This window comes from Macaca mulatta, chromosome 14, assembly GCF_049350105.2.
Source record: "Macaca mulatta isolate MMU2019108-1 chromosome 14, T2T-MMU8v2.0, whole genome shotgun sequence".
NCBI lineage: Eukaryota > Metazoa > Chordata > Mammalia > Primates > Cercopithecidae > Macaca > Macaca mulatta.
In genome coordinates, this window is record NC_133419.1 from 20,305,818 (window position 1) to 20,449,273 (window position 143,456).

Here is a 143,456-nt window from a genome sequence, read left to right on the forward strand (position 1 = left end):
ATTAGCACAACCACTATGGAGAATAGTTTGGAGGCTTCTCAAAAAACTAAAAATTGAGCTACCATATGATCCAGCAATCCCACTGCTGGGTATATATCCAAAAGAAAGGAAATGAGTATATGGAAGAAATATCTGCACTCCTATGTTTGTTGCAGCACTGTTCACAACACTAAGATTTGGAAGCAACCTAAGGATCCACCAACAGGTGAATGGATAAAGAAAATGTGGTACATATACACAATGCAGTACTATTCAGCCATAAAAAAGATGAGATCCTGTCGTTGACAACAACATGAATGGAACTGGAGATCATTATGGTTAAGGGAAATAAGCCAGGCACAGAAAGACAATCATGGCATGTTTTCACTTATTTGTAAACAATTGAACTGATGGAGATAGAGTAGAAGGATGGTTACCAGAGGCTGGGAAGGGTAGTGGGGGATTGAGGAGGAGATGGGGATGGTTAATGGGTACATAAAAAGTAGAAAGAATGAATAAGACCTACTATTCGATAGCACAATAGGGTGAGTACAGCGAATAACAACTTAATAGTACATAATAACTTATGGAACATAATTGGATTGTTTGTAACTCAAAGGATAAAGCTTGATGGGATGAATACCCCATTCTCCATGATGTTCTTATTTCATATTGCATGCTTGCATTATACCAAAACATCTTATTTACCCCACAAATATATATACCTAATATTTACCCACAAAAAATAAAAATAAAAATTTAGAAAAAGAAGCTGAATTCTGAGAATGAACACCCGGAGTGAGGGTGCCAGTGGAGTCAGGCAGGCAGAAGCTGACAGGCTTCCTATGAACTAGTTTAGAAAGTTTCAGAACGTCACTTCCACCACACTCTGTTGGCCAAGCAAATCACCAAGGCCAGTTGACACTGAAGGTGAGGGAAATTGGAATCCACCTCTCCATGTAAAGGGAGTGAAGGAATTCACGGTCATCCCTGAAGACAATCAGCCACATCCCACATGTCTCTATCTCGCACAGAAACTGAGATGGATGTTCTCACAAATGAGCTCAGTTTTATACTGCATCTAAGCAGATTGTTTGCAAAAATAAAAAATGAAAAGACCTTACTCTCACTGCAGCTGTCAAAGAGAGGGAACGTTGCCTTTGTTCATTCCTGAGACGCTTAGCTTAATTATGAACACTTGAAAGTTTGAGGCCAAGACTTGAAATGTAGTTAGTGTTATAAGCAATAAATAAATAACTCAGTTTTATGACAGAACTGGAGCAAAGGATGAAGGTTCAGATTTTATTACTTTTCAACACTAGGCCCATGGGTGATCCCTGAACCAGCATCTCTTGAGGTGGGGCCCAGAAATCAGCATTTTGCAGACCACACCAGATAATTTTTATTCATAGTGTTGAATCTCCTCTTAATTAGAATTACTTCCAGGCCTGTTGATTAACATAAAGCATAATGATTATATGGATTACAATAAACATCTTGTCATTTATCTAGCACTTCAGCAATCTTCAAAGTACTTTTCACTGATTATTTGATTCTGTTTTCACAATAATTCCCCAACTCCCTCTGGCGTCTGCTCCATGACACCACACTGGCCCTGGCTTTGCCTAAAAGTTCGGCAAATTCACCAATTTGATTTTGGCTGCGAGATTCCTTCTCCAACATGCTATTAAGTCTTTGTCAAAAGTCTCCCAAATTCCTCCTGCTCCATCTGGAAGCCCACCCTGATCTAAGTAAGGTAAAAAGACCTCACTTTCCCCTTGGGGCCTTCACTAACCAGCTAAGAAATAAAACCGTGAATAGCTTAGGAAGTAGCAGACAGCCTGAAATGAAGCCTAGACAGAGAGTCAGGAGGCCTGGGAGCCAGCCCAGCAATCTCCTCTCTTGACCTTGGTGTTCCCATCTGTAAAACAAGGCTGGAGATCACCGTCGGTGGTCTCAGAGTGCTTTCGGGGTGGCTCTGACTGTCCCTAGAGGTGGACGGTGTGTACAGTGGGGAGGAGGACTCAAGGATGCAGTGATCCCAGAGGATTCTTTATCCCACCTTCTTTCCACCACGGCACCTTGTCTTTTATTCTGAATTCCCACATAAAACTATGGCGGAATTTTCAAATAACAATGAAAAGTGCCTCTCCTGGACCATAGGACCTTGAGGTTTCCTTTCAGTCCTAACCCTTCAAAATAGTGGTAATCATTTCCAACAGTTGAGTGCTAACCACATGCCAGGCACTGGGTGAAGCACATGGTGCCCATTGTATCACTTCATTCTCTCCATTTAATAGATAGCAAAACTGAGCCTCACCAAGATAAAGTGCGTTGTGAGAGGCCACCCAGCTGGTTCCTTTGTGGAACTCGAATTCACTGGAGAGTAGACTGGTCTGGCTTAACCATGACACAGGGAGACTTTCCAGCTTGCCTGCCACTAGCACAGGCTATGACACAAGCTAGAGTGGTCAGGGGCTCTGGCCATGGATCCTCCTATTTCAGCCCTGGAGAAGTTTACACAGTGCCAGGCATTTCTGGACTCTCCTTTTGGCTCTCCCCACAAGGTATGGGGAGAAGGGGAGCAGTGGTGTTAGCTTGCAAAGGGGCTGTGCGTGAAGGTGCAGTGAAGCCTCAGGGCTTGGGTTAAGGCCCACAGGGCAGGGCTGTGGGTCAGGGACAGGGCTCCTGTCTGTCCACTTGACATACATATTGAAGCGCTGTGATGTGCCAGGGCTGGAGACACACCGCTAGACAACTCAGACCCTACACCTGCCTTCCTAGGGCGTCTATTCCAGAAGAGGAACTCAGACCATCAGCAAGATAAATTAGACAGGTAAGGAGAATTAGAAGGAATATTAAATAATGACAAGTGCTAAGGGTTTGAAAAAGTAAGGCGATGGGGAATGGGGAGTGATGGGACAGTGGGTGGAGAGCTGGTAATTTTACATAAAAGGCAAAGGACACATAGGGAGAGGTAAAGGTCTGGGAGTCGGCCAGTCATGGTGGCTCATGCCTGTAATCCCAGCAGTTTGGGAGCCCAAGGTGGGTGGATCACCTGAGGTCAGGAGTTCAAGGGCAACCTGGCCAATATGGTGAAACCCTGTCTCTACTAAAAATACAAAAGTAGCTGGAGGTGGTGGCGGGCACCTGTAATCCTAGCTACTTGGGAGGCTGAGGCAGGAGGTTTGCTTGAACCTGGGAGGTGGAGGTTGCAGTGAGCCGAGATTGTGCCACTCCAGCCTAGGCAATACAGCCACATTCCATCTCAAAAAAAAAAAAAGGACTGGGAGTCAAGACCTAGGGGAGGGTTCATTTCCCCCAACATCCTCCAGGTGGCAGCATCTTCCAATTCGTAGGGCAGTGCTGGTGGTTCCTCTTCCCAGCCATAGAGTATTCTTGTTCAGTCCATCTAAAAATGCCGTTTAAAATGGGGGAATCCTAGAAACAAAACATGGAGAGTTTGGGGGATGTGAGTATTGTATTTTTTGATCTAGGCGCTGGATAAACAGATGAATTCGCATTGTGAAAATCCACCATGCTGTGCTTATGACCTATGTACTTTTCATCTGTAGTTTATACTTCTATAAGTTCAAAATGACACACATTTTAAACATTGTATTTTAATCTAAATCATAGTCTGCATTAATTTTCCCAAATTTTGATGATTAAACTCTGTGCCAAAACGTTTTAAATTTCTAAATACATTAGTACAGACAAAATGCTCAGCGCCAAGCCTGAGGAAGCACTTAATAAATGTTAGCGCTGTTACCTCCTGTGCATACCCACCATACCTCGTTTATAATTTCCAGTCCTGCATTCTCTACAGTGGAGGAAGAACTTGGAGACACTTTCCCGGAGATCTGATGGCAGAGTCCTTCAAGAATTTTGTGAGTTGTGCCAACCTTTTACAGATAACTTGCCCATATATATTTTAACAGCAGTTCTAAAAGCAACTTACCCTAATGGGTCTTTGCAAAGCACTCACCTTAGTTCTCACAGAACTAACTTTCCTTTATACTTCTATGTAATTAGTTTACATATCAGTTAATTACAGTTTTAAATGAATAATGAGATCAACTGGCATAAAAAGATTCTGAGACAAACACAACTAACTGTGAGTGAGTAGATGACTCCATTGGAGGGGGAAAAAGAGCAATGAGAGAACAGGCTGTGGGCATCAGGCAGCATTCTCCAGAAGGAGTGGCGAATAGCTTGGGTCAATCTAGAAAGTTGGTTGAGTGGAGGTTGGTTCAGAGACCTAATATTGTACCCTTCTCAAGTGTTGGAGTCTATAAGATTGATTCTTGTACAATTGTTAATGAGCTGGTGTATCTATCAGGTGTTGCTGGAAGTGCTTGGTAACACTGCCTTTGGGAACCAGGAATGATAATCCAAGCCATTTGTTGTGCAGCTTCCATGTGCCAGGTCCTATGCGTACAAAAATTAGCATTACATATTTTCACAGCAATCCTGTCGAGGAGACTATCATCTCCCCATTTGTATCAACTCTTGACACATAACACTCTCAAATTTAGTGGCTTAAAATGACTTATAATTTTAATTTAGCTCATTATTCTGTGGGTTAGCTCTTTGGCTGGGCTCAGTGGAGTGGCTTTTCTAGTTTTATCTGGATTCAGTCATGAGCTCTGATTCTGGTAATTGGCTTGCGTTGGGGTCATGGGAATAACAAGCTCACTTAATCTCTCACCCTTCTACAAGATAGACTGGGCTTCTTCACATGGTGGCTGGGCAGGATTCTATGATGGAGAGTGGAATCTTCCAGGATCTCTCAAGACCTAGGCTTAGAATTTGGCACAATGTAACTTCCACCACAGTCAATTAGCCAAAACAAATCACAAGGCCAGCCCAGATTAAGAAGTGGATCAATAGACTCAACCTCTTTGGCAAAGTCACATTGCAAAAGGGTATGGACACAGGAAAGGGAATAATTGCAACCACATTTCCAAATCATTTATCACCCACTTTCTGCAAATAAAGAAATGAAAGTTTAATCAGTTTAAGCTAATTTGTCCATCCTGGAACTCCCAGCTAATAAGCAATAGAGCTAGAATAACACATACCTGTGGGACTTCAATATACACTGTTTTCACTAAGCCAAACTGCTTTATTAAGAAATTAGAGGGTCAAGAACAAATGAGATCATTTGAATTTTAAAATTAACATTAATCAAGAATCCTGTGTTATTTGTACAGCACTATGCTTTAGGCCATCCTCACAACATCCCTGTAAAGTAGAGATGATTGCCCCTATTTTACCAATAAGAAAACTAAGGCTTCAAAATATCAAGGTTACTTGCCAATGAATCACACAGCTTAGTGCACACGAAGACAAAGGATTTGAACCCATTTCTTCTTATTTCAAGTCCACTCTTCTTTCAACCACACTAGAGACTCCTAATCTGCGGGGTTCAAGGCATTATATGATCCTTGAACAATTTAGAGTTACATACCAAACCAAATTTTATATATATATATATAAAACATTCAGACATTTTTCTGGAAAAGAAAATTGCTTTTATTATATTCACATGAACCCCAAAAGGTTAAGCACCTCATTTCTGAAAAAAATGGGAACCTTGCTTCTGATATGGCAGGCAAAATCCTTCAGATGATGTCTTGTAATTGTTGTACACTCCAGAACCCTAGAACCAACTGGAGCCTTTAGATTAGCTTCAGAATAAATGGAAGGGAATCAAGGAGCCATGCCCATGACCACTAGAATGTGTGGCTTTATCTTGTGCTGAGATGGAATTAGGATTTGAAAGAATCCTGCATTGTTGAAAAGGCCATGCCAGGGCAGCTGTTTACCTAGTGGTTAATACAGTAACACTGTAATTTGCTCCAGCACCAGAAGAGTTTCTTACTATTCAAAGACTTGGATTTCTGGATCAGAACCCCCAGTCCCTTTCTCCCCTTTCTCCTTTGTGCTTTAAGATAAAGCCCAGAATTGCTCAGAGTCAGCAACAGGGGTCCTGGGAGTGGACCTCGCACCTGGGTCTGGACTGAGCTGTGCTACTTACTGTCCTCACTGTTGGTGTCTCATTTCTCCTGGGCTCTGCAAGACCCTGCTGTGGGGCTCAGAATTTCCACAGTTATCCCAGGCAACTTCTTCCTGCACATCTCACCTTTGGCAAGGGACTTGGGCTTGGGGAACACCCAGTCAGTCATGGTCCAGCTTGGAGAACCTGCAAAGTCACCAAATGAGAGAGCTAGCAGCACAGAGCTGAAAACTGGGGGCCAGAGAGGAAAAGTGACTTGCCCACATGTACCTGCCCTCTCCTTGTGCTGTCAACAATTTCAGCCTGCCATGAACTTTTCATTTCTGAAGGGAAGCACAGCCTCTCTCCCTGGGTGCCTACTATGCCTTCCTCTTTAGTCCACCAGCACCCACTTTGTCACTTTGTTCCTCCCCATTCCCTCCAACACTTTAGCCAGAGGAATTTTCTTTCTTTCTTTCTTTCTTTCTTTCTTTCTTTCTTTCTTTCTTTCTTTCTTTCTTTCTTTCTTTCTTTCTTTCTTTCTTTCTTTCTTTCTTTCTTTCTTTCTTTTTAAAGACAGGGTTTCCCCATGTTACCCAGGGTGGTACTGAACTCCTGGACTCAAGCAATCTGCCTGCCTCAGCCTCCCAAAGTGCTGGGATTATAGACGTGAGCCACTACACCTGGCTAGGAATCTTTTAAAAACACAAATCTGATTATGTCATGCTCCTCTGCCTAAAAACATGCTATGGCTTTCCACTGTGGCCTCTGAGCCCTGTTATCTGGCCCCTATTTCTTCCTTCAGGCTCAGTCACACTCTCCTAGTTGTGTGCTGAAACTGGCTCCTCCAAGCTCACAAGAGCCAATGGGAAATATTCAGGAATTTGTTGGTAGCTGGAAATTGACCACGGTGGGGTTACTTTACACCAGAAAAATCAACAAATGCTAAAAATCCTTTTTTTTTTTTTTTTTTTCCGGAGAGCTGATTGGTCAGTCCACCGCTGCTCCGTCCCCACTGTGCTGTTCCATCACAGGACCGCTGAACATGCTGTTGTTCTGCCTGACATACTCTCTCCTCCTTCTTCGTTGAGTTAACTCTATTCTTTGACACCACAGTTCAATTCTTTCTTCTTCCAGAAAGCCTTCTGTGATATTTCTGAACAAGTCAAGTCTCTACCCTTCACCTTTTCTTCTTAGCCTGTATCACATTTGTAATTTGACAAGTGTGATGAATGATGAGCATCCGTCTTCCCCATGGGAATGTAAACTCTCCGTGGCAAGAGAGACCAGGCCTGGTTTTACTCACTCTCTTTGCTGTATCACCCAGCACAGTACCTGGTCATAGAAACTCACAACATCTGCTGAATGAGTGAATAAATTAGAGAAATAAGTACTAGACAAGGCTCTGGCTTCTGTGGCAGGAGTACTTTTGATCACACATCTCCACATTCTCCTCTGCATTTCCCAGCCGCTCTTGCTGTTATGTTTGTCCTGTTACCAAATTCTGGCCGGTGGAATGGGGTGCTCTGTGTCGTCCATTTCCAGGCATGTCCTCTAGAATGCCACAAGTAGTCCTCAAGGCTCTTTCTCTTCCCTGCGTGGCTGGAAGTGAAGGAGTCACAAGACAGAAGCAGCCCGGATTCCCGAGTCACCAGTTGGAGAAGAACTACCCAAATGAGTCATCTGACCCTCATTCAATCGAGAAAAGAGGGAGATGTATACTTTTATTGAGTTAATCTCTGAGATTTTGAGTTATTTGTTACTGCAGCAGAATCTAGTTTACCCTGACCTAAAACACCATCCCGGTTGTCATTAACTCCCACCCTTTGGGCAAGTCACAATGTCTCTGAATCTCAGTTTCCTTATTGGTAAAATAAAATGATTCCACAGGTTATATCTGAAAGACTTGCAATGTTAAAATTCAGTTATTCCGCTAGTATATTTTCCTCCCTCCTGCATAGCACCATATATAGACACCACAGATGTTTGCTAAATAAGAGAACCTCCTATGTTTGAAATCCTTTTCTCCAGATAAAAGCATTTTAGTACCTTAGAAATTCAGAGTAATTACTCAGAATATTTAAACATCTAACATGTACAGTATTGATCAAAATAACAATGGGGACATTTCATCCAGAGGCTGGGGAGCCTTCAGAGATCTATCCCTCAGCCTCGTAGATACCTCCTAAGCATCTTGCTTTGTCTGCTGTTAGAAATGTGGCCTCAGCACTTCCAATTATTTGCGAGTCCCAGCCTCAGACTGTCTTAACTGATCCACTCAGCTGACTCTGTTAACTGCATATGCATACTCTCATTTTTCAAAGGAACCTAGTGAGGCCTGTTTTAGTGGGTTGTCATTAAAAGCCATTGTCTGCATATCATTAACCAAGAAGCAAACGTCATATCTTTGATGAGATGTATGAGGGTGACTGGTTGGGTAGCAAAGGTAGCCCAGAGTCCTGATGACTCAACTGGGCTTCAAATCCCCTAGGGTCTATTCCTAGCTCTGCCATCGGTTCATTGTGTGTGAAAGAGGCACAAGGCAAGCTCTTCTTCTTGGGCTGGGGTCCCTCTTCCTGTTATAAATGAAGGCCACTGCAGCTGCTGTCATCCCAGTAACCATAGTAACAATGCATCACGTGACAGGTGTCTGATCCCCATCAGACATTTTCTGATATTAAGTATTCTTCATTCTTCCCCTTTAACCCCACCCCAGATCCTGTTATGAGTAGTGGCAGCTGTTTGAGCATGGGAGACCTGGAGCTGACAGCATTAATTAAACCTCTATTTCCACAAAACATTTTGCATTGCCAGGCCCCAGAGCCAAGAAAACCTCCCAGGGCAGCTCTTATGTGAGAGATTGCTAAGGCTGTCACCGGGGACTGCAGTGCCTCAGCTCTACAGTTTGCAGCAAATAGGGATCAGTAGGACAATGTGCCTGGCATACAGCAGGCACACAATAAATACTAGTGGAAAAGTCAATTTACTAAAATGGAGCTCATATCACAAACGGGATTCCTTCAAATCACTGGAAATTCTGCATAAGATGATCATATGAATTATTCCACAGTTACTGAGTGCCTGCTGTATGCACCCATGGTGATGACATGGAGACTCTAAAGATGTTAGCTTGTTGAAGGAATCCCAAGTCTGTGGGGTGGCTGAGGCTCAGGGGCACATTGGGAAGCATGTAGAGAGGAGTCTGGAGGGCTTAGCAGGGACCACATCACAAAGGGATTTGGATAAAGGTTGAGTCTCTTGGGTTTATTCTTGGAGAACCTTTGAGAGCTGTTACTCGTGTGAGTGACATGATCAGCTTTGTATTTTGGACACCTCCCTTTTGATGTCACTGAAGGCAAGAACTAGAGGGAGACTATTGTTTTGATCAAATAGTGAGTGTTCTAGAACTTCTGAACCCAGGCCTTAAGACAACTGGCAGCTTCTGTTTCATTCCTCTTAGAACCCAGCTAGCATGCTGTGAGCAGCTGCAGCACCATGGAGAGGTGACATAGAGGAGAACCAAAATGCACCAGTTGACAGCCCCATTGTGATCCCAGTGGCAGCCAGCACCTACTGCTCACCCCGGGAGTTCACCATTGCACTATCTGAAATGGTGTCTGGAGAGCTGATGTTCCAGTCCAACTGAACCCCTAGATGACTGCAGTCCCAGAAGACAACATGTTGAGCAGGAAAACCACCCAACTGAGCCCAGCCAACCCACGAAATCATGACAAGTAACAAAATAACTGGTCTAAGCCAGTAAGTCATGAGTGGGTTTTTACGCAAGTGTAGATAGCTGAAAAACTGGAGGATGGGTGGGTTCCAGGTGGTGGTCACAGCTACAGCTCAGAAGAAAAGGTCTGGCTGGAGAGGCTATAGATTTAGGAGACATTGGCTCATAGAATGTGAAAGCTCTATTGTGGATGAAATCACCTACAACCCTTTTCACACATGCCCAGCACGCCTAGAGGACAGCCAACCCACAGCAGATATCTGCTGAATTAAATTCAACACTGCATATAATGAAAAGCACTAAAAAGTCACTGTTTTCTTGAGGTAAGACAGTCCTTAAGCCTGGAATTCTAATTTCCCCTTGTTCTAAGCATACTTTTATGCTCACCCTCTCAGAATCAAGTGTGTACTCCGAGCTGCTGCATTTTATCTTCTTTATCCTCCTAAGACAAGTCCTTTTGAGTGTGGACTTGGAATCTGCAAGCATAAACCTGGGTTCAGGGTGATGATTTTTCTACCTGTGCACCTCTCTTCTGAGCCTCAGCTTCCTCATCTATATATAAAGATGAGAATACCTGCTGATTAAATTAGGTAATAAAGGTGAACTCTTGGGCAGCCCTAAGGGGATGCAGCTGTATTATCCATCTTCAGCAGGTCACAGGTACAGCCTCAACCCAGACATCCCATTGGTTCCCTCTATCTGTGGCCTGTTCCTTTTCCCTGTAAGAACCATCTCCCAGGTTGGGGAGCTGGGAAATATCCAGCTTTGTGTTTGAAAAAACTCTGGGAGGACCCAATTTTACAGCCAGCTTGGCCAGCCGCTGGGGTAGAAGGGTGAGCAAGGAGCTAGTAGTCTGGGAAAGTGACTCCTAGAGTGGCAGATATGGTTGGAGCCCAGGTTTGTCCACTAACACAGTGTGACCTCCACAGGCTCCAACACATCTTGGGCCCAGTTGTCCCCTGTTGTACACAAAGCATTAAGAATGGCCTGAAACAACCCCAAGGCTCCTTCCACCTGGAAGGCTCCGGCTCCTGTTGGGGTGGGGGTCCGGTCACGTGTTGGCGAGAAGGGGGTGCCGGTTGACGTGGCTCCGGGTCCAGCCTCCTCTGACGTCCTCGCAGCCATCCTCCCTCCCTCCGTCCCCGCCCCTCTGGCGGCGGGAGAGCTGCTGGCTCGCCCGGATCCCGGGAGCTGCCTGGAGGCGGGCCCGGCCCGGGGAAGGTGCACGGCGGCGGGACCCAGCCCAGCTGGGGGAGCGGGCACCATGGTGCTGTCGGTGCCTGTGATCGCGCTGGGCGCCACGCTGGGCACGGCCACCAGCATCCTCGCGCTGTGCGGGGTCACCTGCTTGTGTCGGCACATGCACCCCAAGAAGGGGCTGCTGCCGCGGGACCAGGACCCCGACCCGGAGAAGGCGAAGCCCAGCTTGCTCGGGTCTGCACAACAGGTGAGCGGGGGCGGCGCGCGGGCCCTCCAGAGGAGAGGTGGGGTCGCCGGGCAGCTGCAGAGGGGGAAATGGGGTGGGGGACGGTCATGGATCTTTGCGCGACAAAGCTTGGCGGGGAGAGGGGACAGCAAACGCGCTGGAGGACAGGTAAAGGAGTCAAAAAGGCAGGGGGATAGGGGAGGCTGGGGGATGGGGGAGAGGTGAAGGAGAATTAGGAAGCGGAGGGGGGGTAGGGGGGCTTGTGGGGACTGAGAGAAGAATGGGGGCCAGCAGCGAGAGCTAAAGGGAGGGGACAGGAAAAGGGACCTGGATAAGAATTAGGGCTGGGAAGGGTAAGAAGAGAGGGAGGCTGGGAGGGGAATCGCCAGGGTTAGGGAAGACCCTGAATGGAACCGGAGAATGAGGAACTTGCAGAATGGGGACGAAGACTGGGGTCTGTGAGAGGGAGGGGGATGGTGGTTGTGGAGCCAGGGTAGGGCAAGCCCTGCCAGAGCTGAGAAGAGGTAATGCCTGGAAAGCCAGACGGGAGGTGGCTGCGGTCCCGCAGGAGCTGAGGAGCTAGAGGGGTCTGGAGAGCTGAATCCCCGAGGAGCCTGAAGGACTCTTCCCCACCCCCTAGCAGCTCTGAGCTCCGGTCAGTCAGAGGGGGTTGCTATGGCCTCCCCCAAAATGTCTCTGCAGATGTCTCTGCAGATGTCCCTGGAGACAGGAGGGCTTTTATCCCATGCATTTGCTCATGGCCAGAGCTCCTTCGTGCAGGAAATAGCCCGTGCTCCCATTGTAAAGAGCAACAGAAGGGGTCTGGGGAAGCGGTTTGGAAGGATTTCCCTGCATAGGCTGTGACCTCCAGGATGCATTTCCAAAGTGCAGAGTGCAGAATGTTCTCTGGAGAACCAGGAGGCAAAGAGTCTTGCTAGAGTGATTTGAAGGATGGGCCTGGGGCAGGGGCATGACTTGAAGGACCTCCTAAAGACCCTCTAGATCCCTCTAGGTTCCAGGAGTGGCATTAAAATGCTGTGACTCCATCTTCCTTTTTCCAATCAATAATTCAAAAGCTCAGAGGACCCGGTTGTGTGGGGCCTGTGTCAGTCACTGTACAGTGAGAGTGGAAAGGAAATGGCTGCTGTCCTTGAGGCACTTATAATCCAAGAATAGTGACATTGACAGTGGCTAAATAGGAGCCGGCTGCACAGCAGAATGTGGGACTTGGGGCGATCTGGAAATGGGAATAGTGGGCTTTCCACTGGCCAGGGGTTGGGAGCCCTTCTCCAGAAGTCGTGGCCGGCCGCCTCTCAACCTTCTTTCCTGCCCAACACACTTGAGGAACTGCCACTCTTCTGCCTTTCAGTGACGTCTCTCCAGGCACCGTCCCCTCCCCTTCCCAGAGAGAACCACTGGGAAGGTAGTTGGTGTAAATGACCTCTAGGGTCTCTTCCAGTGCGTTGTCTTATTGATGACCAGTAGCCCACAGAACAGCTGATCATCTGTTAAAGAGAAACCAGGCTGTGTCTCTCCCCTGCTTCAAATCCTCCACAAGTTCTCACTGAGCTTGGAAGAGGTCATAGCAAACCATGACATAGCATCCACTCTGTGCCAGGCGCACTGTTCAGAGTGCTTTACACTAATTAGTGCGTTTCTTGACCCAGTGAGGGAGCCATAGAATTATCCTAACTTAAAGATGAGGAAACTGAGGCTTAGAGAAGGTAACCGACTTGCCTAGAACTGCACAACTAGAGAAGTTTTAGAGCCAGACTCTAGCTGAGCTTGTCTGATTCTGGAGGCCACGCTATTAGCCACTCCTCTCCACCCACTCACCTGCTTTGACATGGAAGGTGCCTGCCTCTCCAGCCAAGCTCAGGCCAGTTTCTTTCTTCATCAGCAGTCTTGGCCTCCCTGGATTTATGATTATTCTTTTAAAACACCAAGTCCTTTTCTGCCCCTTCATTTTTCTATGGCCTTTCATATAAATGACTCCTTCTCATTCTTCAGGTCTTTTTCCATTTAAAGTCTTAGGGAGGATTTTGCCCACTGACACATGAAACAAAACACCCCCTTCCTGTTATCCTCTCCTATACTGTTCTTTCCAAATCCTTCTATGGCATTCTTTACACTAGGATGCAATCTTTCATATTCACTTATTGATGTAATATTTATTCCCAGCACCCACTCAGTGCCTGGAAACTAGTAGGTGTCCAATAAGAAATTGTGAATGAATAAAGTCATCTCACAGACCATCCAGTGGGGATTCTCATCTTCAAATATGGATGCACTCACCATGTCTTTGTAACCAAGTGTGAGCTAGTAGGGGCACAGTAAATATTTGTTGATACATGATACCTGCCCATCCACATTCCCTTATCTGGTTCCCGCAGTGACAAAGATGTGGGCAACTTGGGGCTGAATTTATGGGTGTGAATGTGTTGAACCTGAGATCTCACAATGACTTGGTTGCCATTCTTCTCAGATTCATTCAGCCACTGGCCCAGATGCAGTAAATTGAGAAAAGACAACCAATTGACATTTCAAAGCAAGTAAAGAAGGTGGCGTTAGGGGTGGCAGATTACAGGAGGGTGATGTACTTGGCACCTGTTGACGAGGAGGGCAAGAGCCAGGGAAGCTCTCTGAGGATGTTCCTTGAGGAAAGAAGATATGGGGGCTGGAAAATAGGGGTCTAGATTACTATAATCCCAACAGAGGTGTCCAAGGTCTAATAGCCAGTGTCTCTGTAACTTGTAAGTTGTGGCTGCTGGAAAAATTCTTTGGATTTGGAGGCCATTCCTAGAAATCTGATTTCTGACCCTGAATGGCTGGATGAAGTTGAAAGTTTGTAGTGATTTTGAAAAGAAATTTGGAGTTTTCCTAAGGGTTTTGTTTATTTTTTACATGGGGTCTGACTCCATCACCCAGGCTGGAGTGCAGTGGTGTGATCAAGGCTCACTGAAGTCTCAACTTCCTGGGCTCAGGTGATCCTCCCACCTCAGCCTCCCATGTAGCTGGGAATACAGGCACGTGCCACCATGCCTGGCTAATTTTTTTGTATGTTTTGTAGAGACAAGGTCTCACCATGTTGCCTAGGCTGGTCTCAAACTCCTGGGTTCAAGCAATTTGCCTGCCTCAGCCTCTCAAACTATTAGGGTTACAGGCATGAAGCACTGTGCTTGGCCCCCAGGGGTTCTTATTCTGGGTCCACAAACCTGTGTCTGTAGATAGCATTAAAAGGTTCATGGTCTTGGATAGGAAAAAAAATGACATCATTATTTTCACTTACCTCTAACTGAAACAGTATTTTCTGTAAGTAGAAATAGCAGTGAGAACCATAGTGTATCATCCATACGTGTGACTTTGTCCCCAAGGGAAATCACAGATACCTTGGTTGCACATTACAGCTGTTGCAGATGGTTCACATTAGATTTACGCTCATCTCTCATTCTAAATTATGGTACTTATTAAATCTCCTGCTAGACTCTGTTATTTAATGAATTAATAAAGAAGCAAACATATAGCTACTTCACAATTTGGTTTTATTAGGCAGTCCTTTGCAGCCCTGTGTCTTTTATTTTCTGCTTTTTCCAGCAATTCAGAGGAAGTGTCCCTAGGCAGCCCTCGGCCATGCATATCCTCTCATGCTTCCAGCTGGTTTCAAGTCACAGTTCTTTGCTTTTCTGAAATACACACTCTGTATCCTTTATCCTGCCTTCTTAGACAGTGCCTCACTCTCACTCATGTGCTACCCTTCCGGGCATGCAAGGAATTCAGTTTTACTATGCCACCCACTCCTGGCCTGGCAGGTCACCTGGGACCTCTCTGTCATCAGCCTAGCTCTAGAGGCTTGATCATTAGGCAGTGACCTGGCAGCTTGAGCAAGGAGACAGAGCCAGGGGGCAAAGCGAGAATATTGGTTTCTCCTTCACCATTACTTCTGAATCTGTTAGTGAGCAGTGGCCAGACCCATGGGTTCCTGCCTCTGAATTTCCTCATCACCCTTGTCCACACAGGCTGCCACTCAGCCCACTTCTGGGTCCTTTCATAGGAAGTCTTCCTTTCACCCAACCTAAAGAACTTGGGAGCAAGCAAGGAGAACTGCTCTTTTCCCCTTGCCCCATGGCTCAGTCCTGTACCCCTACCACTTGGCAGGCACAGGCGTCCTGTTTTCGGGAAGCCTTCCTTTTTGTGGCCTAGTTTTCTCCCAACATGATGCCTACCTTGCTGTGCACTTAAGTGAATCTTTTCAAATGCCGGAGAGGTCCCCTGGGTGACCCCAGTGCTGTCCCTTTGAAGCTAACACGTGGCCAAAGGCTTTATTGAAATTGCTTGGCCCTCAGCAGGAGTTCCCACACCTTTTTTTTTTTTTTTTTGAGACGGAGTCTCACTCTGTCGCCCAGGCTGGAGTACAGTGGCATGATCTCGGCTCACTGCAACCTTCACCTCCTGGGCTCAAGCGATTCTCCTGCCTCAGCCTCCTGAGCAGCTGAGATTATAGGTGTGCGCCACAATGCCTGGCAAATTTTTTGTATTTTTAGTAGAGGTGAGGCTTTGCCATGTTGGTTAGGCTGGTCTCGAATTCCTGAGCTCATGTAATCTGCCCACCTCGGCCTCCCAAAGTGCTGAGGTTACAGGTGTAAGCCACTGCGTCTGGTCCCCAGGTCCCTATCCATGTCCCCAGTCACCCACTGTCACATGTGACCAAACTCTACAATTCCATCCTCTTTCCAGCAGAGTCAGGATCACTGAAGTGGCTTTCAGTGGAACCCTAGTAGATTAGTTCTAAGGTTTTACAAAATAATATAAATAAGTGTTGACTTTCTTTCTTTCCTTTCTTTCTTTTCTTTTCTTTTCTTTTCTTTTTGTCTTTTTGAGACAGAGTCTTGCTCTGTTGTCCAGAATGGAGTGCAATGGTGCAATCTCGGCTCACTGCAACCTCTGCCTCCTGGGTTCAGCAATTCTCTTGCTTCAGCCTTCCAAGTTGCTGGGATTACAGGTGCCCACCACCACGCCTGGCTAATCTTTTGTATTTTTAGTAGAGATGGGGTTTCACCATGTTGGCCAGGCTGGTCTCGAACTCCTGACCTCAGGTGATCCACCCACCTCGGCCTCTCAAAGTGCTGGGATTACAGATGTGAGCCACCACTCCCAGCCTGAATTTCTATCAAACAATATATGTGTGGTGGAGTCTTCTCCTTAAGATCAGATAATTTTTCCTTAATTTTCCTTGTATTCTTGACAATGTCTGGTATGATGCTGAGCACATGGCAGTGTTTTGAATTAAATCATTATCTTGTAACCTAACACTGAATAAGAGAGGGAAGACACAGAGGAGTACATACTGTTAGGGCTCCATTGACACAGGATTTGAAGCCAGCGCAGTTTATTTATGGTGTTACCCCGGGGCACAGGAAATTACTGCAGCTGGGTGGGAGAGCTTCTGGGCTTTTGTTCATGCTCTGCCTCTTGACGTGGGTCCTGGTTACAGAGATGTGTTTACTTTGTGAAGATGCATCCAGCTCTACATTTATGATTTATGTACTTTTCTGCCTGCAGTTATACATCAGTAAGGTTTTTATTAAAAAGTGTCATATTGTGACATGTTTGTGAACATTAATTGAGTACCAGGCTAGTATTTTTATTGCCAGGAGGACTTTGGGGCCATAGTCAAGAGACATGAGCCTCCTTTTTGTGGTTTTTTTATAAACTGCTTCTTTGGCCCTGTTTGCTTTCTGCTGTTTCTCCCATGGCCACCTCCTTTGTGCTGCATAAAGGATTCCCCCTTGGGATTGGGACCTTAAGACCATCAGTGTAGCCCTATTAGGCCTCCCACCTCTTCTCCTCCTCCTTAGTCCTCTAAAGCAACACCTTCTCTGATTGGTTGTTTCAATTCACACATATAAGAGTGAGGATGGACAGATGCTGCATTTCATTAGTTAAATAGTTCATTCATCAAAGATTAATGAGCACATGCTAGGCCTTGGGATATGGCAATGGAAAGACAGATATACGCTCTTCTAGATAAATGGGGAGACAGACAATAAAACAAGCAATTGCCATGATCGGGGAAGCACAAGGTGCCATGGGAAACCCGGGGTGGGGGGTATTATTCCCCCCTTCAGCCTAAAATAGAGCTTTCTGCAGTGCAGGTTGGTTGTTCTTCTGAACTCTCCCCTGTACCTTAATGATGCTAGGATGCCCCATGTATTGCTAACCCCACTCCTGGAACTGATTCAACTCTGGAAGGCTGTAAGGTCTGACCTCCATGGATTCTCAGACTTTTAAAGGACTCATTTTCTAGCTTACTATTAGCTGATCTCTTGCCTGGTGAACTCACCCATTCGTATAAACCACCACCACCACAACAAAGTATTTCCATAGAGTAATAAATAACAATGATAGAATAACTAACATTTATCAAGTTCTTTATATGTTCTAGTCACTGTTCTAAGCATTTTAACCATATTAAAATGTTTTTTGAGACAGAGTCTCACTTTGCCACCCAGACTGGAGTGCAGTGGCATGGTCATGGCTCACTGCTGCTTTGATCTTCTGAGCTCAAGTGATCTTCCCACCTCAGCCTCCCAAGTAGCTGGGAATACAGTCATGTGCCACCATACCTGGCTAATTTCTTTTAAATTTATTTTTTTAGAGAGGGGTTCTCACTATGTTGCCCAGGCTGTTCTTGCACTCCTGGGCTCAGGCCATCCTCCTGACTTGGACTCCTAAAGTGCTAGAATTACAGGTGCGATCCACTGCACCTGGCCATAACCATATTAATTTTAATTATCACAATAACCCTATGAAATATACATAAGTTTTATTTTTCATTTTAGAGAAGAAAAGTAAAACACAGAAAGCTTAAGTACGTATTCAGTGGGAGAGCTGGGAATCAAATTTACAAAATTTGGCTTCAGCATGCACACTTTTGACTACTAGGCTGGATATTAGCAGAAAAAAAGTAGTCAAAATTTTATTCGAGCCATTGTGTTTCCCCAGATACGGCATAAAAGTATCTATAAATACGCATCTTTGAGGGTCAACTTCAGAAACCTTTCCCAGTGCTTTGGATTGCTTTGCTGCCGCCATCACACTTCAGGCACTGGGTGCAGCCCAGGGCCCTCCACATAGATTTTACACAGTAAACATGTTTGGGCTGGTTGCTTAGCAACGTGGAAGACAGTATGAATTTTTCATCAAGAAATTAGCATAGATTCTTTCAGGGAGAAGAGCACAGACCCGCTGGAAATACTCTTCAAAGCACTCACATGTGGACCCCTAAGCCTGTGTCCCTCAGTCTTTTTTCCAGTGACAGATCTGACCTGTCCCATCTCCCTTCCTCCCCTAGTTCCTTGTTTGGATACAGTTTGTAGATAATTCAGATACATGGCTCTTCTCTTCATGGAATTGACAATTCACTAGCACCTTTTGTTAATTCCAGGAGAAAACAGTGCTGCATCCTTTCCAGATTTTCAGATACTAGCCAAGTTATGAGGAGGTACCTGGGGCATAGGAGGAGGGATAGAGAGGCCTTTGGATCATGATGAAGGAAACACCTGAAAGACAAACCAAAAGGGGTCCAAGCAAAGGCAGAAGGAAGAGAAGAGACCAGCAGGAGAGGGAAGCATCAGACCCAGAAGATAAAGAGGAGAAAAAATAAGACACAACCATTCCAGGATCAAAGACCTACGAGAGCAATCTGAGTATGTGGAGACAGTCCCTTTGTTGTCCACACTGACCTACAATCTCCCAATAACCAGCAGCAGTTCACCTCCTGCTTCCACCTTCTTCTTACTGTATTCAGTACTCCCAGGGCTTATTTCTTGCTAAGAAACAATGGGAAAGTCTGCTCTGAGGATGGAGAACAGCTTCATAGAAACAAGTTTTAACAACTAAGAGATTCTGCCGGGCGCGGTGGCTCAAGCCTGTAATCCCAGCACTTTGGGAGGCCGAGACGGGCGGATCACAAGGTCAGGAGATCGAGACCATCCTGGCTAACACGGTGAAACCCCGTCTCTACTAAAAAATACAAAAAACTAGCCGGGCGAGGTGGCGGGCGCCTGTGGTCCCAGCTACTCCGGAGGCTGAGGCAGGAGAATGGCGTAAACCCGGGAGGCGGAGCTTGCAGTGAGCTGAGATCCTGCCACTGCACTCCAGCCTGGGCGACAGAACCAGACTCAGTCTCAAAAAAAAAAAAAAAAAAAAAAAAAAAAGAACTAAGAGATTCTATACGTATGTATCAGAATCAACACACATGTACACAAAGGGCCCCCTATAACTTATTTGATAAGAAATAATGGAACTAATACAGTTATAAAGGAAAACAGGTGAAAAAGGTGTGTTCCTCCCTCTTTTTCTTCCTTGGTTGTGTTTATTAAGCAACTATGTGCCAGGTGCTGTGCTGGGAGGTGAGAATACAGTGGTAACTCCCCTCTTCCCAATGACACAGTGACCCATCTTCAGCCCTCACAAAACTTATGGTATAATGGGTAAAACCAGAGTTTATAGAAGAAGAGGGAAAATAAATTAAAATGTGTGCTGGTGGTAGATGACCTCAACAGAAGGTTCTGGTGCTTTGTAAGTGTAAGATGAAGAGCTTTTACGAGAGCACCTTACAAGATGAAAGCTTTCCTAGAGAGTGATGGCCAAACTGAGAGCTACAGTGGGAGAAGATCTTAACCAGGGCAAAAGGGAAGGATGTTGGGGGCTCCACACAGAGAAATGAGCCTGTGCAAAGGTCCTGTGGCAGGAGGCAGCCTAACATTTACGAGAGCCTGGGGAAAAGCCAGTGTGGCTGAAGAGCAGAGAGCAAGGGAGATCCTAGTGAACAATGAAGCTGGGGAAATAGGCAGGGGCCTGGATGAGCAGGGCATTGGAGACCATGGACAAATTCATTTATTCATGAATTCGTTCATGCATGTATAAATCAAACATTTATTAATGTCTCCAGGAGGGGCATTGAGCTATGTACTGATAATGTGAAGGTTACCATTATTTTCAAAGCTTTTTTTATTCAGGTGAAATTCACAAGATATTAATCACTTTAAAGTGTAGGATCAATGCCATTTAGTACATTCACATTGTTGTGCAGCCACTACCTCCACCTAGTTCTAAAACATTTTCCTCACCTCAGAAGAAAACCCTTCATCCTTTAAATAATCACTATTCCTCCCTCCTCCAATCTGTTTTCTGTCTTTATGGATTTGCTTATTCTGGACACTTCATATAAATAAAATCATATGATATGTGATCTTTTGTGACTGGCTTCTTTCACTTAGCATCATGTTTTCAAGGTTCATCCATATCATAGCATGTATTAGTACTTTATTTCTTTTTATGGCTGAAAAATATTCCGTTGTATGGACACACGTAATTTTGTTTATCCATTCACCCATTGATGGACATTTGGATTGATTCTACCTTTTGGCCATTGTGAATAGTGCTGCTAAGTACATTCCTGTACAAGTATTTCAGTACCTGTTTTCAATTCTTTCAAGTATATACCTAGGAGTGGGATTGCTGGGTCATATGGTAATTCTATATTTAACATTTTGAGGAACTGCTAAACTGCTTTCCACAGCAACTGCAGCATTTTAATCTCCACCAGCAATGTATGACAGTTCTCATTTCTCCACCTCCTTGCCAGCAGTTGGTATTCTTTATTTATTTATTTTATTTATTTATTTTTTAAAGTCATCCTAGTGGGTGCTAAGTAGTATCTCTTTGTGGTATTTTCTGAGCTTTTAACATCTAAAAGAAAAACCCAAATTCTCACTTTTACAATATTCATCAGTAGCTGGCAAGTGCTTTTTAAAAAAATTGTATTATACTTTAAGTTCTGGGATACATGTGCAGAACGTGCAGGTTTGTTACATAGATATACATGCGCCATGATGGTTTGCTGCACCCATCAACCTGCCATCTACATTGGATATTTCTCCTAATGCTATCCCTCCCCTAGCCCCCCACCCTTCTGACAGGCTTCGGTGTATAATGTTCCCCTTCTTGTGTCCATGTATTTTCATTGTTCAACTCCCACTTATGAGAGAGAACATGTGGTGTTTGGTTTTCTGTTCCTGTGTTAGTTTGCTGAGAATGATGGTTTCCAGCTTCATCCATGTCCCTGCAAAGGACATGAACTCATCCTTTTTTATGGCTGCATAGTATTCCATGGTGTATATGTGCCACATTTTCTTTATCCAGTCTATCATTGCTGGGCATTTGAGTTAGTTCCAAGTCTTTGCTATTGTGAACAGTGCTACAACAAATATACGTGTGCATGTGTCTTTATAGTAGAATGATTTATAATCCTTTGGGTATATATCCAAAATCACAGTAGCTGGCAAGTTTTTAACAAACATTTGCTGTCTGTATTGAGCGACCATTAAAATGAGTCCACATGGGCAACCCGTAAAAACATTTCATTGTTCATGAGTCTCATGAGAAAAATAGAGTGTGTGTGCAGTAGTCCTGGCTGCCCTGTTCTTCCAGCAAGTTTGCACCTGCTGCTCTGTCTGTCAAATATGTTATTATTCTCATCTTTCCCATTCTGTTGTTCCCCCAAGCTTTAGTCCCTCACTCAAATTCACGCTGATACCTGGGCCCTGCAAACCCCGTCTAATTGAGGCAGTATTTAGTGTCTTTTAACATTTCCTTATGTATCAACACTACCAGGCCAGTGCGATGCCTGGAGGAGCCTTGCCCCTCTCCAGGGCCAGTTGCTGCCCACACAACAAACCTTCAGGAGGCGTTCAATGGGTCCCAATTCATTAGATGAAGAATGCTTTAATTGCCTTATGTTATAGAAAAGTCCCGGGAGAATTTTACACACTGCTTAAGAATGGTACAGTGCTATTTGGGGAAGCTGATTGTGGTTTTGGGGTGGACCTGGAATGCGTTATAATTTTTCCCATTAAAATAATGGAGAACCAGTGCCTGCTTTCTGAAATCTGCTAATCAGCATGTTTTTAGGAACAGATCAGAGTCAAATAATGAGGAGGAGTTGTATATATGAATATGAATGAAAACAAGCATAAATGGGAGGTGGTCCTGTGAGAATTCTGTGAAATTGAGTCAGTCCATCTGGCATAGACCTTAGAGTATTTTAACGTATTTCATTGATTCCTCTCCCTGCCCCCACCTCCACTCATTAAGTCAAAGACATGCTTTTCCCTCATGGAAAGTTGAGCAGGACTTAGCGTATAGCAAAGAGAAATGAGGAGACATGTTGAATGACTAAATACATTGGTGAATGGATGGGTAGACAAATGAGAAGGCAAGGATCCATGGGGCTGACACCTCTGCTTGTAGCCAAAATAAAAACCACAGGCACAGAGAAGCGGGAGAGGATGCTGAGTTCACCGAAGGATCTCTGTGCTTGCCTTTCGTGACATATCAAGAAATCAATACCAGCAGGAAGCATGTGGCAGCTTCACTTTGTACAGGTTTCTCTCCCTTCAGGTCTCTGTTCATCTGGCTAACGTTAGAGAGAGTTTTTAAAATCTTCAGCTGCCAGGCCAATGAGGTAATACCCAGGGAGACGTTTTATTTGGAAGAGCATTATAAACCACACAGGTTGGACTTGCTGGTAAGAACGGCACGAGGTAAAGGCTGTAGTTTATTGAGGCAGGATTGCAAAGACTTTGCTTTTCAAATAGAATTAAGAAGGATGTTTTGGAAAAGATGGTGTTTGAAGATGCAGATAAGGTTGGGTAAAAGCAGTTTGGTAGGGCAACTAGAAGAGTTGATTGAAACAGCTGCGCGTGTAGAATATCTTCTGTTAGCTTTAAGCTTATTCTGCATTTCTGAATCCCCCCTGCACTCCACTTCTCAGAGCATATCGCCAAGCATCTTAAAATACACTTTCATTTCCAGCAGTCACTTCACATAGAGGAAAGGGGAAGATATCAGAGAGAAATACAGTGAAGGCAGTGATGTGACATGAAGAGAAAATATTCGCATGATTTGGAGGGCTTCTTTGCACATTCTTTGCAAGTGCGTCATCTAATGATCTCGTCTCTTACTAACAAATGGAGCAGATTCTTTAAGTGGCAACATGACTATCACCCTTTGCACAACAGCCTCCATACAAAACATGTAGAGACAAAGAACAGAAAGGAATGAATGCGAGGTTAGGTGCCTAGCCTAATCCCACCATGTTGTAGCCTTGCATTTGATTTTGGGTACCCACTGGAATTAATTTTAGGTAACAATCTTTGAGACCACTCAAAAGAAAAAATTAACTCAGAATGAAAGTGTTCATTTTTATAATCAAGATGCTGCGCTAAAATAGGAATCAAATGAGACTCAAAAACCTGAATTTGAATTCAGACTCCACCATTTCCTAGCCAAATCACCACGGCCATTCTGAATCCCACTTTACTCATTCATGAAACAGGGATTCTACAAGGTTCTCTAAGGTCATATGGAAGAATGAATAGGATGACATGTATGAAAGCACCCAACGGATTCAGCACCTGCCGTTGCTCAAAGGATATTTTTAAGAATCTGTGAATTATTTTCTTATTTATCCTTTACCAAAGCAATGACTTGTCTACTCACCATGCAGGAAAGGAAAAATTCATCAAGAGTATTCCAGATGTGATAAATGAAATGTGTCTGTTAGAATGAAAAGGGGAACATGAACATTCCATTTCTAGGATGATTATTCATTCAACAACTATGTCTTGCATACCTGCTATGTGCAAGGGACTGAGTTAGCCCTTGGGACAGTGCAGTGACAAGGCAGAACCCGTCCCTGGCCTCATGCAGTTAATATTCTAGAGGGAGAGATGTTCATCACACAGTCATACAGAGAACATAGTGAGTGCTGGGCTGGAAGTTATTTCCTTGTGCCTCCAGAACCCTCTGAATGCTCCCCTCTCAACCCCAAACCTACTTCTTCCCCACCCCCTGTTCCAAGCCTATCCCTGTTTTCTCCCCATCCACACCCTGGCCCCAGGAGGCCCCCACCTATTGGCTGCATTGACCAACTCCTCTGCCTTTGCATCAGGTGGAGTTGGCCCAAAGGAGATCTGAGGACAAGAGGAGTGTGAGGGGCCTTCATCACCCCTGCCCCCTCCCTGCTAGGTGCCCAGGGGGTGGCTACATCCTCAGCTGAAGGGGTCCAGATCCTGCCAGGCTGCTGTTTCCCTTCAGCCCCCTGTCCTGTTTCCAGTGACCTCTCCTGATTCTTGCCCCTTCAGGCCTAGGGATGTTAACAGTGCCCAGCTCTCCCAGCCCCTGCATACTCGCCACTCCTTGTTGCTTTCCTTAACCCTCCATACATTTGTAAATATCTGCTTTATGAAAATCTCCTCAATTACCCAGTTATAATGTGCCATCTATTCCTGCAAAAACCCTTATTGATAGCATACTCAAACCATGTTAGCTATTATTACCAACCCTAATGATTAATAGTAATAAAGGAAGAGTCTGTGAGGCAGAGGAAGTATGCCAATGAAATTGGCAAAACTCAGGACCAACAGTGATAACACCCTTTATTTGCACAAGGTTCTATTGTTTAGAAGCCACTTTCATTTTCCCATTTGGTTCAGCATCTAGCCTGATGCTTTGTGCATCTTGAATCCTTTAATATATGCTTGCCAAACAGACACACCTGTGGGTAGGAAGCTTTGGGGCTATTATTCTCATTTCAAAAAGCTTGGAGTGAGCTGAGGAAAAATAGTTCTCATTTATAGTAATTTGGAGCCAGGTACTCTGATGTCACTGACCTTCCACGATCAGATCATATTTTGGGACATTTCGTAGACTGTTTGATTGTCAGCTCTTGTAATACAGAAGGAAATCTATTAGGTTTGCATCTCATTTAAAAGAAGGAAGAACTAGATCTATGGATGATACTGACTGGCTTTGAATCTGCCAAAATGTCAGCTGCAGGAAGAATGTTAGAAGCAGCACATTAATGGCCATCCCTTGAAATGCATCTCCTGACTAGTCATGAAATTCACACAGAAGAATCAATTTGTTGCCCAAACATGGCAGAGACTGCAGACATCCAGTGACACACAGTGGTTCTGCTTCTTTCTTTCTTTCTTTCTTTCTTTCTTTCTTTCTTTCTTTCTTTCTTTCTTTCTTTCTTTCTTTCTTTCTTTTTTCTTTCTTTCTTTTTCTTATTATACTTTAAGTTCTGGGATACATGTGCAGGACATGCAGGTTTGTTACATAGGTGTACACATGCCACAGTGGTTTGCTGCACCCATCAACCCATCATCTGCATTAGATATTTCTCCTAATGCTGTCCCTCCCCAACCACCCCACCCCCAACAGGCCCTGGTGTGTTCCCCTCCCTGTGTCCACGTGTTCTCATTGTTCAACTTCCACTTATGGGTGAGAACATGCAGTGTTTGGTTTTCTTTCGTTGTGTTAGTTTGCTGAGAATGATGGTTCTCAGCTTCATCCATGTCCCTGCAAAGGACATGATCTCATTCCTTTTTTATGGCTGCATAGTATTCCATGGTGTACATGTGCCACATATTCTTTATTCAGTCTATCATTCATGGGTATTTGGGTTGGTTCCAAGTCTTTGCTATTGTGAACAGCACTGCAATAAACATACGTGTGCGTGTGTCTTTTTTGGAAAGGGAGGCCTGAGAAGTTATAGTTGAAGTGTATTTTTCTTGAGGCAGCTCTCACTTTTGGATTCCTCCCTTTCCCAGCACACGGTTCCCCCAAACTGGGTTACCTTCACTGTGTCCCTGTGTCTCCAGGCTGGTTTTCTCACTTAGTTTCCTCCACGTCTGTCCATCCCTCCTGTATGTACCTGCTGGTTTGATTTACTGAAAACACAGTTTTGCTCATGTCCATTCTCCTACTCAAACTGTCGAAGGTTCTCCATTGTTTATAAGATAGAATTCAAGATCTTTTGCTTGGCATTCAAGGCCCTTTATGACCTGGCCTCACCATTGCTTTCCAACTCCATTTCTCCAACCCCAGCCTTCCTCTCCAGCTGACTCACCATGTCCTAAGCATGCTCCCCTTTGGATGCACACTGCTGCTGTCCTCCCTGTTTCAGAAGCCTCTCTCTCTCTCTTTCATTGTTAGTCATCCCTGAATGCTGCATTGAAGCCCCTCCTCCAGGAAGCCATCTCGGATCACATCAACAATGAAGAGTTCCTCCTTAGGTCTTATGTAGCCTACAGTCCAGGTATTTAGCTTTTTAAGACTGCCTTCTATTTTTATCTATCTTTTCATAAGTTTGAATCAGGAATAGCAAATGTCTTTCATCTTCCATATCAATTCCTATTAATGGATAGTAGCTTCCTGGAGCCCGAAGCTGAACAAACACCCTGTGTCTGAACTCAGCAGGAAAGAATGCTTCAATCAATTAGCCGAATCTGCCATGAGCATAGGGTAGGAGAATTGTAGCATAAGCACCTCGTATTTCCCCTTTATGGAATATCTCGTCTCTACCAGGGGATGGTAAACTTTCTGAGGGCAGGGACTTATTCACTTACTCATGTATCTCCCATGGTATGTAGGGTGGGTGAACAGATGATTGGCAGGCAACAAGTCTGTTCTGATTTCTGTTTGACAGCAATATAATGTGGAGCGGTTTGACTTAAAACCAAAACATAAGGAGAATCTAGTTAAAACAGCCTCTGTCTTGGTTTTGAAGTTGTACTTTACAACTCGGCTGTTTTTAAACTTCTGGGTTAGAGACTGATGTGCTTTTCAAGTATCTGCATATAAGTGGATGGATGTCTTAGATTAGCGGTTCCCTGCACTTTTTTTCTACACTGCATCACCTCTAATGGGTGATATTCATATGGGTTTGATGGTTCTGTAGATTTATCTCCTTTCTCTTCCGCTAAGAAAAGCTTATCAGAATGCAAAAGTGTGAAAGAGGTCTTATTATAAGGATAACCTTGAATATATGTTAATCAATTTTTAAATGGGTACAAACTCAAATTTTTGCACTTTATTATTTATAATATATATTGGCACAATAACGGTTATGGCAGTTGCCCTAGTTAATGGTTTCATCAATTGTCTGAGCACCATAGAATCAAGTAATCCTGTAGCTGCTCTGAAAGAACACCCTAATTTCAATGCCAAGGAAACTGACATATAAACAAACTTTTCAGCCTTTAATACAAAAATTACTGTCTTGGGAAAAGAACATTAAATTAGAAACACAAAATAGAAACTAAGAAAAAAATGTCTAAAGGATTCAAATGAACCAATATGAAACAATTGTGTTCCTATCCGACAGAAGTTTTCAGTTATGCAGTGCTGAGATCCTTCAATACATGGACTCAGTTTAACAGGAAAAACGTGAGTCCCTAGTAAACCAGTACAGTGGCACAGGAGAGGGGGCAGAAGTGGAAATTTTGGAAAGCAAAGTCAAATTTTGGAAGACACAGGGACTGTGCTCTGAGGTGAAAGACATTGCTGACAGCCTTGTTGTGGCCACTGGAGATGGGAAAATAAGGGCAGGGTGGCTGAAGTGAAAAGGCTGTGTTCAAGCCCAGATTACTGACCTTTTAAAATACAATAGTTTATGATGAGTGTTGATGAGATTACAACATAGTCTTGACATCGCCTTTGTTCAGGGCACAAATGAAACGCATTTCCTGCACAAAGAATGTCAAACCCAGATTCAGAACCGAGAACAATACCAAAGCTGATGCGTAAACATCCAGGCAGTTCATGAAAACAACCAGACCACTGGTGGGGGAAAGAGGGAGTGGATGGGGCCGCCAGCCTAATGATGTGGCACCTGCCAGAGAAGCGAAAGCAATGATTCAAACTTTTCCATTTTTAACTGTGTGGTTGGTATCCAGAGACACAGTCCCAAGAAACCACACACAGTGTAGTATACAGGTTAGTAGCACTGGCTTTGGGGTGGACATAGGTTCAAAGCCCAATGTTTTCAAATATTAGCTGTGTGACCTTGGATATGTTTCAATCTCCCTGAGCCTCAGTTTCTTCCTCTGTAGTAAAAATAATTAGGTTATTTTTTTATTTGTTAATATTAGGGTATATAGAATAGAGAAAATATTAGGCACTTATCTATAGTTGTGTGAAGATTAAATACAGTAAAGTTTGTGTTGTGCATTGCAGAGCATCTGTTACACAGAAAGTTTACAGAGATGGTGGCCTAAAGGGCTTTGTGATGTGACTGCTGAAATAATGCAGGGGCCACCTACAAGAAGGAAATCTCTAGGTAGGATCTTACCATTTTGCAGTTTCCAGTCCCATGGAGTTTTTTCTTTTTTTTTTTTTAATTCTGTTTTTAAATTCAGTTTCCGCCAGAAATGTTGAGATTGCAGCAACATTCACCCCCCTCCTCTCACTGGGTTTTAGCTGTGTTGCACCCGCGGACTGACTGCACTCTGGGCACGGTGCAAACTTTCCTTCTGCCGTCTTGGCAGAATGCCCCTCTCTAATTTCTCTACCTGTCAGACTTCAGGGGCACCCAACCCAAAGTCAGTGTCTCTATGAATCCTCCTACAGCTCTCCCTTCTCCCCTTCCTGCGCCTACCACCCTCCCCTTCTCCAGGCAAAGCTTGGTTTGCTCCTACAGACTCTGCCTGGTGTTTTACTGTTCTTCATCATAGTTATTACTCTAATAATCTCCCCTCCTCCCCACTCCCCGCAACCAACACACATACAGACTATGCATCGGGGTAGCGATCAGTGTTGGCCATGCCTTTTATCCTATAAAGGGCTCTCAATGTTGAATGATGGTTGATGGAGTGAATGGCTAGGCTGGGAGGGTAGAGAGGGGACATCCTCCAGCCCCACTGGCTTCTCCTTATATCTATCCAAGACCTGGGAATGACAACAGACTATTGTGTCTTCCCGGGAAGGGAAGGTTGGGGCCAAGCTGGAAAGCCTGCGGGCTCCACAGTCGTGTGCATGGGTTCAATTCCCAGCTCTGCATCTTATTAACCATGTGACTTCAGACTTAACCCTTCTGTGCCTCAGTTTCTTCCTCTAAGTGGGGATGACAATAATGCCTCCTCACGAGGCTGTGAAGTTGAAATGAAACCAAATGGGTAAAATGCTTAGCCTTGTATCTGACACATCGTAAAGCTACATATGATGGGTTTTCTTTTTCTTCAAATTTTAGCTCAGGGACCTTTCCCTGACCCTCAAATTCTTAGTAGAAACAACTCCCCCCACCCCGCCCCCGCCGCAACCGACCTCATTACCATGTGTCCTGGTCTGGATAGCACTTATTCCTAAGGGAAACAGCTTTTGGGATCTCCTGGCTTCTTGCTCTCTACCCCACTGGAAATGTCCACTCCATAAGGACAGTGATCAGACAGTGGTGTTCGGGCAGCTGGCCATTGTTGGGAGGTTTAATCATTGTCGAATGAATGATGGAATGATGACAAACAGCAGATAAAAGGTTTACATTAGGGCTGGCTGGTATTCTCGTTGTGTCTCATCCTGGCCAGGTGGGGAGGGGCAGCTGCCAGCAGGGCTCACCCACCAACAAATCTCCAATCAAGTCACATCAAGTACCGGCTGGAGGCAGTGAGTGTCCTGGACCAACCACAAACGGGCTGTTTTAGATTTCAAAACGACCACAAGGAGAAGGGAGAAAGAATAGGAGGAGGTGAGCTCCGAGGGAGGCGGATTTGAGAAAGGATTGGGGGCACAGACTCGGAACAAACAGGAGAGGAGGTGTTGGAAGGGATAACAAAAGATGGTACAGGGGCAAGATCGCCATGGAAACACTCCGCCGCCTGGACCGGAAGCCAAGCCTCCTCTTCAAAGTGGATTTCCACTTTGCAACTTAAACTGTGTCACCACTCTCCCACTCCCAGAAATAACTGTGGATTTGCCCAAAGGCACATGGCTTCACAATTCTTGAAGCAAGCAAGAAGTAGAGGGCCCTGGCGCTGGCAGCTTCCTAGGAGACGGAGGCCTACCAGGCAAATCAGTGTTGCGGGGGCTGGGGAGCTGAGCGGACTCTGAGACAGGAGGCCATGCCTGTGAGCAGCTTACCATGAAAGAGGGGGTGTCTACGTCTACCCTACCTGGATGTTTGGGGCTCCCCCAAATCAGAGTGTTCCCAAGTGAGGCGTCCCTAGGCTCCACCTAGAACCCATCAAGTCAAACCTCTGGGGGGCCTGGGAATCTTCATTCCCCAAATGAAGCTGATGCACGTCAAAGTATGGGAACTGGCACTGACAGTCCCGTTTCCCTGACTGAAGGGCATGCAGGGGCAGCGTAGTGTGTGGTGGGACCAGGCGGCGTCCTGGGCATCCGCCTTAGGGGCACAGAAACGTGGAGGAGTGGTCAAGGCTCACTAAAAATGGAAAGTGGTGGCTGAAGTGGCGGGAAGGCAGCCAGGACTGGTGGTTCCGCAGGGGATTCTGGGGCGAGTCAGCCTGGGTCTGAATGCAGCCTCTACCGCCCCCTAGCGGGCCATGACTTTTGGCACAGAACTGCGCTCTACAGACTCAGTGTCCTCCTCTGTAAAATGGGGTTGACAATATTTGTACTTCCTCTAAGGTTATTATGAGGATTTGGGGAGTTTATATTTGAACGGTGCAGGGCACAGGTAAACAGGGACACAAGGTGGAAGAGGCTGGACACAAGGTGGAAGAGGCTGGGACCCTGAGTTTGAAAATAACCAGCCCTTTTCAGACTGTGAGAAATCAACTTTTATTGTGTTCAGCCTTGAGGTTTAGCAGTTGACCTTCCTTGATGAATACAAGTCTGTTAATAAGTGACTGGCTAGCCACGAAGGTTCAGTTAGTTGTCGGTATCTGCGAGGACACAATCGGTTGGGTGTGCCTTCCTCTACAGAAGGAATGGGCAGAGGAGATCAAACCTTTGGATTGCTTAAGAGCTGCGCCCCACATTTTCTCCAGGAAAATTTTATCTGCAGTTGGAAGGGAAATTTTGATAAGCTTCTAAGCTATCTCCAAAGGATAGTGAGGCTGTTCCCATTTAGCCTGCAGGAGTTGGTCCTTCCCTGGAGGCAAAATGAGCAAAATGAGGATTTCTCTCAGTTTCTTCTAGCTTGATGTAACGGACTTAATGCTGCTTGTCCAGACATTAGGGAGTGTGTGTGTGTGTGTGTGTGTGTGTGTGTGTGTGTGTGTGTGTATTTGAGTGGGAGTGGAAGGAGTGTGGTACCAGACCTAGAAGTCATGAAATAAAGGAAAATTTTCCTTGCTGGTAGTAATTTAAAACATTTTAATACTAAAACAATCATATGGAATCAAATACAAAGACTCATATGAATCTGTAAGATAGAATTGGAGATTTGGAGAAAGATCCCCAATTGCTCCCAACTGCTTCCCCTTCCCTAGAGTATGTGTCACCTTCTTCTGCCTCTGAGGCTATTTGGAAAGAAAGTTTGAGAAATACTGGTCTAGAGACCAGTGGATCCTAAATGCAGGTCCACAGCCAAGTTCTGGGCCGGTTGTGTGCAGGAATCTCTCAGCAAATTTGCTGAACATACAGATTCTTCAACCACCCCAGAAAGCTCAATTCAGCATGTTACTCAGAGGTGCATGTGTATGTACATGTATCTATCTTTATCTCTATTTTTGCATACAGTGCAAAATCTGTATGTAATTGCATACAGATATAATTTGCATACAGTGAAATATACACATCTTAAGTTTATAGCTTGATCAATTTTGACAAATATGTATCTCTCAGGCTGTAACCCGCACACCTCACGTGCCTCTTCCCGGTTCATTCTCCCCAAAGGCAGTCACTGTTCTGAAGTCTATTACCACTGATGAGTTCCACCTGTCATAGAACTTCATCTAAATCAGGGTTTCCCAACTTCAGCCCTAATGACATTTTGGGTTGATAATGCTTTGTTGTAGGGGAATTAGGGATTGAATGTGTGCCCTCAAATTAATATGTTGGAATTTTCACCCCTAATGCTATGATATTAGGAAGTGGGGCCTTTGAGGGGTGATCAGGTCATGAGGGTAAAGCCCTCGTGAATGGGATTAGTGCCCTTGAAGAAGACATGTGAGAGAGATGCTGTCTGCTCTCCACCATGTGAGGATGCAACAAAATGGCTCTCTGCAAACCAGGAAGTGGGTTTTCCCCAGACACCAGATTCACCAGCTCCTCAACCTTGGACTTCCAGCCTCTAGAACTGTGAGAAATAAACATTTGTTGTTGAAGTTACCCAGTTTATGGTAATTTGTTATAGCTGTCCAAACTGAGATAGGGGTTGACATTGTGGCATGCTTAGCAGCATTCCTGGCCTCCAGTAACAGCTCCCAACCCCCATGGTGACTGTGGTCAGTAGCAGCTCCACCGTCTCCATTTGTGGCAACCAAAAATGTCTCCAGACACTGCAAATGTCCCCTGAGGGGCCAAATTGTCTCTGGCTGAGATCCAGCTCTGTCAATGGAATCAGGCAGTATGTATTTGTAGACAGCTGCCTTCTTTTCGTCAGCATGTTTTGGTAATTAATCTCTGTTGCTAAGCGTACCTGAAACTCATTCCTTTTGTTGGTTGATGAATATTCCATTATAAGAATATGCCCCAACCGACTTCATTGTCCTATTGGTGGACGGCAGGGCTGCTTTCAGTGTTTGGCTGGGATGAGTTACATTGCTCTCAGTAGCCATGTCTAAGTCTTCTTGCGGATTCATGTTTTCCTTTCTCTTGGATAAATACGTGGGAGTGGAACTGCTGAGTCATAGGATAGATTTATGTTTAACTTTTAAGAAACTTCCAGTTTTCCAACGTGACTTGCCATTTTCCCTTCCACCGGCGCTGGTGAGCATCCCAAATGTCTCACGTCCTTGTCAACACTGGTGTTGTCAGTCTTTTTGATTTTAGCCATTTTAGTGGGTGTGTAGTGGTGTGTACATTTTTTTAACACCTTCTTGGGTAATTCTCACAAAGAGCTCTATTAGTTATCTATTGCTGTGTAACAAACTGCCCCAAAACACAATAGTTTAAAACAACAATTCTTATTATCTCAGTTTCTGTGGGGTCAGAAATCCAGTCATGGCTTACCTGGGTCCTTTGGCTCAGAATCTCTGCCAGGCTGTAGTCAAGGTGTCCTCTGGGGCTGTGCTTATCTCAGGGTTTGACTGGGGCAACCTCTACCTCCAAGCTCACTCTTGTGGTTGTTGGCAGGATTCAGTTCTTCCTGCAGTGCCCTCGGGTCTTTGCACATGGGGCTCTCTATAGGAAAGCTCTCAACATTGAAGTGTGTTTTATCAGAGGGAGTGGGTGAGAGAGAGCAAGAAAAATGGAATGTCATTTTTTCGGTAATCTAATCTTAGCAATATTGTCTTCTCACATCTGCATATTCTGTTCATTCGAAGCAAGTTACTAGGTCCAGTCTATATTCAAGGACAGGGGATTATACAAGGGCATGGACACCAAGGGACAGGACCCTGAAAGGTATCATCACAGATGCACCTACCACGGCGGCTCTGGTGTGAGAATGCTTGGTCTAGACCAGAGCTTCTCCAACCACCTGTGAGAGAGGTTGCAGTTTAGCTTAGTTTAGGTTTGTTGTAATGCTCACACTCAATTTCTATATTTATCACAAATTAGTAAAAAAGTAACAACAAAAAATAGTTCATCAACTGGTCTCTACACACAAACCCCACTTTTCGTAGCACCTGACTAGACCCTAGAGTCACATAAATATTGCTGACATTTGTCGAGGGTTGGCTGGGCTAGCCTCTGTCCTAAGAGCTCTGAGTGGGTTATCCTATCTAATTCTCAATCCAGCCCCAGGAGATAGATGCTATTGTTAGCATCCCCATTTTACAGATGAAGAAACTGGGCACAGAGAAGTTAATTAATCGGACCCGAGGTCCCACAGCAAGTAATTGACAAAGCCCAGACTCCAACTAAGCTGTCTTGTTTTAGAGCCTGAATACCTGATCAGCAGGATATATTTCATTATATACACGTTAGTGGGTATAATCGCCAGTATTAGAGCCCAGAGCGACAGACTCTTGCAGGTCCCTCTGCCCTGGCCTCACTACCCCCTTAGCGGGGGCTTAGCTATACTACAGACCTCAGTAGCAGCAGTGGCCTATGGTTGGCATCATCTGAATATTGGATTCTCAACTGGATGCTTCTTCTCTGCCCTCCCCTTTTTTAAAGTTCAAGTTTAAAGAGTAAAGATGTCCCCTTTTTCAGCTGGATCCGTTGCCCCGACCTGCAGCCTCCTGGGTGGTGCAATGCTACTGTAAGAGGGATGTCCCAGCATGAAACCCCAAATTAATAAACAGCCTTAAGGTGAAAAATTAATCATGTCATAAAAGGGGTCACCTAGCATCTTTGGTAAGATGAAATGTTTGTTTACAGATCATTAACTACATAATTAATTTTTGGTTTTCCAACATAAGCCCCATAAGGGAAGGACAGCATCTGTCCTGTTTACTCCCATATTCCGAACACTTAGCATAGAACCTGGCTTGTAGTGGGGCTCAATAAATATTTGTTCATTAAATGAAGGTTCAGGTTCCACCCCCCATGCCATCTGTCTCTGCCTGGATTATTACCGGAGGCAGAGCTGGAGGCGTCTGTGCTGCCCTTCATGAGGAAGCGGGAGCCGGAGAACGGTGGGCGGGGCCCGGGAGGAGGAAGGACAAGCACAGGGGTATTACCGAGCCACTGCCACTTGGCATTCAGGGTGACTGCTGGATCTGCAGGGGTCATCTTCCAAAAGGCGACTGAAGGCACTTTTGGGAACAGTGAGGAGGAGGAAGGAGAATTCATTCCTGTCTTCCAGCTCACAGGGGTCGGGTTCCTCCCATAGAAGTGTTTGATTTCGGTTTTTTTTTTTTTTCTCTTTCTCTCTCTCTCTCTCTTTTTTTTTTTTTTTTAATTTATTATGGTAAAAGAACATAACATAAAATTTACCATCTTAACCATTTTTAAGTGTACAGTTCAATGGTTTTTGTGTGTGAGATAGGATCTCCCTCTGTTGCCCAGGCTGGAGGGCAGCAGTGCAATCTCGGCTCACTACAGCCTTCACCTCTGGGTTCAAGCGATCCTCCCACCTCAGCCCCCTGAGTAGCTGGGACTACAGGCGTGCACCACCATACCCAACTAATTTTTTTTTCTTTTGTAGAAATGGGGTCTCACTATGTTGTCCATGCTCGTCTAGATCTCCTGGGCTCAAGCCATCCTCCTGCCTCAGCCTCCCAAAGTGCTGAGAGTACAGGCATGAGCCACCATGCCCAGCCTCAGTTCAGTGGTATTAATTCATTCAGGATGTTTTACAAACATCACCACCATCCATTTCCGTAACACTTTTTGTGCTGTAAAACAAAAAATCTGTACCTACCCATTGAATAATAACTTCCCATTTTCCCCTCCCCCACCCTCTGGCATCTACCATTCTACTTTCTGTCTCTATGATTTTGAGGACTCTAAGAATTTCATTTGAGTGGAATCATACAATAGGTGTCTTTTTGTGACTGGTTGATTTCACTTGGCATCATGTCCTCAAGGTTCACCCATGTTGTAGCACGTGTCAGAATCTTCCTCCTTTCTAAGGCAGAATAATACTCCATCGTATAGATATACCACATTTTGCTTATTCATTCATCTGTTCATAGATATTTGGATTGCTTCACCTTTTAGCGACTGTGAGTAATGCTACAGTGAACATGGGTGTAATTATCTCTTCAAAGACCTTGCTTTCGATTATTTTGAGTATATACCCAGAAGTGGAATTGCTGGATCATACAGCAATTTTATTCTTAATTTTTTTTTTTTTTTTTGAGACAAGATCTTGCTCTGTCACCCAGGCTGGAGTGCAGTGGCACGATCTTGGCTCACTGCAACCTCCGCCTCCCAGGTTCAAGCGATTCTCCTGCCTCAGCCTCCTGAGTAGCTGGGATTACAGGTGTGCACAACCAAGCCCAGACGAATTTTTGTATTTTTGGTAGACATGGGGTTTCCCCATGTTGGCCAGGCTGGTCTGGAACTCTTGACCTCAAGTGATTCACCCAATTCTGCCTCCCAAAGTGCTGGGATTATAGGCGTGAGCCACCGTGCCTGGCTATTTTTCATGTTTTAGGGAACTACTATACTGTTTTCCACAGCAGCTGTACATTTTACATTCCCACCAGCAGTGCACAGAATTCCAATTTCTTCACATCCTCACCAATGCTTGTCATTTTCTGTTTTGTTGATAGTAGCCATTCTAATGGGTGCGGGGTGGTATCTCACTGTAGTTTTTATGGCATTTCTCTGGTGATTAGTGATGATGAGCATCTTTTCATGTGCTTATTGGCCATTTGCATATCTTCTTTAGAGAAGTGTCTATTTAAGTCCTTTGCTCATTTTTGAATCAGGTTGTTTGGGTTTTTGTTGCTGAGTTCCCCTGTGGAGCTTTAACTCTCTGCACATCTGGGTTGCTTCTGAGTGGACAGAGTGTTCCTGGTGCCTCACACCTCAGCAGGCATGGAGAAGTCCCAGGGCAGAAGGCAAGAAAGGTATGGCTTGAGCCCAATGTGAGACCCTGTGGGGCTGTGCCCATGGACAGCTGGTTGGACGCAGTGGGAGGAGCAAGCAGCCAAAGGTCCCAGGGACAGGTGAGGCTGGGAGAATCTAAGGAGGTACATTTGAGGGGTCTGATGCACATCTGAGGGTGTGATTCTTCTATCCAGATGCACATGCAATGCCAAGCACAGCTGTGCACCCATCCCCTAATTGCTGAATGCCTGTCTCCCCTGGAAATCTTACCTTATTCATCCTGCAGATATACTTCCCAGGCCCTATTCCTGGGCTTCAAGGGACACATAGACAGAGAATATCTGATTCTAAGTCTTGCCCCTCATGCACCCATGGTGGAAGGCTGGAGCAAGGTCTCTCTCTAGGGCCCTGCTACCCTGAGCACCTCCTTCCCCCAGACATTCTTGTTCTTCACCTAGAACCCTCTCCCAGGCTCCCTCTCTCAACCTCTGAACCTATTTTCTGTTTGTCTGGCATTGACGTTTCAGCTATTTAAGTGCAAAGATAGATGCATTTGAAAGATGTGATGGAACCAAGTTTGAAATGCAGTAAATAAGATTGTACAAGAGAAGGAGATACGTAATGAGCTGCTGCTTTTGCTCCTTGAAGAGACTCGTGTAGCTGTCATCAGACTCTGCTCTTGGCCTGGGCAAAGGCCGTAAGTCATTCCCAGCTAAAGCCAGCCATTTGCCACACAGGATAAAGTGGGAAAAGAATAAACAGCAAATGAGGATGCCTTGGGCTGGATGCAGAGATTCAAGAGGGGTTCTTTCTACCCCAGGCCCAGTTTCTCCACACCAGGGTCATGATCTCCTGTGATGCTTGTGAAAAAGGCAATGCATCAGTTTGGGATGCTCTGGGTTGCAATGCACAAAAGTCCCAATTCAAACTGGCTTAAACAATAAGAACAGTATTGCTCATGTAACTTGAAATGCAGAGGCAGGACAGATTGCAGGACTGGTTGGCTGAGCAGCTTAATGACATTGCCATCAAGGACACGGGTTCTTTCTGTCTCTCCACACTGCTGCCCCAAGGCTGACTCACCTTGCAGTCACAAGGCAGGGCCACCCGCTTCCTGTCCAGGGAGGAGGGGACTTCTACTACTGTGGAATCCAAGTCCCTCCCTTCCATCTGGGTTGGCTTCCCCAGGACGGGTGCCAACCCCTAGGAATCGGTCACCAAGATAATGCCAAGAAATGGAAAGATCTGACCCTCTTCCTGGGAGCTGGGGATGGGATGAAACCTAGACAACCTGGTGATGTGGAGGGCGGGTGGAGGGGAGAGGGAATGGGTATTGGTAGACAACTAAGAAATGCCCAATCTTTTGCTCTAGGAGTGCATTTTAAGCTCTGGTAACAAGCTCCTGAGGTTATCAGGGACACACAAATTGAGATCCACTGAGGAGGGAGGAAGGCAGAGCCAGACTCTGTCACGACTCGAGGCAACACAGAGTGAACTTCACTCAGAGCTGAGCCCAGTGATTATTTCCCCCTTGAAAATGCAAAATCATCCAAATTGCATCGAACTGGGAATGAAGCCCAGCCCTTTTCTCAGATGATTGAATTGGGATGAAACCAAATGTAAACACAAAAAATGTTTCCCGGGCCACCCAAACAGTCTTAGTTCTGGTCCCAACCAAGTGAGAGCAGAGGGTGACGTGACTTTAAGTCAGGTGTGTGCTGAGGCCCAGCAGCCTCTGGGAGCACTTTTGTGCCGATGAATGGGAGGGAGTGGCAGCGGGTGGGCCCCTGAGATGCTGTGGTTGTCATTTAGAATCCAGTGGCAAGACCAACAGGGATTTTGCAGGGGGTGGCGAGGGGGTGGTGTTGAGAAGCAGCTGCAGGACAATGGAAATGACGTGAATTTTGAAGTGAAAATATCTAGAGGCTTTATGATACATACCACTTGTCAGTTGTATGATTGCGAGCTTCCCTGAGCCTCAATTTCCTCATTGTGAAACAGTAGGATGAAGGTAATACAGAGTTATATGAAATATTGAAGGTGGAGGTGACTTTGTATAGAATAGAAAGATGGCGACATTAGTCATTGCTCTGTGTCTCTTCCAAGGGCCCTGAGCATCTGGTGTCAGGAGCACAGAATTTTACTTCCCCAATCCCGGTCTTCACCCCTGCCTTCTAAATCACCCTCTCTCTTTCAAGGTCTCAGTCACACCCTGGCTCCTCCCTGAAGGCCAGCTCGGCCTCCTGGGCACCTCTGATTGTGCCCTGCATGTACCGTGCACTAGCTATCAGGTGTTATTTACACATATTGCCTCCCGTCCGCTTCTGTGTTGCGGTCCTGAGTGGCCAAATATACTTACTTATTTTACTTGTTTGTGATCGTCTCCAACTCACCTATACCTGTAAATAAAGCAATGGTGTCTCTCACCTCTTTGCAGCCTAAAAAAGCAACTCAGAATGTGGAGTGGGATAGTCTGCAAATCACCTATCACTTAAGGTGATGGCCCAGAGAGGTGGAATTACCTGCCCAAAGTGACCTAGCTCCAGCGGTAGGGTTGGTACTGGAAGCCAGCCTCCTTGATGCCAGTGACACTCTCAGTGGGGGTGGAGGTACAAAGGGGGCCTGATTTTGCAAATCATGCATGTCCCTCCCAGGGGTGACTGGTGGCTGTGTGTAACAAGATAATGATAAATGTTTCCGATGGGGACTGCTGTGCTGGGGAAAGATTTGGAGGCAAGAAAAGTGTCAAGAGCCCTGGGGGCAGTGGGCTTTGGGCCAGGCTGATCTAGGCTTTCTCTGCTGCTGCCCTCACCAGCTGCATGATTCCAAGTGACTTCACTCCACTGTAGTCAGAAATGCTTTTAGAGCCCATGTGTGCCAGGCACACTCAGTGGAGATCAGGATACAATCAGGTCCTCGCTTGGGTTACATTATAATCTACTGTGCAGTGTTTCTGAGAGAAGAACTGAGGGTTTCTTAAATCTCCTCCGAGCCTCAGTTTCCTTATCTGTACAAGAAGGATAATCTCTACCTTTTAGGGAAGTTCAGAAGAAAACATGTGAAAATGCAGGGGCAGCAGCAGGATAGGGGGCCCAGCAGGAAGAAATTGTCCAAGAGGTCACCGAGAGGCCAGCCCCTGTTTCCTGCCCCTGTGGGCCCTGCTGCAGCTTCTTATGTCCAATGGATGAAACTAATTAAGGAATGTCCCTATCACCTAGGTCCAGCCTCCTTCGGGAATGGTTGGGGACAGAGTCTCAACCGGGGCAGAATGTCCAGGATGCATCCTGGGATAATTAAAGAGGGTACAAAAATTAGAAACACAACTTTTTGAAATAGTGCAAACTGTTAAGTGCCTCTCCTTCCAGACCAGGTCCAGTTCCACCCCTACGCAGTGCAGGGTCACTCCTGCCACTGGGCAGGGCAGCCTGAGTCCTGCTGCCAGCCATTTGCACCCACTACCCGCTTCAGCCACAGAGATGGGAGGGCCAGGAGGGCCAGCAGGGCCAGCGTGGAGGGCAGGAGGCTTCTTGGGAACTCAGTCATAGATCTCAGTCTTCACATATGCCTGTCTAACCTGAGGGCCCTTTTGTGGACTGCCCACCCAGGTGCCAGCAATTTAAGCTCTAGACCTAGTCTTCAATCCTGAGGACCGGGAAGGCTCCTCTTGCTACCTGTCATGTAACTTTGAGTCTCTCAAATAGAAGGGAGAGACAGAAGATCCCACTTCTCTGTGTGAGGAGCCCCACGCACTTAAGGGTTCACAAGCAGGTGAGTCTTTTCAAAAAGAAAGATTCCCCTTTTTCTCCGAGCGAAAAGGGCCTAGCCTAGAGCACACAACTGGACAAGTGGTACACAGGCTGCATTTTGGCTTCTACTCTGTCCTCATCCAGAGACTTTTGTGCAGTGCACAACCCATACAACATGGTAGCCCTAGTCGCAGGTATTTATTGCATACTCCCTGTGAGCTGACACCATGCTAGGCACAAGGGACACAGCAACTTGATGCCCAGTGACACTCTCAGTGTGGGTGGAGGTGCAAAGGGAAATTGGTTTTGCAAGTCATGCATGTCTCTCCCAGGGTGACTAGTTGCTGTGTGTAACAAGATAATGATAAATGTTTCTGATGGGGACTGCTCCGCTAGGGAAAGACTTGAAGACAGGGCAAACATCGAGAGCCATGGGGGCAGTGAGCTTTGGACCAGGCTGATCTAGGCAGGAGCAAGACAAGACATAATTCCTGTGCTAATAGATCGCACATGCTAGTGGGAGATACTTACTACAAACAGGCCAGCCTATGATCAAAACAATATAGGGTGAGATCAATGCTGTGAAGTAAAAGAGTGGGATGTGGTGATAGGGAGGGACAGGCTTGGGGGAGGGATTTAATTTAGATTGGAAGGTTAGAGATGGACTCCTTGGTCAGACTTCAGGTGTGAGGTGGAGCCGGCCATGCAAAAAGCAGGTGGAGGTAGGGGTGGGCGGTTTGGGAGGAAAAGTTAGGAGCTGGAAGCTGGACCAAGGAAAGAGCCCAAGCTGTTTGAGAAGCAGGGAGCTCAGTGACTGCAGGTGAGCAAAGGAAGGATTGGGGGCGATATCAGACAGATGAGCAGGATCAAGCTAGGCAAGCTGCAGAGAGTCTGAATTTTGCTCCAAGTGTGGTGGGAGCCACTGGCATTTCTGAGCCATTAGGTGGAGAAGAGGAGGGAGGAAGAGAGAGGGGAGAATGAAGAGGCAAGGGAGCAGATGAGAGCAGCAGAGGGGGAACCACCTGCAGCAGGTCCAGGCAATAACCATGGGCACAGCCATAGGATGGATGGGCCGATGGATGGAGGAGGGATAGATGAACAGGGCCCACATCTCAGTGGACTGCGGATTCGAGTGAGTTTGATCGGTTGTGCTCTTTGGAGCAGAATGGAACCACACCTCTCCCTCTGCCTCCTACAACAGGTCAGTTCATCGCTTCTCCCTTCCATGGGGGTAAATAGACAGGAGTGCTCCTTTGTGGACTAATCAGAGTAATTTGTGTTTGCAGTTCAACGTTAAAAAATCCACGGAACCTGTTCAGCCCCGTGCCCTCCTCAAGTTCCCAGACATCTATGGACCCAGGCCAGCTGTGACGGCTCCAGAGGTCATCAACTATGCAGACTACTCACTGAGGTCCACGGAGGAGCCCACTGCACCTGCCAGCCCCCAACCCCCGAATGACAGTCGCCTCAAGAGGCAGGTCACAGAGGAGCTGTTCATCCTCCCTCAGAATGGTAGGGGTCTCCTGCCCCCTGCACTTCCATGGGCAGCACTCCAGTGGGGCTTGTCAATGTCTCTGTAGATGCTGTATGTGACCTGATGAGGAGGCTGAGTGCCCCAGCATTTGGCGCCGGCCAAGCAGGTGGGCACTAGGCCTCGGAATCATGATCCTTCCTTCCTGACAACGTGTTGCCATAGCACTTCTCCCCCAGGCTGCCAACTTTCCACTGGGAAATGGAGTCCCTTTCAAGTCATATGTGTGCAACTATAAGAGAGGATAAAGAGCCATGGTTAAAACCATGGGCTTCAGAGTCATGGGTTTAATTTGCTGCCCTTTCATATACTTGCTATGTGGCATGGGTCATGCTGTAACTCCATGAACCTCAGTTTCCTCATCCATAAAATGGGACTAGACTATTATCTGTCTGGTAGGGGAGTTGTAAAGTGTAGATAAAATAACGCACATAAAATGCTTAATTCAGGGCCTGGCACAAAAGAGGTAACAAAAAACGTATTGGATTTTTTGTTGTTTTTTTGAGTTAAGGTCCCAAGCAATTTTTTTTTTTTTTTTTTTGAGACGGAGTCTCGCTCTGTCGCCCAGGCTGGAGTGCAGTGGCCAGATCTCAGCTCACTGCAAGCTCCGCCTCCCGGGTTCACGCCATTCTCCTGCCTCAGCCTCCCGAGTAGCTGGGACCACAGGCGCCGCCACCTCGCCCGGCTAATTTTTTGTGTTTTTAGTAGAGACGGGGTTTCGCCGTGTTAGCCAGGATGGTCTCGATCTCCTGACCTTGTGATCCGCCCGTCTCGGCCTCCCAAAGTGCTGGGATTACAGGCTTGAGCCACCGCGCCCGGCCAATTTTTTTTTTTTTTGAGCTGGGGTCTTGCTCTGTCTCCCAGGCTGGAATTCAGTGGCATGATCATGGGCCATTGCAGGCTCAATCTCCCAGGCTCCAGTGATCCTCTCACCTTGGCCTCCTGAGTAGCTAGGACTACAGGTGCATGCCACCACACCCAGATAATTTTTGCTTATTTTTTTGTAGACATGAAATCTCACTATGTGGCCCAGGCCGGTCTCAAATTAACAGGCTCAAGTGGTCTTCTTGCCTTGGCCTCTCGAAGTGCTGGGGTTACAGGCATGAGCCATCACACCCAGCTAAAACATATCGTTACTATTTCTACTCTCCTTTTCATCAGCATCAACATCAAGAGTGCAGAACCTTTAGGTGTACCATGCTGCGGCTGGGCACTGGGGAAGATATGGGAAGAAGAGATACAGTTGTCCCTGACCCAAAGAATATGTAGGCCTTTTAGAAAGACAAAACATAAAGCAGGGAGAATGGATTGTTGTGTAGTCTCTGTTTTGTTTTGTGTGGTTGGTGAGGGAGCCAGTGGACACAGATGCCGCCTAATGGACTGTGACATTGACCCCATGTGTTGTCTTGGTGTGGCCACTGTGATTCTGCACACAGCTGGGAAGACTTGGATTTGGGTTTCTGGCATAGGTGATAGAGATGGGAAAGGTGTAATCAGGAAAGCAGAACCCCAGTGTGGGTGGCAGTGACGATTTTGCCTTTCTTAACAGGTGTGGTGGAGGATGTCTGTGTCATGGAGACCTGGAATCCAGAAAAGGCTGCCAGTTGGAACCAGGCCCCCAAACTCCACTACTGCCTGGACTATGACCGTCAGAAGGCTGAATTGTTTGTGACTAGCCTGGAAGGTACTGCTCTTATTTGACTCTCGTGGGCTTCTGTGTGTCTGTCTCCCCTGGAGGAGCTGTGCAGACAGGATGGATCATCCACAGCTGGAGGGAGCACAGGATTAGGACTCTAACAACCAGGCCCTGGAACACATGGAGCTTAGACACAAAGATTTCCCACATCCCCAACCCCAACAGTCCAAAGTGGGGATTCCTGGTTAACAAACATTTTTTCTCCAAATGGTGATTCAAGGACCAGGCTCCTTCCAGCTGTGGCTCCATAACCCCCTCTTTGTCATCTGTATCCTTGCCATCTGTATCTGGCAGATGGAAGGAGAAAGAGAAGGAGAGGGCACGATCATTCCTTAACAGCCTTTACCTGGACTTGGTGGACGTCACTTCCACTTGCATCCCATTGGCTATAACTCCGTCACATGAGCACACCCAACTGCAAAGCAGGCTGGGAAATGTGGGTTGGTGGGTGCCCAGGAAGGAAAGGCAATGAGTTTGGGGTGAAGAGCTAGCCATCTCTGCCGTAGATGAATTTGAAATTGGACAGGGCTTTGCGCTGTACACAGAGGGTGTTCCGAATGGTCAGAAAAATTTCTACAATCTAAGAGCCAAGCAGCCTAAGGGTGGCAGGATGTCCTTGGTTTCTCTACCCTGACAGTTCACTTTAAGGACAGTAAATAAAGCTAAGACTTTGCAAAGAAATCAGGGCTAGCAATGGGGTCAGATAAATTGGAATTTTATATATAATTATATTTTCTTTTTCCTTGTGTTATCTTATTATTATTAAACTCTTTTTCCTTGTATTAACTTTTAAGATTTTAAAGCACCTTCCTCCTATACTTTATTGTGTTTGGTCTTCACACTAGTGCGTTTTACAGATTAGGAAACTGAGGTCTGGCAAGTCATATGACTTGTCAAAGATGACTGCATCTAACTGGTGACAGAGCCAGGACTAAGTAGTCCCTTGAAGTTCAGTGGAAAGCTCTTGCTATTAAGACATATAGCCTCAGTTCTTCATCTTCTCTTCCTGTGAAATGTCAGCTACCACTTTCCAAATGATCACTGAAGAGCCAGTCAGAAAAGCACCAAAGGTGTAAATTTCTGGGCAGATCCACACATTGTGAAGCTTTGAAAACACCAAGGGGCCGGGCGCGGTGGCTCAAGCCTGTAATCCCAGCACTTTGGGAGGCCGAGACGGGCGGATCACGAGGTCAGGAGATCGAGACCATCCTGGCTAACACCGTGAAACCCCGTCTCTACTAAAAATACAAAAAACTAGCCGGGCGAGGTGGCGGGCGCCTGTAGTCCCAGCTACTCCGGAGGCTGAGGCAGGAGAATGGCGTAAACCCGGGAGGCGGAGCTTGCAGTGAGCTGAGATCCGGCCACTGCACTCCAGCCCGGGCTACAGAGCAAGACTCCGTCTCAAAAAAAAAAAAAAAAAAAAGAAAACACCAAGGTTCAGAACATAAAGCCACACTCACTCATGAGGTAAGAGCCAAGTGATTCGCATGGAAAGTGGTTACATGGTGACTATTTAAAGTTCAGAACAAACAGTTATGTGTCAGCAGCACCACTAGTAAAGGCCCCCAGCGGCAAGTCCTGGCACCTTGGCACATTTTCAGAATCCGGAGTTCAGGGGGCTCCAGGAAATGCCAAGTCTTGTCCCTGTTCTCCAAGAAAGAGAATCAGCATGTGCTGATTCTCAAATGATCTATTTCTAAATGTCTCAGTGAAAGGCGATTCCCTGGTGCCCGGCATGGTCAGCCTTTCAGACACCCAAGGTCACATCATTAAGTTGGATTCCACAGCCCTAAGCAAGGCATTCTTCTGCCCCCTCCACTTGTCCTCAGGAAGTCCCATGCCTGTGTTGTTCTCCTTGCCTGCAGCTGTGACCAGCAACCATGATGGAGGCTGTGACTGCTATGTCCAAGGGAGTGTGGCCAATAGGACTGGCTCTGTGGAGGCGCAGACAGCCCTAAAGAAGCGGCAGCTGCACACCACCTGGGAGGAGGGCCTGGTGCTCCCCCTGGCGGAGGAGGAGCTCCCCACAGCCACCCTGACGCTAACCTTGAGGACCTGCGACCGCTTCTCCCGCCACAGTGTAGCAGGGGAGCTCTGCCTGGGCCTGGATGGGACATCTGTGCCTCTAGGGGCTGCCCAGTGGGGTGAGCTGAAGACTTCAGCGAAGGTAGGGTTACCCCTGGGTTAGAAAGGTAAAACTTGCCAGTGCAGCTTGGGATGGCAGAACCCGATGTCCTCCCAGCAACTCTAGGCCAAGTCTTAGGGAACAAGCCTCAGAGACCTCCCTGGCTTGGGGCTGGAAGGGAGGTTGGAGTCTTGAATGGAGCAGAGGGCTAGAGGAGACCCATGGCCCAGGATCTGGGATCCCTAGTGTCTGCTCCTAGTCTTGGCTCTAACTTGCCATGCAAAGACTCTCTCTGCCATCGTGGAAAATGCCGTGCTGCGTGTGTTACCTTTACTGCTATGAAGTATTGTCCCCATTTCAATCCAGTTATACTCTGTGCGTTCCTACTATGTGCCAGACACTGCAGGGCATTCTACCTTCCTTCCTTTGTGCAGGTGAGCATGAAGCGGGGAAAGGTGGAGCTCCACCACTCAGGAGTGTACAGACTAGGGGACAAATTGGCACAGACAAATGATGATGATATCTGACATATTCCACTCTGAGCCATGGAAGAGCAACCTAACCAATGTGCTCTGATAAAGAATTCTAGAAGGCCCCGTGTGTTGGGCTCTGAAGGAGCAATCAGGGCTGGGGGCAGGCCCAGAGCCCGGTGATCCACGCAATCCCCAGACTGAGGATGATTTCCCCATATCTGCTGTTGGGGGGCCATGAGTGGGAAAGAAGGGTCTTCTGAGATGCCGCAGCCCTCAAGAGAGGGGACCTTTGGGGAGCAAATCATTGTTCCCCATGGGCCAAGACAGCAAGGGGGTCTGGGAAGGTCAGGGCTACAAGATGGTATGTAGTTGCTTAGGCCCCTGGGTCAAAGCCTCATGTAAGGGCCTGCACTGTGGTGCCTTGAGGGAACTTTCTAGGTGACTAGTCTCTCAGCCAGATGGGCAGTGCTAAACTGATCTAAAGACTGTATAAGCTGCATAGCCCCAAATAGGTATTATTAGGCACTTTCCAGAAAATGTTTGCCATCCCTCGTGCTAAAGCAAAGAGAAAAATACTGATTAAGGCACTATTTTTTTTTTTTTTGAGACAGAGTCTCGCTTTGTTGCCAGGCTGGAGTGCAGTGGTGTGATCTCAGCTCACTGCAACCTCTGCCGCCTGGGTTCAAGTGATTCTCGTGCCTCAGCCTCCCGAGTAGTTGGGATTACAGGCACACGCCACTACACCCAGCTAATTTTTGTATTTTTAGTAGAGACAGGGTTTCACCATGTTGACCAGGATGGTCTTGATCTCCTGACCTTGTGATCTACCCACCTCGGCCTCTCAAAGTCCTAGGATTACAGGTGTGAGCCACCGCGCCAGGCCAAGGGCACTATTTTTTAATGCTCACCATGTATCAGTTGCTATGCTTAGGACTCTACCTGAGTGCTGCCACTCCCCAAATCAACCAGATGAGAGAGACACCATGACTATCCACCTTACAGGTGAGGAAACTGATGGTCATAGTAGTTCAGGAATCCACACAGGGTCCCACAGCCAGGAAACAGCAGACCTTGAGGCTGAGTTGGTCTGACTCGAAATCCTGTGCTATCTCATTACTTGCCGTGAAAGCCACCTGACAAGTATGAGGTGTGGCCAGCAGGCACCTTTCCTAATAGACACCCAGACTGCAGGAGGGAAGAGTACATTTCACCCACTGCCTGCTCCTCTTTTTGCTATGATTTCCTCCTTGCTCCATTTTTTCCTCTTTCCCAGGCTCAGAAAATTGACAGAAAAATCACAGCCACTCTCAGATGGAACTCAGCTGTTCCAAAGCCCACTCTCTAGTTAGTGTGTGATTTGGGACTTCTGTGGAATCACAGATGGGGATCCTGGGAGAAGGAATCAATACTTAGGATTATTAAACTAGTAAACTAGCTTTCTCTCGAGATGCAGAGACTCCCCTGCTGGGCTCTGAGACTTGGTACAGCCCCCAAAGGGCAGAAATCCAGCCAATCTAGGAAGAAGTCTCAGGCACCTAGCAGCTTCTCTCACTGCCCCCTAGAAGAGCAGCCATCATTCACTCATTCATTCATTCTGCAAATACCTTGCCCAGTTTCTACCATGTGCCAGGCACTGTGCCAAGAACTAGGGACACAGCAACAGTAATTAAGATGAAGTCCTGACCTCATAGCTCATCCTAACAATTATCATACTTTCTGTAGCTGTCTCTGTTCTGCAAATACATACTCACAACTGCTTTGATCACTGACCTGTTTACTACAAATGTGAACAACCTCAGAGGGTGGCATGGAGTTAGAAGTAGGAGGTGAACTTCTGGGTGTATAGGGCAGGAGAAAGCTGGAAGTCCAGGCCAGGGATCCCCTCGCCCCAGCTAGAGGGTGTGGGCTGATGGGCTGATTTGAACAAGGTGAGTGGAGCCCTCAGTCATTGCAGCCCAGATGTTTTTCTTCTCTAAGCCAGAATGGGTTAACAGACATGCCCACAGTGCCCAGTTCTAGCTGGAATATACTCAGCCAAAAGTGCCATGTGCATCAAGAGGGACTCACAGGGCAACCCACTCCAAGGGCAGTCTTTTAAAATTATTATTATACTTTAAGTTCTAGGATACATGTGCAGAACGTGTAGGTTTGATACATAGGTATACATATGCCATGTTGGTTTGCTGCACTCATCAACTAGTCATCTATATTATGTATTTCTCCTAACGCTATCCCTCCCCCAGCCCCCCACCACCTGACATGCCCTGGCATGTGATGTTCCCTGCCTTGTGTCCAAGAGATCTCATTGTTCAATTCCCACCTAAGAGTGAGAACATGTGGTGTTTGGTTTTCTGTCCTTGTGATACTTTACTGAGAATGATGGTTTACAGCTTCATCCATGTGCCTGCAAAGGACATGAACTCATCCTTTTTTATGGCTGCATAGTATTCCATGGTGTATAAGTGCCACGTTTTCTTTATGCAGTCTATCATTGATGGACATTTGGGTTGGTTCCAAGTCTGCTATTGTGAATAGTGCTGCAATTAACATATGTGTGCATGTGTCTTTATGGTAGCATGATTTATAATCCTTTGGGTATATACCCAGTAATAGGATCACTGGGTCAAATGGTATTTCTAGTTCTAGATCCTTGAGGAATCGCCACACTGTCTTCCACAATGGTTGAACTAGTTTACACTCCAACCAACCGTGTAAAAGCGTTCCTATTTCTCCACATCCTCTCCAGCCTCTGTTGTTTCCTGACTTTAATGATCGCCATTCTAACTGGCGTGAGATGGTATCTCTTTGTGGTTTTGATTTGTATTTCTCTAATAACCAGTGATGATGAGCATTTTTTCATATGTCTGTTAGCTACATAAATGTCTTCTTTTGAGAAGTGTCTGTTCATATCCTTTGCCCACTTTTTGATGGGATTGTTTTTTTTTTTTTTTTTCTTGTAAATTTGTTTACGTTCTTTGTAGATTCTGGATATTAACCTCCAAGGGCAGTCTTGCATGGTTCACTGAGACCTGAGAGAAAGAAAACCAGGGAAAACCAGGGAAAGGAAGAAGAAAGAAAGGATTACTTTAGTCCGCAAGTATTTTCAGCAGCAGTGCCCAGGGAGCAGGTGCTGTTGAAATTGTCTGGCTACGTGCAGCTGGTTAGGCTAGTCAAACCTCACCCTATGCAAAAGTGAAGATCCCTGCAGAGGCCAACAGGTGCTGACTCCTCTCACCTGGTCTGCAGGGAGCAGAGGACTCAAGTCTGGTCACCCTGTGGCTATAGCCCGGGCTACCTGTGGCCCTCTAATAATCGACCATGAGCCAGGAGGCTGGTGCCCATCCCAACTCTATGGACATCTCTCTGGGTGCCTGGTACAAGTCCCTGGGCCTCAGTTCCTTCACTGTGAAATGAGAGGGTTGGGAAGGGCTGCCAACTGAGAAAGCTGGAGAGCCATGGATTCAGGAGTTAGGTTTTGCTATCAGACTGGACCTCCTTTCCAAGGCTTGGTTTTGCCACTTCCTGCCTATGTGACCTCTGGCAACGATGTTTCCTTTCTGCATCTCAGGTTCTTATGTTAAAATGGGAACAAAATCAGTAGCCCTCTCGGGGTTGTCGTCAAGATTATAAATGGGATGTGCTACCCTTTTTTCACAAATGTTTATTGTGTGCCCACTGTGTCCCAGGTGCTGGGGTTGCATAGTGTGAACAGAGGCCACAGTGGCGCTTACTTTCTAGTGGGATGGACAATGTAATTGCATCTCACACACAATGTTTAGTAAGTGTTAGCTGCTATCATTCGTTTCATCACCAAGATCCTTTGAGGCTCCCAAATCATTTCTTCATATGACCAGTCCCTCAAAACTTGTGGAATCATTGGGGTCATGCAGAAATGGAGGCTTAGAAAAGTTAAGTAACTTACCCAAGATCACAATGGTAGGATTGGAACTTGGATCCAGTTAATCTGGTATAGAGTCTATGCTCGCAGCATTACTCTTGTTCTGGATTAGTAATAATTGTTGTTTTGACTGTTGTCATTAGAATTGTAATTTATGACCTTTACTAAGAACTTGCTATATGCATTTTCTCACTTCATCCTCTGATATCTATATTTCTTCATAGCATTTAATGCTGCCCAATGTGACATATTTAATCACTTCCTGTCTGTCTTCCCCATGCGACTGCAAGCTTCCTTGAGGCTGATTGTGTTGAGTTCATGGCTTTAATTATGGCGTCTGGAATACAGTAGGTGCATTACATATGCTTGCTGAATGATTGAATCCAGAGAGGTCACAGTGAGCAAAGAAAAACTGATTTCAGCCCTTCTGAGTGCCTGGTCCAGGATGGATGAACAGACATCCTGGGTGTGACAGGAGGGGAGGAAGCTTAGGAAGCCATGGTGGCTGTTAGCCAGGGCCCCAGCCTGGTACCAGACCTCACTGAATTACCCTCATTGCACAGCTGGGAAAGAGGGACAAACCTGGAGGGAAGGGGCACAGGACTGAAAGCTGTGACATCTGGAGAGACAAGCTTCCATGGGCCCTTCCCCCACTCCCACTCCCCACTCTCCATCTTGGCACAGCAGGCCACACATCTGCCTCTTCTTTGGAATTTCGAGGGAAGGGCATCTTCTTCCTGCTCAACAGAGGAGGCTCCTGACCTTCAGCTGATCCCTGCCCACACACTCCCTTCTCTTTCCTGCCAGGTCTCCCCAGAGCTTGGATTGCAACCAAACACCCACCTCCTGGGAGGTGTCTTTTGGTGGTTCTTGTCCCTTGATGGATTTGTTGAAATTCAAAACAAACTCTTGTAGGAATTTCAGGAGAATTACTCTAAAGCTGCATGCAGGGATACATGTGTTTGTTTGGATGCCTCACAGGGCATCACCTCCTTTGAGGTGTGGTTATTGCCAGTTGCCTCTGGGCATGATCTATCGTCATATGCCCCAGCACTTCATTGACATTACTGGTCCCTCTGTCGATGAAGCAACCTCCTGGAGCTGGAAGGAACTATCTTTTCAAACCAAGTAATGAATTATAACTCTCCGGCCGCCCCAGGAACCTGATGGGCCCATGCAGGGATTCTGAAACTGTTCTCTGAGGCCCTAGAGGACAGAGGTGTCCCAGGAGCTTGGGGGTGGTGGAAGGTGAAGGGTAATGGGGAATTCTGGCCTCCTTCCCCCTGCTGCATTCTGAGTAGCATTTCTTTGCTCTGTTTTGTATGTTGGATTTGACTATATGGTATGTGAAAAATCACATTTGGAGGCAAACAAAGAAATTGCTATTGAAGAGCATGCCACATAGAATTCCTCTGTGCCTTGCTCTCTTCTGCAAGGGTGGAGACCCCAGAATTGATGGGTAAATGGTTTCGAGGATGCCTGTTGGATGCAAATCCAGCATGATCCCAGCTTCAGCATTTGTTGCTGGGTCAGAAGCCGTCCCCAGGTGAGACTCCCGTCCTGTGTCTCCTGTTCTGTTTCAGGAGCCATCTGCAGGAGCTGGAGAGGTCCTTCTATCCATCAGCTACCTCCCAGCTGCCAACCGCCTCCTGGTGGTGCTGATTAAAGCCAAGAACCTCCACTCTAACCAGTCCAAGGAGCTCCTGGGGAAGGGTGAGTGAGACGTGAGAGGATGGCCAAGGCCCCTCCAGTTACCGGGAGTGTGTGCTGAGGGAGGTGGTGCCTGGGAGGAAATGGTCACAGGTAAGCAGGAAGGTGGAATATGAGCACATCTACAGAGCCATACTCAGCTGTGTTCTTCACCCTAAGTTCACAAACTGATTTTCAAGGACACACTCACTTCTTCGAGTTCACATCCATTTACTCTTGGGCCAATCCCATCCATTAGGACCCAAGTGTGAGCCACCTGGGGGTCCCTTCCTTGGAGATCCACTATGAGAACCATCAGCCCTAACCACAGAGCACAAGAAACCAAGGGTCAGACTATAGCCTTGGAGTGAAGGGCCTGGGCTGTTGGGAAAACTTGGCCCAGCCTTTGTCAACCACATCTGGCTGGACCCACCTTTCAGGCAGCTGTCAGGAAGCCCAGGTTCTTCCCCTCCTGTCTGAACTCACCACCACTGCACTCCCCCCACCCACCCCAGTCTCTTCTCTCTTCTCAGCCTTTTGCCAACTGCCACCCTCATACCAGCTGAGTGTGGGTGATGGCAGAAGGTGTGTGGGTACGTGGGCTGAGGCCTGAGGTTTCAGGCATCTGTGCCCCATATACCCAAATAAGATTTTCTTCAACACCCCGGAAGCCTCAGTTTTTCCTTATGGATACCCCAGCCCAGGTTCAGCATCTTGGAGACCAAAGCAAGCTCTCCAATATGAGCAGGAAAGCATCCTCGGCTAGCCAGATAATACCTGGACTGGCAGCCACATGCTCCTAACAAGATATAAATAAGTCTCTATTTATAGCAGTGTGCAAATAAAGAATTGCCACTGCATTCTGAATTTCAAGCAAAAGACTTGGGGCTAATGAAATCAGAAGAGTTGGTCTTGCTGGCAGTTTCCTGAGTCAAAGGTCAAAGTTCAATGCTTTTATTCTCATTCCCTTTAGACAATTCTTTGCTTCTTGCTTTCTTTTATAGCTCCTGTCAGGACAATTACAGTACAACACTTCCTCTCTCAACTATCTCTGCAAAAATAACAAACTAACCTCCCAGGGGTGATAATTACAGCATTAAATACAAGTAACAATTATTCTCACATTAGCTTTGGAAACCCTAAGTAATCCAGTCCAGCCTTGTGATGTGACATGAAAGATCACCTGGTGACCTGTTTGTGGATTTCCTCGGGGCCAGCTCTCTTGGTGCAGTGTCCTGAGTTTGGAGGAGCATGCAGTAACAGGCAGTCTGCCTTCATCCCTCTTCCATAGGAAGTTGGGGGTCTTCAAATAAAACTTTAAAAAGTACGGATCAGAAGAATTCAACCAACCAGCAGGGGATCTCCTATTTTAATAACAGACAAAATTGCTTAGACCAAGAATCAAGGGGATGAAGACTTGGGGGCTGGCTTCATTTTTCTGGTCTGAGTTTAAAATCCAGCTGCAGGACCCCTGAGCTATTGTCATGGACCTGGTTTGATGTGGGGATATGAAGTCATGTAGCAAAGGGTGGTTCCCTCTTGGTACTCTAACATGCCCCAATCACAGGCCACCCAGTGGTCAGCCTTATATATCGTGGTATTGGCTGTTTCCTACACTTTAGTGCAAGTTCTATAGGGGCAAGAACTTCTGCTGTATCCCCACGTCTAGACCAGTGCCTGCCATAGGGTGGGCACTTAATATTTGTTGAATGAATGCATGGCCCAGTGGGGGAGCAGAGAATAATCTCCAATGCAAGGAAGTGAAAGTATCCTGGATCGACTCCTAGAATTACAGCTTGTCCAGATGGGATGCTTTCCTGCTGTTACAGCAGAGCCTTCTATGGTCACATAGACTTGGGACCTGTGCTGGGGTATCCAGAAGGAAAAACTGAGCCCTCTAGGATGTTGGGTATATGGGGCACAGATGTCCAAACTCTTGAGTTAGAGATATCATCTTTCTAGCACCAGGAGGGAGCTTTGTCCTGGGCCCTGCCAGATCCTAGAAACTCACTCTTGGCCCTTCTCTCTGTCTCTTTTTCCCCTCTGCCCCTCCCCAGATGTCTCTGTCAAGGTGACCTTGAAGCACCAGGCTCGGAAGCTGAAGAAGAAGCAGACTAAACGAGCCAAGCACAAGATCAACCCCGTGTGGAACGAGATGATCATGTTTGAGCTGCCCGACGACCTGCTGCAGGCCTCCAGTGTGGAGCTGGAAGTGCTAGGCCAGGACGAGTCAGGGCAAAGCTGTGCGCTTGGCCACTGCAGCCTGGGCCTGCACACTTCGGGCTCTGAGCGCAGCCACTGGGAGGAGATGCTCAAAAACCCTCGCCGGCAGATTGCCATGTGGCACCAGCTGCACCTGTAAACAGCTGCCTGGCCACCTCCCTTCTTGGACAGCCCTGACCCGTCCTCTGCAACCTGCTCTCTGTGCCCCTTCCTCATTCTGACACCCAGAAGACAGTGACAGATGTGTTTGCAAGGCTAGGATGGCTCTCTCATCATACTCCTGTTTCTAAAAAATAAGCAAGACAGAGCAGGACAGTGTGTGGAAATGGAATATGCGGGTCATACTAAGGAATGCATTTTGCTCATCTGTGTTATTGAAAGAGATGCTTATCAAATACAGTTCCTATGCCTGTTTTATAGGTGGGGTTAGGCCAGATGCAGAGAAAGCTAAATGTGGGAATCATGGATGCAAAGAAGAATTTGGCTTTTCGAAAAACAAGCATTTCAAAAATGATGAAGGAAGTGAAAGTATCCTGGATCAACTCCTAGAGTTAGAGGTTGCCCAGGTGGAAACAAACCTTAGCCAGCGTTCAATCAAGCTCACCACGCAGGGCAGTCACCTGGCAGTTCTCAAACTTTAGCATGTGAAGAGTCACCAGCAGATTCCTGGGCTCACCTGGAGACATTCCTAGTGGGTATTCCTGGTCGAAGCCCAGGAGCCTTCATTTTTAACAAGCTGATGTAGAGGGTGGAGCACTGTACTTGGAGAAATTCCTTCTACAACATTCCACACAGGTTTTCGGCCACAGTCCTTGATGGAGTCCCAAAACTATGGTGCAGCCAGTTCCAGTGCTGGACACCTCAACCATCAGTGTGCAATCTGGGGCCTCGGCTTTTTTATTTAATTATTTTAATTCTTAATACTTTAATTTGTGCATTTCATAAGGCCCCTGCTCTTGGACTGAATTTTGTGCTTTTTATTGAAGAATTTTATTGTTTTTATCTTAAAATCAGTTTCTATTGTCCTTGGGGAGACCATCCCTAACAAAGTACAGGTGGGATCTCCTGTGAGTCATTGGCTGGTTTCTGATTGCTAGGTGTCACACCCACCAGCATCACCAAAGTGACTCTCTGAGATAGACCGGTCCCTTCTCAGTGTTCAGTCACTTCAGGAGGAATTTAGTTATTGACTTAGTCTATGACATCTGGCTACATGTAGGCAGAGAAGAAAGACAATTTTAAAAAGGAAATCAGGTCTTTTGCAACTATGCCTCCCTCTGTTTTCACTTGAGTGGGTAAATGTGTTTTCACTTGAATGGGTAAATAACCAGCAGCTAGGTTTTGAATTCCTACCTGTTATTCTAAACAGATGTCCACGTTGTTAATTAAATCTAAATTATGAGCCTTGCTGAGTGGATACAGTACTTACCCCTGAACCAGGATTCCTGGGTTCTGTTGTTGACATTGCCCTTCAGAACCTGTTTGGCCAGCTGTATAAGATAGGACTAATGACTAGGAAGCCTACCCCAATGAATGATATAATTGATGAAATAGTGTTCAAAACCTGTAGGCACTCCCTGGCTAAAAACAAACTCTGAGGCCACCAGCAGATCATCTTTAAGCTAAGTTACTATTTTTTTTTTTTTTTTTTTTAGATGGAGTTTTGCTCTTTGTTGCCCAGGCTGGAGTGCAGTGGCACGATCTCGGCTCACTGCAACCTCTGCCTTCCAAGTTCAAGTGATTCTCCTGTCTCAGCCTCCCGGGTAGCTGGGATTACAGGCACCCACCAACATGACCGGCTAATTTTTGTACTTTTAGTAGAGACGGGGTTTCACCATGTTGGCCAGGCTGGTCTTCAACTCCAGACCTCAGGTGATCTACCTGCCTCGGCCTCCCAAAGTACTGGGATTACAAGTGTGAGCCACCATGCCCAGCCTATTTTTCACTTTAATTTGGCAGCTGAGAATGCCCAGAAAGTGCCGGAAGCATCGTGGTATTTCCAGAACCGTGGATTCTGCCTTTGGACCCCTCTCTATTAACATTAAAACTCTGGGCTTTCAGATGTCACCCTAATCCACTGCCCTAAGACAGAATTCCTAGACAAGATGGGTAAGGGCTTCATTCCTTCAACAAGTCAAGTTATACTTGGCCTCTCCCTGAGAATCTGAGCAGGAACCTTATAACCTTATGGTCATTATTTTTTCTTTCTGTACAGACATAGAAAAGCATTAGAAATAACTTCTACCCATCCTCTGAAAAAAAAAAAAAAACAGAAAAAATATCGAATCCCTCTTTCATGGGAAGTCTTTTGGATAATTGGAAACCTTCATCATGAGGTTGACCAGCACCTGCCAAGTGTTGTTTAGGAAAGCACTTGTTAGTGGTTTTCTATAATATGTTTTAGAGATCTCTTCACCATACTGGTTTCTTCTCTTTGGTTGGTATGGCTAAGAGAAAACAAAACATTTCCTACAAGCTGAAAGCTGACGAGCATTCTCTTCTTGGTAACATCTACTACTCCAATCTAGAAAAGTTGGATTCTAGACTAAAAATCAGGAAACATGGCTCCTTATAAATTGATGCAGCTGCGTTATAGTACCATCAAAGGAATTTCAGGTGGGCTGGGCGGGGCCCCTGATCCCAGAGTTATCAACTCCACCCATCATCATTCGGTCATGAAGCATCCTTTCATTCTTCTTCTTTTTCTTCTCCTCCTTCTCCTTCTTCTTCTTTTTTATCTCCAAGTTTTAGTCTTCCAGAATCCAAATTAAAGGTTGCCCCTGATGGGAGCCAGGTTCCACTACAGAACATCTTAGATGTCAGCCTTGAACTCACTTAGCAGGGATTACAGAAATGAGATACATTTTGAAGGAGAGTTGTCTGTTATGTTCACTGTATTCTAAGTGCCTGGGATAAAGCTGTCTCATGGGTGCTCCACATGTATTTGTTGAGTTAATTAATGAATTAAGAATGCCTGGCGGAGTAGGCAGAAAAAGACACTGCAAATGGCATACAAATTAGAGTCCTAGCTGAGTTCTCAATGGTAAAGGCATCAGATGTCTCAGCAGTCAGGCCAGAAATTCATGACATTGAGTATTACTATTTGCCTAATGACAATTCATTGCTCTCCATGTAAATGTAATCAACAGATGAAGAGAATATAATTGCTCTGCTTTTCCACTGAAACTCCATCTTAGTGCATTTTAAATTACCCAGAGATGTCAAACTGCCAAATCAAAATATTTCAGTAGTCTTTACATCAGCTTACCTTGTACCAGAAACATTGACAATTTACTATCAAATTATAGTAATTGAGCCTGTGTGAAAGCATCTCATCATTTTTTAAAGGAACACCTTGTGCGATGCCAGTGAGCATTTCTAAAAAGGGTGTGAGACAGAGGTGAAAATAAGATAAGAGACCATTTCAGAATGCACCGTTGCCCAAAAAGGTGATCTGGTTCTTTCTTCAGAGATTTCTGAAGTAGAAAATAGGAGTCCGCCCTCATTAATCTGTGACTCCACCTCTTGCATCAAATCAATATCTATTTGTTGAGCACTTATTGATTAAGACCTTGCATATGTCTGTCCGTTTTGATTTGAGATATAACTTTTTGTGTGGGTTGAATGACAAGTCACCCCAAACACAGCTGGGCACAGAGAGTCAGCTAGGAGACCAGTTATTCAGGGTCCATTTCTCTTGGATGTAAAAGAGTCCTGGGTGAAAGGTGGCTGTAGCCTAAACCAACTAGTCCTTGTGATTTGTTTCTGCCCTCTGTGTTTCCTGTTGTCAAATGCTAAGTGTGTGTTTTTGCAGTCATGAACTAAAGCACAAAAAGACGCATGAGACATTGTAGTCATATGTCTGGTGTGACACTTTGGAGCAAAAACCTTGCAGTGGTAAATAAAAAATTTCCAACAGGGTCAGCTGCCTGGTGTTTTATTTATTCTTTCCCTTTTTACCTAATATTTCGGCATGTAAAATGCAGAAGAAATCATCTGATAAGCACTTATGAACCACTGCCATGTTTAATAAAACTTGACAACTACAATTGAAGTACCCTCAGTGCCCTTTACTCAGAAGACCATGACCTTGGATTTGGGGTTTATCATCCCAGGCATTCCCTTATACATTTACTACATGTCTCTGTAAACCCTGAGTTCCATAAAGTGTTTTTAAACTTCATTTAAATTGTATCACACTATTTTCACTCAACATTAAATATTTCCATTTCATCTGTGCAGACACATGCAGCTCTAGTTTATTTCCTTTTTCACTGATGTATGATATTCCATTGTATGGATATGCCACAGTCCTATGTGGTTGATGTATATCTACATGTTTCTTTCACTTTTTTTTTTTTTTTTTTTTTTTACTGTTACAAAAAATGCTGCTATGACATTCCTCTGTATGTCTCCTTGTGCACTTTGTGAGTTTCTCTAAGATATATACCCAGGAGTGAGTGGAACCACTCATAGAGTGAGTCATAGAGTACTCTGTGCGTGTGCATGTATGTGTACCTTGGTGGCCTTGCTTGAGTACTGAATCAAAGAGGCTACATACAATTAGGAATGCCAAGGTTGGATGAGGCTTTTCAGGGATTTGGCTTCATTGCTGGGGAGAAAAATTAGGTGGAAACTAGTAACTCCTCTTTCTTTAACATTCCCCAAAGAAATACTCTATCAATGGAAGGATCTAGCAGCAGCCAGTGGTACTCATGAACTCCTGGTGGCAAGCAGGGACAAGGGGACTCCTGGAGTCCTGTAATCCTAAGTCTTCCTGGTGGCCACTACAGCCCTGCCCTCTGGAGGAAGAGGGATTAAGCAAGGGGCAGAGCCTGAATTGCAAAGCTAGTAGAAAATTAGCCAGGTCACACAGAATTAAAATAGAAGGTTCTTAAATAGGATAAACAATCCATAAAGAAAGCCATGAGATGTCTTTGCTTTCCACGTCTGCATATAATTCCTTATTTTATATTATGTATGCACATACATTATATTTTAATGGCAACTAGCATTTTAATTTTCATAATGAAATAGGATTGGTGGGTTTTATCCCACATAGCCAAATGTTATGCAGACTATGTTTCACAGGTAACTATGAATATGGCCCACCTGAGCCCAAAACTCATACTTAAGAGTCTAGATTGATATAAAAGAGAAATGGAAGAGGGAAACAGAGTTCATGAGTCACTGTATACAAGGCCTTTCCGTTGAAATGCTTCAAATAACAAGCACTGTTCCTGCGTATGAAATTGACTCATGTCTAGAGCATTGCATCAGGAGCTGGGAATCTGCAACCCGACTTGGCTTTGTGACTGACCACCTTCACGGCCCTGGGTAAGTCACTTACCTCTGGGCCTCAGTTTCCACAACTGTAAAATGAATTTGGACCAAATGATCACTAAGGCTCCTTCCAGCTTTAACATTTTTGATTCTGTGACCTAAACTGTCAGCAACTTTTTTTTTTTTTTTTTTTTTTTTTTTTTTTTTTTTTTTTTTTTAGACAAAGTCTGGCTCTGTCACCCAGGTCCCAGGTCAGAGTGCAGTGGATAATCTAGGCTCACTACATCGTCGACCTCCCAGGCTCAAGCAATCCTCCCACCTTAGCCTCCTTAGTAGCTGGGATCACAGGCATATGACACCACACCCGGGTAATTTTTTGTATTTTTTTGTAGAGATGGGATTTTGCTACATTTTGCCCAGGCTGATCTCAAACTCCTGGACTCAGGTGATCCACTCACTTTGGCCTCCAAAAGTACTGGGATTACAGGTGTGAGTCACCACACCCAGTCAACAACTTACTTTTTACACATACCTTTAGCCTCCTATCTTGTGCATAAAACAAATTAAACCCACATACATGTGTACTTGCTCTCCCTGCCCCATGCCTGCCTGGTAATGCCCCTCTGGGATCTCCTGAAAGTCCCTCCTGACAGCTACTCACTCCTCTAGACAACCTGCAATGGCACCTGATGCTTCAATCAGCCTCTTCTCATTTGCTTAATTGCTAATGGGGCTGGTGGTAATTTTCCATCCAAGAGTTTCATTTTTTTTTTTTTTTAGAGCCAGTTGGAAGCATCACCATTTCAGGAGGTCTGAACTCTAGCATCTGTTCTGTCTCCCTCCTGAGGCAGACGCCTGGCAAGGATAAAGCCAGAGTATGTGGCTGTGGATGGATTTAGGGAGCTGGGCATTTTCTTAGTCCACGTGTTGGAGAACTGTCCCCTTGCTCCCCTTCCTCATCTCCTGCAGGTGAGCCAGCACAGATGGCCCCTGGCAGGGACCTCAGCAGCTTCTCCAAGCCAGAGAAGAAGACCCCTACTTTGGAGGAGGATGGGAGGAAGCCAGGCTTTCTCCCAGGTAGGCACCTCCATCTCTAGAAGCCAGACGTTGCCATGGAAACTGAGCTACTGGTGGCCACTGTGTGATTTGGCCCCTGTGCTTGCTCATCCTCAGCCAGATTTGGTCTCCTGTCAATGCAGCCTATCCATGCTAGGGCATATAATTCCCCAGCTCAGTTTCCCAGCACCCTTTCGTGGTATTTCAGGACAGCCTGTTGACGAGTGATGACAGAAATCCTGTTTCAGAAACCCAGGGATTCCAACCAGGGACAAGCAAGGAGGAACCTGCTTTTCTAACCAGAACAAACAGAACCTCTCCGAAGTTCCTTTCTCCTTGAGGGCCAGGTGAGATGAGCTGCAGGAAGCAGAACAAGGTGCCCTGAGGATCTCTCTGAGAGGGGAATGGTGATTCCCATTTAGGTAGAGGCATCCATGCCAGTTGAAGGTGTAAATGACTCTATTAAAAGTCACCCGGGCAGCCCCAGGGATTCAGGGTGAAAGAGAATGGCAGTAGGAATCCTTGATGCTTCCTAGCACCTCACTCACCCTTATCTTAGAGGTCATAATGAGGATAATGATAATCAGCACCTAATAAACCATGGCTCTGGGCTAAGCGCCGAAGAGATAGAATAGGATAAGTGACTCGTCCAAGGTCCCATAGGTTGAAAGCAGCACAGCAGGATTTGAATCTGGGGCTGCCTAACCCTAAAAGGTCCAGACTCTGGGGTACAGCAGCAGCCCAGGGTCTTTATTGGAAGATCACTTACATGCATCGGCAGTAGCTTAAAAATGCTACCTGGAACCATGAACTCTGAGAATCATCAAGCTGGAAGGAGCTGGAAAAGTTCTCTTTCATACAGGAACTAGGAGACACCTGACTGGATTGGGTGGAACATTGTCCAAGGGGCAAGAGCAAGTTGGAATGGAGGGGAACTCAAGTGAGTACCATGGGAACAACCTCCAGCATTGTGGAGTAGTGGCCAGATCAAGGTTAGATGTAAGCAGAGGTCAGGTGCAAGGTCTTTCTGATCAAGGAAGGAAACCAAGCTAGAGAGACAGGCAACATGGAAGAACCTAGGACCTCAGCTGTGACCAATACAGCATTGCAGGGGTTGCACTTCTATCAGGAGTGGCTTAAGTTCATTCATTCCTCCAATACCCACTGATTAAGTGCCCACTATGTAGCTTTTCCCTTGTGGGCATTACAATGTGGAAGAGGAAGACGGACATAAAACAATCTCTGTTTCTCTCTCTCTCTCTCTCTCTCTCTCTCTCTTTCACACACACACACACACACACACACACACACACACACACACACACACACACAGTGATTACACAGTTTAGAGAGGCTGGATTTTAGATGAGGCTGCGTTTTAGATGAGACCTGAAAGAGAAGAGTTCAGTCATGCAACCATCTGGGGAAAGCTATCTCAGGCAGAGGGCCCATGGCATCAGAGGATCCCAAGGTAGAAAAGAGCTTAGTGAGTTGAAGGCAGTGTGGCTGGAGCCCAATGCAGGGGAGGACAAGATGAGGCTGGGAGGTAGGCAGGGCTGCACTGTGCAGGGCAGATGGGTCATAATTAGGAGTTTGGATTGAATTCTAAGGGCAGTGGGAAACCAGTGGAGGGTGTTAGGCAGAGAAGATGTCATGACTGAATCTATGTTTTAAAAGATCATTCTAGAAATTGTTTCATGGTAGCCTTTCAGGTCTTCAGGCAGCTGGTCATTCTCCTGAGTCCTCTCTGGGTTGAATTCAACTCGCCCTTGAATCCTGGGGAAGAAGGGACAGGAGAAGCTGGGGAGAAGAGGGAGGAAGGGAATGGAATAGACTTCAGCCCCTTATCACTTTCTACAAGCCCCAGTTTGGGGAGACCAACTTCATGGTGAAGTGCAAATGGGGAGACTTTCCTTCCCTTGCTTCCTGGTGATGAAATCATTAACATGTTCCAGATACTGCTGCAAAGGGTGTGGGGCTGAACCTGGTTCACTTGGGCTGATTGGACATGGACAGCTATGTCTCTTTGCTCCTTCTTTCCCTACACCTCCTTTGGGAAGAAGAAAACTAGACCATTCCATGGGGTCTGTAGAGTGGCTTTCACAACAGGAGGCCTCTGAGTGATCAACCACGGGAAGGAAGCGTTCAAGGGCTGGGAGGAAAATGGTAAGACAGAGGTTAAGAAAAAGGAACAAGGCAGGCTCCTGAAAGGAAGACAAATGGGCAGGGCAGGGAAACAGGAGTAGGAGGACCGAGCAGCTCGGGAGGAAAAAATTAAAACATAGTGTGCGTCTTCACTGGATTTATGCTCATCTTTGTAAAACGATGTGGGGAAAGCATCACTCATCACCCCTATACCAGTGCCAGTGACAAACCATTGAGGAAAGACCCTTCTCCAGGGACCAGGTCTGCAAGTAGAGAACCATGCCAGGCAGTCTGAGGGAGAATGAGAACAACAGTTTATCTGCAAGAGCCCTGTGTGCTGCCTCCAGGAGATTCTTGTGGGATGAATGCATATGGGGGCAGAGAGATTTATTTTAAACGGTTTCGGTCACACCTCTTTTGGCCTGCCTGGTGGGCGAGGCACGTAGGTTACTTGCTGGAAGGAGACTCTAATGGGGGAACAATGAGAGCAGCAAGAAGGGGCTAGTGGCCTCTTCTAGTTCCTTCCAACCTGGCAGCAGGCAGACTCCTATCCTGACACCTGAGCCCTTGTGGTGGGGCCCGTTCTGAGTCAACCAGAGCACAGGCCGGGGATAGAGGTAAGGAGGCAGCAATTCGACCATGGTGAGTAAATTTAAATGCTTTTATTAACAATCTTCTTACATTACAAGGATAATATGACAAAAAGAAAGTTTCTGCGTACATATTATGATAAACCAACATAGCTCTATTTGTATCCAGTGTTCTAGGTCCCGTCACACAGGTACTATAAAGCGTAGTCTGCAAAATAATAACATCAAGAGGTTTGTTTTTTTAAAGAAAGAAAGTATTAACATATTAATATGTGATAATAGACTCCTAGGTATTTCCCCCCACCCCCACTTATTTTTCCTTTGTGATTGACATGAAAACGGTTCAGCAGCGTGGGGGTGGAGAGGAGAGAGACGGGGGCTGAAATAGACGGAATCAGACTGCTGGTTCTTCCGGAGAGACAAAAGTGAAGACTGAGGGGTGCCCGAGGGCAGCCTGGCCTTTGTCTTTTGGTGAGCAGTATTGTGACCGCTGTCCCCCTCTGGACGGAGGGCTCGGTCCCTTGGTGCCCCTGGCGTGCTCTCTCTCTGAGGTACAGTGCATTGTGGGATTGCTACCTGGGGATGCCCATCCCCTGGCCGTGGGTCTGGTCCACAGCAGTGGGAAGAAGGCTCGGCCCGGCCTGGTCTCTCTTGAGCCAGGTACTGCAGAGTGTCCCAAGACCCAGTTGGCAGCTAGCTGTGGCTCAAGGAGGTGGGCATTGGCAGAACAGACCCGCCCTGGGCTGCAAGTGGAGGGGTGGGCCTGCTGGAGACTGAGGTACTTGTAGGATGGTGGGGAAGAGCAAGACAGGGGCAGAGGAGGCTCAGGATGGCAGCAAATGCCCCTTCGGACCCCAAAGACGGAAGGCTGGTCTGGAGAGAGGGAGCATGTAGCTGCCTGTGCTCCATCACCGGGTGCCTGGTCAGGCCCTCTCTCCTACCTCCAGGAGGAAAAAAACAGAGAGAGGAAACTGGGAGCAAATGGGCTTCTGGGTCCCGTCAGGGCTGCACAAGCCCTCCGTCATGTTGCCAGCTTGCACCGGTGCCCCCGCGTGGCCCCCAGACATCCCTGCCTGGCCCGGGCTGGGAGCTGGTGATAAACCCAGGGAGGCGCCCTCCCCAACAAAAGTGGATGAGCTTGGGGCATCCCGGCTCAGCCTCTGCCTCAAGTTACAGAATGCGAACAGTGTACGTGAACTAAACCTGCCTGTTACGGCGGGGGTGGGGTAGGGGGCCACCGGGCCTCTGTGAGGGAGGGGAAACAGCGTTGTCCTGAGTACAGCCAGCAGCAGCTGCTGCGCGGAGCGGGCTGGGCCCAAGCCCTGCTTCTGGACTGGAGTTGCCATTGAATTTATGAGTGTGCGGATATGTCTCTCCCACCGTCTCCTGCTAGCTGATGCCACCTGCCCTGGCCAGAAAGCCTGTGGATGGTGGGCAGCGCTGCCTGGCGATGCTCACGCTGCCCGCGTCCTCTCCCCGAAAGTGGTTGAGCAGGTGAGGGAGGCCAGGATGGCTGCACTTCAGCGGCTCGGCCTCTAGGGGCAGCAGAAGCATCTAAGAGGGCAGGGGCGGTATCTTTCCTGGACCAGCTCTTGATCCAGTTTGCACCTTTCCTATTGCCACCGACGCTGCTCAGTCCTGGTGGGAGAGGGTTTTGAAGGAGTTTGTGCAGTGGTCCCTCCACCAGGAGTCAGAGACCACGTCCTACTGCCAAGCAGCAGTGACCGCCTAAGCGTAGGCTGTGGGGGTGGGGAGAGGTAGGGGGCACCTCAGCTGGAGCTCAGGGGGTATCTCCTTCCAACCTCAGACCAAGCCTGTGGAAAAGGAGAGAAAGTGCATGGAGCGAGCCGGGACCCAGCCACTCTCCTCTCCAACACTCGGGTAGGAGGCCCCCTTGCCAGCCAACCCTGCCTGCTGGCCTTCCCCGGCTCCCTCTCCGAAGGCCGTGCTCCCTCCCCCTTTGCACAACACAGCGCCAGGCTTCCCACTGCTCTCCCAGCTCTATAGACTCTATTTTTATATCTATTTAAAACATAGAAATGTATAAATATATAGGATATTATTTATAGATATATAGACGTGATTTACTCTCTTACTCTGTGTGTATACATACTGTATATGTCCATATATACAACATATATGCTGTAGCATCTGTATTCTACACTGCACATACCCCTGCTTCCATGCACTCTCTCCTAGGGAGACTGGATTGCATAGGTATTTCCAGGGCGATACCACTTGCGGGGGTGGGGGGAAGGGAGTGCCAGATGGAAGCGGAGGGGTGTACCATTTTCCTCCCAAAAGGGCACTTTTTCTCCCTCTGGCTAACATGCAAAGATTGCCTCAAAGGCTCCTTAAAAATATCACAGCACCATCCACTCAGCTCAAGCACCCTAACCAACAGACGGCAAGAGAAGGGCCCCCACCAAATGGGAGATGGGTTTCCCTCCAAGCAGAAGGGCTGTGCCAGTCTCTTGAGTCCTCCTGAGGACCTAGGAAGAGGCCAGACTAGAACCCATGACACAGCACCACTTCCCCAGAAGACTGGTGTCTGGAATGGGTGCACCACTGCCCTCTGAAAACCCTTTCTTGTCTGAAGAGGCCTGGCCTGCCTGTTTCAGCTGTTCCAGCCTGGCCTGGCTAGATCTGCCTCTTGAAGCAGGGAAGGGGCACAAGTCCAGTGCCTTCTGCCAAAAGTTGGACCTATGGGCCAAGAAAAAGCATGAATTCTACTTGGAAATCAACCCAGACTGAAAGCCAAAAGCAGACCTAGGTTTAGACCTCCCATTCCCAGAGGGGGGAGAAAGAAAAGTGAAAGGGGGCATCCAGAAGAGGGAAGTTATACTTCAACCCCTCAGGCTACCTCCTGGGTCCCATCAGGCTCCAGGTGATCAAGTAACATGGCACAAGCCCCTCAGTGCAGGCTGGGCCAGGGCTGTGGGCCCACGGCAGGCTGTCAGCTATCGTTTCCAGCCTTCTGTGTGCTTTCCCCGCTTTTGGCACCACCTCCAAATGAATGGAAAACATTTAAACATTACCTTAAGTAATTACAAGGTCCTTTTCCCAAATTAAAGGGTTGGCATAAGCAACTCAAGGGAAGGGGGTTCAGCAAAAGAACTCAACTTGGAAACATGTGGCAGAGGCTGAGGTCAGAGACCTCCAAGTGCCATAGATTCCGGGGCCCAGCACTGAACCTTGCCATCCAGGGACCCCGGAGCTGGAGTCTGCTCTCAGTCCCAAGTGAGAATGGGGAAATGAGGATGTGCCCAGCATCACAAGGTGTCAAAGGCCAGTCATTGAAAAAATTAAATTAAATAAGACTGCTGTTTTTGATGCCTGGACTCTCATATTCAACCAGGCAGGCAAAACTTGGGTATTCTGACATGGCAAGAGTTACAGACATGGCTGGGCTGTCCTCATGTTTCACAGATACTAGATGGCAGTGGATCTTTTATTTTGTCCTCCATGAAGGAAAAACAGATCATGTTAATCATAAGGGCCCTGGCTCCCAGGCTCTGCCGGGTATCTTCTTGGCACAATTGGCCACAAACCTGGGCCTCAAGGTTGATCTCACTTCCCACCATCCCCATGAGCCAAAGAAAGTCACTAATCAGCCAGCCCAGTTATGTCAAGTCTCAGCCCGAGACACATTTCATTCTAAGCCTGTAGTCATCACTCCTAAACCAGAGACTGAGTTAAAGGGCTCTGTCTTGTCTGAAGTAACCACGTTTGGGATGCACCAACTGCTTTTCCACAGTTCTGTATACACATCAAGGGGAGATTAGGTTAGCCAAGCATATGGCTCCCTGGGCTAGACTCTGAGTGTCCTATCAGTCCAAGTCCTTCTCAAGCAAGCAGAACAGTGAGAAATGCCTATGACAGAAATCATGGGTAATCACACGCAGAATTCACAGGACAGAAGCACTGGGCCTCCCAGGGAACATCCAAGCTGAGAAGAGACCCCGTGTAAATTGCAGTGGTGTATCACCCAAATTATTCCCTGTCCCAAGGCAATGTGGCCTACAGAGTGTCTGCCACAGCCCTGGCATGGCTAAATTTAGCAGAAGCCACAAGCACCCAGAGTTTCAGGGATGCCCTAACCTAACTTCAGGACCACCTGAGAGGTTAGCTTTTGCAAGGTCTGCTGGCCAGCTGAGGAGGTGACCCCTGCAGCTGCGTGCTGTGCCTAGCAGCTCATTCTGTTAGGCCAGAAGCAGGTCACCTGCTCTCAGCTTTATCAGGGGCTACAGGGTAGGCACTGGCACTGGCTCATAAGCTTTACCCCTTCTAGCTGAAGATTTTAGCTCATTTTGGCCATGATCTCTTGAGAGGAAAAAGCGTAGCCCCAGCTGACCAGGTGCTCAAGAAGACACTGGTTCTCTCTTCCTGGTTTTCAAATGAGTGGGAGCCTTGGCCTGCTCCTCCCTACCCATTACCCAATGTAAGGTGTAAGGCAACTGTTGGCTAGAAGAAAGGATCCCAACCTACTGTTTCTGCCCTCACCAAGCCCTGTCTTGCCAGCCATCTCTGCCCTCAACCCTTCTTTGTCTCTGCGATGCTCAGTGAAACTCCCCAGACACAGCAGTTTGCATGTGCGAGGGGACAGGAAGTCCCGAGGCTGGGGCTGGGCCCCGTGGGACCTGGTGCTTTGTAACAGCATCCCGCTGGACCACAGTTAGGTTTTGACCCTGATGGGAGGAGCAGATGGAGGGAGACATCAGTTTAAAGTGGGGAAGTGGAACGGGGCTGGGAACCTCAGAGCCTCAGAAGGGGGCTTTCAGCCTTTCCTTGCTCGTTCCTGCTAACTGTCTTCTTGCTCAGAGGAGGGTGGGGAAGCATGTGTGCAACTGACTGGGGTGGAGGGTGGGGTGGATGTCACCAGGCAGGGGTGCATTGATTTGTTGAAGAAGGCAGCATATGAGGCCTGGCAGTGGGACAGTTGGAGGAGCCCAGGTTTTTGTTTTGTTTTGTTTTGTTTTTCTAACATGCTACATCACTGTTGAAAACAAACAAAAATGTTTCAAAAATAATATATAATATATATAATATATTTATATAATGAAAAGCTATTGACTAGCAGCAATGATTCTAAAGTTATCTTAGCACCAAGACCATGGGGGTGAAGGGGAAGGGATTGGTGGGGGATGAAGGGACTGGTGGGACAAAGAAAGGGCTATAACATGTTCAGTGTTGATGACATTTCCACTATGGTTCTCAACGGTGGCATGAGGCCTCAGAGACAACATAAACCAAGAAGGAAGGAAGCCACCACAGTTTTATAATGTCTGAACCAAGCAGGTTGAAGACACTGGGGCCTTGCCTGTGGCCAGACCACACCACCCTCTGCCAACCAAGAGATGAAGCTCTCAGCAGAACTGACCACGTGTATATAATTCAGATCTTCCTCCCCCCACCCCAAAATGACCTGCATCCACTTGATAGGATCTCTGCATATAAAATATGCATAAATCAGATGTAGAAACATGAACAGAAGTTTTTAACAGCTCACGCACATTTTTTAAAACTCCCTTGCGAGGTATACCGGTAGTTAAATGAATGAAAGAGCATTGATCAGACTCCTCTAGTTTAAAACACTACTTGCCCCAGGGAGTAGGCAAGTGGCTATTTCTAAAGCTTATATTGTATATTGTGATTGTGTGTGTGTGTGTGTGTGTGTGTGTGTGTGTGTAGGCTGATGCCTTGAGAGTCCTCTCTTCTTTTCTCCATTTCTTTAGGACATCTCTATCCTGTTCAAAAAAGGAAGAGTTTACAGGCAGAGACACATTCCCCAGTTTCCTATGACCATGGAGCATGTTATCAGCCTTGTTGCAAAAGAAGGACCACATCTCTAGAGACTCTCATCTGAGTTATGTATAACTCAGGGCACAATTTGCATTGACACCTCCTGCCACTGAACTATAGCAGGCATTTCTTGATTATTAAAGAAAAAGAAAACCCTCAACATATGATATGATTATAAAGAAAGAGTATAAATAATGTAACTCAAATACGTACTTTTCATTTTACTTATTTTTTAGCCAAAAATCACTCCCCTATTGGGGTCTGGACTTCTTGGCTCTTTATCTCCCCAAAAGCCCTGGATCGGAATGGAATTGTATTGTTTTATCCTCTACCTCGTATAAACAGGAATGCTAAAATCTCACCCCTTCTCCCTTCCCCAGGATTTCAAGCTCGGCGGTGAGGCAATGTTGCCTTCAGTATAATGGGTAATATCGTGAATTTCTAGGGGGGCTGGAAGGAAGGGATCCACAACCCAGGGATGGACGAGGCAACAGAGGTGAGGTGTGGCAGTGTCACAGTTTGACCGACACTTTTGTTTGTAGGACAGTGAAGGAACCCTCATTAGGAAATGAATAAAAAAAGATCTCAAGCTGAAGTCAGGTGGAGAGGGAGAAAGGTCAATCCCCCCAATCCAGACAGACAACCCACCCTGGCTTAAGTCAGAGATCTGATTCAGCCGGACCAGAATGTCAATGAGGAGGCCGAGGAGCTCCCTCCCATCATAAAACCGAATGAAAAAAGAAAAGGCAAGAACATAAACCCAAACCCAGAGCCCCGCCACCCACAAATGAAAACATAAACAAAATGAGCTACCTAAAGGTGATGACAGAGACCTGTCATTTTAGCTTATGCTGTTGGCGAACAGTAAGGTGGGAACACAGGAGGCCCCAGCACGTGCTTCTGTGAGTGAAAATGAGTTGCCATGTATGTTGCAGCTGCCAAATTTTGTAGACAAGAGTCAGTTTCCAACATTTTTCCTTTCTGAAAGCTCCCAGTGGCTTCTGGTGGACACGTCACCTTGGTTTTTAAAAATTTTCAGTGTGAGTTTATATATATATATATATATAATATAATATAATATATATTTATATAATATATCAAAGCTTATGAGTATAGATTAAAAAAATATTCAACAGCTTAGTGAACTCTGCAGTGCCAGCTTCTTAAATGTCGGGGTAAAACTCCGTCCCGTGGTCCACGGTCTGTAGCGCTGGCTTCTGCTCCAGCGCAGACATCCTACTGAGGACTTCTGCTGACAGCGCATAACTATTCCCAGACTTCTCCTCAAACCAGCTGTCCAGGGCTCGCTTGGCATCAAAGTTGGCGATTGGCGGTCCGTTTACAGCGATTGTCAACAGGTCGCTAAGCTGCTCCAGGGTCAGGCGGGAGCGGTGGTTTTTGCGAACTCGCTGGAGGGCATTGCGGCCTTTCTCGCAGCAAGCGGTGGAAGTGGGGAGGACTTTAAGAACCTGGATGATCTTGTTCAAGAGTGGAAACCTCTGTTTGTACTTGCAAATGTGGCTGATCAGGTCTTTGAAGCCATTTTTGGTGTAGTAATCTGCCTTGAGTTCTCGCCACTCCATCAACAGGCTACCCCGGGGGTCCAGCCCTTCCCTACAGACATCCCGGGAAAAGGTCGGGATGGCCTCCAGGTGATCAAATATTTGCACCATATCCTCCTTGCCAAAGCTCATCAGCTCCTCACTGCTCCTGGGCCAGGCAGCCAGGTCGAACACCTGGCAGGCCTTCACAAAGATCCGGCTGCGGGAGTCGAACCTCTGAGCCAGGATGACCTGGGTCTTCTGGCAGATCTTCTCCCTGATGGACTGGAACTTGGCTTCAGCCACCCTGAGATTCTTCATGGCGATCCCATTGAAGCTCTCTCGGAAGTTCTCCTCGAACTCCTGCAGGTATTCTCCAGGGGAGTCAGCCAGCCGGCTGATCTCCTGGATGGCCTCCTCGATCTTGTCATCCACCTGGGACACCAGCAGGTACTCGCCCTGGAAGATGTAGGCCAGGCGCGAGAGCACAGCGATCACGTCCAGCAGGAAGTAGATGAGCTTGATGGACTGGTAGTCCATGAGGAACTGCAGCAGGGCCAGTGCGATGGCCGAGGCATCCGCCCGCTGGGTCTGGCTGCTGACCTCCTTGAGATGGGCCACCACCTCCAGGTAGTCCTTGATGAGGGCATTGAGGACGTTCTGCTCACCGATGATCCAGCGCACTGCGCGGATATCCCCCAGGAACTCCGTCTCCTCACAGAGTGTGGCCGCTGTGGACCGCAGCTCGCACATGAGGCGTGGCGAGTAGCGGTAGAAGCTCAGCAGCTGCTTCAGGTTGTTCTCCAGCTCCTCCAGGCATGGGAGCTCCTTCCCGCTGATGGCATCCAGGATCTCCAGGTGGGGCCGGTGCACCATGAAGGGCAGGCACAGCAGCCAGGGCAGCGTCTTGCGGATGGTCATGAACATGCTGGCACGGAGGCTGGCTGTGATGTTGGCTCCATCTACACCCAAGCCAACGGTTGGCTTTTCATCCTGCAACCGGATGCCCAAGGCCGAGAAGGCCCGGTCAAGTGCCTGGAGATAGCTTTCTGTGCTAGAGAACCCCAGCTCCTGTAGGGACAGGAACTCTGTGGCCGGGGGCCCATCGCTGCTGGTGTACTGAACATAGACAGCCACTGTGTCGGCCAGCAGATCATCACTCTGCCCATCCAGGATGATGCTGAGGCAAGGTGACTGGCGGATGCGCTCCACCAGGTCTTCCCGCAGGGCCCGGGCGATGTGATGGATGAGGATCTGGCAGTCTCCCTCGTTCATGTACTGGTCCACCACCTTCAGCTCACACTTCCTCAGCAGCTCTGCCAGGGGCCTGAAGTCCAGGTAGGGCCTGCCCTCCAGGGCCAGGTGGTAGGCTGTGTTGAAGAGCAGGGTCATGTTGCGACACATCTCCTCTGTCTTCTCCGGGTGCATGCGGAGCTTGTACAGCTGCAGGCACTTCTTGTGCAGGTTGCTCTGGCTGTGCAGTTTGATGGTGTGAATCTTAAACTGTTTGGAGCCGATGATGAAGGCTGAGGTGCGTGAGGACTGCACTGTGTACTGGCGGCAGACGTGACACCACATCTCATTGAGGGTCGGGGAGTACCGCAGGAACCAGAACTTCTTCAGCCATTCCTGCTTAAAGCGCCGGATTCGGCGCCCGGTGGCCGATGACATCTTGGAGGGCTCATCCGTCGCAGTCATCATATCATTGGAGACAGATTCATCTGCTGAATCGACTTCCTGGTCATCGTCCTCCATGATGGCGGGGCCGGAGACCATGCTCTCTGAGGCTGAAAAACAAATGGGAAAGAAACATTGATACCTGGTGGAAACAACAGGCTTTTCCAAAATCCACAGGAAACATTCCTGGAAGGTAGGTGCCACACTGTGGGAAACAGAAGTCCGTGGAAGCCTATGACAGATTGAATCCCAGCCCAGAATTAGTTTATGAGCACTCCTGCTAGCCCATGTGACTTTTACTCTCTGTGGATTGTCCACGGTTGCCTTCTGTCACACCCACCAGGCTCCAGGCTGCCTGCCTCACCCTCCATGTGTGGGTATTTGAGGGATTTAAATGCCCCCTATCAACTGGACAGTACAAGCTAGGAGAGTAGATCTGACGGAGGAGGAAAAGTACATCACACATTCCAAAGTTATACAAGAACTTGGGATTCATTTGCCCTTCATTAATGCGAACAAAAGTAGCTTGGATATGGCCCCAAGTGATTTCAGGATCAAAATGCAGTTTAGTTCAGATGCATGCTTTAAATACAAGAAACACCTCATTCTGAGCTAAGGGATGTGGTTAAAAGAGTAAGTGCTATGTAAACAGTCTCCCTCAGCTGCAGATATGAAGTGGAAAACCTCCCTAGTTGTCAACCAACACTAGAGATCCAGGTAGCCAACAGAATAGGGAAAAGCCATGCAGGCGAATGGCCTGGATCCCCTCACTCTCCATCCTTCTAGAACTCCAGGCTGGGGAACATGTGTGGCAGGACAGAAATTCAGGAAGAGAATAACAAGGTTATGTTCCTGGACTAAGGTAGGGAAGCCATGAGATCTCTCCAGTGGGACACCCTGCTTGGGACTGGGGAGAGAGAAAGACTGGGTTTAGAAATTGGGCTTTGGGGTAAGACACCAGTAGGACCACCAGAGAAAGGCAACGGGTCAAGAACACAGCACACACCCCATCTGCAGCGGAACTTCCTTTATTGACAAGGAGGATACAAGGGCAACACACAGAGTACCTGGCAGAGCTGCCGACGGGCCTGCCAGAGACACTGAAGACCTGGGCTCCCACCCATGGAGGTAGCTGCCTCCATGTTACACTCCTCAGGTCTCCCAGAAGGTGGTTTCCACAGAGAGCTTTAGGCTACCCTCCACACAGCCCACTGCGTGCTCTGCCCTCCAACAATAATCTCATCCAAACCAACTTACCTGCAGGGTCCGAGAACTCTGGGAGCTCCAGTACCTGTGGTGGCAATACGGGGGGCTCAGGAAGTTTCCCAGACTTAAGCATGTCTAATTCTGCCTGAAGCTCCCGAACCTTCTTCTTTAGGCGAATACAGTTAGGGCAAAAAGAGGTGGTGGGAAGTTCATGAGGGTCAGATGCAAGGGAGGCCTCGGCAGGACTGTCGGCCTTGAATGATGAAGGCTCCTCTTCTTCATCCTCCAATTGGCCTGGCTCCTTGGAGACCCCCTGGGGGACCTTCCGGTCCCCCTCCCCCTGGGTCCGGCCTATATTCTGCACACCATGGGTCATGGTTGTTGCACACCGACTGTAGGCATCATCCTGGTACTTGGGGACTTTCCTGATGACCAGTGAGGTGCTCAAGGCCAACTGGTGGGCTTCCACCTTTGCAGATTCCAGTGAGGCCTCCAGAACATCCTTGAAAATCAGGTCAATTTTCTTCTTCTTGGCTTGGGGGTGTACGTCCCCCTCATCAAAGCCACGCTTGTAGGGACTTTTGCCCTGTCTCAGCACAGGGAGATGAATGGGACCCCTCAGGTCTTCTGGGTTATCCAGAGCCTGCTCAGACTTCTCCCTCTGCAACCTCTTCTCTCCTAGGAAGGAAAACCAGGGTGTAAGGAAGTGGGGAAAACCCCCAAATTGGAGAAACCAACAGAAAACAAAGCAGGCCTCCTGTCAGGTCACCTGACACATCCCTCTACATCTGGGCTTGTGGGGCAGGTGTTGCAAAGGGGAGATATGAATCACTCAGTGGACCATCAGAACTAGACTCATAGGACCTGAACGGTGGAAAGACCTTTTATAAAGAGACAGTTTCCGAGAAGCTTCACATCTACAAGCTCTACGGTTATAAGTTAAGAGAAATCTACAGGGGAGAGTAATTGAACATTCTTTCCTGTGACCCTAGAAGGCAACATCCCACTTAATCACACTGGGTGGTGGGAACATACCTCAGAGCCAAGTGAGTATCAACTCCCCCAACCTTTGCAGCTTCCCCTCAGCCCTAGCAATGACAAGATGGCTGCTTCGACTTGGTAAAAGGTACACGTGAAACACCATAGGCCTCACTCCTTCCTCCTCCTTCGTTGCTATGGAGACAGCCCACTTAAGGCAAAGTCAATCCTTTGGCAACTGTCCTTTCTAATTCTCCCAGCAATCAGCAGACTAGGAACATGTGAGAAAGCATGATCTGAACTTCTGTAGTTCTCACTGATGACTAAGGGCAGAGGAAAGGGGAAGACAAGGAGACCTATGGCGCTGAGGGCTCCAACATGACAGCCTCTGACAAGATAAAGGACAAGGTATCCACAATGACCCAAAGCAGTCTGGAAATATAGCTGTGTCTCCTTACTTGGCAATTCAAAGGACGTTTCCTTGCCTATTTCTATCATGTGAATTACTTCAATTCACTTTGAATTACTTTCATTTGTTTCAAATATTTTGGTGAGCTCCTCAACCATAAATTATTTTAGACTGATTCCTTGTTTTTAATTTTATTTTTTGAGACAGAGACTCACTCTGTTGTCCAGGCTGAAGTGCAGTGGTGCTCACGCAGCCTCCACCTTCCAGGTTCAAGTGATCCTCCCACCTCAGCCTCCCAAGTAGCTGGGACTACAGACGCACATCATCACACCCTAAGTTTTGTATTTTTTGTGGATATAGGGTTTCGCCATGTTGCCCAGGCTGGTCTCGAACTCCTAGGTTCAAGCGATCTGCCCACCTTGGCCTCCCAAAGTGCTGGGATTACAGGCATGAGCCATGGCACCCAGCTAGCGTGATTCTTTAAAATTACCAACATAGTTTCATAAACTGCTACAGAAGTGCTGATGCTTCCTGGTGAGAGATGCTAAAAAGGCAGAGGAATCTCTTCAGCCCTTAGAGGGTCCTGAAAGTAGCCCATGGAACTCAGAAATCTCAAAGGTTTCCTAGACCAGATGCAGGGGCCCTGGGTGATGTGCCACTGAACAATGACTTGAACTAAGCTGTACTTAGGCTTTTGATGGCTCCATTTGCCAAAGGCTTCTGAGTGAAGGCCAAGGGTTTGCCATAAGCAGTCCAGATGTTCCATGCCTGGTTTCCCGTAGCTGGCACAGGTGCTGTGCCCTGCTACATGTTTGACTCCAGGTTTCCTTTAGGTTACAGCACAAAAGGAAGTTATCTATTCAGGATGCACCTTTTCTGTCCTCACATGAATACTTAAGGAACAACTTTATCTCCAAGGCTTCTGGAATTCAGCAGCTCCCCACAGCCTGCACTTCTATATCAGCTGAGCTGCAGAAAGGGGAGAGATGGAGATAACTTGAAAATGCAACCTGTATGTCTTACAGATCAGATGTAGCACTTGCCCATTGAAAATCTCTAAAAATCAAGACCCACGTTTGCCTTTTGTCATGGGACCATCAGGCAGCAAACAGCTGAGGACATCGAGAAGTCAAGCCTACAGATCGCCAGAGATTCCTCATCATTGTTTGAAAACAACGTTGTTCAAATTTCTTAGTATGAGCAGGGGATCTCTGTGGACTTACGGCTTCAAGAAACATCTATGGGCCAAAAGAAACCTTTAAGCATCATGAAATTGCTTCCAAAGCCTCCATACAATATGGAAAACAGAAACAAAGGAAACCTCAAAGTAAATTAATGAGTCAAAGTAGGTCAAATCACATAAATTGTTAGAATGTGAGCTTTAGATGCAATCTATTCTTAAAAGGAATAACCACAAAGGAATAGTTTACACTGTCTTCAGGAAGACTTCTGGCAACAACCAATAATATTCCTACTTAATAAGAACGAATAATTCATGCTCTGGCCTCCATCAGGGTGCCAACCTCCAGTTACAAAGAAACCTCCTTCTATGTAAGACCATGAGTGATTGGGCATAGGGGATCTCCCTTTCAGAGCAGCACTGGCACACCAATCTGGGACACCACTTAAAGTACCCGGAGTCCGCTGAAGTTACAGGCTACAGAGGCACACATTTAAAAGCCACTGAGCTCCATGACCATTCCCAAGGGCTTCAGGATCACCCACAGCTGTGGAACTGCCCCACTGTAGCTTTCAGTTTCCTTCCTATTTCCTACTGCTCAGCCTGACCAGGAATAGACCCTCTTTCCTCCTGTATCTTCATATGTCTCAGTGTGTCTCCTTTCAAGTCTGTCTGACACACCTCATTTGAACCACTCCAGAAAGCTCACACCCTTCTCTGAGCAGTCCCCTGTGGTCTTGGGGCTCATGAGGATGATGCAGCTTCAGGTGCTCTGGAGAAGACCACTGGGGGAAAAAAAGGACATCACAAATCCAGAAGAACGCAAGAAGGTTATGACTAAGGGACGAAATCTGTGTTCTCAGATATGATTTCTCTGGGTTTTCTTTTCTTCTAGTGGTATGATTCTTTGGGAAGCTTCTTGGCTGTCTTCATTCATTTCTTCTTTCATCCATTCAACAAAGACTTATTGAGTCCCTAATATGTATTAGGCACTTTTACATGAGGCATCTCCAGAGGTCACATGGAAACCACTGCAGCCTCATCATGGAAGCACGCCTTGCCAAGTGAAACCAACAGGTGCCCAACCCTGAGATCCAAAGAAGACAAGAAATGAGTATGTTTATGGGGTCTCCTTTTACTGCCCATCATCTCCAGATACCTTTTACCAAGTCAGGCAGCAGCTGTGCACTCAATGTCCACAGTTTGCTTTGTTCTGCTTTGCTTTTAAAGATAGCTTAGTTTGAATAGGTCACTCCCACCCCCTTTTCGTCTTCTCCCCTCATATTCCAAGTGAAGATTTATTTCCAATTAGTAAGTTGGTCAGGAACACGATACAGTGAGGCTTGGGAACAGCCTTGGTTCCTGGCACCAGATAGACTCTAGGTATTTGGGTGTGTGGTTTTAGTGTAAAAAAAAACCCTTGAAAGAAGGGCCTGGACTCACCAGTCTACCCTGGGCAGGATGAGGATGGAATAAAAGGGTAAAGGACTAGAGGCTGAGAGTAGTTAAACTCTCTTCTTACGCTGAGAAGCAGTAAAACTGCTTCTGAATGGACACCCAACCCACCCAGCTTCCCACACCTAAGTCACCCTCCCACCTCCTGCCAACCTTCTTCTTTTGATAGATATTGTTCTTTCACCTCATCTCATTAGGACTGCAGTAGAGACACCAGGAGGAACCAAGGAGGGGACAGGTTTTTTCTGAGACACCAGGTAACACTGGAGGTCAAACTTAGACCTTGAAGTCAGACTGATATGGATTAGAAACCTAGTTCTGTCCTTCCTAGCCAGGTGACCCTGGATGAATCACTGTATTCATCTGATATTCGGTTTGCACATCTGTAAGATGGGTAAAAGAATCCACGTGGGATCATGAGTATTAAAAGTTTATAGCTGAGGACTTCTGATGATGGAGGCGGGCATCGTCCTAAAGGCCACATGTCCACGACTCCATCTAATTCTCAGGGTACACTGACAGGGTAGGGACGGCTGCTATGATGATTACATGGAAACATGCAGAAAATCTGCTCACAGGTTATGGAAAATATATCAACACCAGATATTGTAGGTAACTGAAAGCTCATCTCTTCTACTCTTCACTAATTTCTAACCACAGGGGTTCCCAGATACCCAACAAGCCTCTGATGGTGGTAGAGTGGGGTCCTTGAACTGTTGTCAGTATTTCACATAATGAGTATTTAGTAAATGTTCCCTGTTATTGCGATCATTATTGAGGCAGTAGCAGTGTGTAACATCTTTTCATCAACTGGAGTTGGGGAAATAGGGTATATTTTGATTAAATACATTTGTTTGGCTTTGGGGGCTTGTCTCTGTCATGGATACTCTGAAATGTGTGTGGTAAGGATTTCTGAGACCATAGGGGAAGAGAACATGCTGGGGTAGCCCCTGCCTGGCCCAGAGCTGCTACTCAGACCTCAACCATCTGTTCCCCCAAATTACTCTGGGTCTTCCCATTGCTGGGAACTGTATTTCCCATTGGTTTTCTCAGGAAGCTCCAAAAGAAGCTATCCAGGCCTCCCCTGGGGCTCAGTGGTGGGCACAGTCCGCATGGAGCATGGCACTCACCTCTGGCCAGGTTGCGGTGGATGGTTTCCTGGGACATGCTGTGCAGGCGCTTCATGTAGTCCTCGCTGTACCAGACCCGCAGCCACTCCCCAGGCCGGATGTCCCTGCATGCCCGGAAGTAGATGCGCTCACTGTGCTGGAACGCCAGCAGGTTCTGCTCCCTCTCCTCCCGAGAGATGACCACGTACCTAGCAGGGAGGGGAGAGAGATGAGAACGCATGGGCCACCCTTTGTTGAGTGCCCGCTGGTGCCGGCCCAGTGCTGGGCAAGTGTGGATGGTTAAAAGTCCACAGGCATGTGGTCCCGTGTGAACATCGGCAGAGCAGCTGCCCTGTCTGGAGAAGTAGCACTGGCCAGAAACCATCCCTGTCCCGATGTCACTGTGTTGTGGGACCTCAAGCAGATCTCCAAACCTCTAAGAATCTCTGTTTTCTGAGACTGGATATGACACCTGCCCTGCCTGCCTCACAGTATATGGAAAATATATCAACTAGATATTATAGGTGATTGAAAAACTGAAAGGTCATCTCTTCTACTCTTCACTAACTTTTAACCACAGGGGTTCCCAGATACCCACAGGCCTCTGATGGTGGTAAGGCTGGGGTCTTTCAACTGTTTCCAGTATTTCACAAAGCCTAGCTCAAATAGCCCATGTGACAAGGTGTCCAACAGATCAATTAATAAATGCTAAAGATCAAAATCTTTAAAAAATGGGGGCTTCAGTGGGGACAGGGGAGGAAGGTAAATAAGAGACTACAGAAGGTTGACAACCACTGGTTAATCTTACTAAATGATTTTAAGATAAGGAGACTGAGGCTCAGAGAGGCCAAGCGACTTGCCCAAAGTCACACAGCTAATAAATGGGAGATGAAGCTTTGAGTCCTATGCACGTTTCCCACTGTAACTCATGGCTCCTCTGTGGGCATGTAAAGCACCAACTTGGCAATGACCAGAAAACCTTTAAAGTTCTGTCAAACCCTCAGATTCTATGGCCCTCGCCCATTCTCACTGAAACAACATTTGCAACATCCAGTCCACCACCCTACCCACCTCCAAAAGGTGAGATGAGGGAACACCTGCTGAGGAGAGAAGCTGTACAGATCAGAACGCAAGAGGAAATTAGTTGGCGTTTTAGGGTTCTGAGATACACAAGCATCTAGGAAATTTGTAGTAAAAAATAAACTTAGTTCTTTATGTGATGGTTTATCTCATAAACCAGGGACAATAATCAAAGTCCATCTGACTGGTGTAGCCCAATGAATTATATCTGGAAAAGTCCAGGGGAAACAAAAATTCACAGAATAATTCAAGTGGATAATAAACAAATGAAAAGTATTCAACATCACTAATAAAAGAAACACAGCATAGCACATTGTCTCATTGGCACAGATTTCTAAAAGATGATAATATCTCTATTGGTAAAGGTGGTACGAAAGGTGTCTCCTGTACTGATGATGTAGAATTAACAGGTGTAACCCTTTAGGAAACAATGTGGCAACATGGCTCAAGAAACATTTACAGATGAAGTATGCAAACCCGGCATACCACTATGGTGACTTGTATCATTGTGTATAGTAGTACAAAGGCAAAACATTTAAATGTCTAATACTAGAGAAATGATTTCATAAATGATGCTACATTTATACAATGGAATGCTACTCATCTATAGAAAAATGTTTTCAAAAAATCTTTTATGACATGGAAAGATGGTGTTGAAATAAGATAGTGTGAGAACAATAGGACTGGAAGTATTTAGACTATGGTTCCAATAATGCTTTAAAAACAAGCCCCAGTAAACAACTTGAAGGAAATATACCAATATTTTAACAGTGACAACCCCTTATAGGTGGATCATCTTTGTAATTTTGCATACTTTCAAAGTTTCCCTCAATAAACAAATATTACTGTCACCCACCTCACCTCTGACACACACACAAAGAAAAGAAATATATGAATGCCAATTCCAGTATGAGGTGACAGTGGTGGCGGCTAGCAGCATGGAGAATCTACATTCTAGAGGTCCCAGGGATGGCACCAGCTGCCCCTCATCTATATCCTGCCTTTCTCATCTGGAGAGCCTGGGAGGAGGCTGTTGCCTTCCAAGGAGGATCACTGGAGTCCAGGGAACAATCCATTCTGGCAACAGGATGCTGCAAGACCTCAGAAGGGGTAAGACCAAGGCGGATGGGACAGCAAATGTTGGCTTTGGCTGCTTCAACCTTTTGAGAGAAGTAAGCCACAGGCTCCACCATGGAGGTGTAGAACTTGCAGGATTTACAGTGCTTAGATCCCCCAGAATTTGCATCTTGTCCTAGGTCTGTGTTCTCTGTTAGCCCCAACACATCGGTGTTCTTATCAGCATCGGATATAAGCATCGCTATCTCTGAGTAGTGAAGACCACACGGTGATTTCCACGCATCCAGCCGTGATGTTATTAACAAAGGACATAAGAGAAGGGAAAAGAGACCCTCCTGGCTGACAGAAGTTGCTCCAAATTAATAATTCCCGATCTCAATTCTACAACTGTGAGTCAGACTTTTCTCCATAGCTGAGATTTCTTCTGAATATGTAAAATATTTCCAGTCCCCAATTTAGTGAGAGTCTAGGATTTGACATCCAAAAATAATCAACCTTGCAGTTAGCACAGAATAGAAGTCGTTCCAAACTTTCCTGCTCCCAGATATGAAAGGAAAACCATTCATTCATCTTTTTCTCACAAGACTCACTTGAATCACAGAGCACCAGGATTGGAGAATACTGTCTTCTCCTTTTTTTTCTTCCAGTTTCTAAACAACCACCAAGCTCTAAAAGCTAGAATTATTTCTCTGACAGTCAACATCAAGAGAAAAAGCTAGATGAGAAATACATTCCTATCACGGATTTATTTATTCAAAAGAGCAACTTCTAGGGTGTGTCAAAAGGTTTAGAAAGACTCAAGTCAATTTCTCTTTCCATCTTCCGGTCTTTTTCTATCCATCAAGAATCAATATTTGGAAAGCTAACCTCAAGGCATTATATAAATCACAAAGTATTTTCAAAGGCAGATCAACACTTATTCAGATTTTGTTGTATTTGGTTGTTCCGAAACTTAGCATTTGAACTATGATATATATGACAACTCTCGGTGAATCACAACCCATTCCCCTGACAAGATGTTTATGTTGTATCATGTAAGAGGTAAAGCTAAATGGAGCCAGCTAGGTCCCCAAACCTGTTACCTCTAATTAGATCTCCTGCTTTTAAGTATTTTGCCTTAACACATGCTGGCTTGAGCCACTCCCCAGAACCCTTCTGTTCCCATTCACAACAGCCCCTTTATGAAGAACTGTGCCTGTTCCATTCATTACATGGCTGCGGAAAGCAGAAGCCCTCCCCAAGGAGTGGAAGGCTACCAGGAGGTGCAAAATCTATCCATTGTGGCTGAGCAGCTCTTTGCAAGGAGGTTTGAGGAGTTACCAGGTCACTACCTCTTGAGAGAAGGCACAGAGAATGCCTGGCTGAGGCTGTTCTGCAAATGCTAGCGCTTATTGAGGCATTTCAACTCCAACCCATAGAATTTGGGACCTTTGGAGCAATCAAGGGGAAGGTGGCGGTGCTGCTGATGGCGGTGGAGAGCTCTGGACTAAACCTGTCATGATGATCCTGGATTGTTTTTATTCCAACCTCCCCGCTGACCTTGGGGACTGGATAGCTAAGTACTAAGACAACAGTTCTCAGACCTCACCCACTGTGTCTTATCAAGTGCATCATATTTTCTAGCTGGGTCAGGTCATGACTATTAAGAGAACATAACACAGGGCATCCATTTTGCTGGAGGGAATCGACTAGGCTAGGCTCAGACACTACTGCTTAATGGGTATCTTCAATAGAAAGGAAGCTGCCCCAATTAGGGAGGCAGAACTAGGAAAAGACTGACCGAGAAGAGGCTGGGCTCAGTGTTCTCACATGCATAGGTCTCCGGGCTAGGAGGGGCTTTGGGTCACACATCCACCTGGTCATGGCTACAGGCCTCCCTCTTCCAATTCATTTCTGCCTCTCATCCAAGTTTCCTCTCCCTGTTTTAATGTGCTAGCCCCACAATCCCCACTGAAGCCAATAAACAGAAACTGAAAATCTTTTCCATCCCAATTTGACAAGTCCTCGCTGTCCCTTTTGCTCTGACTTCCATTTCAGTTTTACAGCTTCCGATTCAGCCCCTTCCCTCCCCAGGAACAGAGAGAGCAGCCAGCCAGTCACTGCTTCATACATTGACCTTGGGAGAGAAGGCCCTGGGAATGGTTTCATGGCATCTTTGCATCTCTCGAAAATTGGGTAGTCCTTCATTTCTATGGTCATGCTTTTTGACTAAGAACTGCAGAGGATGGCCTGGATTTCAAGAGGCTAAAGGTAGGTTAGAACCTTCTAGAAAGGGGATCTGTGGGCAAGACTTGGGGATTTCCTGCCTTAGAGAAGCTCTCTGGGACTGGCATTAAGCCAGAGCAATGCACAGGTGAGGAGGCCTCCTCTTGGCAGAGGAGGCAACTTTGGTTACTTTGAGAAGCCTCAGATCTAGGTGGGCAGAGCCTTACCAGTGCCAGACACAGACACCTGGATTGGTGGGGAGGGTCACGCCTCAGGGGGCCCCTAAAGTGCGCACTGGCACATGGACAGCCCCTGACCCCTCTAGAGCCTCCTGTCCGAAACGGTAATTGTTTTACCACAACGTCTCACTTACTTTTAGGGAACAAAAGGTAAAATTGACTTAGCAACACCTCACTTTTGAAGAGCAGAGAAATGAAATATAACTGAGTGGTTTCGTGCATGGATGCTCCATCCCTTAAGCCTATGCAAGCCCGTCCTTTCCTCCGAGGGCCTGGCATGGTGCTGGATACAGGGAATCTGGCAGTTTATAGAATCAGGGAAATCAAGGGGCACTCAAGCCCTTCTCACCAACATGCTTTTCCTTAATCATCTAACCCCTGCTTTGGGGACCTTGAGGTTTTCACAGGAAACGAAGAAAGAGAATACACACCAAAGAAAGATCCTGGACACTGGGTGTGTTCAAAGAGTGAGATCGATTTCTTTTTATTGCCATCTTAACAAAAATACTTTGGAAGGCAATCTTTGATTCCAGCATAGGAGGCCGGGCAATTCCAGGCAATAATTAAGCCATCGGGCTGTTGGACAGGACAGTGTTCAATTTGAGGGAAGTAGGAACCCCCAAAAAACCACAGAATGGGGAGATGGAGCCAAAGGCACAGGGACATTGCAGTCACCTTCCATTCTCCCTACGTGGGACAAAGCTTGGCTTGGGTTTACAAGCAGCACTCCAGGATCGGCCTTGGGAGGCACTGGGTGCTGCAATCCTCCCAGCTCCTACTACGGCTGGGGGCAGGATGGGAGGGTGGGGGGTTGTTGGGTGGAACGGTTGACTGGGGGACTTCTGCTGGGGTCAGCTTCAGGTCAGGGGAAAAAAAGGACACACAGCTGAGCTGCACCCAGGTCAGAGCTAAGCTTGTATCTGCCACCTGCCACTTCCCTCTCTAATGCTAAGAACCCAGTTTTCTCCCCACACTCCAATATGAAACATGAAGCTAGAGGTGTGTGTAGCTAGTGCGTAGGCAGCCCGAGCAAGCAGAGGCAAGGCATGCTGGAACCTGGAATGGGACATGAGCCCTACTGGGCTCTGGATTCTTTCAGAAGCCAGGGAAGAGGTTGCCCTCCGCTCCTGAGATCTGGCCCTGCCTCTCCCAGCCACTGGCTATGAGCCATAGGGCCAGGGCAGGGTGAGAGAATCACCTGCTAAATGCTAGGTGCCTCCCACCTCCACCCAGGACAGCTGAGGCAGGAGCAGAGATACAGGAGGCAGAGGCCTGGCAAGGGGCAAGGCCCGCCCCCCGCCCCCTTCCCACTACTCCAGATCTGGCCTCTGACAGAGGAGCTGGGAAAACTGACACCCTGGCTTCCAGTCCTGGCCCTCTCACTAACTGGCTGTATCATTTGTCTTACACAGATGATGATGATAAAAATGATCATAATAATACCTGACTTGGCTGCCTCGAGCTGACTGTCCTGAGCCCCCACTGAGACCACCCCTCTGCAAGGGCGAGGAAAAGCATAAAGTGCTCTCTATGAATGCAAGACAGTCTTTTCCTTCCTCCGACGTCATCCCATTCTTCTCCCCACTCCAAAAAAGGCAAGCACAGCAGCTGAGCACGCGCACAAGGGCAAGCGGAGGGCCAAGGCGGGCACCACCCCAGGGCAAGGGAGGGCAGACCCCTCCCTGAAGGACTGACTCAATCTGTCCATCAGGCCTCAACCCCTTCAAAAGCAGCAGCATCAGGGCCTGGGAGGTCACGTGTGGGAGGCCGATACAGCAGCCCCAAGGTTGGAAAGCGGGATTTCATTCAGATGCTCCCCACTGTTGCACCCCCCTTCCCTGCAAGGCCTGCCGCCACAGGACACAGACCAAGAGAAGAACGATCTCCAGGCCAAGCAAGCATCAAGCAGGTGGCTTTTCTTGCATCTTCAGCATCCGCCAAAGATGAGGGTGTGGGGCTGAATACATGCTCTGTTAGAGCACAGGCAGCAACCTGCGCTGGGTGAGGAGGTGACAGCGCCCCCAATGTCCTACAAGGGTCATCGATCCTGTTCCTGGACACGACAGACTGGCCCCTGTTGTGAGGCCAGACATCCCTCCTCCATGGCTCTTCCTCCTAGTGTAGACTAGCTGGGTTAGAAATTGTGCTTTCTCTTCCGAGACCTGGTAGTCCGTGTGGGGGCTGATGCTGGGGAAGCTGCCGGGGGCTCTGGCAGGGGGGCTTGGGCCTGGGTGGCCTGGGGAGTGCAGCCCATAGGAGCTGCCCCTTCTGGCCCCCGCTGAGATGCCTGAACCCCATCCCGGATCTCTGTCAGCGTCTGGCACATCTGACCAACGCGGCTGGTCAGCTCGGCCATGGCCTGGCCGATGACGTGCATGCTGTTGGCCATGTCCTGGTGCACGGTCACCAGCTCCTGGCAGAACTGCCGGAACACCTCGGTCTGCTGGGCATGGACGTGGAGGAGCTGCCAGTCAAGGCCCGTGGTGGGTGGGCTGGGGTGCGGCCGAGGGGTCCTGCAGGCAGCCTGGGCCTGGGGTGAGGGATGGGGCAGGGCCTCTGGCTTGGGGCCCACCGTCTCAGACTGGTCTGAGGAGGAGGATGAACGGAGCAGGGCGGGCCTGGCCAGGTGGGCCTCTTCCTCCGGAGACTGCTGCAGAGGCACCCGAAGAGGCTGCCTTGAGGGCCCAGGCGCCTCCTCATCTTCATCATCTTGGGGGACAGAAACAAAGATGGAAAAATGGTTACAAAAGGCAGAAGGAGGGAGGCCCGGGGGTTGGCCCTGCCCCTGAAAAACACCTGAGTAATCCCCTGCCCTGCCACCCTACAGTCTAGTTTGGCCCCTACTCATAGAGAAATCACTGTTCCCCAAATCCCTGAGGTGCGTGGGCCCAGCACCCCTGGGGGGAAGTTCCTCTTCCTCTCACGGAACAGCTCCATTCTAGTGGGAAAGAGCCCAGGCCAGGGGACTTGGAGACCACAGCCCAGCGGCTGTGTGCCGACCCAGCTGCTCTTGACCTCAGCAGTCACTTCATCTCTCTGCAACTCACTTTCTGCAATGATAACAACTGCCCTGTTTACATGTCCAACGGCTTGGCTACCTAATTGGGTTGTTAAGAAGAGTCATAAACAAGATGACACACATGAAGGCGCTCTGCAACACTGAAGAAGCGGCACCTGCCCAAAGGTACTATGATGCTCTTGGCCCTCTGAGCGCCGGCCTCTCTGAGGCCACGTCTGCGTTGCTTGGGGCCATCTTGTGGCCTTGCTGGAACCTGCACCCTTTTTTTCCATAAGTTATTGGGGTACAGGTGATATTTTGTTACATGAGGAAGTTCTTTAGTGGTGACTTGTGAGATTTTGGTGTACCCATCACCCAAGCAGTATACACTGCACCATGTGACGCAAAGGCATAAGAATGATACAAAGGACTTTGGGGACTTGGGGGGAAGAGTGGGAGGGAGGCGACGGATAAAAGACTACTAACATGGAATCTGCACCTTTGAACCACCACAGCGGATGCAGACAGGCTGAAGAAACCGGCAGGACAGTGCAGAGCAGGAAAGCTACCTCTGCAACCAGCCCTGCTGTCCCCCTGTCCCCCAAGGCAGGCTTCCAGTTCAGTCACATCGTGCTCCCACCCAGGAGCATCTGACCACACAGGGGCCATTGGACAGACTGCTCCTTGCAGATGGACATAGGGAGGGGGGCCCAGCCTCTGCACATGTGGGTCCTGCTTTCTAGTGACCAAGGGTATGGGCTAATCCCTGTGGCAGGAATAAATAATGTATGGACTGACTCTACTGACAGGCAAGCCCTCCCTGCCTGGATCTGACAGCTCAGCTCAGAACCACCCCCCAGGAAGGTGACGGGGAGGACAGACAGGTTCAACCTATAGTTACCTCATACCTCCCAGGGGTTTTGGGGGCTCACTTGGGCCACCTTGGTAGGAGCCCTGTGTCTCTTGGCAGTGCTTGGTGGGACAGCAGCCATCCCGAGATCCCAGAGACCTGTCTAACATGGCCAGTGTTGGAAGGAGTGAGGCCTGGCGAGGTGATGCTGCTCCCTCCCTCCCAGGTCCCCGTTCTGCAAAGCCCCTGGCCGAGTGCTGCCGCAGCTGGCCGCTGCAGGGAAAGGGAGAGCTGTGAGCCTGCCATGGGGTCAAGCAGGCTCTGCCCGATGGCACACTCGGGCTCCCTGTCAGCCCAGGTACCTTTGGTGGCCTCACTACATTCAGTTTCAGGGAGACGGAGGGGTGAGCGGAGCAGGATGCAGGGAACAGGCTTTACTGGATGCTGACCCCCCATTTATTCTTATCAAGGGGTAGAATCCTCTTAAGACTTAGGAAAACGCTGATTCACAGGAAGCCAGCACACCCGGGTTCAAGTCCTGCTTCTGAATCGAGCTTGGGGCCACCTTGGTTTTCAGAGCTTACTTTCTGCATTGCAAGGAAGTTGAACTAAATGGTCTCCATGTTCTTTTCCAGTCCTAAACATCTGACTCTGTGAACCACCACCTGTCAGGAGCCCCAGCCAAACAGGAAGCGAGCGGATCCTGATGGCAGGGGGCCCGGGAAGGGAAGGCCAAGGGAGTCTTTGCGAAGCACCTTCCCACAGGCTGAGCCACGGCCGCTTCCCTGGGGCCTATGCTGCCTGGCTCCCACCACTCACGAGCCAGTCAGGCAGATGGCCTCTAGTGGGGACTGCAGCTGGTGGGGGGCGGGGGAGATGTGCAGAAGTGGAAAGAAAGGGGTGCAGCCCCTGCAGAGGCCTCGAGTACTCCCCCTTCTGCTGAGCCCCAACTAGAACTCCAGCCCCAAGGGACACCCGCCCTGGCCGCTGGGGCCCTGGCTTCAAAGTGCATGTGAGACACAGGAAGTAGAGAGGAAAGGCAGGGACAAGTACAGAGGGAGAAGAGGGGTGGGGAGCCGGTAGGGGAGCAGCCAGGAGGATGGAGAGGGAGCTGAGAGGCAGCCATAGGGCAGGCAGAGAGAGGCAGCACACAGAGAAGGGGGGTAGGCAGCGTGGCTCAGGCAGGGGAGTAAGGAGAATAATAGAGGAACAAAGCAGTCAGGACCAGACACAGAAAGGAACTGATCTTTCCACGGCCCAGGCCTTCACAGCTTGGCCGCCTCGTCTCCAGCCCCCTCCCCCGCGCTGCTACACTTGGGCTTTCCTGGCTTCTCACTGTTCATGGAACGTGCCAAGCGCCTTCCTGATGCGGGGCCTCGTACATGCTGTTCTCTGCCTGCGCGCCTCCCCTCCCCTTCTCCGCGCCCCACGCTGCTGCCTGGCCTGGTTAACTCTTACCCTTCACATCCCAGTCCACTGGACTTCTTCAGGGAGCCTTCCCCAGCCCCTAGTGGCAACAGTTTTCCCCACTCCTTAAGTCTCAGACAGAGCTGCTATGTTACCCACTGGGTCAAATGCAAAACGTGGGGCCCCTGGCTCAAAAACTATGAAGAATGTCCAGATGGTGACAGCAGAGCCTGAAACCCCGTGGCCCCTGAGACTGTTCAGGTTGCATGCTCATGAAGTCAGCCCTGCTCTCAGGACCTCCTGGACTCCTGTGTCCTTCATCCCTTTGTTACCAGTTTACTCGTGCAATTATTTAAGGTTGGTTTATTCCTAGGAGTCCAGGGTCTCCCCAAGAGCAGGGCCTGTGTGGGGTTTACACACAGCTGTCTTCCCAGCTCCTAGCATGGCTCTGGCACAGAGATGCTCAGTAAATGTTCTAGAATGAATGCACTAAAAGAGATGGAGAGGAGATGAGTGGGAGAAGGAGGGGAGGATGGAAAGAGTGGGCTGGACAGAGAGGGACATGAGAGAACCAGAAGGAAAGTTGGTGGGAGACTGTGGAGTGTAGGCTCGGGGACAGGCGGCCGGCCGGGCGGCGGGGGACTGGTGATACTCACAGCTGGTCGAAGGGCTGTCGGTGCCATCCAATTCCGCCCTGGGGAAGCCGCGCCCTGCATGGGCTGTGAGCAGCGCCGACTCGATGGCCCTCTCGTGGGCCGTGAGCACGATGGTGGGGGCCCGGCCCCCAGCCCCAGGGCCTGACAGGGACTGCTGCATGAAGGCCAGCTTGTCCTTGGTCCTCCGTTTCATGTCATCCCATCTGTGCTTAATGTCCTTGACGGAGCGGGGCACCTGGCTGACGGAGGTGATTTTCCGGGCTATGCCTTCCCAAATCTTGTCCCTGTCAGCATGGGACAGCCGCATGGTCTCCCTCCCAAAGAGCACTGCTTCGTGATGAGTCACCTCTGTGACAAGAATGTCCAGCTCCTCCTTGGAGAACTTGGGCTTCCTCTTACGCTCGGCCAGGTGTGCCACATTCCTTGGGTTGAATATCCCACAAAGCACAATTGGGTAAATGACCGTCAACGCAGGTGGTCCTCCTCCTTCCTAATTGCTGGCCCCCAGCTGGGGAGCCAGGAGGCATCTGGGGCAACCTGGCCCCCACCACACCCTCCTCCTACTGAGAGGTCCCTTCCACTACTCCTCGAACGGGAGGGTGGAAAGAAGAGACGCGTTACATGGGAGCGAGCACTGAACTCAGAGTCGAAGGCCTTGGTTTCAGGGCCTGCGTTAGCTCTTACTAGCTGTGAGAGCTAGGGCAGTTCAAGTTCAACCTTTCACACTATACTCTCCCTGTCCAGAATAATAACCACAACCCTTCAGGGTTATTACTAAGGAGGGAAAAACATGATGTAAGGGGCTTAAAATCTCTTAAAGGTAGCAATAAAGGATCTTATTGAAATTAGGATTAGACCATTGTCTCTGTAAAGCGGTATTACCTACAGCCCTACAGCTGAATGAATGGCTCAGAAGAATACATAACCAGGGATACTATTTACACTGGGCTGCCATGGGATGTAGCAGTGACAATGCCATGATTAAGGTGTGGCCACAGAAAGCTGATTCTGCCCAGTGGCTCTCTTCCCCTACCCCTTCCCTATCCCAGTCAGTTCTCCAAGCCCCCACCTTTGCATATGTGCAGGAAAACAGGTTTCCTTCCCATGGGAGTGCTTTCTTCTGCTGTGGCTTTTTGGTAGAATTTGAGAAGCCCACGACTGTCCTGAGGGAGACAAGTTCCACTCTGGTGGACACCAGGGGGACCTGGGATTCCCTCTCAACTGAGCAGCCAGAGGCCCTGGGCAAGGGGCATAGCATGGCCCTTCCATTTCACTTGGCTCCTGCTCTGGCTTTGGAACTCGATTTCTCCACATCGTGGCTCTGTCACCCTTTAACCAGTGATAAAAGGTTAAAAAATCCACCCAAGAGAGGACATGAGGGTATGGAGGAAAGCTCAGAGCACATTCACTCCTTGGTTTCCTTCTGAAACCAAGAGGGGAAGGCCGGCGGCACCAACATCCTTTAGCCCTCACCTTCCTACTCATGCACCCAAAACACCAGGGCCCAGAAGATGGGAAGAAGGCTGGGGGCCTCATTACCCGGTCCAAGATGGTAGCAGGAACATGGGACTAGACCTGGGACTAGAGACTGAGTCTCCTTGGGCCAAACCATGGGACTCATGTGAACCCAGCCTCCTTCTCCATAAAACTAGGGTGATAATTCTAGTGTCACTGCCCAGGGCTATCAGGAGGACTTAATGTGGGTTTCTCAATCTTGCCACTATTGGCAGTTGAGGCTAGATAATTTTTTGTTGGGGGGAAGGGGTGTCCTGTGTAATACAGGATTTTTTCAACATCTTTGGCTTCTACCTGATAGCATCCAATGACCAAACATGTCTCTAGGCCTTGCCAAATGCCCCTGGGGCACAAAATAGTGCCCAGTTGAGAATCACCACAGACAGATCACCTAGCATAGGGCTTCATAAAGACAAGCTCAACACAACAGTACCCGTTCCCCTCCTCGCCCACCATTAATTTTGTTAAGAAACTAACTGATTCCATTCAGGCATCCCCAAGTAGTGCCATGACAGTGCAAGGAAGAGCATCTGCAAATCAGAAAGAGCTACACCATGGAAGCCGGACATGAAGGGGAAGGAGGATTCCCAGGATTAACAGCTTTCCCTCCAACACCAACAGGAGGGGTGTCTCCATGGCAACGAACTGCATCCCCAACCCCAACCTGCTCTTTGAGCCGTCATAAGATGAGAGCCCACCAGCTGTGACTACCCAGATGCCATCTTGAATCAGGACAGGCTGGGAGCAGAACAGGACAGATACCATGCTAGCAAGTGGCAGTAGCAGAAACCCCCAAACCCCTGCTCACCAGTGCCCATCCAGGCCCAGGAAGCCACGCTTCACCTGGTCCCTTGTGCACAAGCAGGAAGAACACTGACCTAGGATTACAGAGCAAGAAGTTCAAATCCTGATTCTGCTACCCTGACTGTATGCTCTTGAGCAAGACCTTGCCCTGCCCTCAGTTTGACCACTGTGGCACGAAGATCTGAACAGAGCAGTGGTTCTCAATGCTAGCAGCACATCAGAATCACTAGCTTTAAAAATACCAAGGCCCAGGGCCCATCTCCAGCCCAATTAAGTCACAATCTGTGGGGTGCCAGAGGATAGCTAAGTTAGTTCAGATGATAACTCCCCTTCTTTGGGGTTTTGGGAAGGCCTTGTCCCCAAGGGGAAGGATCAGAGATGGGTGAAAGAGTGGAACAGATTCAGTTCTATGGGCAAATCTCCTGGCGCCTTAAGAGTAACAGCACAGAAAGCCTGATTCCCAAGTGGACACACGCATGCTATCCCCTACTTGCCTGGAGCCAGGCTGCAGCCACAGGGAAGGCAGCACAGCGGCACAGGCCGGGGTTCCAAACTGTGCAGCTGCCCGACAGCCTGACTTGACACCACACCCCAGTGTCCCCAGACACAATCCTGGCTCCTTTGAAGGCCCATGTCAACGAACCCCTCCTCTTTCACCCGGGCCCCTGCAGCACATTTGTGCCTCGGTGCAACAACTCCACTGGAAAGTCATCTCTGTGGTGGGAGGTGTGAGCCTGGGAAGGGCCAGCGGGGGTGGGGCATGGGGTGTGGTGGGGCAGGACTGGGTGATCCACTCCAGTTCACAGTCTGACTCAACCTAGGTGCTCAGTACACAGGTGATGAACTGTAAGTGCTCAGCTGACCTGGACCCCGTGGCAGTGAGAAGAGAAGGCAGTCGCAGGTGTCAAGCCACCTCCCTGGGACCACTTTCAGGGCAGTGTCTGATCAGCTGTGTGCAAGGAGGTTGGGGGCAGTGGGTGCTATTCTCCACACTGCAAGGCAGGGGGCCCGCTCATCTCTGGAGCCTCTGTTCTGTACCCATCAAACGGCAATGAGAACACCTGCCCCAACCCATAAGAGGGCGAACGCTAAAGTACTCTGGGAGGTGTGAACTGCTGCTCAGCCGCTCAGGGCGCTCTGATAGGAGTACAGGTGGGCAGTGGAGCCACCAGGAAGGGCACAGGAGCCCTCATCACACATTCCTCGCCTCAAACCTGTTTCTCCTCATTTGCTCAGAAAGTCTCCGAGTTTAAGACAGCACACTCCTTCTTAGGAAGTTGTCCTCTCTCCAAGCACAATCCCACCACCAGCCTCAAGGCCCCATGGGTCACAGAACTGTGCACACGCCAGCAGAGGGCCCCAGGTCCATGGTGTGGCTGTGCTCCTGACTCCAGACATCTGAGGCTTCCTTCCCCTCCCACCCAGATCCAAATCCCCAGTCAGTGCTCCTAGGTCCCAGAGAGAAGCCACCAAGCAGGCGACAAGGCAGGTCAGATCTCCCACCCCTGTCCACAAACCCCACCAGGCAAAGCCCCTCGCACACGACACAGACCATCAGCATCACACTGGGCCCATGGTTCCAGGCTCAGTTCAGTCATCCCTGGGTGACCCTGGGCCAGTCTCCTGCCTCCTCTGGCTGGCATTTAAGGAATCTTCTGGTGCAAACTTCTGCCACAAACACGGGAACAGCGTAAAGCTGACGCTTCAAAGTACTCAAACTCAGGCAGCAACACTGCCAAAAACTGAGCTGAAGACTTTGTCAGAGCCCTTTCTTCCATGGAGGCTGTTTAAACAACTGCTGGGACTGCATTGGGACAATTCTCACACCACCACTACAGGAGCCTGCTCTGAGAAGGTGTCACAGTCCTAGGTGGGGGACATTCTCCTCCTCCTCCCTAGGAATGCTGCCAGAAGCCTGGGGCCCAGGTCCTCCAGATACACTGGCAAGTGATCACCCCAAGGGGTCCCTGCATCCCAACAGCCTGGCCACACGCCATCCTCTAGAGCCCCCTGATGGAGGCCTAGGGGAAAAGGTGGGTCCTTCAGAGCTAGATGCATCCCAAACCCTGCAAACAGCAACCTCCAGAAGTCTCCACCACTGGAGCTCCCATAGGCCCAACACACTCCCTTGTCTCCTTTCCAGAGGCCAGGCAAGACCCCCGGGACATCAGCAGAGCAGGGCTCACCTCATCCAGTTGGCTTTGGTCTCGTCTGAGCCATCTATGGACTTATAGCGGTTGTTCTTGTCCACAATCTGGAAGAAAGAGAAAGAGTCTAGGATGGGCCATTCTAGAGGGGTTCTCATGTCCCTGGGCTCCTTCCCAACCAGGGCCCAGGGCCTGGCTCCACCTGCTCCCTCCCCCTCCCCCTGAAATGTCACCACTGCTACAGAACTGAAATGCAGGCTGGGTTCAGAATCCCTGCTACCTTCTCTCCACCCATTCCCATTCTTCTAAGGACACTGGGGATCCTATTCTCCTAGACCCACAAAGCCCTTCACAGGTGTTTTGAATTCTTGGGAGATGGGTAGCAGATGGAACCATCTCTCTCCTCTGTCTTGATGGAATACACAGCAACACAGCTGACAAGGGGCCTTTCCACTGGCGTTGCTTTGCAACCACAAAGGCTAAACCAATCCTTCTCTCTTTACAGTTTCTGTGGGAGACAGAGGCCACTGCTGGATGACTGAACATATGTGATTTGAGAGGGTTCCTCCTCTCCCCAACCTCTAAATGTTCAAGAGCCTCAGGGTTTGAAGCTGGGCTGGTTTCTCTTTTATTTCATCATCACTCTTTAATCAGAGTTCAGCTGGGTATGAAATTCTAGGCTAAGTTTTATTTTCTTTCAGCACTCTGAAGATTGCTAAAAAAGACTGCCATTGGCACAAAAGCAACAGCTGTCAGTCTAATGTTCTTTTGTGGATAATCTGTCTGTGGTAAATTTTAAGACTTCCCTTTTACTCTTGACTTTCTGCAGTTTTGCTATATGGTTTTGAAGTGAAGATTTACTTTCCTGAAATTCTCCTTATTACTTGAACACCTTCCAACTCCAAGACTCATATATTTTTCAATTCTGGAAAATTCTCAGTCATTAGGCTTTTGAGTACAGCTTCTCAGTCATTTTCTCCATTCTCTTTCAGTAAAATTTCTGTTAAACATGTATGGCAAAAAAAATTAGCCAGGTGTGGTGGCTGGTGCCTGTAGTCCCAGCTACTCGGGAGGCTGAGGCAGGAGAATGACGTGAACCCGGGAGGCGGAGCTTGCAGTGAGCCGAGATCGTGCCACTGCACTTCAGCCTGGGTGACAGAGCAAGACTCTGTCTCAAAACAAAACAAAACAAAAACAAAAACAAACAAACAAAAAACATGTATGGGAGTAACTCAATATATCCTCCATGTCTTTTAACTACTCTTCCATATTTTTCTCTTTATTATTCTGGGCACTCTCTGGAAAAATTTCTCAGAACTCTCTTCCAGTCCACTAATTATCTCTTCAGCTATGTCTAATCCAGGGTTTCTCTCATCTACTGAGGTTTTTCCAGCTTTCTTTGTTTTCTTTTTTAATGAGTACCTTTATTTTGATGAATATTTTTCATTCCCATAATTTTTAATTAGTTTTTTTCAGGTCCACGCTTTTATACATCCTGCCTCTTTCTCTTTCATAATGACATGTTCCTTCTTTTTCCTTTCTAACAGCTTTATTGCGGCATCATTGACATATAATGTACAACTTGATAAGTTTTGACACATGAGCTAGATCAGGGTTGGTTCCCTGAAGACTTGGTGAAGCAGAGCCTGGGAGAACTCCTGGGAGATGGGAAACAAATGGATGGTCACCATGCCTAGACTCCTACCTAACCTGGTGCCATTCATAAGCCTCCATTGTTCTCTTCAAAGCAGCAGAGAAGCCCTTTATCAACATGAATCAGATCATGTCCCACACCAGCTCAAAATAGCATCCACTGCACTTACAATAAAACTCATATTTATGGCCACAGCCTTCATACCCTACAGGCCTGCCCCCCAACTTATCCTGGGCCTCTCACTCCCTTTTCACTTTTCTGCAGCCTTAATGCCCTGAGGGTGAGCCTTAACATTGGTTGGTTCCACCACCTAGAGCCTCTTTTGTCTACCCTTAAAAATGACAATAATCATGAAATATTTCAAGCATTCAGAAATTATAAAGAATGCAGCTGACAACCCTGTGCCCATCAGCCAAAGCCAACAAAAATTAACACGAGTTTTATTTGTCTCAGGCCTCTCTCTCCTTTTGCTTCAAGAAAATGCTGAGATGCAGTGGAAGACTCTCTCTGCCTCCAACTTCTTCTCTTTCCCTTCCTCCCTCCAAGAGTAACCACAATCCTGGAGATGGTGGGAAGCCTTTCCATTTTTATGACACAAGGACTTTTCAAAGAGCAACACACAGGACTGTTTGCATGTGTGTAAAGTTTACAGAAATGGCACCCAAGTGAACATATCCTTTTTCAATTTTTTCCCACTAAGCTTTGAATATGTGGTCCCTTCTTAGCTTTGGGGTCTCAGATTATGTGAGCTCCACAGAAGAAGCCTTCCCTAGCCTTGACCCTAAAGGAAGTTCTTCCTGGCCTCACCTCAACCTTCATATCCCTGGCCTATCATGGCATTATCTCTGCTACATCATCCTGTAACTTCCCTTAAGAGCCCTAATTGCAGTGAGCATTTTGTTGATATCTACTTGTCAATTTGGTAACTGACTGCCTCCCTGGCTAGACCGTAAACTAATGAGTGCAAAGCACGTGGCTGCCCTGATCACAATGGTGGCCCTGGTTCCTAACATAGGGAGGGCATGGCACATGGTGGAATACTGATTGAATGAAAGAATGATTGGATGAAGAGCCTTTTAAGTAAAAGGCAAGTAAAGGGGAAAAAATTGGCTAAGTGTGATGCTCATACATGTATTCCGATCACTTTGGGAGGCTGAGGCCAGAGAACTGCTTGAGGCCAGGAGTTTGAGACCAGCCTGGGCAACATAGCAAGACCCTGTCTCTACAAAGAATTTTTACAAAAATTAGCCAAGTGTGGCAGTGCACGCCTGTGGTCTCAGATACTCAGGAGGCTGAGGCAGGAGGATTGCTTAAGCCCAAGAGTTTGAGGCTGCAGTAACCCATGATTGTGCCACTGTACACAAGCCTGGGTGACAAAGCAAGATCCTGTTTCTAAAAGAAAAGAAAAGAAAAGGAGAAAGAAAGAAGGAAAGAAGGAAGGAAGGAAACAAGAAAGGAAGGAAGGCAGGAAGGAAGAAAGAAGAAAAAATTATAAAATGTTAAGATTTTAGTAAAAATGAAATGAGTGCTATGCCAGAGCCAGCTTATACTGACTGGGAGCCAACTGTTAAATTTTCAGGAATTTTGCGAACCAGTTGTTAAACACAGTCATTATTGAAAAACTAAATGATATAAACTTACAATTCAATAAATGATATATTTTTAAAAGGCAATAAATACTCAAAACGTAACCACTTCCCAATTATTTTACTACATTTGACTGATGATTTTCTATGCTCTTGAGGGTACTGGCCTCTACTGTAGCTGCAGAGTAGAAATACCATACAATAGTTGCAATTGCGTATTTCTTCCCAATTGCACATTCACTGATTTCATGCTAGTAGTTTGAAATCAGCCATGGGGGGAGCATTTACACCATGGAAATTGGCACATAGCCTCACCGTCACCATCACCATCACCATCACCATCACCATCAGTTGTAAACACCTACCAGCACACCACTATGCATGTTTACATGAGCATAGAAAGTCTAGGAGATACATATCAAAATCTCAACTCTTGTTACTCTAGAGGGGAAGAAAGAGGGAAGCAGGGATGCTTTTGCTTAATTTGTCTATGAGACTACACTGCCTTTGTGTTTTAAAAATCTCAGAAAACTAAAAAGAGAAGACATGCAACTCAGGCTTCCCCTTCCATGGCAGTCTCCCCAAGTGATGCTCCAGTCTGCAGGGCCCTCCCCTGGAGTCTCAGAGAACCCTGGATTTTATCATAACACTACTCCCTCTACATTATCATTTCTGATTGCTCCCCTGTCTCCTGGGGGAAAACAGAAGCATCACTAGTTCCTACAGAGATGTAGTAGGAGCGCATGGAGGGTAGTAAGAGCCATGGAGCCAGAGGAATTGGCTAGAATTTCAGCTTCGCTGCACACAAGCTGAATGGCCTTGGACAGATATTTGCTGACCATGCCTCAGTTTCCTCATCTACAAAATTGGATAAAAACCAACCTTGTAGCACCGCTGTCATAATGGAAGTGTAAGACACTCAGTGAATGGTCACTGTTAGCATTGTGATCATAATTGGGATTATTAAGAGTTCAAATATTAGTTATTACTGATTTGGGGTGGTGGGAGGCCTGTAGGTCACCACTGAGTTGTAATCAGTCTTGGCAGTTTCATCTGGACACAGAGGCCTGGGCAAGAGTTGTGAAGGACATAGGAACTGCCTGAGACCTCTGTCTGCTGGATTCAGGTCTAGAGCTTTTCTGAGTTTTGGCTTATCTTTCCCACCAATCAGGATTTTCTCAAATCAAGCATTTATTCACTCATTCATTCATTCATTCATTCATTCAACCAACAAACATCATGGAGGGAGTGGGCACAGTGACAGGCTCTGGGGATAAAATGTTGACCCAGGCAGAGAGTGTCTTTGCTCTTAGAAAGCTCACAGCCTAGCGGGACACAGAAGAGAGGTCACTGTGATATGGCATGGCCAGTACCATGGTGGGGAATTATGTGGGATTATGGGATCTCTGAGCTGGAGCCCTGGACCTGGGAAACTATTGAGGACCTTTTCTGGGGACATGGAATCTAAGCTGAGATCTTAGAGAAGAGAGAGATGGTGCCCTAGGCAGAGGGTGCAGGGCAGGCAGGATCTCGCAGGGCCTGTGGACAATGTTATATGCCACTGATGAGCCCAGGCCACCCTGAGTAGAGAGCAGGCTGTGGGCTTCCAGTTCTGGGACTGACATGGGTCCAGGAGTGACAGCAGGGCAGATGCTCAGGACCAGTCCCCAGAATGCTGGTCTCCCAGTGTCTTCCCCTGCCTCTTCCCTCAAGGTCAACTCCTTGGTCCCTCTGAACTCAGTACTTTGGACCAGCCCAGAAGCTCTGAGCATTGTGATATAAGGCCTTTGATAACCTGGCACCAGGCTGATAACCTGGGGAACCTGCATGGTGAGAGGCTCCCTTAGCCTGGAGAAGAAGAGGCCTGAGAAAGCAGAGCCATCATCATCAGATGTGGGAAGGACAACCATGTTGTGGGGACAGGATGGTTAGAACCCGCATATATCTAGAGGGACGCAGGCCTGAACTCAGCACAAAAAGTGATGGTCTAACATGCAGAAGAGTCCTAAGACAGGACGAGCACCCTGTGAGGTGGTGAGCTTCTTGTTACTGGGAGTGTTCAACCAGGGGATGATTTGCTAGTAGGGAGGCTGAAAAAAGGACTTCCTCACTCAGTGGAAATCTGACCTAAATGACCTCAAAGTTCTGGCTAAAATGAAGATTGAGGGATGCTCAGAAAAGTAACATAAAAGCATGGAGTTTGACCCCCTGGGCCAAGCATGGTCCAGGTAGATCCACATGCTATTTCAGACCATGGTAATAATTAATAAAGAAAAATAAAAACAAAACCTCATTAACAGCTACCACTCATGGAGTACCTTCACTGTGTCAAGTATTTTGATAAACTATTAATTCTCACAGCTACTATGATTATCCTCCTTTTACAGATTGGAAAACTGAGGCTGAGGGCTGTTGGTGACTTGCCTGAGGCCACAAAGGAATTTTCCACGAGAAGGTGGAGTTTAAACTTGGGTCTCTGACAGTACAGTCCATGCTTTAACCACTTTGTAGAGCAATGGATGTTAGCCCCAAGATTTTCCTAATGACTCCATTAACCAACCTCAACCATTCCTGAAACCCAGAATCAACCAGGACTCTGCTGGGCCCCTCTCTGAGCTTCCAGCTTTGCCTCTGAGCAAATCTGCTATCTGCAGGTTGGCCTTTTAATAGGGAAGAATGCTCTGCTTTGCAACAGAACGTCTGCCTGCCCCAATTGAAGATTCACTGTTGGGTGCCTCTAAATGGTGTCATGACCAGATGCTGCAGAGACAGATTTTCAAAAACCTGATTTGTTTGCAACTTTACAGGAATTCATTGAATTCATAAAGCATTCTTAATTCTCAATCCTGCATTTCTTCATAGAGCATAGTAGTTACAAAAATGACTGGTGAAGCCATTCACAGTTGATGAAGCACTTTGGCATACCTCAAATGCTCCTCCCCCAAGCCCCAGGAAGCAGATGGCATCACCTCTTTTCTCTAGCTACTCCCCAGCCCAACTGAAGACCTGAGAGATAACTTGAACTCTGGCCTCTGCTATGGCCACAGACATGGAGTGAAGAATACTCAAGCTAGACAAGGGCATCTGAGATTATCCAGGCACTAGGTTTCTAACCTGGTGTCTGGGTAAGGGGGCATCCCTTAAAATGTGTGCATTTTGTGAACACTGGCACGTGAGTATAACTTCCTAGATGAATCAAGAAAGCTCAATAACCATAATTTAAACCATCTGCCCTAATTTAACTGATAAGGAAATGAGAACTTCCTTTTACTAATCCAAAACTTCCTTTTATTAATTATTATTATACTTTAAGTTCTAGGGTACATATGCACAATGTGCAGGTTTGTTACATATGTATACATGTGCCATGTTGGTGTGCTGCACCCGTTAACTCGTCATTTACATTAGGTATATCTCCTAATGCTATCCCTCCCTCCTCCCCCAACCCCACGACAGGCCTCGGTGTGTGATGTTCCCCACCCTATGTTCAAGTGTTCTCATTGTTCAATTCCCACCTATAAGTGAGAACATGCAGTGTCTGGTTTTCTGTCCTTGTGATAGTTTGCTCAGAATGATGGTTTCCAGCTTAATCCATGTCCCTAAAAAGGACATGAACTCATCCTTTTTTCAAATTTCTTTTCTGTTTAGGCCACTTTATTGAGTATGACTGGCATACAAAAAGCTGTATGTATTTAACATATCTAACTTGATGAGTTTGGAAATAAGTGTACACCTGTCAAACCATCACCACAAACTATGATATAAACATATCCATTACCTCCAAAATATTCCTCTGCTCTTATTATTATTATTGTGATAATACTTAACATAAGATCTACCCTTTTAGCAAATTTTTAAGTATGCAATACAGTAAACTATAGGCTTTATGCTGTACAGTAGATCTCTGGGACTTACTCGTCTAGCATAACTGAAACTTTATACCCTTGGACCAATACCTCCCTATTTCCTCTTTCCCAGCCACTGGAAACCACCATTCTGCTCTCTATCTCTATGAATTTGACTATTTCAGATTCCTCCTATAAGTGGTATCAGGTAGCATTTGTCCTGTGTCTGGCTTATTTCACTTAGCATAACATCCTCCAGGTTTACCCATGTTGTTGCAAATGGCAGAATTTCCTTCTTTTTAATGCTTAAAACGACTCTGGAGACCTGGTTAATGAGGCATGTTGACAAACAATCCTAAATTCCACATCCAGGTTTTATATACTTTGATTTCACCTCCCATCCTCAACCATCCCTGAAACCCACCTGATGATAACTGTAGATACTAAAGCTGGCTGTGATCTGCTCATCACATGCTAAGTACCAGGCATGCAACAAGCATTAGTATTTATAACAACTCATAGGGGTGTGTTCCGTTAGATTGTGCATCCTAATTTTATGGATAAAACCACTTGAGCTGTGAGAGAACAGGTGAGCAGCCCAAAGACACATTTCTCGCAAGTTGTAGAGCCAGGATTGGAATCCAGGGACAGAGCCTATAACCAACTCAGACAGCTCTTCCCTTCACAAGTCCCTCTTTTCTGCCTGTGAAAGGTGCCAGGACTATGGACTAGTCTCAGGACCAACCACCCGCTACCCTGACCACACAGAGCCTCGCTCTCCTTGGTAAGGAGGCAGGCTCCTGGTGAAAGGCAGCAGCATTCTGAGTACCAGTTTGGGCCCTTGGGGAAGAACTAGAGAAGCAGCTGTCAAGCAGACTGGACTGAATCCCATCTCTTAGTTATGCCTTTTTATGAATGAATGGTCTTGGGCAAGGGTGAGAGAGAGATCTGGGAGTATCTGGATCAGGAGTTTGCTGCCTACCTAGGAGGCAGCAAAAATGTAAACTGGAATGAGCCACAGAGAAATCAGATAGAAACACACTTTAAGTATCATGCTGCAGATTGGAAGAGTCTTCCAAGTTAACCCGGCAGAAGAACGTAGTGAACAGGGCTGACATGAAAGGCACCCCATGGAGCTGTTGAATACACAACCTGCACATCTATCACAGGTAGCTTTCCCCAAATAACCACTGAAATGAATAAGAGATAGGAAAAAAGCAGAGCAAAACTCTAATGCTTCATAATAAGGTATCACTTCACATCCACTAGGATGGCTAGAATAAAAAAGTCAGAGAAAAACAAGAGTTGACAAGAATATGGATAAATCAGAGCCCTCATATACAATTGGTGGGAAAGCAAAATTGATCAGCTGCTTTGGAAAACAGCCTGGAAGGTCTTCAAATGATGAAACCTTGAGTTACTATTCCACTCCTAGGTATTATGCCTGAAAGCAATAAAAACACGTGTCCGCATGGAAACTTGTACACAGATGTTTACAGCAGCATTATTCATAACAGCCAAAAGGCAGAGACTGCCATCAATGGATGAAGAGATCAACAAGATATGGAACATTATTAGGCCATAAAAGGGAATGATACAGCCTGGTGTGGTGTCTCATGCCTGTAACCCCAGCACTTTGGAAGACTGAGGTGGGTGGATCACTTGAGGCTAGGAGTTCAAGACCAGGCTGGCCAACATGCAAAACCTCCTCTCCACTAAAAATAAATAAATAAATAAATAAATATAATAATAATAATAAAAAAAAGCTGGGCATAGTGGTGCACACCTGTAATCCCAGCTACTTGGGAGGCTGAGGCAGGAGTATTACTTGAACCTGGGAGGCAGAGGCTGTAGTGAGCCCAGATCAAGCTACTGTATTCCAGACTGGGTGACATGGAGAGACGCTGTCTCCGAAAAAAAAAAGGTGGGGCGGGGGGGGAGGGGGAATGATACATGCTGCCACACAGATGAACCTTGAAAACATGAAGCGAAGTGAAAGAATCTTGTCACAAAGACCACATATGACATAATCTCATTTATATGAAAGGCCAGAATAGAAAAATCTATAGGGTCAGAAAGTAGATTAGTGGTTACCTAGGGATGGGTGAGGGTGATGGGTTGAAGATGTGGGTTAGGGGGATTGGAAGAGGGGAACGACAGCCAGAGGATACAGGATTTGATGAAATTGACTGTGATGATGGTTGCACACATCCGTGAATATAGTCAAAATCATTGAATCATACATTTTAAATGGGTGAATTATGTAGTATGTGAATTATATCTCAATAAAGCTGTTAAAAAATAAAATCTGCCAAAGGTTCATTGTTATCAATCAAACAAGGAGAAGGGAACGATCATATGTCCTACATATCCTATGCTTGAACACTGATCCCTAAAGAAACAGGTTTCCATGAGAGTGGGAAGACCAGCAATGGGATGCCAGGAAGGCATTCTAGATATTAACATCTGAGGCCTGGATATGATAAATTGGAGATCTAGTTAAAAGTCCTGACCCCATAAATGACCTGTATAACCTTAGATAAGCAACATGGCCTTTTAAGGTCCAGTTTCCCAATCTTTAAAAAGAAGATAATAACTATCCCACAGTACTGTTATGAGATATACAAATCATTTAGTACTCAGTGAGCAGCAGCTATTATTGCTGCTACTATTATTGTTGTTATTGTTGCTCATCAACCCTAACTAGCATCTTCTGAGGACCCACTGGGGTCTGGAGTGCTGAATTAGGTTCAGAGACCATAGTTCAACAAGACCTCTCCTTGGGGAATTTTCAAACACCAAGAAACCCCAAATCCTCTGTGGCAAAGCCAGGAAGTTTACTAAACATGAGTGTCTCTCAAACTAGGGTCTTTGGATATATTCTCAGGATCTGAATGTTCTCTCTAAGAATTTTTAATTCCATGTTTTCATTTTAAAAAATCAATATGTGGGAATCCTCATGAGATTTCTGCACCCGCAAGAGGCCTGCATTTATGGCTGAGATGGCATCCGTGTCAGATTGAATCCCTGGCCCCAGCTCTTCAGCCGTCCCTATCACCTTTTGCCACATGATTCTGAACTAGACTGTTTAACAGGCATCCTGCACTTCTTTGCTCCTTGACCTTATGTTCAACCATGAAATTGATGTGGCCAATGAGATATTAGCAAACATGATATAAGCAAAGTCTCGAAATGTAGAAAAGCTTCCCCAGAGAGCCCCTGCTCCTTCAGCTGGGGCCCAGAGCAGACATGATCCCAGTGTCTGGAGCAGACCTGGCTCCAGAGAGAGGAGCCAAGCTCCCCCAGCAGCTGGAGGCTGGGCAGCCCAGCAAGCCCAGCTACATCAGCCAAACTGCAGCCAATCAGCAGATACACAAGTAGAAATGAGGAACTGCAGCTGACCAGCCCATAGGTGAGCAAGAGTAAATGATTGTTGTTCTATGTCAGGGCTTAGCAAACTATGGCCTGCAGGCTAATTCCAGCCCACCACCTGTTTCTGCATGGCCCACCAGGCTAAGAATGATTTTCAAATGGTTGAAAATAAATCAAGAGAAAAAACAATATTTCATGATGTGAAAATTATATGGAACTCAAACTTCAGTATATATAAATAAACTTTTATTGGAACATGGCACACCTATGGCTGCCTTTGCACTATGATGGCAGAATTGAGTCATTGAGACAGACACTGTATAGCCCGCAAAACCTACAATATTCACTACCTAGCCGTTCACTGAAAACGCTTGCCGACCCTTGTTCTATGCCCACTGGATTTTGAGGTAGCTTGTTTTATCCCAACAGTTGACATACAACCCCAATTATGACTACTTGCTATGAGCCAACAAAAAAAGAACAGATATAAACTTAACATGTAAATGTTGCACTCCGGTAAAGAAAAGGCCAAGACACATCATGGCAGTTGCAATAACAAAAGATAGATGGGTGTGATGGCACACTCCTGTGATCCTAGCTACTCTGGAGGCGGAGGCAGGAGGATGGCTTGAGCCCAGGAGTTTGAGGTTATAGTGAGCTATGATCTTGCCATTGCACCCAGCCTGGGCAATAGAGTAAGTTCCCACTTCTAAATACATACATACATACATACATACATACTTACATACATACATACATACATACATACATACAAGATTTCCCAGTGTTTCAAATAGAGACAAACAGTAGGAAAGTAAAGATATCACACTGCACACAAAAGTACAGGCATTCCAAACTCCAAAGACACTTGCTGTGTCTCAGTAATCACTACGATATTCCCCTTCTAAATAGCAATTTTGTTTCAGTGACACATCATCAACTATCCTATTAGAATGATTTTGTTAATGTGTATTATGTTGAGGTTTTTGTAGTTCATTTTATATGTGTAAACTTGTTTTGGCTTTATAGTTGTTTAAAAGTTATAAGTACAAGATACTTTGTGTTTACCAAGCTATATGTTTATACCTTTTTAAGTACATTAAAATGAAATTAATGTAACATTAAGACTCCAGGAACATTAAAAATCACCTGAACTTAACACTGTTCAGGTGTGAGAAACACAGCTACAGCAGAATGAACTGGAGAGCCAAGAAATAGAGGAGGTCAGGTTAGGAGCTGGTCTTACTGGAAATACTATACAGGTTCAGAATAATTTTTCATGTTCTACTTTTGCTCTGATACAATAGATTTACAGACTTGGCTCCAGCCAAAACTGGTTCACGAGCATATTACATTTTCCTGGGGAAATCTTTGGTTTGGTTTGTGATTGAATAACTAAACTACCAGCATTTATAAAACAGCTACACAAGCTGAGCCCATTTAATGCTTCTGATATTCAGAATCTTTGGATTGAGGTATTCATTTTTACTCCTGGAAAAGCTGATATTGAATCAATAGTGTTTTATGATCCATTGCATCTGAGAACACAAGAAAAGTGACTTTTACTTTAGTCTCATCTTCCACTTTTCCTTCTAAGCACACTCGGTACCTCTGTTATACCCTAATATTAATACCATCCCTACCTGACTGTTACGTGTGTGCCCCAGGGCCTTTGTAAATTCCATGACTACTGCTATGCTGCATTCCCTCAGTTTCTGACATGGTAGGACATTTGCATCAACTCATCCATCCCTCCCTCAAAATCTAGTGTGGCTAATGAGAACACATGGACACAGGGAGGGGAACATCACACACAGGGACCTGTTGGGGGATAGGAGGTGAGGGGAGGGAGAGCATTAGGACAAATACCTAATGCATGGGAGGCTTAAAACCTAGATGATGGGTTGATAGGTACAGCAAACCACCATGGCACATGTATACCTATGTAATAAACCTGCAGGTTCTGTATCCCAGAACTCAAAGTAAAATAAAATAATAATAATAGCAATAATAATGATAAAACCTAGTTCAGCTTAGAAGCAAGGACACCCCAGTAGCAATTGCACACCTACCATTCAGAGATTTGGGCTCCTAAACACCGTTTCCCAAAAAGGAATCACAGCTCCTACGAGAGACAGTAGGAATATCTTTGTGCCAGAAAGTAAGGAAAAAGTGCTAAAATAATGATGGGGATGTGTCGAAAGAACAAGGAGCCACTTTGAAAGCATTCCCACTGGTCAAATCTAGGGCAATTTAAACATCAAAATGAATAATGACAGACATGGACTCCAACACATTAAATAAAAAAAAGAATTCATGTTCATACGAATAGCTAAAAATAGCTTTAAATGAGGATTGAGTGGGGGCGAAGGTTGAGCACTATTTTTTTAAACAGAAGAATGTCAATAAATGTAGAAGAGAAAAAATAGAAAAATCATGGTAATTTTCTATGAGAAAAATCATAGAAAATTCATGGTAAAAAAAATTTTTAACCATGAATAATAATTGATACAGGCAAGACTCATCAATAGTTGTTAAAACCATTGAGTAAAAGATAAGACAGACTGCCACCAGGTGCCTCCTGATGGCAGGCTGTGAGAAAGACCTAATACTGCCTGTGCCAAAAAGCTGTAATCTGAATCCACCATGAAGAAACAATCAGACAAATCTAAACTGTAGAACATTATGCAAACAACTAGCCTGAACTTTTCAAAAGTATCAATATCATAAAGAGAAAAAACAATACAGGGGAGACTTTTCTAGAATAAAGGAGACTAATGAAATGTGACAATTAAATGCAATGTGTGATACCTGCACGGGTCCTGGATGGGGAAAAAACCACAAAGAATGTTACTAATGGCAATTGGGGAAATCTGAATATGAACTATAGCTGAGGCAGTATTGTATCCATGCTAAATTTCTTGGGTGGAATCATTATATGGTGGTTAAATAGCTCAGGGGTCAGCCAACGATGGCTGTAGGTCAAATCCAGCCCCCACCATCTGTTTTTATACAGCCTGCAAGCTAAGAACGGTGTTACCTTTTTTTTATGACTAAAAAATGTGTTTTTATGTAATTTCATTTCTATAACTTTCAAATTTCATTTCAAATAATATGAAATTCAAATTTCAGTGTTCACATAGAGTTTTATTGAAACATAGCAACACCCATTCATTCACGTATCATCTATGACTGCTTTTGCAGTGCAATGGCAGAGCGGAGTAGTTATGACAGAGGCTGCACAGTCCATAAAGCCTAAAGTATTTACCAGGTAGCCTTTAAAAAAAATGTTTGTTCACCCTGGTATAGGAGAACACCTTGCTCTTAGGAGTTTGGCTGAAGTGTTTAGAGGTAAAGTGTCATGATGTCTCTGTAACTATATCTCAAACAGTTCAGAAAAAAAAAAAAAAAAAGAACATGTGGCCGGGCACGGTGGCTCATGCCTGTAATCCCAGCACTTTGGGCAGCTGGGGTGGGCAGATTGCCTGAGCTCAGGAGTTCGCGACCAGCCTGGGCAACATGGTGAAACATCATCTCTACTAAAATACAAAAAATTAACCAGGCTTGGTGGTGTGTACCTGTAGTCCCAGCTACCTGGGAGGCCGAGGCAGTAAAATTGCTTGAACCTGGGAGTTGGAGGTTGCAGTGAGCCGAGATTACACCACTGCACTCCAGCCTGGGTGACAGAGTGAGACTCCATCTCAAAGAAAAAAAGAAAGAAAAAAAAAAGTGTGTGTGTGTGTGTGTGTAGAGACAGAGATAAAGCAATGGGTATAAAGTGTTAGCAATAGGTGAATCTAGAGGCAGGTATGAGGGTATTCATTACACTATTCTTGCAACTTTTCAACCGAGTTTGCAACTTTCATAATAAAGAGTAGAAATTAACAAGCAAGCATGAAAAGCACCTGCTCATGCATGCTCACATTGCACATCTACCCTGTCTCAAATGCCCCTTTTCTTTCTTCTTGGACAAACCTGTTACTCCTCATTTCTCTGAGCGTCCCCAAACTTGGTAATACCTGCCTGTCCCCACCACATGTCATGGCACTGCAACTGTCTGCTTATTTCATCTAGCCAAGCACTCAGGGTCTCTCAGATGCTATTCTGGAGGATGTGCCATGAGCTCTGGCACATCCAATTTCAAGTCTTAAAAGAAATCGTCACTTTACCATAAAAGCTGAAATGGGAAACACTAAAACACCATTTCACATCTGCTTCTCCCCAGAATGGTAACAGCCTGGCAGGTGGGGAGGCTGCCTGGCATGAAGTGGACAATTCCATCACACAGTGTCCTCTTTATCAGCGCCCAGAAGGGCGGACCTCCTCAGGAGCTCCCTGGTCCTTTTCACATTATGGACAGAACGTGCCAGCTACTTTCCCAGTGGCTGCCAGATTTGGAGCCTGTATAGCTAAAAGTACAGATAGAGGTCATTATATTATACATTTTCAGCTTCATTCCTGGTTCCATTTAGGGTCTCCACCCTTCTTTTTCTTTCTTCTTTCTCTCTCCCAGTTTTAATATGCTATTGTGGTATATTTTATGTATACTGCTAGGCTACCCTAAATCCCTTCTGGAAGAGGCAACGGTCTGAGTGAAAAACTTACATAGCAATCCTGTGCTGGCAACCAGGTGCAGTGGCTCAAGCCTGTAATCCCAGCAATTTGGGAGGCTGAGGCGGGAGGATCACTAGAGGTCGGGAGTTCAAGACCAGCCTGGCCAACATGGAGAAACCCCGTCTCTACTCAAAATACAAAACTAGTCATACGTGGTGGTGCATGCCTGTAATCACAGCTACTCAGGAGGCTGAGGCAGGAGAATTGCTTGAACCCGGGAGGCAGAGGTTGTGGTGAGCTGAGATCACACCACTGCATTCCAGCCTGGGCAACCAGAGCGAAACTCCATCTCAAACAAACAAACAAACAAACAGACAAACAAACAAAATCCTATGTTGGCTTCCTCTGTCTTCTTGCCTCTTTACCAAACCACATGGCTGCACAGTACCCCCAGATGCCTTGTGCCAGCAGCATGGTTCCTGGCCTGCAGTGTCTGAGCGTAGCCTGGGTGATCTTGGCAATGAATTACAGCATTTATAATTTCCAATGGGATGAAAATGCAGAGGAAGGGGCATGTCTTTCCTAGACAGGCAGAGGTGAGTGTCCAACTCCTGACAAGTCAGCCAGGCCATGAAGGAGAGTTGTGGAGTGGAAATGGCCATTCGGTCCATCATGACCCAGGTCCAGGCCTTGTACCACTTTGCCCACAGTCAGGCCAGCTTTCCTCCAGGTGAAGCAAAGACAAAGAGGGAACTTGTGATGGGCAGGAAGAATGAGTAGAATAGAGTCTACTAAGGCAAGGAGGCAAGAAGAGGCGTGCTAAGTAAGGGAGGCTAGAGGGCCAAGAGGCGGAATGGGAGGGTGGGTTCTGGAGTCAGACTGCACAGGTTTGAACCCCAGCTCAGCGACTCACCAGCTGTTTAGCTTTGTGCAGAATGACTCATCCTCTCCAGGCCTCAGTTTTCTCAGCTGTGCAATGGATGGAATAATACCTATGTCACAGGAGCGTTGTTAGGATCAGATGAGATTATGCTACAAAGCACTGAGTACAGACCCAGACACACAGTAAGTGCTCAATAAACATTAACAGCTATGCTTGTCATGACCACCACCATCATTTGTACAGAGTAGAGTGTATGTACTGAGGGAGTGTGGAAGGAAATGTGTTGTGCTGAATGGGGGCCAGAGCTTCTGCAGGCAGGCAGAAGATGATATACAGTATGGATGATGATATACAGTCCAAAGAAGATGATATACAGTATGGCTTTGGGACAGGACTTCACAAATGAGGGCAGTTTATTTAGGATGTGGGGCTTCCAGATCCTGGTCCAAAAATCAGCACCACTGTTCACCCCACCTTCCCTGTCCTCTCCCACCATTCAGCCCACCCATCACCTGAGTAGGCAGAGCCATTCTTCATGCCTGCTTTTCCCCAGTGGAGACCCAAACACCCATGCCCAACACACACATACACACACACACAACTTTTCTTGAGCCACTTGAAGCATCTGGTGGCTCTAGGCCTTCAATGTCTCTCACCTCTTGGGTTCCTAAAGGTTAAAGCCTCCATATGGTCTTGCAGCCTCTAACCACTCCCTCCCTGTGCCCATCTGCGGGCTGCTGGCTGCAGTTAAGGACCTAGGAAGAAACCTCAGAGGGAATAACCTCCAGGCCACCAGTCCCACTGCCTGAACTGGCGCCACGCCTACTCTTGACTGGTAGAGCTAGTCTAGAACCAGGTTGCAAACTCTAGGGCCTTCTATTTCTCCTTTCCTCTCACCATAGACCTGTGCCAGGCAGTCAACCTGGGGATGTTCGTCTGCTTTAAAGATTCTCAACTTTCCACAGCTGGGCTGTCCCAAGGTACAGACTCTAGCAGCAGCAGAAAGGGATCCTAACAGCCATTCCCTGGGCACAGTCCTAAATTTTTTCTCCTGCAATTTTCCAATAGGCTGTGAAGCCATAGGCTTCCTCTGTTGAACTTCTATCCATCCTTCAAGACAAGATCCATCTCCAATCTGCAGCACTGTGGTCACCAAGCAATACTCTGCCTCTGTATTACTTGGTTGGGAACAAGCTTCCTCCCCTCCTATCCACCATGGCCCCTGCCCTCATAACTGAACCACAAACTCCATGAGAACAGAGAGCAAACCTCATGCATTCCCATTATCCCTAGAGCTCCCTGCTCAGGACCTAGTGCTCCGGAGTTGCTCTGTTTATGTAAGGTTGGGTTGAATCTGAACACATAATAAAAACAGGCTCAGGGTAGCTATTAACTGTTCCACCCCATTAGCAATGTCTCGCAATAAGGGAAGTCCTCACATGGTGGCACGATGGAGGGACACTATCTTTGAAGGAACCCAAGGTCTACTGTGGACCAGCTATGGGAGTCCTGTGTTTCCTCATCAGAACAAGAGGGGCAGCAACCCCCACCCTATGGACTGTTTCGAGGAAGAGTATGAGATGCCAGAGGTGTCCAGTATGCACCTGGCATATAATAATTGCTCAGTGGGCAACCAGACTTTTAAAATAAGCCATGCACCCTTGCTGGTTCCCTCTCCTCACCTCCCACTCACGCCTTAATCCGCGGCAATCTGGCTTCCGCTCGTGAGACAGCTCCTGCTAAGGGGGCTAAGGAGACTTCTTACTGTCTCCTCCTACTGCTCCACGCCTTCTCAACTCCTCTCCCTCCAATGATTCCTTAAACTCATATTCCAAAGCAAATGCCTCTTCTCTCCTCCCCAAGCACCTTTCCTATAGGCAATGCCCTCCCTTCTCCGGGCTTCAGCTGCATGAATTTATATACTTAGTTTTCCCCGTCATCCCAGCGTCTCTCTACTGCAGAGCCACACACACCAGAGTGCTCTGGACAGCTCCCCTGAGCACCTCATGGGCACCGGGAACTCTCCTCATCCCAAGCAGAACTCACCTTCTCTGATCTCCTCAATTTCAGGCCATCTCACTCCACTTCCCTGCACATTTTAGCAGATGTCCCCGCACAAACACAAAAGCCTCCTATATGAGTGTCCTGTTGCTCCTGTAATAAATTGCCAATAAACTGCCCAAACCACAGTGGCTTAAAACAACATACATGTATTACCTTATAGTTCCAAAAGTCAGAAATCCTAAAATTGAGGTGTTGGCAGGGCCACATTCTTTCGGGAAGCTCTGAGAATGAATGTGTTTCTTTGCCTTTTCTGGCTTCGAGAAGCTGCCTGCATCCCTTGACTCCTGGCTCCTTCCTCTATCTTGAAGGCCAGCAGAGCAGCATCCTCCAATCTCTTTCTCTCTGACTCTGAGCCTCCCACGTCCCTCTTATTAAGGTGCCTGTGATTACACTGGGCCCACCCAGATAATCCAAGATCATCGCTCCCATCTCAAGATCCTTAACTTAATCACATCTGCAAAAAATCCCTTCTGCCATGAAGATAATACATTTACGAGTTCTAGGGATTAGGACAGGGACATTTTTGGGGGGCCATTATGTGGCCCACTATACCTAACTACCTCTATCTGCTCTAATCCTCTGCGCTAACCCTGTAAGGACAGGAATGATGCTGATCCACTCCCTTTTTTTGTCCAGTGTCTCCATGTGAACCCTGTGAGATGATGTAAAAGGTTAGGGATCATGCCTTATCTCTACTCTACACTCAAGCACTTCAGCAGAACCCCTCCCGTTGGCTTTTTGAGGATAATAGTCTTTCTAAGTCTGTTCAGACTTGACCACACACCCCCCCACCTCACTCTTACCTTTCTCCTCACTTCCGATCTTATCTGTAACCAAACTTCTAGGAAATGACTACCCCTGGTCACCTCCATGCTAATCAGGTTCCACCCCCATCACTCTCCAGCAGGGTTTCTAAAGATAACTCTTCGTTATGAGGGACTATTCTGTCCATTGTAAAATGTTTACAGTAATCCTGGTCTCCAACTGCTAGATGCCAGCAGCTTACCCCTACGCTGAGCTGTGACAACAAAAAGGTCTCCAGACACTGCCCAATGTCCAGGGACAGGAGGCAGGGCTGCAAAATCGACTCAGGTTCAGACCCACTGCTTTCTATAATAGCTCTTGCTAAAGTTGCCGATGGCTTCCCTGAGAGTAAATCCACGGGACACTTTTCAGTCTTTCTGGTTGGTTTCTCAGCAGCACTTGGCACTGTCAGCCATTGTGGCCTGGAGAACCTCTCTTCTCCCCTAACTTCCAGGTCACCCACTCTCCTGGTTTCCCTCCTACCTCTCTGGCTGCAAACCTTCTGTCTCCTTTGCAGGATCAAGCTCCCCTTCTAGACCATGAACTGCTAAAATCCCTCAAAGCTTGGTCACAGGCCTTTCCACCTCTCACTCAGCACATTCTCCCCAGGTTCTGTGCTCCACACCCACTCCCCCACTGACCACCCATGCACAGGTGACTCACTAAGCAACATCTCCAAGCCTCCTCTCCAAGCTTAAGACCCATATTTCCAACTGCCTACTTGACATCACCACTTGGATATCTTGTTACTCCAAACTCAACAAGTCCCAAACCCAAGTCATGATTTTTCTCTTAACCCAGTCCCCTTCCAGCCTCCTCCATTTCTCAGAGAAAGACACCATTAATGACCTGTTGGGAGACTGCAGATGTCCTTGATACCTCCTGCTCCCTTCCTTAAGCCAGTTAGTCTATGTCTAAGTCAGAGCTCTCCTCTCTGATACAGTTCACAAAGCAGTTCATTTGGCTCCATGTCTGTGCTGCAACCCTAGCGCAGTCTTCCACCATTGCCGACTACAGAACTCCCACACGCTCTACCTGGGGAAAGGGGTGTGGGTACCCATTCTTGACCAGCGCCCCTGAGCTCAATCAGTTCTCCAGGCTGCAGCCAAAATCATCTTTTCAAAACACAAATGTGACCAAATCACTCCTGCTCCCCCTCTACATTCTTAAAAGGACAGAAGTCCTAATTTGGTCCACTGGGTCCTACATGATCACGTCTCCATCATCTCCTCCACGCCCCTGTGTGTGCTACACTCCAGGCACACTGACATTCATCCAGTAGCTCAGATGTGCCATGCTCTCCTGCCACAGGGCCTTTGCTCTTGCTGTTCAAAGCATCTCGAGGCACCTGTCCAATCTTCACCTGGTAGGCAATCACCTCCAGTCACAGCTCAACTAGCAGTAAGCCTTCTCCAACCTCCACCCATATTACTTCCCTGGTTGTTCACTTTCTCCCAGCCTCGCTGTTTCTCCATCACCCTCAGAGTTATAATTTGACATGGATTTGTTTTAGTATTTGATTAATTCCATCTTCCCCACAGAGAACTCCATGAAGGCAGGATTTACCTGATTGTCTTGTCTGGCCCACCACTGTATTTACAGGGCCAGCACCGTGTGTGGCACAAAGGAGATACTCAACAAGTGTTTTTATAGTGAATGAGGATCTTCTTACCCTCTAGAATGTTTTTTCTCTATTATCCCACACTCCCCTATCTCTGTCCACTAATTCAAGCTTGATTCCTTAAAGTTGCTTTGGTAATCCTTCCTCCTCATACCCTTGAAAACCCCTCTTGCTCATCTTTGCAACCCATCTATTGATAGTACCCTGTGTTGCAACTGACATCACACGTGAACCTGCTTGTTCAATGCCTGTCTTCCCACCAGACCATCTGCTCCCTGAGGACAGGAACCATGTCTGTCTTGTTGAAGGGTTTACCCCCGGCACCTAGCCCAGAGCCTGATATTACTGGTTTGGAAGTGGGAAGTCATGCTCTGCATTCCCAAAGGCCAGCTCCGAGTCACCCACTCTGGAAGATCCATTGGTTCAATACCGCCCAATGGTTAACCAGACACACACTGCCCTGAGTTCTGCTTGGTGATTTCCTGATCTGCTGACTACTGTCATGTGGGTGCTCTCAGCATTGCCCTTGGACACCAAGTGTTGCAGCCACTGAGCCAGGGCCAGGGGACAGCAAGATCCAACATCGACAGGTCCAGAAGGGATGGTAGAAAAGCTCTGGGGCCAAGCTGAGCCAGTATGGCTCCCCCTGGTGGTTTCCTTCCATGTTCCTTGGCAACCTCTCCCATGAGTAGCCCAGGGCACACTCACCAGCCAGGAGAAGAAGCCAGCTGATTTGTCCTGGGTGGAGATCTGCCCCTCGTAGGGGCCAAAGATGTGGCCCTTGGGGATGACCTCGTTGATACATCGCACGTCACTCTCTCCGCTAGTGTCCTTGACCACCTCCATGCCCTGTGGGATGGTGAGCGCTGCCCGGTCTGGGATGCCCACGGGCACCGGTGTGTCAGACACAAACACTGGGGGGCCATGGTTTGGGCATTCATCCACGAAGTACTCCTGGCAGGACTCACAGACTGGAGGGATGGCAAGAGAAGGGAGGGCCTCAGTTGTTGCAGGAAGGTAAGATCCCCATGGGGAAGGCAGAGGGGCTGACAGGAGGCCTACCCGTGGACAGACAGCTGCAGGCCCCAGGGTCATCAGTAGCAATAACCCATACTCTCCCTGGGGACTCTAAGAACAGGCCTGCCTATGTCAAGGAGGCCAGCAGCTCCCTTTGTCTCAAGTTTTAAAAAACTGGAAGAAAGAGCATGGCTTTGGAGTCCAAGTGCAACCGTATTCCTTTGGGTTGGAGGACCTCAGGCGGGATACTTAACCCTCACCAAGATTCAGTGTGCTATCTGGAAAATGGGGCCAACAATAGCCACTTGGATGGGTAACGATGATGACTAACCAAGGCCTGGACCTGGGCCTGGTATATGGCAGGTGAGGACCTATCATAGTAGCATTGTTGCAAATTCTCTAGCCAGGAATGGGGCAATGGGGGTGAAGGGAGGAGCAGCCCAGAGCCCCAAGCTCCACTTACACCAGAAGTCCACTTGCTGGAAGCTTTTAGGCATGATGAGGTCACGCTTCCCCTTCAGTTTCTTGGGCTCAACTTCCATGGCCGAGGAGTCCGGTCTCCTAGAGCTGGCCAGGGCAGAGGCCCGAAAAGAAAGTAAAGAAGTCATCAGAGAGTGAGAGCCCAGTGAGGACAAAAGTTGGGGACCTGGCCAGGAGACCGAGAAGATGTGGGGTGGGCAGAGGAGTCCCAGCTGTTCTGCTGTTCAGTGCAGGAGTGGTGGAAAAACTGGAGATTGAGATGCGAGCACAGACCTCCCTAGGCCACTGCTTGAATTTTTCTAGAGCCTGCACCCAGGAGCTGCCGGCAGCAGGGTGAGGGAAGGTGGGCAAGGAGTGAGAACGTTTTCCAGGGCTCCCAACCAACCCAGCCCAGGCACCTTCCACTCCCACTTCTCCCTCTCCAGTTCCCACACAAGGGCCTCACCAGGGCTGGCCATACTCCTGGTCTCGGAGTGGTGAGCAGACCTCCGTCTTCACCACCGTCACCATATCCCCCACGGCTGCATTGGTCTGGGCCAAGCACTCCTTCATGTTCTCAGTCATTCTGTCCTGGGACGCAGGAGGTGGGACCAGCACAGGAAGAGGATCAAAGAAACAGGGGAAGAAGGGTGAGTGGCGGAGAGGGCAAGTGGGGGTCTTGCGGAGTCTGGTTACCCTCCCTGCCATCCCCAGAGGAAGCGCTTGAGAACACAGACAACAAAAACAGCTGTAGCCCCGCCAAGAGGAAATGCCATTTCTATCCCGGGCTGGTCCTGGGGACGACTGGAGCCACCAGCCCCATGGGGTCAGGGGCCTAGGGCAGCCCAGGCCAGGAGGCCGCACTGGGAAGCACAGCCTGGACCCCCAGACCAAAGGGCAAAGGGCAGGAGGACCCCATAGGAGCCTGGGCGCAAAACTGCAAAGGGGAGAAGGGAGGGAACAACTCAAGCCCAACTGGGGCCAAGGGGTAGTAGGCGGACTGAATGGGCCCTCAGAGCCTGGCAGGGCAGCCCCTCACCCTGGAACTGTCGGGAGCGCAGCCAGGCCCCTTTGTCAGCTCAGAGCAGGTACAGGCAGGGCCTGGGGGCGCTGGCGAGGGCCAGCCAGGGCGCCAGCCCCACCCCACTCTCTCTAGGGGACACTCCCTAGCCCGCTGCTTACCGCCCTCCACCACTGCTCCGGGCTTCAGCCCCTCCCTCGGCACCCCGGGGTCCTCATGCCAAGCCCGGGAATACTCTTCGGGGCCAGGGTGGCACGCAGCTGGGGCTGGGACCGCGCTGGGCCCCGGGACTGGGCGAACGGCGTGTGTGACTCACTACCCGGGGCCCCGCTGGCCACACCCCTGCTCTTCGGCTAATCAGCCCCCTGCTCCCCACCGGGGCCCCAAAGCCGGCGGCGGCGACTGGGAGGGGTGTGGGGAAATGTGACGGCCTGCCCCCTCCTCCGAGCTGGCGGGGCCAGGGGCGCGCGGTGGGGAAGGGGAGGGCTGCCCGGGCCGGGCCGCGCCGCCCCCTGCCCCTTGGCCACCCTGTCTCGGGCCGGTGTGCGCTGCGGCCGGGGCAGGCGCGGGCCGGCTCTCCCACTCTCGCCAGCCTTCCCGGCGGGGAGCTCCCTGCCCGGCCCGCCCGGCCCTGCCCAGCGCCCGCCCCCCGCCCGCCGGGCCCGGCATTCCTTGCGGGGGCATGTGGCTTCTTGCCGGCCCCGGGGGCACGCAGTTGGCTGGCTGCCAGGAGGGGGGGGGGCGCGGGGAGCGGGAGGAAGCGGGCGCCCGGGCGGGGCGGCGGGAGGGGGCGCCGCTGGGGGCCGCTCCCGGCGGGGCGGTGGACCCATTCCAGGGCCTCCCACGGGGCCCGGCATGCACTCGGCCCAGGGGGCGCCTGGGCTGGGCGACAGCGCCAAGGAGGCCGGGCGTCCCCAGCCTCCGAGCTGCCTTGGCGTGGCGGCGACGACGGGGCCTGCGCTGCCACCGGTGCAGACACAGGACACCCGCTCGCTCAGCCGCGGCCTGCCGCACCTGCACCGTCCGGGGCAGGACCGGGGTGCCTGCCGCTCTCCTGCCTTCTGGCTGCGTTATGCCAGGGGCTCCCCCCCTGGGTACTCGGCTGCCCTCACAGCCTGTGGGATGGCCCCTTGCGACCTCTGAGGGCGCAGGAATTGGGACCTGGAAGATGTCAAGCGACTTGCCCAAGGTCATGCAGACCACGCCCGATGGCTGCTCAGGAAATTGGAAACTGGCTGAACCCCCAGATTCAAGTGTTTCAGGTTGGCCTGGCCATGCAGTATCCCTGTCCAGTCCTCTTACCTAACAATCGCTGGGATCACCCTTAAGTGGGTTCAGGCCCCAGTTCACAAGTTCAGCAGCCAGGTGGGAGCAAGGCCCTGTGGATTTGTGAAGGATCCCTGAACACCTGCTGCCCTGAGGCGCTCTCACTGGGATGGGCAGTACCCCCTACCATACATCCTGGGGCGCAGCCTCAGCGGTTAGGTGCCTGGGCACTGGACAGGCACTGCCTGAGTTCAAATCGCACTGACGGGCGGTGTCATCCCGGGCAGGTGTTATGGTCCCCACCCCCCTTCATATGTTGAAGCCCTCAGCCCCAGGGTATCTGTATTTGCAGATAGCGCTGTGAGGAGGTGATCAAGATTAATTGAGGTCATAAGGGTTAGGTGCCCTTATAAGGAGAGGAAGAGACACCAGGGCCCTCTCTACCATGAGGACACATCCAGAAGGCAGCCATTCACAAGGCGGAGTGCCACAACCAGGAACGAATAGGCTGGCATTCTGATCTTGGACTTCTCAGGCTCTAGAACTGTGAGAAATAAATGGCTGTTGTTTAAGCGCCTCCGTCTACGGTATTTTGTCATGGCAGCCTGAGATGACTAATACAGCAGGTTATCTAACTTCTCTGTGTTCTCATTTCTTCCTCTAGAAAATGTGGCTAATAATAGATTCTATCACAGACATAGCTGTATTCCGTGGACACAGACGAGTGTGGAGGGGCCACGCACAGTCTCTGTACATCCCACTAAAGAATGCTGATCAGGAAGATGAGTGCTAGTGACATCATTAAGGGGTGGCTTTGAATTCTCTCCATTGGCTTGGATTTATTTTTTTTTAAGTCAGTGATTTGGAAACTCTGAGGCTTTATTGGAATGGACTGCTGAGGACTGCTTTTCATGGAGCTCCCTTGCTCTGGCCCCTCTGCCCTCCCCAAGCCCCACCTGTATGCCATTCTCCATCTTGCCACGGGGCCTGTGAACTTGCTGCGTCCTCGCCTGCAGAACACCTGGGGACCTCCTGCCCAGACTTCAGACCTCACTGCCCCCCTCCAACTGCCACCAAAAACACCCTCTCCTAGCCCCATGTCACACTTCATGGCAGTGTGACATGTGTAACCATCTTTTGTTAGCAGGATTACTTGATTAATATCTGTTTCCCTTAAGAGACTGTAAGCTCCCTGAGGGCAGGGTGCAGGCCACCACTGAACTGCCAGCACCTCTAACAGTGCCTGGCACCAGGACCAAGACTAGGGAAAGACAAGCCAGGCACTAGGAGGCTTTCACTCTCAGGGTCACACACTTGCAAGACCGGCACCTGAGAGTGAAGACCTCTTTCAATTTTGCACGCTGAAAACCTTGCTTGGCTGACTCTGCCTTGCCCAGCACACAGCATATCCTCAGTAAATATTCACCAAATGTCCCCCTTCATATCTCACTGGCCCCTCTGATATGTCCCACTCGTCCCATTGGGAATCTCAATTCTGAAAGAGACCTCAGCAGGAACAACAGCGTGGGGGTTTGATTCCCTATGGAGCTCTCTTCCAGTGATCTCCGCCAGGCAGAGCGGGTAGTGAGAGATGCTGACAGGGTGGGCACTGAAGGGTGAAGAGGTGCACTGTGGGGTAGGATGGAATTAGACTCACGAGACTCAGAGCCTGATTCTGACGATCAGTTGAGGAGGATAAGCTGTGTGGCCATGGCACGTCACTTACACTCTCTAGGGCTTTAGTGTCTTCTTTTGCAAAATGGAAATACTGATACTTGCCAGGTGGAGGTGGTCTCCATTAGGAATAAATGAGAAGGGCACAGAGGGATGTGGGAAGAGTTTGGAGGGAGAATAGGCAATAGTAAGAGAATAAAGGATGGAGGGTAAGAGAGGGAGAGAAGAGAGGAGAGGAGGGAGAAAAGAGAAGATGGAGAGGGTAAGGGAGATTGAAAGAGAAGGACCGAGGCATCCAAACATTTTCCTGTCTTAAATCATTCCCAGCAAATCACCCCCTGTGGGCAAAGCATTACTTTGTATCTCAAAGTAGACACATCTATGGGACATTTGCTTTTATGTCCTATCTCTCACATCCCACCTTTACCACACGAAAGACTTGCAATGTTTTATAAAACAAACACATACTAAACGGTACAGTTAAGAAACAACCACAGATAGTGTCAGAGGCCTCATGGAGAAAGAGGGGTGTTGGTTATGCCAGGAATCTGTTGTAAAAGGGTTAGTGATTGAGTTTTTCATTCAACTCTGAGCCTCCTGGCAGCCAAAGCATAAAGGGAAACAAAATGAGTTACCAAGTTCTTATTATCTGACACCTATTTATTGACTATATGCACAAATAATTTCTGTCTACTCGGAACTGCTGTCTGGAGAACCAGGATCAAGCCTCAAAGGACTGATGTGCATTCCAACTCTTAAGTGGTCCATAGACCTCTCTACTTTGAAACAGACAGATTTCTGCACTTGTGATAAAGGCCACAGGGACAGGGAGGGAGAAGATGGGATGTGGCAGGACCAAATGAACTCCCACTGGGGAGAAAGAGAGGGAGAACATGGGCTGGTATCCTTCACTGAGTCCACCTCAGCAGACACTCTAAGGCCTGGCCCAGGTAAAGCCCCTGTAGCCCTTCCTGAAGATTGCTCTAGTCCTACCTGCCCAGTAAAAGGCTTGGGGGAAGGGTGGTCGGCAGGCCTCATGGAGGATTCCAAGCTGCTGGCAATGCTCCCTCTCAGCTGGCTCCTCTAAGTCTGCACATGCAGAGATTAGGCTTGTTGCAAACCCAGCAGTGAGCTGCAAACCCAGAAGGAGGGGGCAGAATGCAGCCCAGGAGCCTGCAGCTCTGTTTTCACCCTTGGCAGGGTGCCAGGATCCTGGAATGCCCAGGAGCCAGTGTAGCCAGGGGACTGGGGATCTGTGCCCACTTGGTTTCCCTAGAGGCTGGCACCATGAGAATCTAGAAGGTTTACTCTGGTACCTACCACAGCATCTATGTTGTCCCCATTGATATCAAAAGGACATGAGGTTAGGTTGCTGGCCCAAGCCACATGCTGACCTTGACTTGGGCTAGGAATCCCAAGCCCTGGGTCTCAGTTCTGGCTGTGCCGTCAATTTTTTAGGTGACCCGGATAAAGTTCCTGCCTTGCCCTCAGTTTCTCTTTCCTGTAAAATAAAAGGTCCAACTCATAGTCCTTAACAGTAAACCATGTGTGAGGTGGGCAAGGGCTTGGAATTATTACAGGGAGTTATCAAATTTATATTCTCAGCAAGCATGCCTATAGAGAACATAAATTATATGCCTCGAACTTATATGTATAAGACAGATTTGCAAATGAATACTTTTGTGATGAACACAAAGACAAATGTATTTAAAAGTGTTATTGAATTCATAGAAAGCTTATGTCACCATGTATTTTGTTAGTCAATTGACACCAGCACAGCCACTCACAAACTGTGTAACCTTGAGAAAATGCATTAACCACACCTGCCAGGTTTCCCCATCTGTCCAGTGGGACTGATATCAGAACCTATCTCATAGGGCTGTTTTACACAGCATAATGCCTGACCTATCATAATTACTCTATAAATATTATTGTCATTAATTTTATTAATATTTAAAAGTATAACAGACATCAGATGTGCATATGGTGGTGAATTTTTTTTTTTTTTTTTAGATGGAGTCTCACTCTGTCGATCAAGCTACAATGCAATGGCATGGTCTCGGCTCACTGCAACTTCCACCTCCTGGGTTCAAGCGATTCTCCTGTCTCAGCCTCCCAGGTAGCTGGGATTACAGGCGCCTGCCACCACACCTGGCTAATTTTTTGTATTCTTTTAGTAGAGACAGGGTTTCACCATGTTGGCCAGACTGGTCTCGAACTCCTGACCTCAGGTGACCTGCCCTGGGATCCATGCTGGGATTACAGGTGTGAGCTACCATGCCCAGCCAAAAAATTTTTGACATTAGAAGAGGGCCTTTACAAGCAGTGAATACCCCTAATAAACACTTTTTATAAATATATGCTCTAAAGATGCTTACCCCAATAGAAAAAAAAATGGATAAAAACACAAACAAGCAATCTGCAAAGACCAATAAATGGCTAATATGCTTTAAGGAAAACCAAGAAGATATTAATACTCAAATAAATATGAATTAAAACAAATATCATTTCTCCTCTATTAAACTGGTAAAGATGAAAAATCTTGATGTTATTCAGAGTTGGCAAGAGTGTGGAGGAAATTAGTACTTCATATCCCACTGGTTGGAGTGTAAATTGGTATAACCTTTCTAGAGGGTAATTTGGCACATGTATCAAAAGCCTCAAAGTGAGTAAACCCTTTGTACGAGCAAGCCCACAACCAGGAATGTATCCTAAAGATGCATTTATATTGCGTGCAAAGATTTACCTACAAAGCTATCCTCTGCAATATTATTTTTAATAGCAAAAAATAGGAAATAATTTAAACCTCCAAAACGGGGGAAATTGCTATCCTATGTCACAATGAAATACAATGAAATATTAGCATACAATGATTAGACAGCAATTAACAATGCTGAAGAGGAATATTTATTGACATGAAAACACATGTTCAACATATTGCTAAATGAAAATGCAAGTTATTATGTGAAAGACGCCAACCTGAAAAGGCTACATACTGTATAATTCCAACTATATGACATCCTGGAAAAGGCAAAATCATGAAGGCTGTAAAAAGATCAGTGGTTGGCAGGGGTTGTAGGGAGAGAGGGACAAATAGGTGGAATATAGAGGATTTTTAGGCAGTAAAATTACTCTGTATATACTACAATGGAAGGTACATGTCATTGTACCTTTGTCAAGATCCACGGAAGGTACAACACCGTGAGTGAACCCTAATGTAAACTATGCACTTTGGTTGATAATGATGTGTCAGTGGAGGTTGATCAATTATAACAAATGTTTCACTTTGGTGTGGGATGTTAATAATCGGGGAAGCTAGATGTGTGTGGGTGCAGGGTGTATGGGGAACTCTAGTTTCTGCTCAGTTTTGCTGTGAACCTAAAACTGTTCTGAAAAACAAGAATTTTGTTAATGAAAGCTATGAAAAGATAGATACAAAGTAGTTCCATTAAAACACTTTTTTATTTTAATTTTCCATCCTACACAGGTGTACAAAATAATTCCACTTAAAGTCTATACATAATGATGCAGATCTGTACGTATGGGTCTGGGAGGATATATCTTAAGGTATCACTAGTGGTTAGTTCAGGAAGAGGGTTGTGTATTTCTGTTTTCTTCTTTTTGCTTCTGAAAAATAGTCACTTAAATATTCTTTAGAGGACCTGTTCATAATCATTTAGTTTAGAAATTGCTAAAGAAGATAATTCCAGTGACCTTTACCCACTTGTCATTAGATGCTGAGATCCTGCCAATCGGTTAGGAGAAAGGAGGAATCCAGATTAGAGACTGAGTATCCGGCATACAAGTGGTGCTTGATGCATATTTAATAAATGAATGAATCAATGAATCAATCAATCAGTAAGGACCCCCATATTTCTACCTTGAAGCATACCTGTTTTTATTTTTGTTTATGATTCCCATTTTGGAAGATCTTGTCTACTAAAAAGACTGCATGCATTAGGTAATAATTAATTCATCTTCCTAGTTCTTTGTATACATACAGGGTACATGATAAGCAGGGTTAACACACTGGTTAGCGGCCATCATCCCAAGCAAAAGCAAAGAAATTTGACATGTTTGTTCACTTGTCCTACCTGATCATAGGATACTGTACAATATTCACTAAGCTTCATGTTTAAAAAAATAATTCAGTGGACAGAATACTATGCAGAAATGAGAACAAACTACAACTACATGCTATAATCTGGATGAGTGATAATGCCAAGAAAGGAGACCCCCAAAGATACAGACTCATACTGTATGATTCAATTTAAATAAAGTTACCAAAAAAAAAAAAAAAAAACCAACCAGGCACAAGTATGGTGTTAGAGGTGAAGTTTGTGGTTATTCTTGGGAATAACTGGAAAAAGGCAGGAAAGGGAGTTCTAAGATACCAGTCATGTTCTATTTCTTCATCTGGGTGCTCGTCCCATGGGTGTAATAACTTTGTGGAAATAAACTCAGCCAGATTTTACAATATGTGCACTTTTCTGAATGTATGTATGTTAATAAACATAAAGAAAAACCATCTGCTGGGGCCCTAAGGGCAGGGAACTCCCATATGAGGACCTCTAACTTGTCCAGTCCCTGATTTTGCAGCCACAGGAACTGGGGTCCAGCCAGTGGAGGCTCCTGCTGGGGTCATGGAAAATGAGGTTTCGAGCTTTTACCCACAGGGCAGTCACCACTAAGCATCACCAGTATAGCTAGCCAGGGCCGATGGAACACATGCTCCCAAGGCGGTCCCTCCTGCAGAACTTTTTGTTTTTCTGGGTTTTTTTTGTTTGTTTGTTTTTGTTTTTTGAGGCAGTGTTTCTCTCTTGTTGCCCAGGCTGGAGTGCAGGGGCCTGATCTCAGCTTGTTGCAACCTCCACCTCCCGGGTTCAAGCTATTTTCCTGCCTCAGCCTCCCAAGTAGCTGGGATTACAGACATGCGCCACCACGCCCAGCTAATTTTTGTGTTTTCAGTAGAGACAGTGTTTCATTATGTTGGCTAGGCTGGTCTTGAACTCCTGACCTCAGGTCATCCACCTGCCTCGGCCTCCTAAAGTGCTGGGATTACAGGCATGAGCTACCGCGCCCGGCCAGAACTTTTTAAAGGTGACCTGTTGACTCCACCCTTGGTAAGCTTTGGAGAAGCAGTGTAAAGATTCATGATCGTGGAGAAGGTGGTCAAGGGTGGTACCGGGTTTTCTGTGTTTGCTTCTCACAGTGGATACTGCTGGTGGCTTCTAGAGCATCCGTTACCTCATTACTCCCCACTGGAAGTTGGACTTTGTTCAGGTGCCACACCTCCCTTACAGGGCCTATTGAGTGAGATTCAGAGATGCCGAGCCTTTGCCCAACACCAGGGCTGGGCTCAGGTTCATCTAAGCCAATTCTAGCAATGCCACCTCCCTCCCCAGTGACTGGAGGAACCTAGCCTTGAATCAGCACATGACATTTCCCTCCAAGGTCAGATATTTGACTTATTTTGGCCAAATCAAAGGGAAGGGAAGGGCTTTTATTTCATGACTTGAAGGCGAAAGCACGCAGTCATTGTTGCAAATGGGAGCCACGTCCTGCAGAGGACCCCAGCAGGAAGCATCTTCAGCATGAAGCGAGTTCATCAGAGCAGGGGGACAGGGCGGTAGGACAAGAAACACACATTCATTGGCACCCTGGTATCTGAGGGGAATTTGTTCCAGGACCCTCTCTGATACTAAAGTCCAAGGATGCTCAAGTCCTGGATAAAATAGCATGGTATTTGCAAATGACCTTTGGACATCCTCCCATATACTTTAAATCATCTCTAGATTATGTATAATGCCCCATACAATGTTAATGTTACGTAAATCATTGCTGTACTGTATTGTTTAGGGAATAATGACAAGGATAAAGTCTGTTGTGCCACGGCTGGTTGAATCCATGGATGCCCATAGATAGGAGAGGTTGACTATATTTGGTCTTTGTCCCTGGTTCCTGGCTAATAAAACACAGCTCCTAAAACCCTTGGAATTTCCTGGGTTATAGGAGTGTCTTTGGCGTTGCATAACGAGCCCCACCAGATCATACCTGAGTTTATGCTAATGAGATAACTGAGGGTGGGACCCCCTAGATAGCTTCATGATGAGGCTGAGTCACCAGAGAGAACACATGATTGGAAGGTTGGAAGTCCCACCCACTGGCCTCTGGCGAGGAGAAGAGGGGCTGGAGATGAAGCTCTGTGAAGACTCTTGAAGGAGATTTAGAAAACTTCTGGATTAGTGAACATAGCAAGGTGCTGGGAGGGTGGAGGTCCAGAGAGAACATGGAAGCTCCAGGTCCCTTCCCCTACACCTTACCCTGTGCAGCTCTTCCATCTGGCCATTCCTGAGCTGAATCCTTTACGTAAACCAGTAGCAGTAAGTAAAGCACTTTCCTGAGCTTTGTGAGATGTTCGAGTGAATTACCACACCTGAGGAAGGGGTTTGTAGGAGCCCTGGATTTATGTTGGTCAGAGGTACAAGTCACCCGGGACTTATGACCGGTGTCTGAATTGAGGGCAGTCTTGTGTAACTGAGCCCTTATCTTGTGGGGTCTGCGCCAGCTCTAGATAGTGTGTTGCAGAATTGAATTGAATTGAATTGTTGGACACCCAATTGGGTTGGAAAATCCAACAAGGGGCTGGTGTTGGGAACCATCTCAGAGACAGAAACTGTAACTGACATGGTTGAGGTGCTGAAGCAATAGGTCCTGAAATCCGTGCTACCTCTGCACTTCCTCTTAAACTGCTTTATTGCCCGGGCCTGTCTGCAACAGGGTTTCTGTCACCTGCAGCCATGAGCCATCCTCACTGGGACACTGCCCCATCGAAGGGGCAGATCCCATCTATCCCCAGGCCCGTTCCAGCTGGGCCCAGCACTCTGCCTGTGCCTCTGTAAAGCATCTGCTGATGGCACCTCAGTCTACAAAGGGGCAAACAGGGTGGGGCCACAGCGTCTCACCACCAGCCACCCCTCTCCCTTAAGCCCAAGATCTGCACTGAAGTGACATCCTGGGCATTCTCTCCAAAGCATTGCTGGTGGAAGTGTAAACTAGTAGCACCAGGGAGAGCAATTTAGCACTGGGGAACTTTTAAAAAATCCACATAACCGGCTGGGTGCGGTGGCTCACGCCTGTAATCCCAGCACTTTGGGAGGCCAAGATGGGTGAATCACCTGAATTCAAGGAGTTGAAGACCAGCCTGGCCAACATGGTGAAACCCTGTCTCCACTAAAAATACAACAATTAGCAGGACATGGTGGTGGGTGCCTGTAATTCCAGCTACTCAAGAGGCTGAGGCACAAGAATTGCTTGAAACCAGGAGGTGGAGGTTGCAGTGGCCTAGATTGCACCATTGCACTTGAGCCTGGGTGACAGAGGAAAACTCCGTCTCAAAAAAAAAAAAAAAAAAAAAAAAAAAAGCCCATAACCTTCAATCCTACAACTTCTAGGAATTTATCCAAGATATCTGTGCAACAGTATTCCTTGCAGCACTGTCTGGGATAGCAAAAGACTGGAAACAACCGATGTACCCATGGAGGGGGATGGGGCGGTTGGTTAAATAACACCACACAGCACAGCCACACAACAGAGAGTGAGCGGTTTCAAAGAAGGAAGCCATGGAACAAACCTAACCTCCTCCTCCATGGCTGCCACCCTCTCCCACTACTCCCTCTTCCTGGAATGGCTTCAGAGACAGCCTGACTCATGTCCCTCTTCCACTCTACCCCTACTGTCCATTCCCCACCCACAGTCAGGGTGTACCTGTTATAACATAAGGCAGATCAAGTACCCCATGCCCTCCACTCAAAACCCCCCACGGTGCCCGCATCATGCAGTGCAAACACCAAAGCTCCTCAGCAGTGTGCTGCCCTGACACAATCTGTTCCACTCCCTCTGAGATTTTCTCCCTTCCCACTCCCCACTCCTCATCACAGCCACAGGGGCTACCTTGCTCTGCCTCCAACAGGAGCCTCAGCACTGGCTGTTCCCTCTGTGTGGGATGCTCTTCCCTCTTATACCCATGTGGCTTGCTCCCCGACTCCCTCTAAGCATTCACTCAATGTTACTTTCTCTGGCTTCCCTACATAAAACTGCAACCCCCTGACACTTGCTACCACTCCTTCCTTGCTGAATTTTTTTTTTTTTTTTTTAGACAGTCTTACTCTGTCACCAGGCTGGAGTGCAGTGGCATGATCTCAGCTCACTGCAACCTCTGCCTCCCAGGTTCAAGTGATCCTCAGCCTTCCTAGTAGCTGGGATTAGAGGTGCCCGCCACTGTGCCTAGCTAATTTTTGTATTTTTAGTAGAGACAGGGTTTCGCCATGTTGGCCAGGTTGGTCTCCAACTCCTGACCTCAGGTGATTTGCCTGCCTCAACCTCCCAAATTGCTGGGATTACAGGCATGAGCCACCACGCCTGGCCCCTTGCTTTATTTTTCTCCAGAGTGCGTGTCACCATCAAACTTAGGTAGCACTTCTGTCTGCCTCCCCAACTAGAATGTCAACTCCAGGAAGGCAGAGAAATTTCTCTGTTTTGTTCACTGCTGTATCCCCTGCAACTAGAACAGTGCCTGGTACAAGGTAGGCACACGATAAACATTTGTCGAATGAATTACTCATTTGGTGGTGAAACAAAACCAAAGTTAGGAAGAGAACATGTCATCGGAGAGACAGCAGAAAATGGTGGTTAAGAACATGGACTCTGGTGCTGGGCTGCCTGGATTCAACTTCCAGCTGCATTATTCACCATCTGTGTGACCCTGGGGAGTTCCTTAACTTCTCTGGGCCTGGGGATATCAAAACCCATTTGTGACTAGTGTTCCATTATTGGAAAGCTAAGCACATGGGAGTTATTTACATCCTACTGCTCAAGGTCATCGCCAAGGTCTGACTGCAAAACTTCAAAAACTTGCAACCTCAGGCATAAATGGGTTAACAGCACCTTCTTGGTAAGGTTGTTATGAGAAATAAATGAGTTAACATTTGTAATACACTTGGAACAGGATCTGGCACAGAGCCAGTAAGCTATATGTGTGTTATATAAAACAAACAAGCCCCAGTTGCATAAAGTGTTAAAGGACATACACATTTAGATGTGATCATATATTCTCAGAACAACTCTAGGCTGTGGCAGTTGCTCCTAGACTGAGGGCTAGAGGAGGAGAGGTACTTACTTCTTACTGAATTTTATACCAAATGCATGCATTTCTGATTTTAAAAATATATTAGTGATGTCTAGGGGTTATTAATTGTCGAGGCTGGGTGATAGGTATGTGGAAGTTTATTATACTTTTCTATCTACTTTTTTGCACAATAAAAAGTAACAAATACTTATCAGTATTACTAGAATTAAAATACAAGTCCCAGGTTGCCCCTCCCCCACCCCCCCACCCGCAGCATGTCAGTGATTTGGGGTGAGGCAGGCACAGGGGGCTCCTCCCAACCACTGCTGTTCCTGTGGAAGAGGGCCCTGAAGTCCTAACAGTTCCCTGAGGCCAACCTGCTCCAGAACTCCAAGCACCCGGTCAGCCACAGCCAAATAAGAATTGAGGGGAAGGGGGTGTGGCCTGTAGAGGACCAGGGTCAGGCTGCTAGGAGTGCAGTCTCTGGGCTGAAGCCACACTTTCAGATGGCAAAGTGGCAGCTAGGAAGATCATGACTGAAAGAGGCCTAGATGTGTAGATTCCTCCAAGGAGAATCAGAGCTGTCCTGCATTGACCACTTGCCAGGTGCTGGAGACCCAGTGTGTCCTCGTCTAGCCAGCTCCTTACCCCCATGATGTAGTGAGAAAGCCAGAGGGTGTAAGTGATCTCCCCGCATGCCACACCTGTGGCTCTTAGTGGGCAAGGCTGGGATTCCAACCTGGGCAGAACTGAAAGGATGCCCGGAGATGCCCTGACCCAAGCCCCGCCTTTCTAGACAAGGAAAGTGAGACTCAGAGGGGAAGAAACCTCAAGGCCACCGGAGGAGGCAGAAGGAGACAGGAACCCACCGCCAGCCACTCGGTGCGGGCAGCCCCTACCCTTCCCCTGGACATTGTGCAAGGCCCTCATACCTACGCTCCTCCCAATTTGTAGAGTTGGGGGTCTCTATTTGGGGACATAGAACCTGAGGAAACACCATGAGGTTCTTTTTCAGTGTTTTGGTTGCAAGGAAAGGGATCCCCCGGTCTGGACCATAAGACCTAGAGGGGAAGGCTTGTAGACAGAGGGGCTGCAGGGGCATAAGGAGTCCAGGGAACCTGACCACAGCCCCCAGCCCCTACCCCATCAACCTTTACTTCTCCCCCATCCCCTTCTCCTCCCTCCCTCGCTGTTCCACCCTGCCCAGCCGTTCTCACTGGCTGTGTATTTGCCCAATCTTGCCCAGAATCTCAGAATTAAAGACACCTCAACAGTCATCTAAATCCTTGCTTCTCAAGGTATGGTCTGTGCACTGGCACGTTTGGCATCTCCTGAAACTTGTTTGAAATGCAGAATCCTGAGTTCTGCACCGCAGTCCTCCTAAATCAGTTGGCCTAAGGCGATTTGCCCAAGTGATCTGTACACACACTGAAGCTGGAGATGCACTAGTCTAAATCACAAGATGCTTGAAACCACAGTATACATCATCCTGAAGCATGCATGAGTACCTCCAGCAACAGGGAACTCACTGTCAGGCAGCCAGCTCACCATTCTATTGGACAAGTATGGCACGTGTGTGTGTGTGTGTGTGTGTGTGTGTGGTGTGTGAAATGAGAGAGGCAGTCCTCCTTGGGTCCTAAGCATCCCTAAACATCCTTGCTGAGTATATCCACCTGGAAGGCCTCACTATCCTCTGACTCTGAGCCATTTCTGCTGCTAATGATATAGGTAATTAAGTTGGCCAAGGACATGTTGGTGTGAACACTGTGCAACTGCTCACTCCCTGGAGAAGAGAAACTTACTTGTTTATGGCTTGCTGCAAAAGCTGCTGAGCCCTCAGCCCTGAGTTCTGATGCAACACAGCCCACTGTGTGAATAGTTACCATCTGGGCCACCTTATGCGACTTGAGAGTAGGGTAATTCCTACTGATGATCCTGATGTTTGCTGTGCTGTGAGTAATAAACTGTCTTGCTGATCCATTGACTCTTGGCCACTTTTGGCACCTATACTATGAGACCTAGGGTTCTTCATGATTGTGATAGTGTGTGCGTGTGTGTGTGTACATGTGTCATTAGTGGTCATTACTGAGAATTAAGAACCTTCTCATGTATTCATGGAAAGGCTCATACACGTAAGCTCCAATAAGACCTTGACTTAAAAGAATTCAAAGGGAATCTGACCTTTCTTGAGCACCTACTTTGTGCCAGGCTTTGTGCAAGTGAATTCCATTTTTGTGTAATCTCACTTAATCCTCTCTATAACCGTGCAGGGTGAATTATATCCCCTTCCTACATTTGATGAAATTGAAGCTGAGTGCAGCTCAGTCTCACAAGAGTAACAAAGAATATGAATGAGTTGGGCTGAACAATAAAGAAGTAAACAAAGAATGAGATGATTTCAGAGAATAATACCTGTGAATTCAAAGTGATGTGATCACTAGTGATTATAATCACTGTATGTCAAGCTTGCCAAAACAAACGGGCATACTTGGGCTTCTCTGGCTGACCCAGCAAGCTAAACACAGAGAAGGCACTGTGGAGCCGTGACACTCGACCAGGAAGGTAGGTGCAGCTCAGAAGGCAGAAGTCCTCCAGGAAGGAGGTGGAAGGGGCGTGGATGTGGCTGATGCCCAGCTCTGTGTCAGGTGTTTTACATATGCTGTAAAGCATATCTGTTCACTCACTCTTCTGCGTTCACATCCTACCAAGTGCCAGGCACTGTCCTAGGTGCTAGGAACCATGGGTGAACAAGGTCGCCACCCTCATGGGGCTTGCAGCCCAGTTAGAATGTTTATGCATTTGCCTGCTGGCATCTAGGCCCCCTGGTGTCCCTGGGGAGCCCCCATCTCCAATGCTCCACTGCATGGGTAAGAGTGCCACTGAGGACTGACCAACCAGTGCTCATATCTGCAGGCCAGCCACAGTGATTGGTGCGAGGATACAGGGTCTAGCCAATTTGTGAGCTACAATTCTGGGGCTTTGGGGGACTCTACTGGAAAGAGAAGGGCTCTTTCATTGCAGGGATTGCTGAAAGGATAGAAGTGCGAATGTGCTGTGTGCAGGGGCACAGCCAGCCACTGTGCCACCTCATACAACAGCCTGCCCGTAAATGGAGCCATAACTAAGAAAGCAGAGCAGGATGGACAGAACAAGTCCTCATGACAGTGTGAGTCCCTGGATCCAACTGTACCTGAAACTCTCAAGATTCTTCCAGAGCTTCTGCTGAGCCCATAAATTCCATTTTTTGACTACTCTTGTTTGACTTGAGTTTCAGTCAGTTCGTATTTAGTCCTGTTCACAACCTAGTAAGCACAGTTTTACTTTGTTTTTCAGATAGGAATGGAGGCTCAGAGAGGTTAAGTGGCTTGAACAAGGCTGCACAGCAGCTGTCTGGAATCTGTGCAATGCAAAGCCCACACCCTTTTCTCTACTCCCAGGTGGCAGTGCAGCATGGCGGGGAGACAGGCTGCAATGGGAGGGGGTCTTCCACGGCAGGGAGTGAAGGGCCCATTAACTAGAAGAAAAGCTTGCTCCCTCCTAGGCAGGCCTGCAGAGAGGCAACGGCAGAAAGGAAGCACAGGCTGCAAACTGGTGACTGTTCTTTTTTTCCATTTTTATTTTTGCCAACTTCGAAGAAACAGAAGATTCCATGTAAAAACGTGGATGTTCAGCTTTTCTGGGAAATCCGAAGGGCTGGCAACACCACACGGGCAGTCCCACGTGGCAACGATTCGCTGGAGCTGGGTGGTGGCCCTGCTCAGATGGGCAAGGGCAAGGCACTCACTCTCCAGGTCTCCAGTCAGCCTGTCATTCACATGTGCCCCCCGCCTGGGCTGGGCATCTGAGTGTGCGGCCTGCGTGGCAGAGACCACAGTGCTGTGCAGATGCCACCTCCTGAGAACCCAGCCTCAGAGGAGATGAGGGTGCTGGGCTGGGGATTCACCAGCTTCCCAGCCCCTGCCATTCTGGCTGCTCCCAAATCCCCAGCACCCAGAACGGTTCCTGGCACCGGCAGGGCTCAATATATATTTGATGAATGGATGAAGAAAATGGGAGGGCGTCAGTTGGAGAATTCCAGGAGTACCCCATCAGCAGCCCTGTAAACTCACTCCCAAGGGGCATGGGAGAGGCAAGGAGGGCAGGAACAAGGGCAGCCCTGCAGTGCACTGGCAAGAGGCAGCTTGGTGAAGAAGCTGGGAACATGGGCCCTGGAACAAGACTCCCTGGATGAGAATCCCAGCTGTACGACTTACTATGCGACCTGGAGAAGTTATTTCACCTTCCCTGCCTTCAGTTACCCCCGCCCTCCGCCATATAAAATGGAGATGAGAGTGAAATCGGGTTGTTGTGAGTGAAGTTATAAGCAGCCGATAAATAACTGTTACTCCAACCTCGTCCACTGAGGCACAGACCTTGGATAAATCCCTTTCCCTCTCTGAGCCCCAGTTTACCCATCTGCACAATGAGGCCATTGGGATTTGCCTTTAGGATCTGCTGGTTCTGGCATTCTGTGACTATGAAAACTCAGGGTCATGCAAATTCCAGAAGCTGGGCCCCCAGGAAGCGTCCAAGCAGGTCTCAGGGGTCTCTCTGCCAAGCCGCTCCCACCATCGAGGTCAAAACAGACCCAAAGGACCGTCACGGTGAAACCATTCATTCAAAATCCCTTTAGATTTAGCCCAAGTTCCAGCCTCAGGATCTGCTATGGCTCATCTACCCCAAATCATGATAACCCAAAGGCACAGGGACATGGCTGGAAGGAGCCAGCCCTGGTGGCTGTCCTGAGGAGGGCCCTCCCAAGAGCCTGCAAGAGGGGCTCACCACAGCCCTCATGGTGGCTGGCGCCCTGGCAGCCAGCTGGCAGAGCCGTTTCCATTTCTCTCGCACGCCCCCAGATGGGAAATGATTCATGAAAACCAAGAAGGTAAAATTAGCCCAAAGGCTGCCGAGTAATTTATGCAGCCAACAGCCCCAGGAGGGAGGGGAGGCCCACACTGCCAGCTCAGGCTGGCCTCCCAGGGGCTGGCAGAGCGCAGCCTGGCCATCTGGAGCCTCTGTCTCTGGGGTCTTCTATTTCTGGACTCAGCTTCCCAGGCTGTTGGCAAGGCTTCTGGCGCTTTCCCTGACCTTACCCTGGCCCACTCACCAGACTTAAAGGATGCTGGATACACTCCACTGAGGACCCGCGGGGTGCTGGGGAGTCACACACATCCACCCGTTCTATCCTCACCTCAGTCTCGGGAGGAAAGTTTCAGATCCCCCATCTTTCAGTTGCAGAAACTGAGTGAGGCTCAGAGGGGTTAAGTGGGTAGCCAAGGGTAAATGGCAAAGCCAGGATTCAAACCTGGATCTCATGAGCTCTGTGAACTGTGCCTTCCCGGCATGCTGGCTGCTGGCTGCCAAATCTCAGGTTCTCCATGGGGTGAGGGGTGTGGATCCTGGCAAGCCCCAACATACCCTGTCATGTGCTTTTCACAATCTCAGAACCATCCAGTACCAGAACCTGACCCGCAACTCCAAGCCCAGTTGTCCCAATGGACAAAGTCTTCAATGTCCCAATCTCTTAAATAGGGGCCGAGGAAGTATTGGTCTCCAGCCCCTCCTTATGGGAGGGACAGAATAACAGGTATCAGCAAGCTCCATGGTCTCACTTTACAGGGTGGTGCACCAAGGCCCAGAGAGGTAAAGGGACTTACTCAAAGCCACATAGCAAACATGTGGTTGAGCCTAGGCTAGAACCGAGTCCTCCTGCAGAGATCCTGCTGTCAGAGCTATTTACGAAGAGTGTAAATCTGAGTGGCGGTGGGGGAATTCCCTACGATCGGGGCAGCTGAGGTGAGAGTTACTTCCTGGGACCATCGGGTACCCCCCGATCCTCAAGCACCTGCTCCCACTTTCGGGACACACAGGGGCCACATGAGCAGCAGAGAAGGGCTCCTCAGAAGGCAGTAGGTGAGGCACACTGGAATCCTGCTCCACGCCTGCGGGACCTTGGCCAAGATCTTGGTTAAAGATGGACTCATTATCGAAAAGAAATGAAATCAAAATGAAAAATGTGTGCATCTGAATCACCCAGTAGGCTGGGAGTGATCCATAGGAACTTGAAGGCTCAGCACGCATGCTGACCCAGAGCCTGTCTTCAGACCCTCTGGCTCCCCTGGTTTTGCCCAGAGGAAGACCAAGACCAGCCACAGGTGACACACACAGCTACCCATGGAGAGGGAATTTGCCTCTGTCCCCCGGGAGCATGCAGCTGAGCTCCAGTGTGGACAGCTGGGAGCAGTACCACCCACTCCTTGGGACACAGTTCAGAGCATCCCAGTTCAGGCACCGTCTCCCCAGAGTGACTGCAATGCCAGGGCCCACGCCCTGAGCTCAGCACTTCCAAATATCACTACAGTGACCTCCCCATCAGTGCCGAAGGAAAGGTGAGAAAACCGACATGCAGAGAGCCTGAGTTGCTTGCCCAAAGCTTTCCATTCATTCAGAGATCATTTATTCGACACATTTACCAAGCACCTGCCATGTGTCAGGCACGGTGCCAGGAGTGAGAAAGGCGCATTGCCACCTTAGTGACCCCCTGGCCATCAGAGGCTTTATAGCATAGTGGCTCCCACATATCCTCTGAAGCTATACTGCCATGATTCAAATCTCAGCTTCCTCCAATGTGATCTTTGGAAGTCACTTAGCTTCCTTGTGCCTCAGTTTCCTCAGCTGTATCTACCTCATGATGCTACCCTGAGGATTAAGTGAGATGTCACAGATAGTGCCTGCCACATAAGTGCTCAGTAAATATGAGCAGTTATTGCTGAGCCAGAACCCAAAGCCTGTGTCCCTCTGACTCTTAAAACTAGGCCAGGTCAGTTTCTTTGGTGTGACCCAGCCTAAAAATGGGTCCAATGACGACTGCTCACCTGCCTCCCTGGGAGAAGCACTGGAGCCCCCAGGGCTGCTGCAACCCCTGCCCACACCACAGGACAGGTGTAGAGAGCAAGTCCTCACCACAGATGGGTGGACGGGCCTCAGCTGAAGCAGCCACCCTCTGCCGCCAGTCCCCTCTAGGTACCCAGAGGGTCCAGGGCTGGTGCTGGGGAAGGGCAGGGCCCGGGGCAAGCCATGGTGCTTCTTGCCTCTTAGGAAATAATCCCAAACATCTGTGCTCACTGAATACACATGCGACCGCCCAGAGGGCAGGAGGCCAAGCTGTGTGGCCGGGAACCTTTTGCCAAGACTGTCACATTAGGTCGCCTCATGAAAAAGAACCGGACAGGGAACCAGATGGCCTGGCTACCATTCCCAGCCCTGCCGGTGGCGACCTATGTGGCTTTGGGAGAGTCACATAACCTCCTGGAGCCTCGGTTTCTGCATCTGTGAAATGACCTTGGCCAGGTTGCCTGTTTTTCACAGGGTGGCTGCAAGGAGCTGCTTAGGCAGCAGCATACGTGTGGTTTGGAGCCTGAAAGGGGGGTGTGAGGAAAAGAAAACAGATCATGCTTTCCAGCACTAAATAAATCATCGGCTGCACTGATTTGCCCCCAGGGCTGCGAGACAAACCCTGACCTGGACCAGCCAGTGTAGCCCAGAGCCGTCCCGGGACTCTCAGGGGAAAGGCTGGCCCCAGGCTGCTTTCTTCTCCTGCCCACCCTGCAGGCCAAGGGAGATCAAATCCGCAGCCACAACGAACCTCATTGACAGTCGGTAAACCTGCCTGAAGGATGGGGTTACGGTACCAGGCTCCTGGCCACCTGTGCTGAGCAAGGGGTCAGGGTGACCTTCTTCCCTCCCCATAGGCTCTGGTCCAGACCCTTCAGGGCCAAGCCGGGATGAAATCCGATCGCCCGCTGCATTCCCAGGCAGCAGCCTCCACCGGGATGTCAGGGGACAGCGCGACAAAGCCATCACCAAGGCCGGAGCCACGCAGGCTGCCCTCTGGGAGCATAGGCCCCCTGCCCACGGAGGTGGGATCCAGGGCTCATTTACAGAAGACGCCCCAGAAGAGTAACGTTACTGGGCATTTACTGTGTGTCTGCCCAGCACACGGTCAACACTTCACATGCGTTAGCTCACTCGGTCCTCAGCAGTGCCAGGATGTAGGTGCTGCTGCTATCTCTATTGGACAGAGGATAGAACTAAGGCACAGAGAGGTTATGTGGCATTCCCAGAGTGCCCAGTTGGTAAGGGGCTGATCCAGGACTTGAACTGAGACATTACGACTCCAGAGCTCACTTCCTAGAACAGCTGACCAAGAGAGGGGTCACCCAAAGCCATGCCTTTGAATGAGGGCAGAAAACCCTGAATGTGAAGGAAAGAAGGCTCCAGGGACCACAGCCACTGTTTTCAACTCTCTGAGGGCTAGCAGGGGCCCGGAGAGCTGACTCTCTCTGGCTCTAAAAAGGAGAACCAGCGATAGTGAAGGACTCAGAGGGAAACATTTGGTTCTATGCAGTCTCAACATCCAGATTTTAAACATTGTATAATAAACTTTAAAAAATGCAAAAGGTTCCCCAGACCCAGCAGTAGCTGCCCTAGATATGTGCAAGGAGGCACTAGAATAAAATCAGAATTTACCCAAACGTCAGTGGTGGGGGGATGGTTAAATGACGATCCTTTCTAAAACCTACGGTGCGACTAGATTTCCTAGATACAATGTTAAGTGAGAAAAGCAATTTGCAGAATAATCTGTACTACAAGAAACCATTTGTTTAAACACATACACACCCACCCACACACACTGCAGTGGTACGTATTCCTATAAATTATGTGTGTTAACATATAGAAAAAGATCTAGAAGGATATATACCAGAGTCATGAGTATGATGGTCAACCCTAAAGAGAAATCTGGAATGTTGTGATCATCAAGAAAGACTTTAGCTTATTTGTTAATGTTTGATTTTTTTTCCAAGTAAAATGTATTTGTATATTCCTTACATAATTGAAATGTAGTAAAACAAAAATGAAAAGATCCAATGAGCTGCCTTGGGAACCAGTGGGCTACCAGTCCCTGGAGACATGCCAGCAGCTCTGCCGGGGTGGAGGGAATTAGAGGCAATTTTAACACCACAAGGTATCTAAAGGGGTGAACAACCATTCTGAACCTTGGGCGCCCCAGCAGGGAAGTCAGAGCAAAAGCCCTTACTCTCTCTACTCGCATCAAGAGTTGCTATAAGGAAGCACGGAGCATCAGACCCTGCAGAAGGGAGAGGCTGGAGTTATGGATCTTCAGTGTGACTCAAGAAGAAATGGGCCGGGCAGTCAGAGGTGCACAGGCCAGCTCTTCAGAGTCCACCTTCCCCGGCCCTCTTCCCCCAGTGACTCCCGGCCCATTCAGTTTCAGCAGCCCCCAGCCCTGGCCAATTGTGACCAGCTTCAGGGATGCTTCAGGGATAAAGGCTGTGTCCTTAAAAGGACCTGACACTGGGGGTAACAGTTCAGGAAGGAAGGAGGAGGAGGAGAAAGCGGTTATAAATGCTCACAGGGCTGACTGCCACTGATGGTGACCAGTACTAAGCCCAGGCAATGGCCCAGGCAGGACAATAAGCCCTGACCCCAAACGCAGACTGAACCTGTGAGCCCCGGCCAGACCCTGACAATATAGCAAGCAGAGGCCAATGAGGCCATTACCTCCTAGACAGCTATGTGGTCACGAGGAGAGTCAGGACATGTGGATCTAAGTCCCTGATGTCCCACAAGACCTTGACAAAGTCGCTGAACCCTGTGGGGCCTCAACTCCTTCATCTGCAAACTGGGCAAACAGTAGCTACTCCCAAGCTTGCTGCACAGATGAAATGAGACTGGGCCCACTTAGCCTCTCTGTGAACCATAGGGACTCCCACAACACGCCTCAGACACTGGGCTCCGAGAAAAGGGGGTGGCAACAATGGAACTCCAGAAGCAGCCAGACTGCTGCCAGGCCAGAAGCCCAGGACAGCCAGGAAGGAGGCCACTGCTGGGCCCAGGAGGCAGCAGGCAAAGGGGTTCTCCAGGAGGGAAGGGTCCAGGAAGAAATGAGAGTGAGTCTGAAAAGGCAGAGGAGACTTTCTCGGCCACTGTCCTGGGCCTGAGGCCAGGGTGCTCAGGGAGGGCAGGGGAGCCACTGGCAGGTGCCAGGGAGGAGTTTGGTTTCTAACTGAAACCTGGGGAGCAGACCCCTGGGAGCTGGGCCAGCGGGTCCTTGCCTCACCGGTAGCCCAGGGAACTGGGACAGGGCAGGCCACAGAACTAGGAAGGGGGCTCAAGGGGAGGGAGGGCAGAGCGCAGTCTCCGGGAGAAGCCGAGACAGGCTGCGATGAGCAAAGGGGCCAGACTGTGCCCGTGGACCCGGACCCGGACAACCTTAGAGGATTTGATTGGTAGGTCTTACTGAGAAGTGGCAGGAGCCATGCAGAGCAGGCTCAGGGTGTCTGTCCTTAGAGAAGCGGGGGCACTAAGAAGCAAGGAGGTCTCAGCAGGCCTGCACAGTGAAAGGATCGGCTTTGGGGAAGGGTGGAGCAGAAAGACGAAGCCTGAGTTAGGCTCAGCTGTCCCAGGGCTTGCTCCCCAGCTCCTGCCAGGGAGGCCCTCACTCTATGGCAAGTAGTGAAAGCAGCGTGGGACCAATCGAGTCAGACAGAGCAGACAGGGTGAGGACTCTCATTCTGAGCCTCCACACATGACCAAGGCCACCGTCAAGACTGTGGCACCTCAACAACTCCTGCCTTCCTGGCCCTGAAGCCAGAGCCTGGACAGAGAGGAATGCCTGCCCAGCCCCGTTCTGCAGGACCCCAGGCAGCTGGACTCCCTGTTGAACAGCAGCCAGACAGCCCGGCCTGCTGTTGGGGCCCAGCCTGTCTGGGAGCTGCAGGGAGGGAGGCAGGGGCTGGGCCACCCTGAACTGGGGCCCCAGAGGAGGGTGGAGGTAGGGCAGGCAGGAGAGGCGCTTCCAACAGCTCCCTCCCAGGCAGGCCCCTGCTCTCTCTCCATGGGCTTGTAGCCACATGCAGGCCCAGGCACACCTTGGTCTATTTCCAGCAGCCCCGGCACAGGGCAAGTCAGTTATTCTAGGGACAGGAGGCTGTGACAGAGTTGAAGACCAGCAACTCCCTGACACTGCACTGTCTGCTCCTTTGAGCTGGGCTGGGTTGGGACTTTAACTTTTCCTCGCTGCCTCAACCAGATGTTTGTTCCTCAGACCACAGAAGCAGGTCTTAGCACTGGCCCATCAGAAGATACATGCAGGAAGCCACTTCAGCCTGTTGCCCACTGCTCACCTCCTACACAGACCCCATGCCATCAGAGACCAGGCGCCCAGGGCCTGGGCAATGACCCAACCTCAGCTCAAACTTCAGGCCTCCCTTCTCCTGCTAGCTCTCCCTGAACACGGCTCTGGACTGTACCCCAGACTGCACCCAGCACCCATTTGACAGCCCACCAGTCCATGTTCCTGCAGCTATAGTAGGACAGGTGTGAGGACAAGAGAGTTCTGCCATGGCCAGCCCGTGACCCCAGGTGTGACCCCACTAACCAGGCCAGCCTGGAAAGGCCACGCTGCTCATACCTGAGGGCTGCCTGTCCTTCAGCCAGGACTGACTCACGCGACAAAGAGAGGCCTGTGCATCAGCAACCTGCTCCACCGAGGAACAGCCTTCTGGGAGGTTGGTGGCGGAAAGGAAGCACACACCTGGATGGCCTCTTTGGTCCTCTAAGGCAGAGGTGCCCAACACCTGGACCACGGACGCGTACTGATCCATGAGCGGTTAGGAACCTGGCCGCACAGCAGGAGGCGAGTGGCAGGCAGGCTAGCGGGCATTACCGCCTGAGCTCTGCCTCCTGTCAGACCAGAGGCAGCATTAGATTATCACAGGACATGAACCCTACTGTGCACTGCACATGCGAGGGCTCTAGAGTGCACTCCTTATGAGAATCGCACGAATGCCTGATGACCCGAGGTGGAACAGTTGATGATCTGAGGTGGAAGTTTCATCCCAAAACCATCCTTCCCGACCCCGTCCATGGAAAAATTGTCGTCCACAAAATGGTCCCTTGTGCCCCAAAGGTTGGAGACCACGGCTCTAAGCCACCTACTCAGCCATGGCCACCTCAAGTCCACTGCCACCTGGACAGAGTTTCTATAGCACAAAGCTAACTACTACTCTCCCGTGCTTACAAACCACCAACAGCTCCCCAGTGCCTCTAGGGCAAAGTCTCAATTCCTCCACATGGCATTCAAGGCCCTCCCGGCCTGGCCCTCACCTGCCTCTCCCCAGCCATCTCCACTGCTTCTCTAAACACCCATGACCGCTTGCCATTCCTGAGCCATCGGGTCCTTCTGTTGCCTGCCTTTGCACATACTGTTCCCAGTGCCTAAAATGCCCTTCCCTCTCCCTCCACCTGGCAAACCTCCGCTCCTCCCTCATGGTCCAGCTCATCGTCACCTCCTCTGGGAAACCTAACCAGATCCTCCCTCTCGACCTGCCAGGGCGAAATGACTTGCTCTCTTCTGCCCCATATCCATGAGCAAGCCGGGTGCTTCCTACTTTCAATCCCAAGACCCAGGCAAGAGCTGCTCAAGAAATTCGAGGTGAAGTGAATTCTTTATTTTTTAAGTTTTCCAATCTGATGCCAACAGATGCTTTTGTGAAATAAAATTAAAAATGATGTGGCAATGTCAAGTTGCCAAACAAGTTTCTCAAGGCTTCCTTTCAAAGTCTGCACGTCTCTCACCGCAGACCCGTCCCACACAGCTCAGGATGGGCAGAGATCTGCGGACCACGGTCTCCATGGCCTGGCAGAGCCACTGTGCTCCCGGTGTTCCCGGAGGAACCTGGTGCAGGGCCCATCAAGAGTCAGGTGTGTATATCTGGATCCTAGAGCACAAGGGCCCACTCCATGAACATCTGACCCAGACAATGGATGGGAAGGTCTGAAAATGCTATAACATGGCCGGTCCTTGTGCTAGGCCTCCCCATTCCTCAAGTGGTCACATAAAGGCACAGAGAGGGGGACCTGCCCGAGCCACAGTGGCCCACATGCTATACTTTCTTTACACTGCTCATCATCTCAGGGGGAAGGAACTTGGAATCTGTAAGTTAGTTGTACAAACTCCTGCCCAGCATGGATGGCTGACCTTATCTCCCACTGCAGTCCCAGCAAGCCAGTCCCATGCTGTGGTAAAGAACTCAGACTCTGGAATCAGACAGACCTAGGTTCATATCTTGGCTCAGCCTTTCATTGCTGTGTGACCTTAGGTGAGTCACCTCACTTCTCTGGGCCTCAATGTTACCTCTGGAAACTGCACCTAATAACACTAGCATCATGGGACAGTTATGAGGGTTGAACGGAACATGCCCATCCACACTCACTGGGGCTTGGCTGTCACTGAGGTTTATAAAAGGCCCAGGATCTGGCAGCCGGAAACTCTGCCCTGGATTCTCCTTTTCTGCTCACCCTTCCCTGGAGACCCAATATCTCCTCTTTGGGGTCAAGAGAGACTGCTGGTTTCCCTGGCTGCTAAGCTTGCTGATTTCCTTTGAGGACTTCACCTCCCTGCCCTCTGCCTCCCTCAGGCTAAGGGGCTTTTCCTGCCTCCCCCTCCACACCTTCTTGGGGCACCACTGCACCCCCTCTCAAAATGCCAGCCCCCTCTGGCTGGTCTTGCTTTCTCTTGGAACACAGCTGGCCTAAAGAGGGGGACCCCTGGCCCCTGGGAAAATGTCACTCTGTTTGGGTTGGGGCAGTAAAGGGCTGTGAGGTCAGGGACAAGCCCCAGCCAACCACCTCCCGGCAGCCCCCAGAGCCCGCCTTCTCTGTACCTTGGGCCATGACGGTGCTGAGTCTGCCCTGGCTGGGTCCCAGTCAGCTGCTCCCACGAGAAGCTCACTTCCTTCTGGGGCTGAGGGTCTGGTGGGCTCCTCCCCATGCCCCTTGGCCGTCCTGGAGCCTCCCAAGCCGGCCATTTCCATCCCCTGGCATCGGGCAGCCGGATCCTTTCCTGGCCCTCACCCCTTTCCCTTGGGGAAAGTGAGAGATAGTGGGAGAAGCCACTCTGGGAAAGCTGACATTGTGGAGGCGGTTCCATATTTACTTGCTCAGTGACGTCCATACCAGCCCAGCTCAGTGCCCTAGTCAAAGTGATCCTCCTGCCTGCTGGTCCCACTCTCGCCCCCAACTCTGCCATAAGCCTGGGGGAAGGCGCCCACTGGCCACTACCCCCCTTTCTACCCCAAGCTCCTTCCAGCCGCACTGCCTGATATTCATGCAGTAGCTGGACAACCTCTCTGTTTGCAAAGCAGGGCACAGAGGCTGCAACAACGCTCTCTGGGGTCCCCATTCTGCTCTGATTCCAGAAGGACTGGGGTGCAGAGGAAGGGGTACTAGATTTGGGGTTAGAATATTAACTTGGTTACTTCCTAAACTGTATGAGCTCCAAGTCACCTCACCTCTCTGAGCCTCAGTTTTCTGAGCTGTAAAATGGGGGTTTTAAGAGCCAATCCTGCCTAGGCTAGTGATCGGGGATCGGGAGAAGGTGCAGTTGGGAGGAGCAGAGTCCTGGTTGTTCTTATGGATCAGGTGAGGTAGGGGAGACAGGACTGGAAGGGAAAGCTCCAGAAGACATTGAAGGCTCCAGAGGCCTGGGGTGCCTCACTTTGCAAGTGGATCCCCCGACCATTAGTACCAACCTCTGATCTGAGGCTGCTGCTTGGGAGCAGGATGGCCAGCAGCTATCTGCCCCCGCCACTACTCCACTTCCCCTACCCAGTATCATTTCAGTGGAGGCTCCTGGTTTGAATGTGCCTGCAACTTCTGACCTGTGAGGTTCCTGGGACGGGGAGAAGGTCTGAAACCAACACTCTATAAATCAAATCCTACTTTTATTGATTTATTATTATTTTTGAGACAGGGTCTCACTCTGTCTCCCAGGCGGAAGTACAGTGGTGCGATCTCAGCTCACCATAGCCTTGATCTCCCAGGGTCCAGTGATCCTCCCACCTCAGACTTCCAAGTTGCTGGGACTACAGACACACATCAACACGCCTGGCTAATTTTGTTCAGTTTTTGTAATACAGGGTCTCACTATGTTGTCTAGGCTGGTCTCAAACTACTGGACTCAAGCGATCCTCCCACCTCAGCCTCCCAAACTGCTGGGATTACAGGCAAGAACCACTGTGCCCAGCCCAAATCCTATT

The 143,456-nt window shown here is 48.0% G+C and overlaps 3 protein-coding genes across 6 annotated transcripts; 1 reads left to right on the forward strand and 2 right to left on the reverse strand.

The window, feature by feature from the left end:
* Positions 1-10,851: 10,851 nt before the first annotated feature.
* SYT13 (synaptotagmin 13) lies at positions 10,852-57,860 on the forward strand. Its single transcript, XM_015114405.3, has 6 exons — positions 10,852-11,160; positions 41,591-41,816; positions 43,385-43,519; positions 45,397-45,698; positions 51,611-51,740; positions 53,774-57,860. The coding sequence occupies exons 1-6, from the start codon at positions 10,978-10,980 to the stop codon at positions 54,076-54,078; spliced, it is 1,281 nt and encodes a 426-aa protein (XP_014969891.2). The 5' UTR covers positions 10,852-10,977; the 3' UTR covers positions 54,079-57,860.
* Positions 57,861-69,843: 11,983 nt separating this feature from the next.
* Positions 69,844-116,855, reverse strand: PRDM11 (PR/SET domain 11). 4 transcript variants are annotated; one of them, XM_028833493.2, is made up of 8 exons: positions 116,390-116,830; positions 115,674-115,793; positions 115,212-115,315; positions 114,440-114,702; positions 93,388-93,455; positions 78,392-78,579; positions 73,291-73,917; positions 69,854-72,143 (listed from the first exon to the last, which is right to left on the reverse strand). In XM_028833493.2, exons 2-8 carry the CDS (start codon positions 115,790-115,792, stop codon positions 69,979-69,981), a joined length of 3,534 nt encoding a protein of 1,177 aa, XP_028689326.2. In that variant the 5' UTR covers position 115,793; positions 116,390-116,830; the 3' UTR covers positions 69,854-69,978. The 4 variants fall into 4 exon arrangements, with proteins under 4 accessions (XP_077819199.1, XP_028689326.2, XP_077819201.1 ...); XM_077963075.1 differs by lacking the exons at positions 69,854-72,143; positions 73,291-73,917; positions 78,392-78,579 and adding exons at positions 83,427-85,680; positions 88,883-89,304 and having other exon boundaries at positions 115,674-115,798; positions 116,390-116,855; XM_077963074.1 differs by lacking the exons at positions 69,854-72,143; positions 73,291-73,917; positions 78,392-78,579 and adding exons at positions 83,427-85,680; positions 88,883-89,304 and having other exon boundaries at positions 116,390-116,836.
* LOC100427299 (uncharacterized) lies at positions 84,354-85,064 on the reverse strand. Its single transcript, XM_015114412.3, is given in 3 exon segments — positions 84,354-84,809; positions 84,811-84,956; positions 84,959-85,064. Coding segments are annotated over 3 exon segments (708 nt in total).
* Positions 116,856-143,456: the final 26,601 nt, after the last annotated feature.

Excerpts from the sequence above, each read along its gene's own strand:
- SYT13 (XM_015114405.3), top strand. The coding sequence starts at position 10,978 with ATGGTGCTGTCGGTGCCTGTGATCGCGCTGGGCGCCACGCTGGGCACG. Across the intron at positions 11,161-41,590 it reads TGCTCGGGTCTGCACAACAG|TTCAACGTTAAAAAATCCAC; the intron begins GTGAGCGGGGGC and ends TTGTGTTTGCAG. Across the intron at positions 41,817-43,384 it reads GTTCATCCTCCCTCAGAATG|GTGTGGTGGAGGATGTCTGT; the intron begins GTAGGGGTCTCC and ends CTTTCTTAACAG.
- PRDM11 (XM_028833493.2), bottom strand. The coding sequence starts at position 115,792 with ATGACTGAGAACATGAAGGAGTGCTTGGCCCAGACCAATGCAGCCGTG. Across the intron at positions 93,456-114,439 it reads CTGGCTTCTTCTCCTGGCTG|ATTGTGGACAAGAACAACCG; the intron begins GTGAGTGTGCCC and ends TCTTTCTTCCAG. Across the intron at positions 73,918-78,391 it reads CCACCGCAACCTGGCCAGAG|GAGAGAAGAGGTTGCAGAGG; the intron begins GTGAGTGCCATG and ends TTTCCTTCCTAG.